This window comes from Gopherus evgoodei, chromosome 3 (genome assembly GCF_007399415.2).
Source record: "Gopherus evgoodei ecotype Sinaloan lineage chromosome 3, rGopEvg1_v1.p, whole genome shotgun sequence".
Lineage (NCBI taxonomy): Eukaryota > Metazoa > Chordata > Testudines > Testudinidae > Gopherus > Gopherus evgoodei.
In genome coordinates this window covers 23,770,855-23,886,861 of record NC_044324.1, presented here as the reverse complement: position 1 = coordinate 23,886,861, position 116,007 = coordinate 23,770,855, and the positions used below count along the sequence as shown (strand labels likewise).

Here is a 116,007-nt window from a genome sequence, read left to right as displayed (position 1 = left end):
GGCAGCCCAGATCCTCAAAGGGTTTCTATGGGAAACAGATGCCTATATATCTTTGAGGTCTGGACCTGAGCATCTTCCACATAAAATAGTCTGACAGAAGCAAGTCCCTAGATCCTCTGGTTCTCCTCCCATGCCAAGTGATAGGCAGCTCTGCTTAGGTTTGGGGGTAGAGGGACAAGCAGGAGCAAAAGTGTGTGTGGAGGAAAGGGGGACAAGTTCCTGTTTTAAATGCCATTGGCAGCTTTATTTGGCAGAATTTCCTACAGAAGGTTACACTACATTCACCAGTGTCCTCTGAAAGTCTAGCCCTCTAACTGAGAATATCCTAGTCCTGCCTCTGCTGCCTTCACAAGAACATGTGGCACAGTTCAGGACAACTGCACATGTAGTAGTTCCCTTCAGTGGTACAGCAAGGGCACTCACTCTCAGATTTCTGACTCCTTTGGCCATCACTCCTCTTGGGTGGAGACCCATCTTCTGGTCTCTTTCCCTTCTGACTAGGGTATCTCCAGGGTGAACAGTTCCCTGCCTGTACAGGTATGGTGACAATTCTCTGAAAAGTTACCATATTTTTGGAGTTCAATGTGCCTACCCCCTACACACACTCACATCTTATATCATTTGAATGCTTATTTTATATATGTTCAGATGAGGTCTGATGTGGAGCTGTCCAATGGTGCCGTAAGCCTGTAGGTGAGGTGAAAGTATGGTACCCAAAATGAGAACACCATTTTAGCTCAGTTCCAGAAACACTGCAACGTGACTATGACTAGACGTTTTTACTGTTTAAGTTCATTTCAACTTCTTAATGCCTTACACACACAGTGTTCCATACTGCAGCCAGGTCCAACTATGTCATATAGATATCAGTCTACATTCTTGGCATGTTAAATCTCCCTGAGGAAGTACATGATGCATGTCAGACACATGGTTCTTTCAATGGCATTTGGAGTAATGTGGGAACAGAGAAAACTGCCTTCAAAGACTCAAAGGGCAGAAGTGGGATTGTAGGAGTGTCAAAAAAGAATCCAGCCCTTGTTATATGGACCCCCACAAGTCGTATCCTGAGTGAATATGCAAAAGCTATGAGAAAGAAGTCACCTAACAAGAAGTAGTGAAGACACAATCCACAAACAAGTCCTTGCCAACCATGTCATCAACGATATGATAAACCCATTTGACCCTGAATCACATCCAGAGGTGCATATCAACTTATCTACTGGACTGTGTATAACATCAGATGTACAAGAGTCTCTGCTGAAAATGTTAGATATTGGTGAAGAACAAATGGAGAGATTTGTGAGAGATGCACTTAATTCTTATGGGGCATGTAGCTTCTTCAGGATAGTCAAGAAATCTGGTACCCCTGACATGGCCAAGACGACCATATTTAAGTCTGGTAAGGAAGGAACAATCACAGCACCTATCATACCTGTGCATGCAATTTGTGACACACTCAGTTCTGACTTCTGCAAGATACTACCTGCTTGTTAGCATATAGATATTCAGGCCTGTCTGCAAATGCCTATACTTTAAGAATTGAGGTGTATCCTTATCACTTAGCTAGTTATAGAGGTATAAAAGAAAGAATCAAAATCACTGTTCATGTAATGGCCTTCTCTTACTGCGACAGGCTAAGGCCTTCAGCTAAGATGTAGTTAGGCAGCCCTAAGCTGGAAAGTGTATGGTCACATCCTCACATTCCAAACTAGTCACATTGAAATAAGGTGCTATTGGGCTATTAGGAATACAATCCTGTCCTGATATTCCTATCACCTCCAGAGAAAGGGAAGAGCCTAGAAGATGTAAAAGGAAACTTAGTTTGATCGCATCCTGCCTGGCAAGAACTCACTTATCAATAGACACAGCTGGAGAACCCTTATGTCTGTATAGATGTAGTTGTGAAATCCTCACTTCTATATTGTTTTGTATATTTATTTGCATGGTCTCTGTCTGGTTCTGTAATTGTTTCTATCTACTGTATAATTAATTTTTTTGGGTGTAAACCAATTAAGGTGGTGGGGTATAATTGGTTAAATAAGCATGTTACAATATGTTAGGATTGGTTAGTTAAATTTCAGTAAAATGATTGGTTAAGAAATAGCTAAGCAAAACTCAGGTTTTGCTATATAGTCTGAAGTCAATCAAGAAGTGGGGAAGGGGGGAATGGGAACAGGGACTGGGAATGGGGGAATTGGGATCATATTTTGCTAAAGGGGGAATGGAAACGGGACGGGGACAGGAACAGGGACACAGGCAAGGCTCTGTGGTGTCAGAGCTGGGAAGGGGGACACTAAGGAAGGAAACTGGAATCATGCTTGCTGGAAGTTCACCCAAATAAACATCGACTTGTTTGCGCCTTTGGACTTCGGGTATTCTTGCTCTCTGTTCATGCGAGAAGGACCAGGGAAGTAAGAGGGTGAAGGAATAAGCCCCCTAACACTGCTGTACATGCCTTAACTGGATGTGATTCTGCACCATCCCTATCAGCTATTGGGAAAAAAATCTGTGTTTAGAATCAGCAAATCAAATGGAGTCTACCACTTGAGAGATCTTGCTAATTTGGCAGAAAGTAAGGATAAGCTGCAATTTCTGCAGAAAGGAAGTCCACAGCACTGCTGTGTGAGCAGAGAAAGAAAAGGAGACCACTTCATACCTATGGTGCTAAAGGGTTCTTTGATAGTCCTATCATTGCCACAAGGTTTACATTAGTGAGTCTCCTGGAAATCTTACTTACAGCCATACAATAATAAACAATTGTATTTTCACTACAATGGATCCCAAAGACATTAAATTTAATTCAATCAGGTTTATCCAGGATCCAAGCCAGAAACTGCCCCTCAGACATAACACAGTATGGCGCCCCCAGGGAACTGAGTCCAAGCTCCTGCTAGCGCAGACAACCCCGCCATACCTTTATCATGTCTGTTAAAAGGAGTCAGGTGCATGGCCCTGCCCTGGGGCAGTAGAGTTGGCAGGCCCACGCTGCTGGAGGGGAGGCTCTGGGCATGGCTGAGAGGAGCTGGTTTGGCCAATGGCGAATTAGCCAATGGGCCCACAGGGCCTGTGCCCAGGGGCCCTGGCCAATGGGGCGCCCTGACCTGCTCCCCACCTGACGCTCCGCTGGGAGTGGAAGAAGCCCCCGCACCTCGACACCACTCCCCGGCAGCAGCGTCGGGTGGGCGAAGTGAGGGAAGGCCCCAGCTCAACCCCATTTCCCCAGCAGTGGTGCCGGGCGGGTGGAGCGGGGGAACCCCAGCGCCCCAACCCCATTTCCCCAGCAGGAGTGCAGGAGGAGGGAGACGGAGGACTGGAGGGGGAGAGGGGCCCCCACTCGCTCTGGCCCAGGACCCCACAAAACTGTAAATCGCCTCCAGGTACGGCTGGAAACGACTCAGCCGCATGGCCAGAGCAGCGCCCGGGCTTTAACGAAGTCCCGCTTGGCCCCCAGCCCCTGGCTGAGGTGATGAGCTGAGCCCCAGGCTGGCCCCGGGCCAGGCTCACCGAGCCCCACGCTGCCCTGGCTCAGCCCCTGCTAGCGCCCCGGGAAGCCCAGGCTGCAGGGCGAGGGGGCGCACGTCGGCTCCGGCCTGGGCTAGGAGCAGCAAGGGCTCAGGGTGGGCGCGAGCCTGAGGAGCCCAGCTACCCGGGTCACCAAGGCAACACCCAGCCAGTCACCTGCTCTCTCAACTGCGCACGCGTCCCTTTCCGCCCCGCCCGTGGCCACCCTGCTCCAACACGTGACTGACAGTGTCGCTGGCCATTGGGGGCTGGGAGCTGGGCACAGGAAGTGCTCAAACAATAGGCGGGATGGAGGCGGGGTTTATCTGGAAAGGGGCGGGGTCTGGGAGGTGGGGGCGGGTGGCGGAGCCTGTGAAGCTGCCGCCGGGAGAGTGTGACTGAGGCGCTGAGGTAGGCAAACCCTCTGCCCCTTGGCTGGCCGGGACGGCCCTGATCCCACCCCCGCCCCCTGGGGATAGCGATATATCGCGGGTCGGCTCCGCGCCCTGCCCCCCGGGGATACCGATCTGTGGGGGGCGTGGCCGGCTCATCCCTCTGGCCCCAAGGGGTACCGCTCTATGGAGGGGGGGCGGTGCTGGCTCCCCCGGGGATACCGACATATGGGGGGGGGGTGTCAGCTCCCCCTTCTAGACCCATATATCGGGTGTGTCCCCACAGGGACGCGGGGGACGGGATGGCTGCCTCTGAAACTCGCTTCTCTTGATTGAGAGTAGGTTGCATGGGTGCCTGTCTCCTGATCCCTAACTGCGGGCGGGGGGGAGGACACCCGGAGGGTGGGGCTTGCTCAGCGCTGTTTTCAGTATTGTTGATTTCTCTGACTAATTGTAGATGTGCAGGTCAGTGGGAAGCAGAAGATACTCCAAATCTCCCCCCCCCCCCCCAAATACACACATGCACACATCTCTCTCTGTCCTGCTTGATCCAAATGTTCCATGCTGATCCCCTCTGCATTTCTGCACTGGTCTATGCTTTTGAGACACTTTGCTTGGATTGGAGTCTAGATTATTGTCTGTGGTATCTGAGCCCATCACCCTAGTGTATCTGGATGCCCAGGGCTCCTCTCAGTAATGTCATCAAGATAAGGTGCATGTGGCAGGTTAAAACCAAACTTCCCGCTGTCATCTTAGGGAAACAAGACCTGTGCAACAGCCCTGATCAGCTTGAAATGACAGGAGTGAATGCTGTCAGGGGTGACTGAGAAAGGGCTGCTGGGTGGAAGATCCATGAAATGTCTTGATCCCTATTGATCTCCTCCAGTATGTCATCCCTTTTATCTCAAACTTCGATGAATGTTTCATAGATTCCTAAGGCAAGAAGAGATGATTATATCAGTTTCACGGATCCAGTATCTGTGCTGCACCCCAATTTTTAAACAGTTCCTTGGAGGAACCTCTTCAGTGTAGCAGATCCCCAGTGGGTCCCACTCCTCCTTAAAGGTAGGCCACTGGACCTCAGAGCCTCTGAGATTGAGCCTCTGGGCTCCAGCACACCTGTTTCACTCTGCCTATTGACTTCAACTGAGATAGATTCATGACTTACACTTCTCAGGGACCAGTGCATCTCAGCCAGGCAACCTACTCAAAACAGAGTAGGATCTATTGGGAAGTTCTTAGGTTAGCAGGTACCATAGAGGAGCAAAGGTTAAGACATAGTCCATCCTGGCCAAATCAGTGCTTCACCCAGAAAAGGTGTCCTGGAATCCATTTGTTGTCTCTCTCCCATTTCTTCATCAGGCTATGGTTTGGTCTCCATTATAGAGTTAGGGCAACTTAAGGCAGCTTACGTTGACCTAATTATGTCAGTGTCTACACTAAAGCCTTGCTCCTGCCAATGTAAGTAAGTGCCCTACTACACTGACCTAATAATTCTACCTCCAGGAGAGGCATAAGGCTGATGCAGTGTAGTTAGGGTGATGCAGTGATTGTGTAGACACCATCTTACTTACCTTTGCTGTTGGCTGTCATTCTTATCAATTTCACGACTAGGGACTGGAGCTGTGAAATTAACAAGAAAAGCTCCCTGCTGTGAACTCTGCAGGGCTCACAGCTGGGCTGTCACCCCAGGGCAGGTGGGGGGGCTCCAGCTGGAACCTATCTGCTGCCTGGGCTCCACACCATGCTCCCAGTTCCCTGCTGTATTAAAGAGGCCTTTAGTACCTGCTAGTTTCTAATTCATTCTTTCCTATAACCTTCCTTGTTAACTATAAAAATGATTCTGCAATAGAACAAGTTATCACGTTTTTTTGTAATGCAACCTTCACTTTTTCCTGGCTCCATCTTAAGTCCATTACTATTTGGTGATTTATGATAGGAATTGGTCCCTCCATGTATTTGAAAACTATAATATTGTTTTCTTCACATGTCCACATCTCATCCTTTTGCTTAGGTCTGTTCCTCTGTCACTTTTGTTGCTATGCTTTCAAACATTGTATTGTGAAGCAGAAATTGTAAAAACCATGAAGAATGGTGATCTTGAGATTAAAACACTGAATTGAGACTCAGGAGAATAAGGTTCAATTCTTGGCTCTGTTATTGACCATATGTATAATGAAGATAATGGTTTTCAACCTTAGAGAAGTGTTTTGAGGATAAATCTATTAATGTTTGTGAGGTGTTCATATATGAGAGCCATTTGAGTGTCTATATAGGTAGTTCAGATTGATTGATAGTGGTATTGCAGGAGAGAGCTGAACTGGGTAAGGGTTTGGGATCCAGGTTGTAAGCTGATGGGAAGGAGAAAAAATTGCCAAAGGTTGTGGAGATTTAGACTTTGTCTCTCAAATACTTGGTCGATTTCCACAGATAAATAAAACAAGAGTTCTGCTTTCATTTGTTCTTCAAGCTTGTCTTTTAAGGAAAGCTCAACTTCAGGGATCAGATGCACAAAGATCATCAATCATAAACCTTGTGGATGTGGTCTACTTGATAGTCACTATAAAACTAGTACTGATTTCAGTGGAAGGCTGTATATTGATTTCAAAAGAGTCATTAAAATAATGAATATATTGGATAAAGAATGAAAGGCAAATCTCCATTATGTGCCTCACTATTGCTAATATGTGGGACTGGACCTATCAGTCAACTAGAACTGGTTAAAATAACAGTATAACGAGGAAACAACCGTATGCAGTAATCCTTTAACAAATAGAGGAATAATCCTCTTGGCTGGACAAGCAAGCATTTTTAATGGGCTTTTGAGAAATGAGCTGTTGCATGTAAACCTGTTTTCAAGGCTTTACAGGGGATATATGCCTGCCTTGAATTGGAATAATTAATAAGTCTTGATTAGAAGTGTACGAGAATGACAAAACTAAAGCCTTCAGTGAATAAGTAGTATCACAAGAGAAGATGACTTCATTTTGTAAGAGCTCTGCACCTGCTGCTATATGTAGAGAACTCTTCAGGGTTTCTGCCGGGCAGCTGATTTCTTGATGAATCAGCGGATCAGACACAGAGCTAACTTTTCATGACTATCCAGGAAGAAAACATTTTCTGAATGCAACCCATAACAATCACTGATTTTAGTTTGCAGTGGTCAGATTAAATATGAGAGTATTCTCATTTTAGCAAAGAATTTCTCATTTCATGCTTTCTGTACTAAGTATATTCAGAAGTCAGTGACTGTTGATTTAAAAGGACAGAAGAATTTTTATGCTTGGCACTGGACTGCTAAGGAAGTGCAGTTATGAATCATCTGAGATGCCACTTAATCTTTCTCCTTTTCTTGCCCTTTTCCTTTGTAAATCAAGAGACTTTTGGTAGAGAGAGATTTAAACTCTTTATATGTTAGGGGAAGTTAGATGGCTGAGAGTTGTATGGAGTATTTCACCTCTAAATCTCTAGATTCAATATGAGCCAGGTTGATAGTAGCTAAAATTAATACTGCCTTTGTGATCGAAGTAGAACAACATGAGAAGTAATTTTTCCACTGTACTCAGCACTGTTCAGTTCTCAGCTGGAGTAATGTTTCCAGTTCTGAGCTTGACATTTTGGTAAAGATGTGGACAAATTGGAGAAAGTCCAGAGAAGAGCAGCAAAACTGATTAAGGTCTAGAAAACATGACGTACAAGGAAGGATTGAAAAAAATGGGTTTGTTTAGTCTGGAGAAAAGAACACTGAGATGGGGACATGAGAACAGTCTTTAGGTACGTACAAGGTTGTTATAAAGAGGAGGGTGATAAATTGTTCTGATTCACTTGTTAGGATATAGATATTTAGGCCTGTCTGCAAAGGCCTATACTTTAAGAATTTAGGTGTATTCTTATCACTTAGCTAGTCATAGAGGTATAAAAGAGAGAATCAAAATCACTCTCTGCATGTGTAAGGGCATTCTCTCACTGTGAGAGTCTGAGGCCTGGTTCTTCGGCAAAGGCCTTTTGGCTAAGCAGCAGAGGCCAGTCATAAACTGGGAAGTGTATGGTCACATCTATGCATTCCAAACTAGTCACATTGAAATAAGGTGCTATTGGGGTGTTAGGAATATCAGGACAGGATTGTATTCCTGTCACCTCCAGAGAAAGGGAAGAGCCTAGAAGATGTAAAAGGAAACTTAGTTTGATAGCATCCTGTCTGGCAATTACTCACTCAGCAATAGCTGGGATGTGAAATCCTCATTTCTGTATTGTTCTATCACTGTAATCTTCACTTTCCTATTGTTTGTCTGTATAATCTCTGTGTGGTTCTGTGATTGTCTGTCTGCTGTATAATTAATTTTGTTGGGTGTAAACCAATTAAGGTGGTGGGATATAATTGGTTAAATAACTACGTTACAATGTGTCAGGATTGGTTAGTTAAATTTCAGCCCGTAAAATGATTGGTTAAGGTATAGCTAACCAGAACTCAAGTTTCACTATAAAGTCTGCATTCAGTCAGGAAGTAAGGGGGGGAATGGGAACAGGGAATGGGGGTGGGGGAATTGGGATCCTGTTTTGCTAAAGGGTGAATGGGAACAGGGATGGCTCTGTGGTGTCAGAGCTGGGAAGGAGGACACTGAGGAAGGAAACTGGAATCATGCTTGCTGGAAGTTCACCCCAATAAACATTGAATTGTTTGCACCTTTGGACTTCGGGCGTTGTTCTCTGTTCATGTGAGAAGGACCAGGAAGTGAGAGAGTGAAGGGATAAGCTCTCTAACATCACTGAGGACAGGACAAGAAGTAACAGGCTTAAATTACAGCAAGGAAGGTTTAGATTAGACACTAGGAAAAACTTCCTAACTAATGGTAGTAAAGCATTAGAGCAAATTACCTAGGGAGGTTGTGGAATCTCCATCATTGGAGGTTTTTAAAACCAGATTAAACAAACTCCTGCCAGGGATAGTTTAGATAATACTTAGTCCTGCTTCAGTGCAGTTTCGTGGAGTGGACTAGATGACGTATTGAGGTCCCTTCCAGTCCTACATTTCTGTGATACCTGGATTTTTTAAAAAATGTGCCATAGCTGGAACAGGAAATTATAATTTAGTATGTCATTAATCTAAAATGTGTTTTACATTTAATTTACTGCTTTTCCCATTATAAATGCTCTGAACATTTGATATTCCAGTATCAAAATACACTTAGGGAGTGTTAGTGAAATTTTAACTGTAGCCCCTCTGTGATGACTTGTTTCCCCTCTTCTGAACAACTGACATATACTTGGTGACTGGTTATTTGGTACCTTTGCTGCCACAGTCTGGTATTACCTCCTTGTCTCTTTTAGACTTTAGAGTTAAAAGGTTTTAGTTTTTTCCACCTAGGAACTTGAAACCCAGAGTTGCACTTTGCACATGATAATTACTGTGTAGCATCACTTCAAGAAGATGATGCCTAAATAATTAGGTTGCATATTTCAGGCTTAGTTTTAGAGTTAGTGAAAATAGAGTATCTTACTTATTACTTGAAGAACAATTAACTTAACAAGGAATTCCAATTTAAAGAAATAGTTTTATACACAGAAACTTCTTTTTTTTAACCCCATGTAAATCTATCGTGTGTGTGTGTTTTATACACAACCCATGTAAATCTATTGTCACCTCCCCGCATCAACTCTTGCTGCTAAGTTACTGGGATGGCTTTGGGAGTCACTCACTTTCTCTGAGGAATTTTTCACCTCCAAAGCCCACCACAGTCTACCTATGTGGGAAGCTTCTGGGGTTAGGAACACCAAGCTGAGCTCTCTTCAGGCTCCCTCCTCAGAGCTCTACTTACCCTTCTTAAGTTAGCCCACCTCTCCAGGCTAGTCCAGTCAAACCTTCTGTCTGACCTCCGACTCCCAGTGGTTTCCTGTGAGTGCCCTGTCACAATTCCAGCTCTCCCTTTCTTGAGATCCACTCTGCAACTGTCACCTTGACCAACCTCCCTACAGGCTCGACCCTCTCTGGAGCCTCAATAGTTCCTTCACACACCCCCTTTTCCATCACTTTAGTTTGATGATAACAGTCTGAATGGAGAAGAGAAAGCATTCCATTATGAGAGGAGAGAGGAAGCCTTTTTAGTCTCAAATGTTGGCAAATTTGTAAAAGTGGAAGAGGAAGAATGGGTTTTGGGTTTTTTTTGTTCAAAGCACTGGCTATACCACAGACTCTCTTGTAATGTTGGGTAAATCGTTAAATTTTTCTGTACCTCAGTTCCTCATCTGTAAAATGGGGATAATGCTATTCCCTTACCTAGCAGGGGTGTTGAGGGGAAATTCACTAATGTTTGTGAGGTGTTCTACAGTGATGGGAGCCACATGAGTACCTCTAGACAGGGATTACTCAAAAACTTGTTTCAGATTCACTTATACTGTAGTAAAGATAAGTGTTCAAGATAATTAACTTGCAGAAGTGATAACTGACTTTTGCCTTTGTATTCTAGAGATACCAACTTGGTGCCTGAGTGAAAAAGCTTTTTCCAGAATGGCTTTGAATTGCTACTGGGGAGTCTTGGCAGTCTGTGTGATGACTTTTCCAAGCACACTTTGTTTCCAGCAGGACCAGTCCAGAGTGTTACTATTATCTTTTGATGGATTTCGATGGGATTACATTTATAAATTCCCAACGCCTAACTTTCATTATATCATGAAGAATGGTGCTCATGTTAAACAGGTTACTAATGTGTTTATTACAAAAACTTATCCTAATCATTATACAATGGTGACAGGTCTCTATGCAGAGAGCCATGGCATAGTCGCTAATGAAATGTATGATCCTGTCCTGAACAAAACTTTCTCCCTGAACAGCATGAACATCTATAATTCAAAGTTCTGGGAAGAGGCCTGTCCAATATGGGTCAGCAACCAAATGGAAGGACACAGAACCGGAGCTGCTATGTGGCCTGGAACAGATGTAAAAATACATGGAGTCTTTCCTACGCACTATATGTCTTACAACGAGTCTGTTTCATTCAAAGATCGAGTTGACAAACTTATTGATTGGTTTACATCAGAAGAACCCATCAATTTTGGTCTTCTGTACTGGGAGCAGCCTGATGCGATGGGGCATGTTTTGGGCCCAGAAAATCCACGTATGGGCGCAGTCATTAGTGAGATTGATGACAAGCTAGGATATCTTGTGTCAGAACTGAAGAAAGCAAAGTTGTGGGACACACTGAATATCATAATCACAAGTGACCATGGAATGGCACAGTCCTCTTCAGAAAGGCTCATAGAGCTTGATCAGTACGTGGCTAGAGAGCTGTATACAATGGTTGACCATTCTCCTGTGGTAGCGATTTTACCAAAAGAAGGTAGGAACTATGGCACTAAAATGACAAGGTAACAAGCCTTATGGATGGGGGGAAGTGGTAGATGTGGTATTTCTTAGCTTTAGTAAGGCTTTTGATACTGTCTTGCATGATCTTCTCATAAACAAACTAGGGAAATACAATCTAGATGGAGCTACTATAAGGTGGTTGAATAACTGGTTGGAAAACCATTCCCAGAGAGTAGTTATAAGTGGTTCACAGTCAAGCTGGAGGGACATAACGAGTAGGGGTCCTGCAGGGATCAGTTCTGGGTCTGATTTTATTCAATATCTTCATCAATCATTTAGATAATGGCATAGAGAGTGCACTTCTAAAGTTTGCAGATAATACCAAGCTGAGAGGGGTTGCAAGTGCTTTGGAGGATAGGATTAACATTCAGAATGATCAGGAGCAATGATCTGAAATAAATAGGATGAAATTCAGTAAGGACAACTGCTAAGTACTCCACTTAGGAAGGAACAATCAGTTGAACACATACAAAATGGAAAATGACAGCCTAGGAAGGAGCACTGCAGAAAGTGATCTGGGGGTTATAGTGGATCACAGGCTAAATGAGTCAACAGTGCAACACTGTTCCAAAAAAAAGCAAACATTCTGTGCTATATTAACAGAAGTGTTGCAGGCAAGACATCAGAAGTAATTCTTCTGCTCTACTCCGTGCTGATTAGGCCTCAATTGGAGTATAGAGTCACATTCTAGGGGCAACATTTCAGGAAAGATGTGGACAAATTGGAGAAAGTCCAGAGAACAGCAACAAACATTATTAAAGATTTAGAAAAGATAACCTATGAGAGAAGATTTGAAAAAAACTGAGTTTGTTTACTCTGGAGAAGAGAAGATTGAGAGGGAATATAAGTTTTTTCAAGTATAATAAAGGTTGATACAAGGAGGAGAGAGAGAGAGAAAAAATGTTTCCCTTAGCCTCTGAGGATAGCACAAGAAGCAATGGGCTTAAATTGCAGCAAGGGTGGTTTAGGTTGGATGTTAGAAAAATCTTCCTAACTGTCAGGGTGGTTAAGCACTGGAATAAATTGCCTAGGGAGGTTGTGGAATCTCCATCACTGGAGATTTTTAAGAGTAGGTTAGACAAACACCTGTCAGGGGTATTTAGTCCTGCCATGAGTGCAGGGGACTGGACTAGATGATGTCTCAAGATCGCTTCCAGTTCTGATTTTATGAAAATTGTGACGAGAGAGAGCAAAATGGGCTTGCCCTTACAGGCTTGGGTATTCATGTCAGCAACCACATTAAAGCCAGTGGGACTTCTGTCATGAACTGACTTGCACGGGTTAAAGTTTGCAGCTCATGCCCTTGTTTAGTATTGATAGCTCTGATAACTTTCTAAAATGGACTTTACTCATTTTTAAATTATAGGTGATTGAGGTCTCAAATCTGGGTTGAATTTAAAATATAAATATTGTATGGGAGCTTTTTTAATAAAAGTATATTCAGGCTTTAAAAAGATTTTATATTTTGGCTTTAAACACTTCTCTGCAGCATTTTCAGCATTGTACTAGTGCATGAAAACAAAGTGAAGCTCGCCGGGGTACTTGCTGTCCAAGATGAATGAACTTGGAATAGAAGCAAATGTTGAAAATAAATATAGACTTTTGAAACCTCTTCAATTTAATTTCTAAAACATTACTAATTGACAGAATTTTTAAAATGATTTGCAACGTCTCCCTTTAATAGGAGTGGCATCTTACTTTTGTCATCTCATTGATGCATAATGTGCTTTTCTTTCTATCCATCTGGAGGTCATTGCTTTAAATATCATCTTTTGCTTGAAGATGCTGATCTTCATGTTTTGCTGTTTCAGTTCTGTAGTTTGCTGGTAATACAAAACTAGTCTTTCATAGGCATAGCTAAAATTACTTTTTTTTCCCAACAGGCTTTTAACTTTTTTTTTCAATTGTCCAACAATAAAGTACTACTTACTCAGTCGCTAGTTACAGCTAGAGGTTTTATTTTCAATTTTTGTATAGAATTATGTTTTAAGAAATTAAATAAGAGTAAATTATTGCAGCTAATTCTTCAGCTCAAAATTTAGCCACTATTCTTTGTTTAACATGTTGAGGCCCCAAGGGTCAGTAAAGCCTCTCTTCAGCAAGGAGAGGAAAAACTTGTTCTAAAAAGATCGGAGTGCAGATTATTACTGGTAGGGCACACCAATGCTTCATTGTATCTTCTTACTTATAGTTGACAGGTTGAAGCCAATGACATCTATCAAAGGTAGAAGCTGAGATGTTTTTAGTGTCTGCTATGAGGGATCTGATATACCAGCCTCTTATCAGAATATGCTCTTCTTTTTTCCTCTTCCTCCATGTGTCCCCCACCCTCCCCCAAAAAATCAGACTTGGCCTTTCTCAGCTTGGGCAGCCCCAGTTGTGTGACATACTTAAGGGGCATTTGAACCTTTCTGAGAGAAGTATCTCATCCTACATGTTGTACACTGCAGACCAAATTCTGCCCTTAATATACAGTAACTCCTCACTTATTATAGTTATGTTCCTGAAAAATGCGACTTTAAGCAAAACGATGTTAAGCAAATCCAATTTCCCCATAAGAATTAATGTAAATAGGGGGGTTTGGTTCCAGAGAATTTTTTTTTGCCAGACAAAAGGCATTATATACATTTTAAACAAGCAATTTAATACAGGTATTAAACAGGCTGGCAGCCCCCCATCAGGTCCCCTCCCTCTGGTGGCTTCCTGCCTGCTGGCGGACCGCACAGATCAACACCTTCCCCCTGCCTCTTGCCCACCTCAATCAGCTCCTTGCGGCGTTCAGGAGGTTTGAGGGAGGAGCGAGGACATGGCACACGTCCTCCCTCCGCCTCCTGAATGCAGCAGACCAGCTGATTGCTGCGGGCAGGAGGAAGGGGGGGAGGCTGCGCCCCACATCCTCACTCTCCCCCCCCTCCAGTCTCCTGAACACTGTAAGACAACTGATTGCAGCGGGCAGAAGGCGGGGGAACAGGGGTAAGGTGCTGATCCGCAGGGTCCGCGGGCGGGAGGTGCTGGCGTGGGGCACGTAGGGGCGCTGATAGGGGGGCTACCAGCTGTGGACAAAGCAGGCAGCCAAACAATGTTGTAGAGGAGCATTACACAACTTTAAACAAGCACGTTCTGTAATGGAACAAGGACGTAACATCGAAACAACATTAAGCAAGAGGACATTAAGTGGAGAGTTATTGTACATACAAATGTGATTAACTTTAATTTGAGGCTAAGGTTGTATGTCCAGGAAGAGGTTACTATCTTTTCTCAATCTAGGGGTGAGAAAAGAGACTTCAATGCTTTGTAGAGGGGAGCAGGGTTGCAGGAAGTGGGTGGACATGTACAACCACATTACCTTCAGTCAGAATGTATTGGTGTAACTGAAGACAGAACTTGGGCTAGCAGACGGAGAGGGAGGATCCACTTATAAGAAGCATGCTATGACCTTTTTACTAAATAAGGTCATAGTTTTAGCCCCAAAGACAAATAAACATTAAACCATTAAAATCACACTTCCTACCTTCAGTTCTTTCTAGGCTGCAAAGAGACCGCTTGTCGGGGTTTGGCTTGCTGCCTGTTTTGAAATGTGGATGCATGAAACACAAAAGAAGATAGCAGCTTTATTTCTAAATATCAGCTAGTGCTGCAGAAATGTCCTGCTCAGCTAGTGACAAAATTATGATTTGCATAGCGCATGTGACAAAATCCTAAATTATATTGTAAAGATATTCAGCATGTGCAGGCTTCTTACTGTTAAAACGGGGAAGGCATGGTAGCAAGGGAAAGCAAACTGCAAAGCTTTAATATTGAAAACCCAGCACATATATGAGCAAGCTTAGGAACCAAAACTACATCTGTTTTCAAACCCCCTTCCTCATCTACTTAACCTGTAAGTCTTGGATTCAGAGTTTCTTATCTGAAACTTCATGGCATCACCACCATCTAAACAAGAGCAGGAAGGCTAGTTTAGGTGATTGCTCTGCAGTGGCAGATGCCATCAGTCGTCTGAAATAGCCTTGTGTGTTCTGTTAAGTGGTAGTAGTGTCACTGAGGCACTACTGTGCCTCACTGTAGCTGGGGGCAGATTTCACTGGGAACAGGATGGAGTTTTGTGAGGCAGAGGGAAGCTGAAATCCTGAGCACAGAACTTGCCAAGAAAGGAATTGAGGACAATGATATTCGGTTACCTTTATCTTTTAAGATGGAATATAGTGTGAAAGCATGACCTAAAGAGAAGGTTGCTTGACACTTCCAACTACAAGGCCCAGGTGCTTAAAACTTGCCAAATTTTAACCATTGGAGGTGATATTTTCCATGCCAGTGATCTACCTGAGGCTGACTTTTAAAAAGTTTCTGCTAAAACAATGCTGCCTGTGTTTAAAAAAATAATTACAACCATTTCATTGAAGCTCTTCTGCTTCCTTGCTTTGGCACAGGGACTTGAAATTTGGCGGGAGGTTTCTCTTGGTATGTCTATATCGCAGTAAAACACAGGTGGCTGGTCCTGTGTCAGCTGACAGGCTCAGGGGGCTAGGGCTGAAGGCTATAAAATTCCAGTGTAGATACTGGGATTCTGGCTGGAGCCCAGGCTCTGGGATGTGTTTTATTGCAGTGAAAACATATTCTCTGGTGTTAGGGATGTGCCTTTTCTGGTCCCTGAAACAAGGCCACAGGGTGTGGGGAAGCAAAGTGGTACCAGAGCAGTGAGCAGAATGGGATGGAGAGGTAGATAGGTGCAGAAAGGGATAGAGACAGGGGCCATTGCGGTAGATAGGAGCAGAGGAGAACAGACTAGCTGGGGGGGTACAGGTGCAGAAAGGGGTATAACCACAAGAACACACTCCCCATCAGAACCTGTAATTGATTGCACAGGCAGTTTTAATTCTGGCATTTTCTGACTTCTGAATGGTAACCTTAACATACTTACAATGTAGTTATGTAACATACATGAGATTTAGTTACTGATTTTTTTATGTTAACCATTTAACAATATAGTTGCAGAAAATACAGGTCAGTTTACTTGTACACAGGAAGGCTATTAATTTGCTGTGTCCTTAACCACCTTTGTGAATGTTCATGATTTTTCAGAGATGTCTGAACAGACCCAGATTTTTATTGTAACTATAGTAACAGTATGGGTGGGGTTCTTTGTTTTCATGTGGTTTTAAGCTGTTTATACAAAAATGTGATCTTCGAGGTTGTGAGCAGAGATTAGCACTTACTTAAATCTTAAAAAACAATCTCTCTCCATGGGGCTTTTGGCACAGAAGGTTTTCTAAGTAGAATGTAAAGCCTTCAGCTCTCGCTGAATCACAGGAGAACAGTGTTAAAAGCCAGGGATGAAGACAAGGGTGAGATTCCTGGCATCAGACTGTATTTCTTCAAAGCAGCACCTTTTGACTCCTTCAGTTTCCATTAGTGAAGTGTCTGACATTTTACTGATATCTTTTTTTTTTCCCCTTCACCGTGTTTTCTGGGCCCTACTATTAACTGCTTCTTAGTTCTGCTTTGCACTGTTCCTCTGCTCCTCCCCATTACTCTCCCCTCAACTTCCTCCACTTCCCATTCCATAGCTGCTTTTACTACAAACTTTACAGAAAACAGAAATAGGTAAATGATAAAAGTAGCACAGAAATAGATCTCTAGAAGAATGTAAACTTTTGGAGGCAGAGAATCTCTTTGCTACGTGTTTGTACAGTGGGGTCCTAGTTCATGACTGGGGCTCTGAAGTATTACAATACAAATAATAGACAATGATGAACAGAAACTTGTAGACTAAAATATATTTGAACCTCTATCTGTTTCTACTGTGTTTTTAAAACCTCTATCTATTTCTATATTTTCCCTAAATTTTTAATCTAGTGTGAATATTCAAATTGTGCAGGCTGTTAGACTGTGTAACTGTCTAATTTTATGAATGACTTTCATGTTCCTTCCCATTCCGCCTTATTGCTTGTTTTTTGTCTTGAAGTAAGTTGTAAACTTCTTGGGCAGGGACCAATTTTTGTACCATACGTAGTGCAGTAATTTGCTAATCTGGATTTGGGCTTCTGACCATTACAGAAACATTAACAATAAGTAAATAATTTCCAAGCACAGAATATATCATTAGGATCATATAATACAGATTTGGACTTCTCCCCCCAAAACCATAAGCTGATTGGTTAGCTGCTTAGTTGGGACCTAACCACCAATTGAAGAAAATTGCCACACCTATAATTTGAAATGGTGTGACAAAGAGGAGGCCAAGTTAATTAGGATCAGATACCAAAGTGGGTACTGAAATTCTTTTAAAATAAATACTATGGACTTAAACTGAAGATGGTTGGCTTCCTGTTAAGTAAAAGTTATGTTTTCGAAGCTGCTGTGGAGAAATCAACAGCTCCCAATGCAGCTTTTTAAAGGAAGATGAACTCTAAAGCAACCCAGCTGCCATTGAGATGCTACTGAGCACCATAGCTGGTTTCTGGGGAAATGTGGCTATTCCCTTTTGAAGCTCTGCTCCCTGAGCCATCTGTGTGTACTGAATAGAACATTACAGAAAGTGTCACTTCCCTCCTTTCAAGCTTTATATGCAACAGGGAAGAATCCGTTTATCCACAAAGGGGCTTACCTAATTCCTTCTAGCTGAAGTGAATATGTGAAACTCCTACTGCTGTGCACAATGATGATAAAACAAAAAGTTGACCATTTTACACTTGTGTTTTTAAAAAAAAAGAAAAAAAGAAAAGAAAAACACAACATAAGAGAACTGTTGTAATTCTATATTGAGGGACATGACAATTTATTGGAATGTGCTCTTACGCTCATCACCATACTTTTCTGGTGAGTAATGTGATCATCCAAAACTCTTAACAATAAGGTTACACAGCATCACATACTGTCTGCCTAGAACTCCTTTTATGGCTAAATTCTGCTCTTCAGTGTAACAATATTTTTTTTCTCCTTCATACCTAGTGCTGAAATAGATCATTTAAGCTATTGCTAGCATGTATACTAAGTGACTCATCATTGCTACATGTGTTTTATCACTATTAAGTTCTTGTTTTATTTGGTCTAAGGCAAACTTGATGAAGTGTATGAAGCCTTGGTCAATGCTCATCCCAACATGACTGTTTATAAAAAGGAGGAGATTCCAACTAGATTACACTACAAACACAACAGTAAAATTCAACCAATCTTAGCAATGGCTGATAAAGGATGGGAAATTTTACAAAACAAGTCTGATCAACTTCTCTGTAAGTATATCTTTCTCCATTCTGTTTCAGATCCATCCATTCTATTCAAACTAGCACAATAAAGTTATTAAATGCTGCGACCCCCTCTCCAGCCCTCAAAGTCCCATACTTGGCTTAAAAAGGGTTAAGAAGCCTTCAAACATAGGGGTGGAATTTTCAAAAACCCCAAAAGAAATTTTCAAAAACATCCAAAGGTGTACCATCACACTGAAAGTCAATGGGACTTGTGCTCCCAACTCCTTGTAGGAGAAAATCCAGTCCTAAAGTGGCTTCTGAAACTTTAGCTGATCACAAATATAACTTTAAAAAATAAGCAGTTTCTTCTTTCAAGAGCTGGATCTTGGAACTTCTTCTTAAGAACCTAGAGCCCAATTCTGTAAAGTATGGTATTGCAGTATGAAGCACTGCCAGCTCAGCCTGTTGATCTGAGGGGGATTAGCCTTAGTGCAGAATACATGGATATCGCTTTGGAAGGGACTTCTGAGATGGATTAGAGAAACTGGTCTGCTGATTCAGAAATTGGAGAACACTTTTGTTAAACAGGCAAAGAATATCCTAGCCCAGGGATGGGCAAATATTTTGAAATGAGGGCCACATCTGGATATGGAAATTGTATGGCAGACCATGAATGGTCACAATTAACAATTCATGTTCAAACAGGGACAATACAAATTTGTTTCAAAATCAACACTATTAAAATAATCCTGTTGAACAATGCGCTGTTAGAAAATTACATTACTGAGCTGTTTGTTGATTTTACCACACAATTTTGCTCCTGTCTGAACACACATTGTATGTTAGCTAAAACTTCTCAGTGTACTACTCTCAGGAAGTTTAAATGCTAATTCTGGCTTATGCTTCTAATCTCGTCAACTCTAGGATCACTTAAAAGCAAACTTTCCAACTGGTGAAAAGCTGATGTCAAAGTACTCTTCATAGCTTACCAAATATTTTCACTGTTCATATTAATCCAACTATTTCCTCACTTTTCCCCTCCATGATGCATGTATTCATGTGCATACATTTCTGTTCTAGGGCTGTCTATGAGCTGTGAGACAATGGCTCTTTTCAAGAAAACTGCATTGAAGCACTAGTTGTGAGACTGCTCCATGCTTCTGTCTCCATATCTTTTCCATATTGTTGACAGGCATGTGGGGTAGAGGATGAGTCAGGGTCTTGCACTAAGAGTTCCAGAAGGCTGGAGATTGGCCAGTAGTCATGTAGAGGTTGAGAAAAAAGCCTCAATTCAGTATGGAGCAGCCAGCCCAGTTGCGGAGTAGAATTCTCTCCTTTTAAGCAGGCTTCAGTGCATGATGCCTATGACCGGACACTAAACTCTTAACGCCTTCTGAGCCTGCCCTTCATAGGTCACTCCTGTCTCTGATGGCTCTTGAATCATCTCCTCTAGCCTCCTTGCCAATACAGAAGCCTCCTACAGTAAATTCTTGAATGCTTTAAGTGACTCCCTTGATTTATGTGAAATTAATGCGAACCTTCTAGGCATTATGATTCACAAGGTCTAATATGACTGATAATTACTACTTAACATTTGTGCACTTGTTCAGAAATGTAATTAAATCTTTGTTACAATAAATTAGGCTGTTTGTTTTCCTTTTGCAATTGTGGATTTTCTGGGAAAAGGTCCAAAGTTTCAATATTTCCTACTTTTAGTGAGCAATTGAAGTGTTTTAACAACTTGAGGGTGTCAGAAGGTTTTTGATAACTCACTTTCTCTTCTCTTTCCAGTGGGTAATCATGGATACGACAATGTCCTACCAGAAATGCACCCAATCTTCTTGGCCTATGGTCCTGCCTTTAGAAGGAATACCACCAAAGAAGCCATGAGTCTCACAGATCTGTATCCCTTGTTGTGCCATCTGCTTGGTATCAGTTCATTGCCAAACAACGGGTCACTCAGCAATGTGGAAGATTTGCTTCTTATGGAAGTTCCAAGAGACCTGAATCCGAAATATTATGCACAGGAGTCCTATGCCTGTTTTATAGGAGTTTTTCTTGGTAGCATTCTTGTTATTGTTTTTCTTCTTGTTTTTATTAAACACATAACCCAGAGCCACCTACCTAGCATGCAGGTACAACACACTGAAATTTCCCAGCCGTTACTACAAGGGTAATATTACTTTCTAATGAAGGCACTTTAATAAAAAACAATGAAAAGTTAATCTAGGTATTTTGAGCTTAAAAGTTTTCCTAGAAATTAGGTGAGGAAATCTGCAAAAATAAATGCACATAGTGCACTGGAGTAAATATGTAGCAGATGCATACAGGGAGAACGTGTTTCTGTTGCGCCATATAACCACTTGATTTTTCAGGGGTTGAAAACCCTTCTAGATAACACTGGAAGGATATGTATATAGATATTTAGTACCTTTAAACCCTTGGATACCTCATTTTAAGCTAATATTGGGAAATAGAAATCATTTGAGATTCACTAAGCTCTTGGTCTTTATCTTCTGGATTTAAACAAAAATCTATTTAGGTTAAGAAAAGAGTGTAAGGGATCCACAGTGGAAGAATGGGCAGATTAAATCTATACTATTCAAAATGCTCTGATTTTGTGCATTCAATATAAATATCACTAGAATAGTGTTTGTACAAGTTGCAAAGCCATGTATGTCTCTGAATTCTCTCTCTAAATTATAGCAACTAAAATACATACCTTGATATATTCCAATTTTGTTTACTATAATAATCAGTCAGCATTAAATGTATTTGAACTGCTATTTGGTTAAAAAGTTTAAGGCTTTGATGAACTAAAATATTCAATAACGAAGTGAAGTAGGAAAAAACATCATAACTAACAAGAACCTACATGGGTCTGTATCATACCAGGAAGACTGAGCTGAATTATCAAAAGGATGCTATCTCATGGAAGTAATAAACAAAATATTGGACACAGCAGGCCAAATTCCCCACCCCACCTCCGTTTAAGCAGCTGTAATTCCACTGATGCCAGTGGAGTTGAGCCCCTACCAGTCACCAGTGAGTTTGACTGCCCTTTTTAAATAATATATCTTTGCAAGGTGGGGGATATGTAGGACTTTCTTTGCAGCCATAGGGCAATCTGCATCACATTGTTTGTTGCAGACAGGAATCTGGGAAGTTTCCACAGAAACTATACTGATGCAGTGGATACTGCTCACGAGTGATGTGGCAATGAGACCCTCTCTCATTCAAGATCTATTGTAATTAAAGAATTTTGCTAGTTTTTATGTAAAAACAATTTTTTGTCTGAATTGTAAAGGGTGGCTTTTGCTTGAAAGTGGATCACACAGGATAGTCTGAAATAAGCAAGAAAATTGATATAATTAGCAGGAATTCTTCCTTAATGCAACTTGTGTAGTAACAAAATTTGCTTGTGAGCCGTAATCATAATTCTGCTGCTGTAGCAGACATCTTTATAGCTGAAATAGGTGATTGTGCATTTTGGTCTTTAATTGTAGCAGGCAGTGTTGTGCATTTCTAAATTGAGTTATTTGACCCACAGAAGGCTGGTGTTTCATGGGCTGTGGCTTATTGTCAGATTGGGGTGGGCAAGAATACTGAAACTGAGTTGGTAGTCACAGAATTCAGTTTCAAAACTCAGCATTGTGTATAACTTAATCTGACTCATGTCTGTGAAATTCTGTTGTAATTGTCCTGGGGAGCATGTGCTATTGCTCCATCTCCATCTTTGCTTAGGTGGTCAAGGAAAATCACCCTGTGGCCATAGTGTCTGTAATGTAAAGCTGCCTGTTGCTGGAGAAGCCCACATCCTGTTTTTAATGTCAGGTGATGATAAAAGTAGACTAGGCAGTAAACTTTCAGTCTTAGCTCATCAGACAATTCTTCTGAAACAGATGAAAATGGTGTTCACAGTAGTGGTTAAGACCTTGAAGCTCAGAGCAGATGAACCTAGATTAAAATCAGGCTACCAGTAAAATTTCCTAACAGAAAGGACAGGATCCACTGCAGTCTTTACTTTGGCAATCTTGTACTCAGGAATTGGTGGAAAGTATTTTGGTTGGATGGTAAGGGGAGATGTTTTGTATAAAATCTCTACCTTTTCTGATCTTAGTAACCTATATGCAATAATTCTCTCAGATCAATTGAATGTATTCAAATTCAGAACTGAGAGCTACAATGTGACAGCGCTTCCTACATTGCAGAAGCCTAGATAATCTTCCCTTACTCTGTCCATTTTCAGTAGCTTCTTCACTCAAGCTCCGTCTCCTCATCCCCATGACCTTGGTATTAAAAATGTCATGCAGGATAGACAATGTGATCTTTCTTTGCACAATTAAATAGTTATTTTCTCTCAACGTGGCAGGGACCTTAATGTGGCTTTTTAGCAAATGCCACAGTGAGCAAGTAAATTATATCCTTAAGGGTGTAGTAAGCACTTGCAATTTGTTTTTATATCAGGTTAAAAGTTGTATAATTCAGTCTGTTAGGCAATTTACTGATTTAGGGAAAAAAGTTCAGTACATCTGTCAACAGTAACATTTGTACCCAGAATTCCTATATCTAAACATACAGTTTAGTGAAGAGCAATGTGTTCTAAGAGAAAATTTTGTATTTGTGAGTCAATACCCCCAGGAAAAAGGAATTTTGCTTGTCACAAAACCTGTTTAAGTTGAAGCATGCACTGTACTGTAAAAATTACTGACAGGTTTTGAAGGGGGAACTGTGTGTTCAGCTGTTAGATTTTTATATCCCTACAAGCTAAAAACTGTCTTTGTTTTCATGTTTTGTTTTAGTGTAAATAAAAATCTTTAATGTCTATTGTTTAGGGATAGTTGCAGGACACCTAATATCGGTTATGTTTACAAATGAACAAGCCTAAATCTGTAAGCACAAAAAATAGTACCATGGGAGAAATGTGATAGATGCTCCAGCCCATGCTCTTTGAAAGGGCACAGGGTATGATGTGTGTGCCTTTTGAGTACTTTAAGATTGCATGTGACTGAGTTAGTGGAAGCTGGGGTTAAAATATATTGCAACTGTGAGTTCAGGGAATTGGAAAGCGTGCACTGTTAAACAAAACACACTAAAATGTGGCATACTTTGACTCTAGTCAATAATGTTCTTTCCTGTCTGCTTGCAAACTCATCATTTTGTCAGTGCTAGTAGTATTCAACTCATAACTAAGATTGTTGAAAAAACCTGAAACTTGTAACAGTTTTATGAAAAGATTTAATAGGCATGTGTTTTAATTACTGAAATAATTACAATGGTAAATAGTAAAGAAACATGGGGGAGTTCTGGTTTCATAAATTGAATGAGCAAACTAAGGGTCTGGGATATCATGAAACTGTAAGGCCTCACATGTATTTATCTTTTTATTTTGATATATGCAACTTAACTGTCTTCATAAAGGTATTTTCTGGCTGAGTTAACAATTACTCCTATTTATTAAACTACTTTGGAGAGAAGTAAGGTGGATGAGGTAGTGTCCCGTATTAGATGAACTTCTGCAGATGAAAAGTTTCACGTATACCAAGGAAATGACTCAGTTGAAGCACCAGAATGACTGATTTAATTCTTCCTTTATTCTGCTTCATATAGGGTATCACCCTCTCAAGTTTAGCATAATTCAGATGCGGATTTCCAATTAATACTCAAGCTTAGAGGTCATGATCATCTCAAATCCCATTGTGAAATATACTCTTCAGTGCATATTACAAAAGATGTGGCTTTATACCATTATTGCCGAAAGAGAGAGAAAATTCCAGAAACAGGATGCCTGATGGAGAAGGTGCTACCACAATGTCCCTCTGTGGCAAGGTAGCTCCAGTTTTAGACATCTCTACTGGTCTCATCTAAGGCATAGGAGCTGGGGCAAAACTGTTTTCTAGATAACCAGATCCCATAGCACTCAAGGGCAACTCTAACGAATCCTACTGTCCTCATACTGTGCCAAAAAAGCTGGCAGTTTAAAAAATAGCATTGAGAACTTAGTTTGTCTAATGGTAGAAGATCTGCCAGTGCACTTAATGCAGTTTTTACCCAAAACTCATGTCTAAAACCAATTGAGGATTTAAGCAGTCTGAGGATCAGCTAGCCAGCTTATATGTGCTGCAACCTTCTCCAATATGGGATATTCTACACAGGTTACTGTCTAAAACCGGCACCAGCTGCTGCTTTAAGGACAGGGGAATGCATTGATGGTTATTGAGTATCTAGGCTTTTCAAGCTCACACCCACCCTCACCAACCTGAGCCCTTCCTGCTCCTAGCCCAGGCTGGTAGCTGATGTGTGCCTCCTCTCCCTGCACAGCCAGTTGCTTTTGGAGATAAAGATCATAGTCTGCATTAACTGGGAAATGCTATCATGTGCCATAACAGCAAAAGCTGTATCAGTTCCAAAGCAATGAACAACATGCCCTGTTTTTTGCTTAGAAAAAAAATATAGTTGAACACTTTAAAATTTATTTTACAGATGTAAATTGTTTTCACAGAAACCAAAACCATACAATCAAAATAAATATTTCACCATGTTAAGGCACTAGCCATTTAAAAATAGTCTGATCTTAAGCACATTATATATACATACACACATAGGTGACATTCTAAATTCCCTTTATTTTCCATTCTTTCTACCTCTGGAAAACTGGATGCAGCTCCCTGGATGCAGCTCCCTTTAGAGCTACCAGTGCCACTGAGTATCAGCAAGGCACCATTCAAGAGCAGAGCTCAAAGTGCTGAGTTTTTTCTTCAAACCCTGATCAGCAGCCTGGGGGTGAAGTGGTATATAGCAAATCATACTGCATCACTAAAAGGTTCAGTGGTTTTCGGATAATACCGTTAGTTTACAACAGAACTTTAAAGTTGTGTTAATAGGTTTAGATACAAAAAGATATCAGTCATAAGATAAAGTCCATTGGTTTTTCATATCCTTACCTCAGCACTAAACTCAAGTTTTTCTTCATGTGTTATTACAATCATGTTTTAACCAGAGAAAGCTTATCCTGAAGTGAGGGGTCCCCATTTAAAAAAAAAAAGTCATCCTAAACTTGGGTTTTTTTGTTTTTTTTAAAGTGTATATGAACAGTAGGTAGGGGTGTGTTTGAGAAATGTTTTCATATTCTTCTCTAATAGTACTTTGTACTTCAAGACTGCCACCTGAGAATCTCAGAACATTTCACAAACCAGCTCACTATTAAAATCATTCCAGTTCTATAGATGAGGAAACTGTGGTGGAGAAAAGTCAACTGATGTGCACAAGGCCATGCAGAAAGTCAGAAGTGGGACAAGAACCTCGATATCCATAAACCCAGTTCTGTACTTTAAAATTACATCACCACCTAGTTAAAAAAAAACAAGGAACATTGTACAATTTGACTTATAGTTGCAGGAGAGAACTGCCACTGAGTGCTGAATTTCTGTTGCTAGTTCATTTAGATACAAGAAATTGAAATCATTGTTTCCCAGAGCAATCAATATACCCCAGCCAGAGAACCACTGGTTTTAAAGTAAGACGCAGGACAGATTTTTCCAACCAATACAGGAGTGCAGATTGTAAGAGATCACTGCTATTAAATTCAATACAAAATACAGCCAGTTTCATTTACAAATGTTAAAGTTCAGACTCCTAGCCTAGTTTATAATTGATATTTTACTTTACAAGTGTGTAAACACCCAAATGCAAAACATCTTTTTCTTGTTAAATGCCTTTTCCAGTAGGCAACACAGGATCCTTTCAGTGTAGATTTTTTGTGAATCTTGTGCTATTGAATCGTTAGTCAAGATGCAGAGGCAAACAGTTCAACGGGTTTTTGTCTGTACATCTTAGGCAATTTTAAATGAGTACTGTTTAAAGTGCATCACAGAATGATCAGCAAATTTGCAGATTAAACATACCACTTACTTCCAGACCCTAATATCTATGTATGTAATACCTACATCTGCTATCCAATTAAGGGATCATCATCCTCTTGTAGCTGAAGTCGGGAAAATGGACGTGGAGAGGACACTCTATTCTTCATGATTATTATAAGGCAGGTCAGAGTAGTTAACACTAGGAGGACACCTACAACTATTCCAATTGCTTCAGGGAGATTTATGCACCACTGGTCAACTAACAAGCACTTGGTGTTGCTAAAGGTTCCATTATTGGGCTGAGGTTTTAATCCGAGGATGTGACACATCATTGGGTAGATATCAACATTATTAATTGTGTTCTGCTTGTAGCCTTTGTGAAAAGCAGGACCATGAGCAGCCAGGAATGGATGCATGCTTGGGAGAGCATTGTCATAGCCGTGGTCACCTACTAAAAAGGAGAAATGCAAAGTTAATAAATATAAAATTAATGTTGTAAACTAAGTTGCTTACGAACTTTGTCAGCTATGATATTAACTTTTTTTTTTAAAGGAGTGGACAATAAAGTAATGCAACACTTGTACTAATACCTGAAAGCCACAAGAATATTTCCATAGCAAAGTTTCCTATTTAAAAATTAACAGGGCACTTTGCTGGAGTTTCTTTGGATTAGAACGCAATCTCTATATTCCCCTCAGAAATGTGAATCCAGGCAAAAGATTTGAATTACGAAAGTGACTGTCATCACTGTCTATGATATGATAGGTTTGTAGCCAGATTTGTTCTTTAAAAAGTGGTCAAGGTAGGTAAATGTACTAATTCACAGTGATTCAGCAATAGTTTTAACAGGCACTTTAACTTCCAGTTCACATATAGGACATGCAGCAATTTGTGGGTTTAAAAAAAAAAAGTCATTGCAGTAAAAATCCATTGAAGACAAAAACTGTATTGTAATTTTTATGATTCTAGCAGTATGGAAAGCAGCAGGGTAGTTTTTGCTAGGGTTTTTTTTGTTAAGAGTAAATAATCTTGTTTTTCTCTAGGATGAACAAACTCCAGAGTAGGACATTATTTTGAATGCAAACAAACAGCAACAAGCAACAACTAAATCAATATAGAAACCAAACATCTTCCTTGTGTCCTGCTATGACAGCTGTACTTTACTGGGCCACTCATGTTGTTGGTTCATGGACTGAACTCTTCAGGACCAACAGCTGGCCTCTTTTGTGCACGTGGAACCCATTTCTAATAGTCTGCCAGGCTCAGAATTTGAAGAGTTTCAGGATGCAGAGTAGAAGCACTCTTCAATTTTGGCCTTTATCTGGTGATCACTCTAGCAGAAGGGAACAGTGGGGTGTTTTGTTTGTTTTTTTATAGCAACTATTCTAAAGACACTATTTGCTTTAAACTTGTATGAGATAACACAATGGTTACTGTTTGCATATTAAATACATTGTTTCTTTCCACGGTCAACAATCTGTGGGACTGTAGACTAGGTGTCTGTGAAAGACTGACTGAAAACTGAACAGAATTCAGCTATAGATCCACAGATTTCCAAAGAGGTCCATGCCTCCATTTGAAATTTCCAAATGGGGTCCACAAATGAAAAGGACTGAGAACTGCTGACTTAAGAAAAAGTCTTTTTTGTAATATTATTTTATGACCAACCATTCAAAAGACTAGATATATAGAGCGTCAGAAATAGCACTAACACTGAAATCTATGGGATAGGTCAGCAAAACAGATCACAAAACATATGGGGTTTCCATCTCTTATTATATTGTATACGTATGGATATAAAAAGCTTAGACAGCTACTTATTGTGACTGGTCAGTTCTAAGAGTTTGCAGCACTTTAGTGTGTATGGAGACTGAATCTATCCAAGCTAGAGTCCTCATCCAAGGTTTCTTCACGATCTGAGTAACTCAACAAATTACCCATCAGACAGAGCCTTTGCAAATATCCTGTATATATCCAATTCTTGGTGGCAGTTTGTCCAAAGAGCATTTTTGAGAGTAATATTCAGGATTTTGAAATGGGATTTTGTAATTTACATGATCTCATGATCCAGTGACAGTCTCTCCAGTAAGATTATTTTGTTTAGCGATTTTGTAATGTCAGTGTTGGTAAAAGTAATTTGATTTATTCCAATTGCTTGCTTTTGTTTAAGCTAAACTTATCTTTTGCTTCTATTGCTAGAAACTGGAATGGTGGCAGTGGTAATTAGTGGTATTAGTAGAAAAACAAAGCAACATTAGAAAAATGGGGGACTCTCCATTAAGATGCCAATTGTGCACTCAAAAGGTATACATGGTAAAACATTCATATCTACTATAGTTAAATGCACAGTTTTTGGCTGTCTGGTGAGACGGACACCCTCTTTCCTACACTGAGTCAGCTCAGAACTCTTGGGTTCCCCTCTAGAAGAGATTCATGCCTTCCATTGATAATATACTGTTACCTCCAATATGAAAGGAACACAGGACAGCTTCATATCCTATGCAACAATATGGATGAAACTGGGAATGTGATGGCAGTGCAGATCACCAATATTAAGTTAAAAGTTATTGTCCATAGACAACCACTTGTTACAGTCAGATTCATCAAGGAGATAGATGGCGGTGGCAAAGTTCCAGAGCACTAAGAATTATCATGAAATGTACTACTTATGACTTAAGACAGAACTGGTTTTTCTGCAGCAGCAAGCTTATATTTTCCCTTTTTTGGTTACCCAAATATACAGAACACAGACACTTTCCTTTCACTACATCTGATTTTCAAAATATTGGTCTAAATTCTCTATCAATAACTTGTGGCTACTGTGACCATTGTCATTGCAGATATATTCATACAAACCTAGTGGTGGTATAACTCTGTACTCCGAAACCCTTCCTATTTGCCTGTCATTTTGTGTAACCCAATGCTTATGAGTTTTTGTAATGTGCATGGGACTCTTTTTGATCACTGATTGTACCTTAGGATCCTAACAATAGAAATAAAAGTTCAACAATATAAGCCACCAGGAGCATGAAGGATGAAAATACTTACATTTTGTAAGTGACCCATTTTGTACAATTGTCCAGCCCTCATCTGCAACCAGAATTATGGGTTGAATGCGCTTATTGTGATGGTAATGAAACCTGTCTGGAATCTCTTCTTTAAGATACACCTTCATGGAAGTGCTGCAGTTTTTCAGTAAGTTATATACATACTTTTTGTCTGCAAAGAAAATAGCATATGAAATAGCAACTATTCAGTTATGTAGTTTGTCCATTTACTGTCATTATCCATAAGCAAACTTTTAAATATTTTTTTTGAAGCCAAATGAGAGGGGGTGTCACCTAGGTACTCGATTGATTACATAGCCGATCAGTGTTTATGTCACCATTTGTTTCTGTTGTAACTGTGTTCATCTTCAAAGCTCTAATGACTTCTCAGGTTTTGTTGTGGACAGAATGAAAGTTGAGGTACAAATATAAATTTCTAACATTCAATAATCACAGATAAGAAACTGGATTTTTTTTTTAATATAAAAGTAACCCTGCATTAAAGTCAGTCAGGTTTTTCTGATCATTTTTTCATCAACCACATCAATTCTAGCCCTATTTTGGTAGTCATCAATAAGTGCTAATCTTCAGTCATGACCCTAAAATGGCATTACGGAGTCCAGCTTTCATATAGCATTGGTTTTAGCTCTATTAGTTTAAGATTTGACCAGTGAAATCAGGCTGTAATTGAAGGGGAATGAAAGAGGCAAAATGATACAATGATTTGGTTTAATAAGTTATAAAGCCCTAAACCTCAGATCAGTATAAATTTTCAATCCCCAGTGAAGTTATTTACACAGTGCTCATTATTGTGATATAACTGAGTAACTGACAGGGCGAGCAAAAGGAGGAAAAGCATGAATAGGACCACTGATCACCTAATCTGATCTCCCCTATAACACAGGCCATAGAACTTCCAAAAAAAATTGAGAGCATATTATGATTTAAAGGTTTTCAGTGATGGAGAATCCAAAACTATTTTAGAATAAGCCACACTAGAGTCCTCATTAACATGCAAAGGTATACAGCATGCAGGGTAAATATTAGCTATTCAACAAGTGCTCTGCATGACCAGAGCCCAGTTATTTTTAAGTAACCAGATACCCCTAATTTAATTTATACATTAATCCATTATTTTCTATCTAAATAGTGCAACATGAACTGGATTGTCTTCCCAACTCCTGTGAGTAATACACCACAAGGGAAATTTCCAGCAATAAAGAAGACAAAGTTTAACACTTTCTCAGTATTAAACTGAAAAATATACATACTGTTTTTTGGCAGTATTGCAGCAACTGGTGTCGTATCTACTAGAGTGTAGTTACCACGGCCAATGCAGTCATCCAGTTTAATCAGCTTGTGTGGGAAACACTGGGTCATTCCATGATCACTTGTAATTATGACATTAATGTTCTCCCACAATCCCAATGCCTTGAGTTTATAAGTAAGTGAACCAATGTGATTATCCACTTGTTCTAACACTTTTCTCATGTTTTCTTTATCTCCTGGTCCATATTTATGCCCACTTGCATCTGGTTCTTCCCAATAGAGTGTAGCAAAAGTAACTGGTGGGCTAGAGTTGTTCAGCCACATAGTAATGTTCTCCATTCTCTCTTCAAATGTTACTGAATGATTATACTTCATAAAAAAGTGAGGTATTGTGTTGTTAATTTTTACATCAGTACCAGGCCACATTGCAGCAGCACTTCTTCTATTCTCTTGCTGCTGATTTGTCACCCAAATAGGAGTCGCCTCGTTCCACCAGAAAGGATCTGTATCATTAAGCTCTGAAAACTTCTTCTTTGTATCTTCTTCATACATTGCGTTAGCCACAATGCCATGGCTTTCTTCATATAAGCCTGTCACTATGCTGTAATGGTTTGGGAAAGTTTTTGTAATAAAAGCATTTGTAACATGTTCTACCAACACACCATCCTCAATAAACTCCTGGAGATGAGGAAGTCTATAGTTTTTCAGATAGTCAGCCCTGAAACCATCAAAAGACACCAGGAGTATTGAATTGTAGTTAGCATTTCCACCATAACAGGCTACAATTCCAGAAAGAAAGAGTGTTAACATTAATTTCATTGCGGACAACATTTCAAAGTGTTCCCAGCAGCCAATCTGATGTACCTGAAAAATTAAAAAGATTGTATTATACATGCAATCTAAAATGTGTTACACTGTAGATGGCTTAGGTAGCTATGTTAAATATTTAAACATTTTCACATCTTTCCAGAGAAGATTAACTGTGAGCTCACTATTGGCCCAATCTTGGATTCACTGAAGTCAATGGTAAAATTTCCATTGACATCAATAGCAGCAGAATTGGCCCCAGTTGTTTAGGTAAACACATGACCAATTTAACTTTTCACTTCATAAATTCTATTAATTATAGACTAGTCATCCTAACTTTGATACTTGGAAAGATAGTGGAACAAGCTATTAAACAATCATTTTCTTAGCGTCTAGAGCAGAGGTTCTCAAACTAGGGGTCAGGATCCCTCAGGGGGTCATGAGGTTATTACTTGGGGAGCTGCAAGCTGTCAGCCTCCACCCTAAACCCTGCTTTGCATTCAGCATTTATAATGGTGTTAAATATATAAAATATATTTAAAAGTGTTTTTAATTTATAAGAGGTTTGCTATGTGAAAGGGGTCACCAGTACAAAAGGTTGAGAACTACTGATCTAGAGGATAATACAGCAATAGGGAACAGCTAACATGGATTTGTCAAGAACAAATCATGCCAAACCAACCTAATTTCCTTCTTTGACATGGTTGCTGGCCTAGTGAATATGGATAAATAGTAGATGTGATACATCCTGATTTTAGTAGGGCTTTGACACAATCCCATATCATTCTCACAACCAAGCCATGGAAACGTGGTCTATTAATGAAGTAACTATGTTGTGGGTACACAACTCATTGAAAGACTGAACTCAAAGAGTCATTATCAATGACTCGTCAAAATGAGAGAATATATCTAGTGGGGTTCTGCAGGCATCCATTCTGGGTCCATTACTATTCAATATTTTCATTAATGATCTGGATAATGGAATGGAGAGTGTGGTTTTAAAATGTGTGGACACCACCAAGCTGGGAGGGGTTGCTAACACTTTGGAGGACAGAATTAGGATCCAAGAGGACCTTGAAATAATTAGAAAATTGGTCTCAAATTGACAAGTACTACAATTAGTAACAAAAAAAAAATTAAAATGCACAAACACAATGAGGAATAACAGGCTATGCAGTAGTACTGCAGGGATCTGGGGGTTGTAGTGGATCACAAATTGAATATGAGGCAACAATGTGAGGCACTCGAGAAACAGGCTAATATTCTGAGGTGTATTAACAGGAGTATTGTACATAAAATATATGAAGTAATTGTCCCACTTTACTTGGCATTTGTGAGGCCTCCGCTGGAGTAGTACTGAGTCCAGCTTTGGGCATTGCAAAAACTGCAGAGGAGTTAAAAGAGCAATATAACTGATAAAAGGTTTAGAAAAATCAGGCCTATGAGGAAATTAATTATTTTTATTAAAGGTAAAAAAACTGGGAATATTTAGTTTTGAGAAAAAAAGACAGAGTGGGAACTTCTTGAGAAATAGTCATTTAATTTGTGGCAAGATGGGGTGTCAATCTATGGACTAACTGTCAGTGGACATCACTGTGGTTCACACAGACAGTTTACTAATGCACTTTGATCTAGTCCTCTTTGAAAACAGGACCAGATCAAAGCACATTAATGAATTGTTAATGCACATCAGTAGGGTTCACAAACAGTCCGCAGCAGGCTAGCACTAGGTAGATTTCAACACCAGTTCGCAGAAAACTAATTGTTTGTGGACAAGTCCTTGATTGCTGCACAGGTAACACTGCCAAATTGACCAGGAGTTCTACCTTCATCAAAGCAAGTACTTCGACTGCTACACACTACATCAGACTGAAACTGATTTGTAAAGAACATATTTTTTTCAATGAGAGAGAATTTTTAGAGTAGTAACTTCATGGTGTAGCATAATATCATCAGACCATTCATTAATCTAGAAAACAGGAATGCAAGGTCTGAAGGCATGTTTTACAAAGTTACCTAACAGACAGAGATTGGCCTAGAGCAAAGAGGATGTGCTGCAATTTAGCATGAGTGGCATGAGGAGTGTGCAAGAAGGACTAGGATTGCCTAATAAATTGCTAAGAAACATGATGTGAAGTTCCAGGTAGCGCAAATCATCCTACAATATCAGATGACATATTCCTGAAGCATGGGCCAGTCGAACAATATTGCTTGAAGATTAATTTTAACAGCATGCTTCTGACAAACTGAACTGTACATATGCAAGAGACAGTTTTCTGTGTTTTGTGGTTTAGCCAAATCAGGGGCAGCAAATGGTACCTCCTTCACAATTGAACTATTTCCTCTGCCAAGTTTCAAATATCCATTTCAAACCCTGAAGTACCAGTGCTCTTAAAATTCTAAGAGATGGCTTTACTTTGTTAAAGCTGCCTATTTTCCCCGTAGTTTAAGGATTTTTTTTCAGCTTTTAATAAAAAAAATTAATTCAGCCTGAGGCAGAGATCAAGCATGAAAAATTTCAACCCAAGCAGTTTGCCAAAAGGAATAAGCAGCTGAAGACAGGGGGTTGGAAAGTGTTTAGCCACCTGCATAATAGGTGTTGCTACTATACAGACAGAAACATAAGCCTTGAAAACTGACATCCCCTCCCATTTAGTTTTTTAATATTCATGAATTGTGTAGTATAATGAAAGTTGGGTGAACTAATTAGCACAGTAGAATATATATATATATATATGACATCTACAGAGCCATAAATTCAATCCAAATCCTTAACCTAAAGTGGATGCTGTTTGAACAAGAAGTTTAACTAAACTATTCCCAAACCTTCATAGTGCCAAAACTGAAGCTCTTGCAACCCCTGATTGAGGCATCAGCTGTAGACATGTTTTTTTTTTTTTAAAGAGTAGAATTTCAGCCAGTCTTCATACATTCTTTATGGCAACAGCCTTTGCTAGTAGATCAAGGCCAATAGCTTGTCTAGATGGGAGGTTTTGGGCTGCTGTAGTTACCTTGGTGCAAAAATCCCTAATACAAACAAAATCTTAAATACCACTGTAAGGATCACCTCAGAAATGCCACAGGCAGATTTTCTAAACTCTTTCTTAAACTTTCGGTCTACATCTGACTTTTTACTTCTATTTGCTATAAGAGATAAGTATTTGATAACTTTTTCTATTCACATTGTGACAATGTATACCTGTTACACCCTGGTTTTCCATTCGAGATTCATTTCACAGGAATAGGCTACAAAGTGTTGACTATTTTTTAAGTAAGATGTTTAGAGCTGTAGTTAAATTTAGAGTCCGAATGTTTAGGATTGCCTTTACAAATGATAAATGTGTTATAATAATTCCCCCTACCTCTGTTAATAAAGGTCAAGTGGTGGCATTAGTGACACTGGCATCCATGAAAGTCTAATTTACTTTTCACTATATTTTCACTGTGTGTGCTACTCAGTATGGAAAAATGACGCTAGACTGGCCAGTTTAACTTCCTGGTTAACATCCATTAATACAATGCGTTGCATTAGAAGTCACAGTACGACAGAGGAATTTTAAATCCAACACATAAATCCAACCCCATGCTCATTGAAACAACATTAAAAAAAGGATCTAAAATTGGGATCTAAACTAGTCTTTTTCCTCTGATATATGAAGTTAAGGGAAGCTACTTGTGATTCAACACTCGAAAAAAAAAACATAATATTTTCTCACAAAGTGAAATGAGTACTATGAAATAAGATGGCAATCTAATTTCAGAATATGTAAATCCACATATCTTGCACACTACTCAGCTGTCACAGGCAAAAAAACAAAATACAAGGAAAGGGGGAAAGACAGTATCCAGATCTGGTTCACATCACCATGTGACATCTGCTTACAAAAGCATCAGGGGGAACACATGCTTGCATACACAGATTTTCACTAAGGTGGCCACACTACGCTTCCATTTTCTATTCCCAACACATTTCCTTAGCTGAAAATAAATCCAGACTCCATCTTCTCCAGCCACTTTACCGAAGACATGGCATTTATTTAACACCTTTCATTCTAAAGGATCCCAGAGCCCCCCCGCTCCCGCACACACTACAGTGAACAGGGATCACTTCATCTTCCCCCAAAACGCAGCCACCTCTGGGCTGAAACTGAGCAACTCCCATATGCCATGCCCAGCCCAGCCCAGCCCAGCGACACTCAGGGACGCAGTGAAGGACGTTGCGTGCAAGTGGCACCGCAGGCAAGTAAGGGCGGGCGCCCTGCCAGGCACCCAAGCACTGGGGGCGGGGAACGGATCAAGGCAGGTGCACCTCACCAGGTACCTGGGATGGGAGGCGGGCTTATTGGATAAGTGGGACACCCCCCCACCAGCACCTGGCGGGCATAGTACATGGGATGGGGGGGGGGGTCCAACTCTACTGTCAAAGGATGGGGAGGGAAGGGAAGGGCAGACCCCTCTGTATACACCTCCCCCGGGGCCGCAGTTTCCCGCAACTCTCCCCTACCACAGCCGGGAGCCTCAGCTTACCCCTCCGAGTCCTCAGGCAGCGGCAGAAGGTCGCTCGCTCGCTCGCTCGCTCGCTGCTTTGCGGTTTCCTCACAAGGCGAGAAACGAACGAAGCATTCGCGCCTGCGCAATGAAACCACCTCGCTTCCTTCAACGGCAGACCCAACTGCCAAAACTGAACCGCAATACCGCAGGCTAAAGTCGCGGGCGGGGGCGTTATTGAGAGCGGGTGGCTCTCTGGTTGGTCACAGCGCCCACGGCCTGTGATCTGATTGGCCTGCTGGGTTCCGGAGCGGAAAGAAAATGTAAGGAGCTGGTTGGCTCCTAGAGGGCACAGGTGCGAGGTGAGAGAGAGGGAGCTGCGCAGTGCTGGGGGGGGGGGGGGAACGCGCTGGGCGCTGGTGCGTGGGGCAGGGGCAGCGGGGCGGGGCGGGGCGGGGCAGTAGGCTACTGGGGGCGTGTGTCGGGCTGTGGGAAGAAGGACAAGCTTTGTGCGCTCAAAGGGAGGGGCAGATGCAGCGAGCTGCTGTGGAGTAGATGCATGGAACCACGGCCCTCACCTGTGTCCTGCCATAGCTTCCCATTGACCCCCCCGCCGGCACCACAGCCCGCACCTGTATCCTGCCATAGCTTCCCATTGAAACCCCCCCACACCACAGCCCCAACCTGTATCCTGCCATAGCTTCCCATTGAAACCCCCCCGGCACCACGGCCCCCACCTGTATCCTGCCATAGCTTCCTGTTGAACCCCCCTCCGGCACCACGGCCCTCACCTGTATCCTGCCATAGCTTCCCATTGAACCCCCCTCCGGCACCACGGCCCTCACCTGTATTCTGCCATAGCTTCCCGTTGACCCACCCCCGGCACCACGGCCCTCACCTGTATTCTGCCATAGCTTCCCGTTGACCCACCCCCGGCACCACGGCCCTCACCTGTATCCTGCCATAGCTTCCCATTGAACCCCCCCGGCACCACAGCCCCCACCTGTATCCTGCCATAGCTTCCCATTGAACCCCCCCGGCACCACAGCCCCCACCTGTATCCTCCCATGGCTTCCCATTGAACCACCCTGGCACAACGGCCCTCACCTGTATCCTGCCATAGCTTCCCATTGACCCACCCCCAGCACCACGGCCCTCACCTGTATCCTGCCATAGCTTCCCATTGAACCCCCCAGCACCAGAGTCCCCACCTGTATCCTGCCATAGCTTCCCGTTGAACCCTCCGGCACCACAGCCCTGACATGTATCCTGCCGTAGCTTCCCACTGAACCCCCCGGCACCACGGCCCTCACCTGTATCCTCCATAGCTTCCCATTGAACCCCCCTCCGGCACCACGACCCTCACCTATATTGTGCCATAGCTTCCCACTGAACCCCCCAGCACCACGGCCCTCACCTATGTCCTGCCATAGCTTCCCATTGAACTCCCTGGCACCACGGCCCTCACCTGTATCCTGCCATAGCTTCCCGTTGAACCCTCCGGCACCACGGACCTCACCTGTGTCCGGCCATAGCTTCCCGTTGAACTCGCCGGCACCACAGCCCTCACCTGTATCCTGCCAGCTTCCCGTTGAACACCCCAACGGCACCACGGCCCGCACCTGTGTCCTGCCATACCTTCCCGTTGAATCCCCTAGCACCAAAGCCCTCACCTGTATCCTGCCATAGCTTCCCATTGAACCCCCCAGCACCACAGCCCCCACCTGTATCCTGCCATAGCTTCCGGTTGAACCCTCCGGCACCACAGCCCTGACATGTATCCTGCCGTAGCTTCCCATTGAACCCCCCAGCACCACGGCCCTCACCTATGTCCTACCATAGCTTCCCGTTGAACCCCCCTCAGGCACCACAGCCCTCACCTGTATCCTGCCATAGCTTCCCGTTGAACCCTCCAGCACCACGGCCCTCACCTGTGTCCTGCCATAGCTTCCCGTTGAACTCCCCGGCACCACAGCCCTCACCTGTATCCTGCCATAGCTTCCCGTTGAACCCTCCGGCACCACGGCCATCACCTGTGTCCTGCCATAGGTTCCCGTTGAACTCCCCGGCACCAAAGCCCTCACCTGTATCCTTCCATAGTTTCCCATTTAACCCCCCACCACCTCAGCCCTCACCTGTATCCTGCCATAGCTATCCATTGAACCCCCCGACACCACGGCCCTCACCTGTATCCTGCCATAGTTTCGCATTGAAACCCCCGTCACCACAGCCCTCACCTGTATCCTGCCATAGCTTCCCACTGAACCCCCCCGGCACCACGGCCCTCACCTGTATCCTGCCATAGCTTCCCATTGAACCCCCCTCCGGCACCACAACCCTCAACTGTATTCTGCCATAGCTTCCCATTGAACCCCCCGGCACCACGGCCCTCACCTGTGTCCTGCCATAGCTTCCCGTTGAACTCCCCGGCACCAGAGCCCTCACGTGTATCCTGCCATAGCTTCCCGTTGAACCCTCCGGCACCACGGCCCTCACCTGTATCCTGCCATAGGTTCCCATTGAACTCCCCGGCACCACAGCCCTCACCTGTATCCTGCCATAGCTTCCCGTTGTACCCTCCGGCACCACGGCCCGCACCTGTATCCTGCCATAGCTTCCCATTGAACCCCCCTCCAGCACCACGGCCCTCACCTATATCCTGCCATAGCTTCCCATTGAACCCTCCGGCACAACGGCCCTCACTTGTGTCCTGCCATAGCTTCCCATTGCACCCCCCAGCACCACAGCCCTCACTTGAATCCTTCCGTAGCTTCCCATTGAACCCCCCTCCGGCACTACGGCCCTCACCTGTATCCTGCAATAGCTTTCCGTTGAACCCCCCCCCCGGCACCACGGCCCTCACCTGTATCCTGCCATAGGTTCCCGTTGAACCCCCCAGCACCACGGCCCGCACATGTGTCCTGCCATAGTTTCCCATTTTACCCCCCAGCACCACAGCCCTCACTTGTATCCTGCGATAGCTACCCATTGAACCCCCCGACACCACGGCCCTCATCTGTGTCCTGCCATAGTTTCCCATTGACCCCTCCGTCACCACAGCCCTCACCTGTATCCTGCCATAGCTTCCCGTTGAACCCCCCGGCACCACAGCCCTCACCTGTATCCTGCCATAGCTTCCCACTGAACCCCCCGGCACCACGGCCCTCACTTGTATCCTGCCATAGCTTCCCATTGAACCCCCCTCCGGCACCACAACCCTCACCTGTATTCTGCCATAGCTTCCCATTGAACCCCCTCCGGCACCACAACCCTCACCTGTATCCTGACTTAGCTTCCCATTGAACCCTCCGGCACCACGGCCCTCACCTGTGTCCTCTCATAGCTTCCCATTGCACCCCCCGGCAGCACAGCCCTCACCTGTATCCTGCCATAGCTTCCCATTGAACCCCCCTCTGGCACCACGGCCCTCACCTGTATCCTCCAATAGCTTCCCGTTGAAACCCCCCCCCCCCGTGCCCGGCACCACGGCCTGCACCTGTGTCCTGCCATAGCTTCCCGTTGAATCCCCTGGCACCACAGCCCTCACCTGTATCCTGCCATAGATTCCCATTGAACCCCCCAGCACCAGAGTCCCCACCTGTATCCTGCCATAGTTTCCCACTGAACCCCCCGGCACCACGGCCCTCACCTGTATCCTGCCATACCTTCCTATTGAACCCCCCGGCACCACGGCCTGCACCTGTGTCCTGCCATAGCTTCCCGTTGAATCCCCTGGCACCACAGCCCTCACCTGTATCCTGCCATAGCTTCCCACTGAACCCCCCGGCACCATGGCCCTCACCTGTGTCCTGCCATAGCTTCCCGTTGAACTCCCCGGCATCACAGCCCTCACCTGTATCCTGCCATAGCTTCCCACTGAACCCCCTGGCACCACGGCCCTCACCTCTATTCTGCCATAGCTTCCCATTGAGCCCCCCGGCACCATGGCCCTCATCTGTATCCTGCCAAAGCTTCCCATTGAACCGCCGGGCACGACAGCCCTCACCTGTATCCTGCCATAGCTTCCCGTTGAACCACCCGGCACCACGGCCCTCACCTGTATCCTTCCATAGCTTCCCATTGAACCCCACAGCACCACAGCTCTCACCTGTATCCTGCCATAGCTTCCCATTGCACCCCCTGGCACCACAGCCCTCACCTGTATCCTGCCATAGCGCCCCATTGAACCCCCCGGCACCACGGCCCTCACCTGTATTCTGCCATAGCTTCCCATTGAGCCCCTGTGGCACCAGGGCCAGCACCTGTGTCCTGCCATAGCTTCCCACTGAACCCCCCCCCGGCACCACGGCCCTCACCTGTATCCTGCCATAGCTTCCCACTGAACCCCCCCCCCCCCCCGGCACCACGGCCCTCACCTGTATCCTGCGATAGCTTCCCATTGGACCCCCGCCCCCGGCACCACAGCCCTCACCTGTATCCTGCCATAGCTTCCCATCATCTGATTTATTTTGGCCCAGTCCTCCAATTTGTCTAAGTCACTCTGGACCCTATCCCTACTCTCCAGCATATCTACCTCTATCCCCAGCTTAGTGTCATCCGTGAACTTGGTGAGGAAGCAATCCATCCAGTCATCCAGATCATTAATGAAGATGTTGAACAAAACCGACCCGACGCTGCTTGATACCCGCTGCCAACTAGGCATGGAGCCATTGATCACTACCCATAGAGCCCAACGATCTAGCCAGCTTTCTATCCACCTTATAGTTCATTCATCCAATCTATACTTCTTTATCTTGCTGGCAAGCATACTGTGGGAGACTGTATCAGAAACTTTGCTAAAGTCAAGATATATCCTGTTCCCCACTTTCCTCTTATCCACAGAACCAGTTGTCTCATCATAGAAGGCAAGGCAATCAGGATGTTCAAGCGTCACTTACCCTTAGTGAATCCATGTTCACTGTTCCTGCTCACCTTCCTCTCCTCCAAGTGCTTCAAAATGGATTCCTTGTGGACCTGCTCCATGATTTTTTCCAGGGACTGAGGTGAGGCTGACTGGTCTGTAGTTCCCCAGATTTTCCTTCTTCCCTTTTTTAAAGATGTGCACTATATTTGCCTTTTTCATCCAGGATCTCCCCTGATCGCCATGTGTTTTCAAACATAATGGCTAGCAGCTCTGAAATCACATCAGCCAACTCCCTCGGCACCTTTGGATGCATTGCATCTGGCCCCATGGACTTATGTATGTCCAGCTTTTCTAAATAGTCCTTAACCTATTCTTTCACCACTGAGGGCTGCTCACCTCCTCCCCATACTGTGCTGCCCAGTGCAGCAGTCTGGGAGCTGACCTTGTCTGTGAAGACCAAGGCAAAAAAGTACTTCAGCTTTTTCCAGAGGTGAAAGTAAGCCAGTCCGGTCTGGTCCAGTGTACCGGCAAGAGCCAGTATGCTGTGCTGGACCGCACCGGCTTCCGTGGCGGGGATTTAAAGGGCTCTGGGCTGGCAGCCCAGAGCCCTTTAAATCCTGCCCGTGGCTCCGGTGGCCGGGCTGGGGCCAGGATTTAAAGGTCTCAGAGCTCTCTGCGGCTGCGGGCAACCCAGAGCCCTTTGAATCGCAGCCGCGGCTCCAGCGGCCGGGCTGGGACTGGGATTTAAAGGGCTCGGGACTCCCTGCAGCGGCAGGAGCTCTGGGCCCTTTAAATTCCGCCCCAGCCCGGCAAAGCTCGGGGTTCCCGCGGCGGCCGGAGCCCCGGGCCCTTTAATTTGGCCCTGAGCCCCAGGGGCTCCTAGCCACCTCTTCAGCTGGGAGCCCCTGGTTGATTTAAGGGCCCTGGAGTTCCCAGCCACAGCCGGTGCCCCAGGACCTTTAAATCTTGAGAGGCACCGCCTCTTCCGGTTGAGGCCACGCCTCTTCTGGATGAGGCCACACCCTCCTCAGGACTCTGGCAGTACCGGTAAATCCTGTAAGTTACTTTCATCCCTGGCTTTTCCCCCATCATCTGTCAGTAGGTTGCCTCCCCCATTCAGTAAGGGTCCCACACTTTCCCTGACCTTCTTCTTCTTGCTAACACACCTGTAGAAACCCTTTTTGTTACCCTTCACATCTCTTGCTAGCTGCAACTCCAGTTGTGCTTTGGCCTTCCTGATTACACCCCTTCATGCTCGAGTAATATTTTTATATTCCTTCCTAGTCATCTGTCCAAGTTTCCACTTCTTGTAAGCTTCCTTTTTGTGTTTAAGCTCACCGAAGATTTCACTGTTAAGCCAAGCTGGTCACCTGCCATATTTGCTATTCTTTCTGCACATTGGGATGGTTTGTTTCTGTGCCCTCTATAAGGCTTCTTTAAAATATAGCAAGCTTTTCTGGACTCCTTTCCCCCTCATGTTAGCCTCCCAGGGGATCCAAAGTCTGCTTTTCTGAAGTCCAGACTCCATATTCTGCTACTCTCCTTTCTTCCTTTTGTCAGGATCCTGAACTCAACCATCTCATGGTCACTGCATCCCACGTTGCCACCCACTTCTACTTTCCCTACCAATTCGTCCCTGTTTGTGATCAGCATGTCAAGAGGAGTATGGCCCCCAGTTGGTTCGTCCAACACTTGTACCAGGAAGTTGTCCCCAACATTCTCCAAAAACTTCCAGGATTGTCTGTGCACTGCTGTATTTCTCTCCCCGCAAATGTCAGTCCCCCATGAGAACTAGGGCCTCCTGCAATCTGGAAACTTCAGTTAGTTGTCTGAAGAAAGCTTCGTCTACTTCATCCACCTGGTCTGGTGGTCTATAGCAAACACACACCACAACATCACGCTTATTGTTCTTACCACCAAACTCAATCCAAAGACCTCAACAGGCTTTTCTCCAGTTTCATACTGGAGCTCTGAGCAATCATTCTGCTCTCTTTCATACTGGAGCTCTGAGCAATCATTCTGCTCTCTTACATACAGTGCAACTCCTCCACCTTTTCTCCCCCACCTGTCCTTCCTGAACAGTTTGTACCCATCCATGACCGTGCTTCAGTCAAGTGAGTATGACATGGTCCATCTGGCTCAGTATCCTGTTTTCTGACAGCAGCCAGTGCCAGATGCTTTGGAGGAAATTAACAGAACAGGGAAATTAATGAGTGATCCATCCCCTGTTGTCCAGTCCCAGCTTCGGGCAGTTAGAAGTTTAGGAATACCCAGAGCATGGTATTGCATCCCTGATCACCTTGGCTAATTGCCATTGATGGATCTATCCTCTCTGAACATACTTAATTCTTTTTTTAACCCATTTATACTTTGGGCCTTCATATCTCCTGGCAACGAGTACCACAGGTTGATGGTTGTTGTATGAAGTACTTCCTTATGTTTATTGTAAATCTGCTGCCTAGTAATTTGATTGGGTGACCCTTAGTTCTTGTTTTATGTGAAGGGGTAAATAACACTTTCTTATTCATTTTCTCCACACCATTAATGATTTTATAAACCTTTACCATATCTCTCCTTAGTCATTTATTTTCTAAAATGAATAGTCCCAGTCTGTTCCATACCCTAATCATTTTTATTGCCCTTCTGTGTACCTTTTCCAAATCTAATATATCTTTTTGAGATGGAGCGACTGGCACTGCATGCAGTATTCAAGGTGTGGTAAACCACAGAAGTGTATAAATCATCCCAGGTGAATTCAGATAAAATAGGTTGAATGTTGGCAGCCGGTCAGACCTAAACAAAACAAAACACAAACCTTGATTTGAATGTGACATAGTGATAAGTATTTATGTACATGAATTACTGCATGGCCATTTTTCAGTAGAAAAAGGATATGTCCCTTATAAGTGACCTTACTGTATTCTTGTAAAAAGATATTTGCCATTTTATAGCATAGGAAATTTAAGGGAGTGGGAGAATGTGCAGAAACAAGAGGAGGGAGCTCCCAGCCCTTTAACCTATGTAATCTTTGTATACATTTTCCTGTTTTTCATACCAACCAGGCACTTTACCAGCCTCTAACATACTCCTTAGAGTAGAAGCCTTCTATTTATACAATGATCCAGATAGATTTTCAGAGTTAAAAGGATATTCCTATTGGCTTTAATTCCATAAAAGAACTTACTCATGTGCTTAATCTTAAAAATGTGAGTAATCACATCCCTGTTCACCAGAACATTTAAGCATGTACTTAAATCCTATTAAAGTTATTGGAAGTTAAGTCTACTTTATTTGTCCAGTTTAACCCCTGTGAGAGGCAGCATGCCTTGACTCTATGTGCTTTTAAAATGTCTTAGTATTTGAACATCAAACCTTAAATACTAGTCTAGAAAAGACCTTTAAGACCCATTTATACCACGATGCCTTCAAAAATGAGTCAGCAATAATATTTATTTTATTTTTATTTATAAAAACAAAGTCAAAACAAGGAACTAGCAAGCCATGTCCTTTTAGTCACCGAGACCACTTTGCTTGTATGTTGTGCTCCAATCTCCAACTTTTCACCTGTTTAGATTGCAAGGGCTTTCAGGAAGGGACTGTCTTTTTCTAAATCTATAGAGCACCAAACACATATTTTAGTGCCACGGCAATAAAAATAATGCTTTGTCTCAAAAAGCTCAGTATAAGGGTACTGGTGTTACAGGTGCTTTTCTTCATCCATTTGCAAAAGATATGTTGGTTATAAAATACCTCAGTGCTTGGCTAAACCTGTTAAGAAAATAGAGGGGACTGCAGGCTGGGAACCACCCTCCATTAATGAAAAACAATTCCTAACTAACTTTTGATTTTGGTTCAAATAAAAACAAATGTGAAATTTTACTGCATTAAATTTGTTCTTAAATTTCAGGGAATACCATCTCCTTAAAATCACACATTTCCTTATTACTATTCTGTTACCAGTAATAATTAGATTACTATAACTGAACTTGTAGAGGAAAAAAATATTTTTCTGTATTTTTTTCAGTTTATTTTATGCATTGGGCAGAGCTTTATGCATAGTTAGTTCTATATTTTCCCCCTGAACAGTCTATGAGTCAGTCAGTTTCCACTGGTGTTTGTGGATCTTGCACACTGCTGAGGGAGAGAAAACACAAAAATATTAGAAAATGTGATTTATAAAACCATAAAGTGGCAGGTGTAGGACCTGCAACTATTTTTAATTTTATTAAATTGATTAGATTTGAAGTTGATAATGTCCCTTTAATCTGAAGAAATAAATGTAAAAGGAGAGGAACTCTACTCGCACAGGTCCTCCCACTCCCTACAAAATGATACTCCTAAGGTCACATGTGTATGGCTGTCTGTTATATTTCACAATGACATCATGATATCTCCTTGTGGCTGTGTAGTCCGATCTGCAAGAAGCAAGGTCGTGAGTAAATGTCACACAAGAATGTGTCAACTCCTGCTGAAGACTTGGCATGTGTGATGTTTGGTTCTTTTTACAATCCATTTTTTGCATTTGTGGGGCTGGGGATGAGGGGTTTGGGGTGCTGGCTGCCGAGGCTGCAACGGAGAGAGAGCCTAGGGTGGGGGGAGGGTTGCCTCTCCCCACCACGGTTGGGGCCGTGGGAGAAGCGCCTCTCCCATGACCACCGCAAGACCGGGGCTGGGTTGGGGCCAGGGAACGGGTGTGTCTCCCCCAGCCGCGGCAGGGCTGGGCTGGATTGGGGTCAGGGGAGGGGCACATCTCACCAAGTTGTGGCACGTCTGTAGCTGGACTGTGGCTAGGGTTGGGGGAGAGGAATCTCTCCCCCCACAGCCCTGAGTGCCTGCATAGTGCTTAATAGGTTGCTGTGTGGCCATGCAGCTTAGAGGGAAGTTAGCTCAGAACCTGCTCCTGTGCCCCAACCCTCTTCCCCAGCCCTGCACCCCTCCCGCACCATAACTTCCTCCCAGAGCCTGTACCCCTGCCCTGAGCCCCCTTCCATAGCCTGCAGCCTGCACCCCCTCCTGCACCCCAGCCCTCTGCCCCAGCCCAGAGCTCCCTCCTGCACTCGAAACCCCTCTCCCAGTGGATTAAAGTGGGATCCGAACCAAAGGGAGGGTGAAGAGGGTACAAAGAGGAGCCACAAACAATATTCAAGGGCTGGGAAAAATGCCTCAGAGTGCTAAACTGAAGGAGCTCCATCTGTTTAGTTTATCAAAAAGATCAGAAAATATCTTGATTACAACATATAAATACCTTTATGGAGAGAAAATACTGGTAGTAATGGGCTCTTTAATACAACAGAGAAAGGCACAATGGGAACTACTGTCTGGAAGTTAAAGGCAGACAAATTCAAATCAGAAAAAAGCACATCTTTTTAACAGCAAAGTTGATTGACTATTGGAACAAACTACCAATGGATGTGGTGGATTTTCCATCTCTTGAAGTCTTGAAGAAGATATACTTTAATTAAACACAAATTATTGGACTCAATACAGGGATAACTGGGTGAAATTCTATAGCCTCTGTTATACAGTAAGTCAGACTGTATGATTGAAAGGTCTGCTCTGGTCTAAAAAAATCTGTGATTCTATGAAAAAATACAGTACCAGGCTTGTTGAGTCTGGATGGTCTAAATAAGCAACTCAGCCTGCCTAATGTATATTATCTCAAAGAAAGAGAATTAATTAAGAAAAGAAAAATACTTTTTACCCATTGAAAATTTTACCCATTGATAATAACTTGGTTTTACCCATACTAACTGTGAAGTCATAGTCAGAATCATTTTAGTTAATTTGACTTTTCAGTGTATTTGAACACAAAAGTTTGTAGTGAAGATAAAGCCGTAAGGTGAAAAGGGTGTCTGTTCTTCATTTCCCAGATTCATTTTGAATAAATACTTTCTTAGATGCAGGGAGAGGGCCAGATTCTTCACTGCTTTGCACCTTATATAGTCCTTTATACTGTGCAAAGTAGATATAAAATGCTATGAGATCAGAGTAGCATTCTACACCCATTTTGCACACACTTTGCACAGGTATAAATTGTAGGAAACCTTTTGATTGTGAGTTTTTTGGAGCAGGAACTCTCATTTATTATATTTGTACAGGGCCTGGTACACTAAGGCCCAGCTTGGTTGTGACCAATATAAATGTTAAAAAATAATGAATAAAAAGCATAAATAACTAAAGTGCAAGACAGTGGAGTCAAGTCCCGATCGTCCAGAGAAATGAAGCTGTGATCTGTGCAAGCACTGGGGTGGGGAAAGAGAAGTGGTGAAAGGGATTTTATTATTCAAAAATATGAAACACCAAGTTTCAAACTGTTGCATAATATTTGTATGTTACCTGCCTTCTTGTTCATTTCCAGCAGGTGCTGCTACTTACTGCAATTGCTTTCTCTGTGAAAATCTGATTGTGGTGATTTAGGTCTATAGAAGCTGCATGTTGGTTCTCCTCTAAAGCAGTCATCAATAGTGATGATAGTTTTTTCTTTTTTCCCTTCTCAGTGATTTTTAAGACTGGGTGGCAGCAGGGAGAGGACAAGGGAAGCATTTTGATGGTCTTAGAGGATCTGATTCTGCAAGCACTCTGTGCATCAGGTATCTCTTGAAATCAATGGGAGTTATGCCCAGAGAGTTCTTACAGCATGGAGCCCTTCATAAGAGAAGTCTTTGAACAGCAGAGGTTAGACTGTAAAGTGCATCTATGTTATTGAAAAGCTTGAAAACACGCAAAGCGTTTTCTTAAAAGCAAGAAAATTTGAAAACCAAATAAAAATGTCATACAAAACCAACGGGCTCCCCTTCTTCCCATCCCTCCCAGGTTCTTTGAGCTGTATATAACAGAATAACAAACAATAAACTCTAACAAAGGTCCAAAAAGCCAAGAAGGCATATTAAAGAAGGGGTAAGTTTTGAGAAGGATGGACCGAGGCAGCTGTTGTAGGGCAACACATTTCACTCCGCAAGATGAATATGGAAAGAGATGCTTCTACCGCAAAGCCTTTTTAAAATGCTACTGTTGAAATAACATTTCTGAACTCAACTGCAACTTTCAGGTGCTATCTCTCCATCCCCATCCATCTTCCCTGAGATACACCTTCTGTTTTATAGGGTGGGGGTGGATCCACACAGTATGCTCTATAAAATTCAGAGGGATAAAGAAAACAAGTCATAAGGCATGACCCTACTTCTCTCGTGCACCCAAGCATTCCATTTAAGCCGATGGTTGTGTTGGGTGTGCATTTGAGGCCATATCCACTGCTCTAGTGCTCAGCCCAAGTAGCAGACTTGTGTGCTGGGAGAGATGCACATTTTCATGAAGTTGCCCTGCGGAAGCATCTTAGCATATTTGCTCTATGTGTGACACCAGCTGAAGGTTTCCTACAGCAGAAGATCTTCTGGCTTTTGCAACCATTGCCTGGCCCCCTTCTTATTCAGGGAGCTCTCATGAAACTGAGTTCTTGTGCTGTACAACTCCCTGCTTTGAATTCAGCCCTCTTATGGAGTGCAATTGCACAGGTTTCACCACCAGGGGGACCTCCACATTCATAGAGGAGGAAACAGGGTGTTTGCCTAGGACTGTGGAATCAAGCCCTTAATGTAGTTTTTGGGAGCTGTGTAGATTTAAGAGCCCATCAAAATGTCATTGATGCCAACTCTCATGATTGAACTGCAAGTTTTGCAATATCTGATGTGAGATCCTAGCTTTGTTTAATGGCAAAGCTCCCATTGGCTTCAGTGGAGCCAGAATGTAACCCTTCATGTTTTATTGGAAGCTCCAGGTCCAGCAGGCAAATGATTATTCAAGAATTTCAGCTTTCATTTTAAAAATGTATGTTTCTAACCTTCATGATTGCACAGAAAAGCATGAAAACAGGACCCAATAACTTGTGAGGTTTGAAAAACAGAAAGTAAATTAAAAGAACCCCATATTTATTATTTTAAAATCTCATCATTTGTAAGGCAATCACTTGGTTATGGGAGCCTGACACATGATTTTTGATGATGTTTGATATATGTTTGATAATCTTTTAATTTGAATTTGAGAAGATGTTCAAGCAGTGTGCCAGTTACACATGGAAACAGTAAAGGGGAAATGGCTTTGTTCTGCTTCCTGACATTGCTTGTGGATCTGGCAGGATTACATGAGTAACACACTGAATATGAGAAAGCAGCAAAGAATCCTGTGGCACATTATAGACTAACAGACATTTTGGAGCATGAGCTTTCGTGGGTGAATACCCACTTCGTCGGATGCATGACATGCATGACCCACAAAAGCTCATGCTCCAAAACATCTGTTAGTCTATAAGGTGCCACAGGATTCTTTGCTGCTTTTACAGATCCAGACTAACACGGCTACCCCTCTGATACTTGACAATGAATATGAATTATACATCCCTGAAGTCCTCAGTTTGTGCCTATCCAGGAAAGTAATCATTTGTCAAGGTATTTCATTGTACTTCTGTTATTTAACTCTATCTATGCGGAATGGTGTTAGTTCCAGATAGTGAATGCAAACTCCACTTGCAGCATTTGTATTGTCTATATAAAAATTACATTTAGGTAAATCAGAATGACTTAGGTGATGAATCCAGCTGCCCGTAGATTTAAAGGCTGCTACACTTTTGCAGCTTGACTTCTATTGTTACTTCGATAGGCTGAATACAAAAATAATGATTTTAATCCACAGCCTCCTGATCTCAGGGAGACAGCATTTGCCGCACCACCTTTTGACAGGGGTGTAGTGTGTGCAGAGGTGAAAGTAAGCCGATACAGGCAGGCACGGAAGACCGGTAAGAAAAGGAGATTGCCTGAGGGAGGGAGAAGTCTGCCCCATGCATAAGAATAGTTTAAACTCAGCTGTTTCCTGAGTGGTTCAGCCCCGGGGGTTTAGGAGTGGTTTCTGGCATCCTTGTTAATTTCACCCACAGTATCTTGGGGGAGGATGTGTTTGACCATGGCAGGGGCAGTCCTTTTCTGCTCCCGGGATGAGGGGATCTCTCCAATACACAACAAATACAAGCATTTGGCTGCACAGCTTAAATCCAGAGCTAATAAAAGCAGGTGGAAGGGGAAAACTCATTGTCACATTGGTTTCTCGTCTCCTCCCTCCCCCTCCTCCAGCTCCGCTGCAGGAAAGGCTCTGCATTCCTCCTCACCCCCCCCCCCCACAGCAGGGGTTCTTCTCTAGGCTCTAGCTTGCAGTAGGGAGACTGGCTGAAATGCCTGCTGCTGCCTGCATAAGAACAGTTTAAACTCAGCTGTTCCCTGCGCAGTTCAATCCCCAGAGTTAGGAGCCATTTCTGGCATCCTTGTTAATTTCATTCCCCGTTGTTGTTGTTGTGGCGGGTGGTGAGGGGGTGTGTGACCATAGCAGGGGCAGTTCTTTTCTGCCCCCAGGATGAGGGGGATCTCCTATATACAAAAAACCACAATCAAAATCAGGAACCATTTTCAAGTTCAAATCTATTCCATTCCCTCCCCAGCAGAGGATCATGGTTGTGATGTCCAAACTGCTTGCAGATCCTCTTTGAAATGTTACTGAACTGCTCAGGGAAAAGCTGAGTTTAAACTGTTCCTGTGCAGGAGGCAGGCTTCTTCCTCCCTTTGCCAGTCTCCCTGCTGCAAGCTAGAGGGAAGCCCCTGCAGCTGCTGAGTGCCAGGGAGAAAGCACAGAGCCTAGTGTCGCCAGCCTGGCTGGAGGAGGAGGGAAGGCATGGAGAAAAATGTGACAGTGAGTTTTCACTTTTTCAGGCTTATTCCAATAGTAAACTTTTATTACAGACAGTACTGGTAGTAGTAATAGTAGCTTTATTTTCTCTATTTATGTCATGCAATGGGAGGGATCCATGAAGTACGTAGGAGAGGTGGGTTGCTTGCGATTGGATCATATGGGTAAGAAATGTAAATTACTTTCGCCCTTGCCCAAACCCCAGGGCTCCCAGCCGCCTCTGCATCTGATAGCTCTGGGGGTGATTTAAAGGACCCGGCTCCTAGCTTCAGCTGAATCCCTGAGCCCTTTAAATCCTGATTTAAAATCCCTGGGATTTAAAGGCCCCACCTCTTCTGATAGAGGCCACGCCTCTTCCGGTTGAGGCCCCTCCCCCTCTGCAAGACTCTGGAATACCGGTAAGTCCTTTAAGTTACTTTCACCCCTGAGTGTGTGCATCGATTTGTTCTGTGCAGAGATGGGTGGGGTATTAGTTCTGCTCTCCCCCGAACCTCTCCTGTCCCTCTGGGGAATCCACCACTGGTTGTAGCAGTCAACTCAGAGAAGCACAAGGACTTCACTGTGCCAAGTCCTTGGCTCAGGGTGCAGGAGGAAAGGTCTCCTTGCATCTTCTCTCCTTCCTTACACACCCATGCAAGATTGAATGCAGTTGAGCCCTAAGAAAAGAAAGATAGTCAAAGAGCAGAAGATGCATGAAAATGAGAGATATCTTAATCCAATCACTAGATCGGTACCTCTCCAAACTTTGGAAAGTTCAGCTCCAGATCCGAGCTTTATGAGTTGGGGCCTCTCTAAGAAAAACTGTCATATAAAGAACCTGGATGTAAATGACAGATACATATAATACATTTTAAATGTAATATAACACTTAACACTTATAGTGCTTTATTTCTAAATTTCAAAGCAATTTACAAATATGGATAAATGTTATTGTCCCCACTTTACAAGTGGGCAAGTTGAGGCAGACAGAAGTGAAGTGACTTGCCAAAGATCAAATAGTGTGTCAGTGGCAGAGCCCTGAAGAGAATGCAAGTTTCAAGACAACCAGTCTGGTGCCTTATCCCCTGTGATACTTCTTGAATTTATTTTTCAGTAATTGATTCTTCACTGGCTTGTGATGAACCAACAACCATTACATTGTTGGTGGCATTTTGTGATCAGAGGAATAGGTGCCCTTGCTTTTCACTGATGCCCCAAAAATCAGTTCAGTGAGATCTACCTCCTCCAGACTTTAAGCAAAGTATCTCCAAGGTATATTAGATCTTCAGATAAAGACCACTGACTTTTATTGTTCTCTGGTAATTGTCTGAGTTGGATTCATTGTATATGTACAAATGTCTGACTAAGATATATTGGGAAGAGCAAATGGTGATTAAATATAGTTGCAAGTGCTCTGAGCCAGGAAGTGGTTAAAAGTGAGCTAGTCTTATCTTTGACTTCGGTGGAGTATAGTTTGTTGATTTAAAGCTCTCCGTAAATGATTGTTGGAAACCTGTCATGTGTACTAGTGCATTCAAAAAGCACGCCACAAACACCGCTTCCTTTTAAACAGAGTTTATCTGTTGCCATCTCCAGCCCCTCAAGATACCAAAAGAGAGGCAAAATCCAACCAACCAGCCAGCATGGAAAATGGGGGCTTTACCAACGTCTATGAAAATGTAGAGAACACTGGCCTCTATGAGATTCCTGATTCAGAGGCAGCAAAAGAGGAGAATCCTGATTCAGAGGAGGCAAAAGAGGAGATTCCTGATTCAGAGGAGGCAAAAGAGGATCATCTTTATGAGCAAGTCCAAGAAGACCCAGCATCTCCTTCTTCCACCACCACTCCAGAAAGCATGGACATCAGCTGTCAAGAGAGCCCAGGACACAGCCGCAGTAATTCTGTGTCATCTCAGCAAGGAGCTGATGGGGAGGATGGTTCAGCTTCCTCTCAGCAAGGGGCTGAAGAGTACCAGCATCGCCAGGAAGAGATGGATATGATGAGCCCAAGGCCCAGTGATGAACGTGTAGAGAGGATAGTGTTTGGAAATAATATCCCATCTCCTACTGGATTCAGTCTTCGTAAGAGCCCGGGTACTTCCCCCACCTTCCCAACTTCCACCAGATTTCCAGCTAACAACAACTTGGGAGAAACTGACAACTTTCAGAAGGAGTGTGAAATTTTCCTCTTTGTTAAGGTAAGGGCTTGTGCTCCTAGACGTGTACAGTAGCATTAGAACCAGAATCAATCCAAGTATCCTCAGCTTCACTGAAGTGTGCGCTAAGTTCTGTCCCCAGCTCTTTCAGTGACATTCTGCATGAAATTGGACAAGTCACTTACCCTCTCTGTGACTCCCTTTTTCCATGTAAAATGGGGATAATACTGCTTAACCACCCATATATACTGGTTTTGAGATCTTTGGATGAAAAGTGCTAGAGAGGCCTATGAATCATTGAAAAGACTCCTATTCAGTGGGCTATGGATCAAGTGCTATACATATAATATTATAAAGGAAAACAAATCTTCAGAATGAAGAATGACAGGGAAAGTCTTTCCCATGTTCGTCTTTGGAACAGATCCAACTTATTTATTACAACAAATTGGATTGTTATTTCTGTGATGCAGATTTTAAGTGCCTATTAGTGAAATTCAAGTCAGGTCTGAATCACTAGGGAGTCAGTTTCACTCTTTCCCTTGTTGAGTTTCTAAATCACATTCTAAGCTCTTAAATAAATGTTGTATTTTCCTTCAGAAAACCTCTCTTTACACCTCCTTTCTCAATATTGATTAATCCCAGTAACTTGAATGGGACGACTTGGGGAGTTACCCTTATTCATGTTGAATAGTCCATATCAGAATCTGGCCCTAAGTGAGCTGAATATTTTGAAAGTTGAATATGAGTTTGTGTTACCACTAATGCTCTCAGCAATTTTAACATTTGATATTGAGCATATTAAGCAAGAACATATAATGACCTTTGCATTGACGTGAGATAGTGAGAGGGGAAGGTTTGTCTTTTACAAGCCCTCTCAGATAATATGATATTCTGGCAATCAGCTTCCATTACAAAGTCCCTACGCCTTTGGTTTGGAAAATTAGTTTTGCTGGGAAATTGCCATATTTTCTTAGAGAATAAAGGAGAACACTTCTGGACGATATAAATGGATTAATCAAACTATTTTCCAATTACAGGGCATTAAAATACTATGATTTGAACATTTTTTTCCTTTGTTTAATGTGCCTGTCTCTCCCTCTAAGTAAAAAATGTCTTGTTACAGTCCCTCCAGTTATCCTAGTTATACAGTTAAATCCCCTTGAAAATTCATGCACTGTTATTAATTATTTTTATTCATAGATTTTAAGACCAGAAGGGACCATTAGATTATCTGATCTGAAATCTCAGATAGCACAAGGCCACCGAATGTCTCCCAGTTACCCCTGTACTGAGTCCAATAATTTGTGTTTGACTAAAGCACATCTTCTAGGAAGGCATCCAGTCTCATTGGAAGAATCCAGCATTTTCCTTGTGGATAGCTTTGGGTCCACTTTTTGTTCCCATTGATGCAAATGAGAAGCTTTTGTCACTGATAGCAATGGGAGCAGGCTAGGGCACAATGTGTGAGAGCAAGTTGCCTTCTGTTGTTTGGTTACTGTTTAGAAAGAACATAAGAATCCTGTCTATACTTGACAGCTAACAAATATCTTCCTTTACCTCAAGTGGCAACTGGCTCATGGTATTTGATAAGGAGGTGTTTATTATGTTGGCGCTGTAAGATTTATGATGCCCTTTCCCATTCATTTCCATGTTTATAAGTGCTTGGGTTTTGTAAACAATGTAATAGTTCAGTATATTTTGTTTCCTTAGGAACTTTAACAGGGTTTTTTAACATTTTTAGATTTTGAAATTACTACTATTTGTCCCTTAATTTATTCTTACCCCCATTGTTCCAACAGCCTTCTCCTCTGCAGCTTGTACCATCTGCAATAGCCTTTTTTCTCTCCACTTGTTCAACTCTCCATCTCATTTCAAATCTCAAGCTGAAAACAAATCTTTCCTTCCTTATCTATACTTAACTCACTTCCTTATATGAAACTTACAGGTACTCTGTAGAACATTTTGGTGTACAAGTTGCATGGAAGATGCTAAAAAACCCTATTGTAATTCAGCTTTATACATGTGAAATTCAGCTAATGATTAGCAAGACTGATCAAGCTGATGTCAGGAGTGAGTGGGATTCATTCAGAAGAACAAAGGGGCTGATCCTCTTCTCACTTGTTTCTGTGTAAGTCAGGAGCAACTTCATTGACATCAATTAGTATAAAACAGTTATAAGTGAGAAGAGAATCAGGACTAACGAACCTGAACTAAAAAAAATCAAAAAAACCCAGCCTCATGAACCAGATCATCTCTTATATGGAAATGATCTGCATCGAGGACTGGAAACTCTGACCCAGATCATTCCTTCCCATGGTAAAACCTCTAGAAGAAGGCTTTAGGGGAGAAAATCTCTGCAAGGATCCCCTGCTGGAAATCCCTCCACATCATCTTGTGGGATGGACAGTTGTAGTGGGAATCAGTGCAGGAATCAGGGGTATCTGCAGAGGACCAGGTCCATCCTCACAGTTGCCCTGTTCATGTGAACTGGCTTTGGCCCCTGGTGGCTCCTCAGCTCCCTGGCAATGTTGCTCCAATAGAGCTGTGCTAGCTGGCACTTCCTCCCCCTCCTGCCCCTCATATGCAACCTCTCCTGTGAGAAGGGTCCCCAGTCTGTATTATCTTGTCTACCTAAGCAAGATGGAGCCAGAGAGGAGATAATGTGCATCGCCACCAGCTCTGGCCCCAGCCCTCCCACTCTAGCCTCCAACTGACTCAGGTTCCACCTCTATCCCCAAAGTGGAGCACAGTCCCACAGAGCACGTGCACAGGTTTCAGGGGTGGTTGTTGTTTCCTACCTTTCCATGCAGGAGAAAAGAGATCTGCACATAGAACCATCATGGATAGTTGGGACTGGAAGGGGAATGATTTGGATTTCTGTATGATTCATTCAGGGAGCTTCCCTGGTGTTTTTCACTCCTCTGTGGGTGAGGAGAATGGCAACTTAAAAGGGGTCTCCACCTAAAGATTGGGAATGCATCTTTCTCTCTTCTATCACCTGTGATTGTTGCTTCCTGCTCTGGCTGTGGAGCCTGTGATTGCTCCTCTGGGCTGGATGGCGTGCTATGTCTTACGCATCTTAGTCAGGTTTGCTGGATGGTTGTTTTCAAACTGTTGTCATCCTCTTCTGGGTTTGCCTTCCCATACACTTGGTAGCAATCTGGAAGGATCCCTTCCCTTTGGCAGGAGTAGCGCACGTGCACACACACACAGAGATCCCTCTCTCCGTCCCTCCCTCCTTCCAGGCAGCAGTAGACCTTTGGGACTGGTCAGAGATGTCAACCTCAGACAAAGATGGCTGCTGACAGAGCTGGGGAGAAGGAACCGGAAAACAAAATGGCAGCCAGCTCACTGTATAATCTGGAAGTAGCTCAGTCCAAACTTGTTTTAGATAGGAGAATAATTGCAGTATCTCACATAGCTATAAATGCTGGTGCATGCTGACTCTTTACCGCGGTATCAAACAGTCTCAGTCAAACTTCATGATATTTTATGGAATTAATTCTCACCCTTTTACTATTGAATGTATCCAGAAAATGTTTAAAAACATTAAGCCAGTCTTCCTCTTAATTCATCTTTTGATGAGTCTTAATACTCAATGGATTGTTCTGGTTTACACTAGTTTAACCTGGAGCAGAATTTAGTATGTGATCTTTATCAAGAAGCTCACTGTACTTCTAACAATAAAGAGTACAACAAGCATTAACCATGGAGACATTTGTGCCAGTCCGACACGTCTGGACTTGTCACACCCACTCAGCACCTATTTAATAAGCCTATGGTTTCTTCAGACAAAAGCCCTTGAAAACTGAGATATGGTTGATACACAGCTTGGGATACTAGTCACATGGGCAGTTTGACTTACATGCAATTTTATGTAGAAATATAGCCTCTTCAAACCCACAATACATGCAAATTCTGAGCATCTTTTACCCATAGTGCCGTTCACTATTCAGCACTGCGCACTTGTGCTTGCTGAACTCACTTGCTGTTAATGCACCGGGCCCAGGCAACCTTAACTTTGTCTATTCCTAAGGGCTGAGTGCTTTACTTTGCAGCCTTAATGTTATTTCAATCCACATTTTTGTATTAAATTTTGAATAATATTTTATCTGTTTTTAACAGTTTTTTGAGAGACGAGCTAGGCTTCATATCCTCTCCACTCAGAAATATGTCCTTAAAAAGCACATTTTGCACACCAGAATCACAGTTCCCTATCATTTGAGTCAAAGGAGAAACTATTTTGCCTGTTACACACAGGTAGGCAGTATAGCTTACATCCAGTAAAGGACATTGGTACATATGGACAGTTTTATAGTATAAATTTAACAGCAGCCCATGCAATCGTTACACAAATGGGAAGAAGGAATAAAGAATTCATAGAAGAGGGGAAAGGCAGCCTCTGAAAAAGGATAAAGGGCGTGAATTTGGATGTACAGGAGACAGGAATTTCACAAGGACAAAGTCTTTTAAAATAAATTCTGGTCAAGAAAATGATGGAAACTGTTTAGAAGTTTTGAGACAAGGATGAATACCGTGTTATAATCTGTGATCATTATCTTATGAGGTGTAAAAGGAAAATACCCTGCAGAGTACAATACAATTTTCAATATATTACATCTTACTTAAAAAAAAAAATAAAACCATCAGAAGGAGAACTGAATAGCTGGAAGCATGAAACAGATTCAACACTCCATTAGTATGAGCATTACTTATCATTGTGGTGGTTAGCAGGGACATTCTGAGAACTAAATGCTTCCCTACGCAGGAATCCCCCAAACTTCACTAGGACTTGCATGTGTGAATTTGAGGGCAAAAATTGGCCCTAACTGCTTTGTAGATTAGCATTTAAATTCTTATCTTTTAATTCTTTCCATTGTGATGATTAGATCTCTTCATTAATTTTCTCAGGAGTTTATCAGCCATCAAGGAAAGCACATTTACTGTCTGTAGGGACTGATCCTGCAATGCATTCCTGGAAGTGCTGAACTCCTTCAGAAGTTATTGGGAGCTGAGGGCACCCAGTACCTCACTCATTATTTCCAGGATTGGTCTGTTAGAGATTAATGGAGCAATGGTCAGAGACTCTGTCTGTTCTCAGTAGATGATTATACGGACAGGCACTTTAATTTTTGCACAGTGAAAGTTTATTTGTGAGATTACACTTATTGAAACCACATACTTTTCCAATTATTAGTTTCCCCATGGCCTATGAAATAAATGTAGATTGTATTGAGAAAGTTTCATTTTTAAATATTTATTGATGTTTTGAGTTATTAAATCACATGCTGTAAACCTTTAGTGCTCGAAAATTAGCTCAAGAACAATGGTGCACTGAACTGGATGCCCGTAACTCATCTTAAACAGCTGGTAATTTTGGTGCCTATAGGAGCATGGCTAGTTGAGCACTCATAAAAATCATGGAGAGTTGTTGGACCACTGAATCAAGATGAAGATTTGTAATTTTCATTGGGAATTTTTTGTGGGCAGCTTCTATTAAGGCTAGGGACATTTACACAAATGTGAGTATCTTTTTCAGGTTGGGACAGATTTTCAAATACTGGTTTGTTTCTGTGGCCATCGCGTGCAACCACAAATAACTGCAGGTGTAATTTTCAGTTCATAATAATGAATGATGGTGCAAAACTGTGTCTGCTGTTATTCCCTCCAGCAAATTTTGCACACACAAAAATCAAAATCTGGCTAAAACCAGACTGAAAATGTGTCCTTATATATGAGGAGAAATAATTTAGATTTATATGACATTTTAATTTAAAAAAATGCTTTATAAATATTCTCTGTAACACCTCTTTGAAGTAAATAAACTAATGTTGTTTTCCTTTCACATATGAGCCAACTGAGAAACAGAGAGAGGTTGAATGATGCGTAACCAGCTCCTTGAAGTCTTTTAAGTTAATTGAACAGCTTGAGCAAGGGAATAATTGAAAAGCTTTTTTTCAGAATGCTCCAATTATGGTAATTCTAAGACCAAGTTGTGATAGAAACTCAATTAAAACAGTGAGGTGGTGGAAATGACTGATGGGAAAGTCAATGTCCTAACATTGTAACAGATTTGTATAAACTTACTCATGTTGGCCCAGATTTTTAAAAGCATTTTGGCATTGCTGTACTCAGTGGTGCAACACCTAATTGATTTAGGAGCCTAAATCTCATGTTCAACAGAGATTTAGGAGTCTAGGCTCCTAAATCAGTGCGGCATTGTGTCGCTGAGCACAGCAATGCCTAAATATCTTTTAAAATCGGGGCTGTTGACTACTGCCTTACCCCTCCAGTAGTCTGGTTGATTTCAGTGAGTCTACTGGTGCAGTTAAGCACTATGTGGCATGAGTAAGGGCATCAGAACTTTCCCTTTGTTTGGTAGACTTTATCCAGTTAATCTTTGTCTTTCATGTTTTGTCCCTTTAAAATCTTCTTTTGCTCGGATTACAGAACCTAGACAAAGCTCACCTTCTCAGTCCAATATCTTCCTAAAAACATTTCTAACTGTAGCTGAATGACCAAGACCATCCTCTGAGACTCCACCACTACCTCTCCATTAACAACAGTCATAATGTAATATTATAGCTGCAAAGTTAGCATCTCCCTTCAGGCTTCAGGAGCATTGTGTCTCTCATAGTCTTGGGGCCTGATTCTGATTTCACACTGCTGAAAGTAGGAGTAACTTTTTTGAAGTCAGAGTATTATACTGTAAATCCAGTGTAAGGATTATCACTATCCGCCCCCAGTCTCTAGTAGCCTAGAGAGCAGGAGGATTTGGGTTTGTCCACAGCATGGCTGCATGGCCACTTTATCAGACAGTAGGATGGTTACCTTTTAAGTCTTAATGTCTCACTCAAGAGAAAAACTGACTTTCTCATCCATGTTTCTCATTTGCGACAGTAAGCCTCTGAGAAGAGAATTGTGCTGTAGTTCTCTTTTGCAGCTTGATTTATGTTTATGTAAATTATTTTCTGTGCATGAGAAGATTAGCAAGCTGGCAATTCTGTTCCAAATAGTCTGGTAATTATGAATGAGACGTTATCTGTTATGAACAGAATGTGTGCTTTAGTACCAAGGCGCAGCACCTTGCTTAATCTTTTGGGTACAAAGGGTAAAAAGCTTTACTCCTCACCTCCGCTGAATGCATGCCCTGTTCATGTACTGTGCAGATGGGCCATTTCTCCCTCTGGAAAGGTCCATGAATCAATGTGAAGCCGACATCACTGTGCCACTTCAGCTGTTGGCTCCACAGCGGCTTGGCATAGTACAGTAGCATAGCAACAGCTTTAAAATATGGAGCCGTATTGTTTAGGAAGCTATTACTGCACTGAGATTTCAGTGACGACAAATGAAATGCAAGTATGTGGGTCACAGTCAAGGGAAACTGAAATGAGAGTCGCTTGGTTGAAGGAACTCAGCATTTCCCTTTCCTTATTTTTACTTTTATTTTTTTAATTCTCTCCTTGACATTTAAAAATACCATTTCCCTCCCAACCAATTGTGTTCTTTTTCATGTAAACACCTTGGTTTTTTCCATGAAGATTTAATGGAGCTTTTATTTGTATTTTGGTTACTTTCTTATTGACAATATCGCTGAGGATGACATCTGTGTAGTAATACTGTGTACTGCTAAACAGTTACTGTGTCCCTCCCCCCAGAGGTGGTTGCATTTCAGTGGCAGGTGAATTAATTACTAAGCATAGTTTGTACGTTGAGTACCATTATAACCTCAACATTTGTCACCCAGCTGCATTAATCATGGTATCATCCTCCATTTAGAACAGTTGACATACAACAATCACTGTGGTTGAGGCAAATGTTTATTTTATAATGGTGCCCACTATATATGGGTTATTTATGTGTATAGTACCAGGGGATCCTGCGGTATGAAAGGTGTCAGAAAAAGAATATTTTTAAAATAGCCGTTTAAAATCTAGAATACATTCCCCATGAGATCCTCTTCTTCTGTGCTTTCAGTGGGCTGTGATGATTGGGCCATGATGACCCAAAATCCTAATGCTGATTTGATGTGCTACTAGTTGGGCAACCTGTTTAGTTCAAATAAGAATCAACTCCCACCTAACCCCTTTTTCCTGAATGGAATCCATGAACATTTTTTGTTTGATTTTGAAGACTGGATGAAACTTGACCAAAGGCTCGACGTCACTGGAATTATTCTTACTGACACCAGTTCTAGACCTGGTTTGTGAAGGATTTTAACATGAACACTATGCTTGAAAATCGGTGTGTCGTTATTTTAGGCCTTGCCCCTCATTGAGGGACCTTTTTCACCATTCTATGACGTATTTGTTGATCGGTTTAAAAATATCTCATTACCCACATTTTTGTCCCTCATTAACACCATGCCTGAGTGGTTTAGGAAGGGCATATGATATGATAGCTGTTTAGCACCTTTGTTTATTAGCTTTTCTATCAGGATGTAAACAACTACCATCAAATGTACTTAATAACTGTGCTTATATACGCCTATTTAATGACATAGATTATGACTCCTCATGCAGCTGCTCCTGCTTTAAAGAACACAGCAGGAGATGCTTGGATCCTGAATGAATCTTTGGTTTGTATCTGAAAGCAAGATATTTATGTTTAGACTGCAGTGACTGTTTCTTTTTATACCACCTTGGATATATTTGTGTGTGACTTTATTAAATGTTGCTGCATCACTCACAATGTTGACATACCTTTGTGACCTTAGTGAAGATGTAATAACACAATAGAGATGGGCCAGAAATGTAAATTGGTTTGGGCATTGATCCAATTCCCCAGAGTTCAGGGGTCTTTGAGCCCAGTGTTTTGTGTCCGGCCCAATTCTAAATATAATAGGATACTTGCATTTCTATAGCTACCTTCATCCAAGCATCTCAAAGCACTTCACAAACCTTAATGAAGTAAGTTTCACAACACATCTAGTGAGGTTGGGATATGTTATCATCCCTACTTTACAGATGTAAAAACGGAGGCACAGAGAGGTTAAATGTCTTTCCCAAGGTCACGCAGAAAAACTATAGCAAAGTCAGGAACAAAACACAGATCTTCTGACCCACAGTTATCTGGATAACATAGAATCTGGGAGAAGTGGAGAAGTTCAGATGACCCCTACTTTCAAAATATGACTAACTGATACTGCAATAAGTGTTTGACAATCCACACTCTCTTTATTTACCTAAATTACTAATAAACACATAATTGCAAGTGGGATAGAATGTGATGAGCAGATCACACATTAATAACATCCATAAGACTTTATTTAATCTTGCATGCATTTAATAGTTTATTTCTAAATTTGAAATTTGATTTACTCTGGGACGTTTTCTTGTCAACAGCAATTGCTTTTCCTAATGTTCCACACCTTCTGCAAAGTGCCAAAGGCCCACAACTCCCCTTAACATCCCTGAGGGTTGACAATGCTCAGTGTCTCGCAGTTCAGTCCTGAATATGAAGTTCACTAACTCCATGTTTCAAAGACTTCTCTCCAGGTTCTTAGGTGAGTTTTGGAGAGGGGTTGCTCTCCAGTGTACACTAGCACTATGTGTTTGTATACTCTTAGCATCTGTAAATAGAAGTTTAGTACTATATCAACACAGATTATTTGAGATGTGAGAGGCAAAGATAAGATGCAGGATCTTTGTGTTTAAACATAAATTAATTTGGTCTTTGTTCTGACCTCCAGCCAAATGCACTTGCATCTTGTTGAACCTTTCCTTAAGGTACATTCAGTTCAAACAATGACATGCAATAGGACATCTATACCTAACTGCATAAACCAGTTTTGCATATACTCTTGTGTTACAACTTAATGTCTACTTGATATAATTTTGATATTTGCATCTTTTAATTGTAATGTTGACACCTTGTTGGCCTGGCATTACGGTGATCCTGCACTATTCAGAGGCAGCATATCATGGGCCAGAGTGGTCTCTAGACATCATAGATGATTCTTCACTAACTAGGAGTAATGGGATAAAATTAAGTCAACTTGGAACAAAAAGAAAATGTAGCCTGAATTTGAGGAGATTGTTACTAGTTTTTACATCTATTAGGGGATAGTTTCCCAAGGAAATAATGATCTTGGAGTCATTGTGGATAGTTCTCTGAAATCATCCACTCAATGTGCAGCGGCAGTCAAAAAAGCGAACAGAATGTTGGGAATCATCAAGAAAGGGATAGATATAAAATTTCATATTGCCTCTATATAAACCCATGGTACGCCTGCACCTTGAATACTGTGTGCAGATGTGGTTGCCCCATCTCAAAAGAGATATATTGGAATTGGAAAAGGTTCAGAAAAGGGTAACAAAAATGATTAGGGGTATAGAACGGCTTCCGTATGAGCAGAGATTAATAAGACTGGGACTTTTCAGCTTGGAAAAGAGGTGACTAAGTGGGGATATGATAGAGGTCTATAAAATCATGGGTGGTATAAAGTAAATAAGGAAGTGTTTATTTACTCCTTCTCATAATACAAGAACAAGGGACCACCAAATTGAATTAATAGGTAGCAGGTTTAAAACAAACACAAGAAAGTATTTTTTCATGCAATGCACTGTCAACCTCTGGAACTCCTTGCCAGAGGGTGTTGTGAAGGCCAATACTATAATGGGGTTCAAAAGGGAGCTAGATAGATTCTTGGAAGATACGTCCATCATTGACTATTAGCCAGGATGGGCAGGAATGGTGACCCTAGTCTCTGTTTACCAGAAGCTGGGATTGGGTGACAGGGCATGGATCACTTGATCCTAACATGTCTGTTCGTTCCCTTTGGGGCATCTGCCATTGGCCACTGTCAGAGGACAGGACAGTGGGCTAGATGGATCTTTGGTCTGACCAAGCATGGCCGTTCTTATGTTCTTATGTTATGAAATCCTCCTCATTTGAAACTGCACTAGACAAAGTACTGGAGAATATACTTCATGGCACAATCCTACGTTGGCATGGTGTGGCCTAGATGATGTAAGAGGGCTTTTCACATTCCCTATATTGTGATTGAAGCAGGAAGGCCAGGTTAATTTCAAATACCATTAGAAACAGGGCCCTTCAGTATACCCTTTCTTATATGCATCATGATAGAAGTAGTCCTTGAAGAGAGATCCAGAGAATATTTTTATGTATGAAAATTACACCCTTCCAATATTTTTCAAGAATGTTCTCGAATGGCTCCATTCTGTAAGGTGCTTAGAACTGTGGCCTGAAGCCAGCAAAGCTTTTGAGTATATGCTTAATTTTAAGCACATGAATAGTCTCATTCATACTCTTGAGAGTGACTTCACATTCTTAAATTTAGCTGTGTGCTAAAGTGCTCTACTGAATCAGGCCAGAATTCTCAGCACCTTGCAAGATCGAGCCCTAAGGATCCTATAAGTATGTTTGAAACGGACCACAACGTTCGTGTAGGGAGATGCTCAATGAGAGAATTGTGCGGTGTCACCTCTCACTTTACAAAGTGGTATAGTTGCATCAGAATATTATCATAGGGAGAGGATCATGGAAGAATTTTGATGTCATAAAATGGGAAACTAGATTGAGCTAATTATTGTGTTAGGATTTCATTAGCTATTGTTCAAATACCTCTACATTTATGATCTCTGAGATTAAAGCAAATGAAACTTGCCAGAGCAAATGTGTGAAGAGCTTTTTGTCTAGCATTATTATTTAAGTGATGAAGCTTGTGTTGCTAACAATATATTTGCTGTTCCGTTGGTCTCACTGAAATTGAAGGGATTGCCTTTCTGAACAAATGCTGTGTACAGGGGTGAAATTCCTACCCTATTCAAGTCAATGCAAATTTTGCCATTAACTTCAGTAGGGGTTAGATTTCACACAGGTTTTATTCTCACCAATGTACAGTACATTATGTGGCCAGTGGTTAAGAGGCTGCCTTTCTTCTGTGAATGGAGTCAGGTGCATGGAATACAACAAATCATCCAAAATAAATATTGTCTCAGCTCCACACAATTAAGAGCTCCTTTATGAAAATCATAAGGTTGTTTTTCTCCCCCATACTGCTGTAGTCTAGCAGAGCGTATTTAACTTCATCAGACATAATTTTTTTTCTAAGTTGAATAAATGTAATTTTATCAAGAGTGGTGATCCATTGACTCAGATTAACTTTGGTCCAGTCCTGACTGACCCCTTTACTATGCTGGGTGGTCGTCTCATCTTGCATTAATGAAAGCTGTCACTAATTACCAAAGGTTGAAGCAGTAAACACTTGATTATTTGGCTCCTCCGTATAAGATTACAGAGAATGAAGTTTGGACCAGAGCAAAATTCCTTTCAAGCTTTGAGAGCTGATTGGTCCTGGGTACTGCAGCTGGTAACAACTAAAAATAGTCAGAGTATAAAACCTCAGAGAACAGCAGAACTGAAAAAGCATTCCTTTCTGGGATGCCAATAAGGAAGGGTATTCACACACATGACTGAACACATTATGCTGGTTAATTTCAGTTAACATTTACTCTTTAGATAAATGTATGTATTCACTGGACTGGCTGACTCATGGGAGGAATGACCCTATTATATATTTTTCAAAATAAGTTTAGGGAAACATGACCAGATTTTCAAAGCAGTTGGTGACAAGTTGACTTGTGAGCATTTCTGTGAAACTGCCTGCAAAATGTCTGCATTTTCATTTACAAGGTGGTGTTTATATGAACCAATCGTGCAAACTGAGAGCCTGTCTTGCAACTTAGTTCTACAACTGTGCAGCCACAAAACCTTCACAGAAGGTGCATGAGTGTACCTCAGGATGTCTCTACACTGCAGCTTCCCAGCATGGATAGACAAAACGCATCCCAGCTCTTGGTGAGCTAGCATGCTAAAAATAGCAGTGTAGCTGGGGGTAACAGGTGACGGTTTGGGCTAGCCACCTGAATATGTACTCATGAGGCGTAGGTGGGTTTATCTTCAGGCAGCTAGCCTGAGCTGCTGCCCATGCGATCCCTGATTACATGGCTATTTTTAGCCTGCTAGTTCGAGCAGAGATAGTGTGTGTCTGTCTCCTCAAGCTGGAAAGCACACTCCCAGTCCCAGTTGCAATGTAGACAAACGCTAAGTGCTTTCTCTATTTACAGAACAAGGAGTATGGTCTTTTGGATCAGGCATTGAACTGGGATTCAGGAGACTTGGTTCGTATTCTTGGCTGTGCCACTGACCCCGGGCAGAGTTACTTCCCCTCTGTATGTTTCTCTGTCTCCTTCCAGCCTTTCTCTGTCTCTTTAGACTGTAAACTCTTTGAGGGCAGAAAGTATATCTGTGTGCTTTGTATAGTACCTACCTCAACAAGGCTAGATATTGGGCCTGTAGGCACTACCACAATATACATAATAAAAACTACATTGAAAGAACACTATTGCAAAGTCAAGCACTCAGATAGTAAGACATGCAAGAATTAAGGTTGCCTGTGTAAGCATATTGAAGTCAGCACCAGAACTGCACCAATGCAGAGACATTCTGGAAGAATAAACGTCTGATTAGAAGAGACATAAATCTGAGGACTAAATACTGACTTAAAAACTATTAAATTACAACTGTGAAATATGGACATTCAAACAATAGATAATAAAGAAAGCACAATCATTCAAATTTTTATAGACGAATTCTGAAAATATCGTGGCTAGGCTGCATAATCAAAGATAAATTATTGGAGATGAGTGGAACTCAGCAGCTACTAGCCAGAGATCTTATGAAAAGAAAGATTTGATTTTCAGGGTGCATTTTTAAGAGGTTCAGTGTGTGATGCATGTTTACAGGCACTAGAAAGGAAAGTTGATAGCATAAGAACATGAGACAGAAAAAGATGGACGATGTGGTGTCCTGGGTAGATCAAAAGGATTATTCTTCCAAAAAGAGATTAGCAGAGGATCATATGGAACAGGACACCATTGTTGCACACCTCCAGCAAAGGAGATGCCAAATAAGAAGTTTAAGCTTATTTCATCCCCCTTTGTGCATATTCATTATGATAGTCTTCAATTACATCATCAATTACTATTTTTTTCCACAGGACCCCTGTCTCATTCAATGCACAGGGTGGACCTGCTTTGGGTATAAACCAGGGTTGTGTAGTGATGTGGGGTTCTGGCTGTAGGACCCCCTTTCTCATTTGTTACTGACGTTGGGGAAAGTGTGTAGTGAATTAGGCAGTTGGTTGCAGAAACAGAAAGAATGGTCTCATTCTTCTCATCCTTCTCATCCCAGTCTTAGTCTCCCTCTCTGGGTTTGCTGTCTGAGTCTCAATCTCCCCTTGCCCTCCCAATCTCTCTTTCTTTCCCACCGTACCTGGTCCCAGTCTCCTTGCTCAGCCAGTCCCACTTCCCCCCCATCTCAGATCCTCATCTAAGTTGTTCTCCTCTCCCCCTGCCACTGGCTCAGAGTCCTTTTCTTCCTCCTCGGGCTCTTCTTCCAACCTCATTATTCCCCCTATCCCTTCATCAGCTTCTTGTCCTAGTTTCCTCCCTCCTTGGCTCCTAGTCCCAGTCTCTGTTCCCGGCCAATCCCAGATCTCCCCCCACACCCAAGCTCTTTATCAGATTTATCTTCTCTTCCTCTACCCCGTTTCCCCCACATTGGTTCCTAGACCCAGGCTCTTTGTCCAGCCAGTCCCAGTCTTCTCCCCTCTCAGCTCCTCATCCAATCTCAGTGTTCTTCATCCAGCCAATAGGCTCTCAGTCCATCCCCTCGTCCTTCAGTAGCTTCCAGTCTCTTGCCCAACCACTCCCTGTTTCCCAGTCCCAGCCTCAGCTCACCCTCTCTGGCTCCCAGTCCCAGTTTCTCTGACCCCCAATCCCACTCTAGTCCCAGTCTCACCAGACTCTTTTTCCCAATGTACTCTTTTCCCTCCCTCTAATCTGGCTTTTGTCCCCTCGACCTTTGAATCAGACTGCTTCCTCCTCCACATGGCCTGAGTGCTAGCAGGAAAGATAGGCTGCCTGCTCTCAACTCCAGTGCCCAGCCCCACCCTGGCCCAGGCAGCTGAGAGCAGCAATTACAGTGAAAGTCCAGCTTCGTCCCTGCAGCCACGGGTTGGAGCATATGCAGTCACTCTGTGGGGATAGTGCATGCACAGGCTGGTCACTGTGGAGGAACTGTGAGGGGATGGAGCATGCTCAGTGAAGAAAGAATCTTTGGAGATTTTAGCTGCTAAAATCAAAGATGTCTCTATTGAACAATTGCAAACTGTGATTTTTTTTTTGAAAGGCTCAGAACTTGGCCAAATTTGGGCAGATTTTCACAGGGACAGCAAAAGGCACATCTCCGACACAAAGGCCTCAGCTCTGCCAAATCTTAAGTCCCTGCTCCAAATCATAGGGGCACTAGAGTTTTTCAAAGAAAAGATCACCATATTTTTTCAACTTGGGCAAAACAACTTATTTTCCCCCCAGCCTCATTCCTGGAAACAGCTGAACCATTCTGGCTGAAATTTTCCCAAAAAATTCAGCCTAAGGCACATACCCAGCATAGAAAATTTCAGCCTAAGCAGTTAATGTTTCACTAAGGTTTAAGCAACTGAAAACAGATTCTTATAGGGAGTGTCAGCAACCTTAATAGTAAGTGTTGCTACCAGTGCCACCTATAATAAATTATTACCTTACAAACTGATACTAGGCATTCTTAATCTTCCTCCTGTGTCAGTGATTTTTAGAGCACTCTGAAAGGTATTTGCATGGACAGAGTGCCTTTCAATAAAGCTATTACATTGTAATTGCATTTTATTATTTATAATTGCAGTAAAATCCTCCATGGCTGACAACTGACCTTGTTGATGTTAAGTCATCTTCAGTTCTTCTTCGAGTGCTCGTTCATGTCGATTCCAAGTAGATGTATGCACACTGCGGGCACAGATGTCAGAAAGTTTTTCCTCTAGTGGTACCAGTCAGGTCGGCTGTGGAGCCCCTTGGAGTCGCACCTTCATGTCAGTGTATATAGTTCCCTGCTGACCCACCACCTCTTCAGTTCCTTCTTACTACCAGTGATAGTCGTTGGAGCTGCGTGTGTCTCTTGCCTCGGCAAGTGTTTCTCCCAGTGATCTGACTTTTCTGATAACCTGTAAATAGTTAAATAGTGTTAGTTTTTAGTAGTGAGTAGTTAGATAGAAGTTGGGGGTTTTCTCCCCACCCCAATTCCTTCCCTTCTTGGGGTTCAGGGCATGCCTCGATCCCAAGGTTTTAAGCCGTGTGGGACCTGCCACAAGCAGGTGACCCCCACAACTCTTGCCTAAAGGGCCTGCGGAGGCACATCAAACAGATCACTGCAAGATCTGCAGAGTTCTGCTTGAGAACAAAGAAAGAAAGGGACTTCAGGCTCAAGCAACTCCTTATGGAGGCAACCCTCTGTCTTCAGCTGGCTCCAGGCCAGCAGGACTCAGCACCAAGCACCTCCATGTGGAGCATTCCGCCCTCCATTAGAGAAGCTACAGCATCAAGAAAGGACTCTATGCATAGAGACCCTTGGCACCATCATTCCCTGGCATCAAAGCCTGCAGCGACAACATAGCACCGCTCAGACTAATCGGTGCCTCATAAGTGGCACAGGAAGATTGATAGAGGGTGCTCGCCCCCAGTGAGACCAGGTCTGACCGCTCCAGCTGTGTGCATCCCGCACAGGGGCACCCGGGGCCGTTCTTGCAGGAGTCAGCGCTGTTGACTTTGGGCCCATAGAGAGGTCCATTGAGTCCGATGTTGTTAGACTTTCCTGCTAGAGGAGGAGTTGGAGCTCCCTTCCATCCTGGACACATTCGAGGTGGCCAGGGACTTGATTGCACTGCAGTTCCCCGCCAGGCAAGATAGACCTCCAGCACTGCAAGGCGCAGTGCCATCCAGAAGAAAGCCCGCAATTATGAGGCACCCACTTGCCTTCCCCATGGCACCACTCTCCGGCACTGTCCCACTCGGCACCACCATGGGCTCCACAATCGGAGTCCTGGTCATCAAACTTGGAGGCAGAGTCCTATTACTCCAGGCTCAGTCGGCACTGTTTGGAATGGTGCCGCTATAGACAAGAGGCAGGGATGGTGCTGTGGCTGATGCAGTGGCAAGGACCCGCACAATGGCCTTTTTGGACCCCATGGGAATACCACCAGGCCCAAGGCACTTACTCTAGGGGTCCCAGTTCATAATCTCAAAAGGGCATGTCCCTTTACTACCCTGGGACCTTCCCCCGCTATGAGGCACTGAGACGACTTCAAACCCTGGTGCAGAGCCCCGTCCAGGTCCCAGCTCCACCACTGGTGTTGAGACCGCTACTGGTGCTGAGCAGCACGGCACCGAACAGGATGCTTCCAGGGAGCTGGCGGGACAGGGGGGCCCAGTACCACCTAGGGCATTGGCATCACCCTTGCCTGATGAGACAATGGTGGGGTCTTCATCCTCTGGGCCACCCCCCATTGATAATAGAGTGCACCAGGGGCTGTTGCGCAGGGTGTCTCATCACATGGTGCTACAGGCCAAGGAGGTGGTTAAATCTGTGGACCCCAGCTTGACATCTTAACCCCTGAGGGGCCCTCCAGGGTGGCATTACCACTCATTAAAACTGTCCAAGCCACTACGAAGACCTTGTGGCAGACTCCTGCCTCCATTCCCCTACAGTAAAGGAGGTAGAGAGAAAGTATTTCGTCTCCTCTAAGGGGTACAAATACTTATTCAGTCTGGCTGGGATGATTTAGTTGGGGTTGGTCCTGCTTTGAGCAGGGGACTGTCTAGATGTCCTCCCGAGGTCTCTTCCAACTCTAATATTCTGTGATTCTATCTGTAGCCTGGTTTGCTGGTCATAGTGATGGTGAATGAGGGAGAAAATAAGGGAAGCAGGCCCAACTCCAAAATCGAAAGACTCAAAGAAGATGGACCTCTTTGGTAGGAAGGTTTACTCCACTGGAGGGCTCCAGCTTGGGATTGCTAACCAGCAAGCAATTCTGAGTAGATACAATTTTAATTCATGGGAATTTTAAGGAGTTGATCCTGTCAAACTCTATAGTGGAGTTTGCAGCCATTGTGGAGGAGGGCAAGGAAGTGGCACAGACCACTTTATAGGCCTCACTGGACGTGGGAGACTCAGCCACGCGAACCATGTCCTCTGCCATAGGCATGAGGAGGTTCTCATGGCTCCAGGTCAGGCCTTTCCCCAGAGGTCCAACAAACATTTCAGGACTTGCCCTTTGACAGCATGGGGTTGTTTTCAGAGCATACTGACTCCAAGCTCCATAGCCTAAAAAATTCATGGGCAACATTGAAGTCACTGGGTCTACAAACCCCCGCCACTGAGAGGAAATATTTTAAGCCCCAACTCCCTCCGCACTTCTGTCCTCCCCAGCCTAGGCAGAACTTCTCCAGGGGGGCAAGAATGGTAGGCGTAAGCCTCCCCATGCACCACCCAATCAAGGCCAAGACTTGGAGAGGCAATCCTCAGGCTTTAAGCAAGCCATTTGAAGGTGCACCCAGGGGTGATGCACGAGTCCTGTCATGGATCCTTCACCCTGTTTTCTGAACCATCTGTCCCACTTCTATTGTGCTTGGGCCCAGATAACCTCCGATCGCTGGGTTCTTCACACCGTAGAAGAGGGATATTCTCTCCAATTCTGCTTCTCCCCTCCCTCCCATTCCCCTTCCCCATCCCCCTTCAGGGATCCTTCTCACAAACAAATCCTCATGCAGGAGGTTCAAATGCTCCTCGCCATCAGAGCAGTGGAGGAGGTTCCTCATGAGCCAAGGGGCAAGGGATTTTACTCCTGATATTTCCTAATCCCTAAAGCCAAAGGGGGTCTCAGACCCATCCTCAACCTGAAAGGACTCAACAGATTCATGGAGAAGCTGAGGTCCTGCATGGTCTCTTTGGCTGCCATCATTACATCCCTGGATCCGGGATAGCACTACTCCACCCTCAACCCTAAGGACGCGTACTTCCACACATCAATAGTCCCAGCCCATAGACACTTTCTCAGGTTTGTAGTGAACCACAACCATTACCAGTTTACAGTACTCCCCTTTGGCCTGTCAGCAGCCCCTCGAGTTTTTACCAAGTGCATGGCAGTCATAGCTACCTTCCTGAGAAAAAGCCAAGTGCAGGTATTTCCATACCTCAATGACTAGTTGGTCAAGGGCCGCTTCAAGGTGCAAGTGGAACAATACGTCATTATGATAAGATCTACCTTCGACAGGCTGGGTCTTCTCCTCAATGTACATAAATCAACTCTATCCCCTACTCAGAGAATAGAGTTCATTGAGGCGGTATTGGACTTGGGACAGGCCAGAGCCTTCCTGCCAGAGTCTCGTTTTCAGACAATGCATGACATCATAAAGGCTTCAAGCAATACCCTATCACCACAGCAAGGAATTGTTTGAAGCTCCTCAGACATATGACAGCTTGTACGTACATGGTACAGCATGCAACATCCTGGACAAGGTGGTCACACACCCACTGCAAGTTCTTGTGTCTCTCCAATGGTGGCTCAACCCACAAGCAGTGTGCATGGGAGTCCCCTTCACCAAACCACATCCCTCGCTGTTCCTAGTTACAGATGCATCTGCGTTGGAGTGGGGAGCTCAACTGGGAGAATTCAGGACCCAGGGCCTTTGTCACAAGATGAGCTCTCGCTTCACATCAAAATCAAGGAGCTGAGAGCAGTCCACCTGGCATACCAGACCTTCCAGGCCCACTTGCCAGGGAAATGTGTGTTGCTGATGACTGACAATATGACTGCAATGTTTTATATAAAGAAATAGGGTGCGAGCTCCTCTCCCCTATGTCAGGAAGTTCTCAAACTATGGTACTTCTGCACTCAATTCACTTGGAAGCATCCTACCTCCTGGGTTCTCAGAACGAGTTGGTGAACTATCTCAACAGATCCTTCCACAACCACGAGTGGTCCATTCACCTGGATATAGTGAACAGCATTTTCCAAAAGTGGGGAGTTCCCCAATTTGACCTCTTCACCACAAAAAGCAACAGGAAATGCCTGCAGTTCTGTTCCTTCCTGAATCACAGTCCGGAATTGCTTGCGGACATGTTTCTCCTCCCTTGGATGGACCACCTGTTGTACACATTCCCACCTTTCCCGTTCGTCCATAAGGTTCTGCTCAAGATCCACAGGAAGAGGGCTGCAGTCATATTGATAGTTCCAGCCTGGCCTCGCCAATATTGGTATATCATGCTCCTAGAGCTATCGGTGAACACCCCAATCTCATTGCCCTTGCTTTCAGACCTGATCTCTCAAGACCACAGCCATCTCCAGCATCCCAGCCTCGAGTCTCTCCACCTCACAGCTTGGAAGCTTCGTGGTTAAATCCAGTAGAGCTAATGTGTTCTGAACCCATTAGGGAGGGTCTCCTTGGTAGTAGGAAGCCCTCCACCAGGGCCACTTACCTGGAAAGTGGAACGATTCTTGATCTAGTGTTCACAAGTTAGTCATTGGACCTCTCATCTTAGACTATCTGCTGCACTTAAATCAACAGGACCTGTCGGTCTCATCAATACAGGTTGACTTAGCAGCCATTTTGGCTTTCCACCCAGCAGTGGCAGGCTGGTCAGTCTTTGCCAACCTGATGGGGTTGGTCGTTTTCTTAAAGGCCTTGAAAGACTGTACTCGAAAATGAGGCAGCTGATCCTGGACTGGGACCTTAATTTGGTTGTTTCAAGACTAATGGGGACCTACTTTGAGCCTCTAGTGACTTGCTCATTACTCTATCTGTCATGGAAGGTGTCATCCCTGGTTGCAATAATGTCAGCTAGAAGGGTGTCTGACCTCCGGGCCCTAACCTCCGACCCTCCTTGCATCATTTTTGATAAGGACAAGGTACTGCTTAGACCTCACCTGGCCTTTCTCCCTTAGGTCATCTCTTAGCTTCATGCCAGTCAGGATCTTTTTCTCCCAGTTTTCTACCCTAAGCCACACGCCAACAGCCAGCAGCAAAGACTCCACTCCTTGGAAGTTCGGTGAGGATTGGCCTTTTATATTGAATGTACGAAGCTGTTTCATAAGTCGAACTAGCTGCTCATCGCAGTAGCAGACAGAATGAAGGGCCTCTTAGTGTCTTCTCAAAGAATCTCATTGTGGATCATGTCCGTATCCAGGCATGTTATGATTTGGCAGAAATACTTGCCCCTGCACTGATGGCACATTCTACAAGGGTGCAGGCCTCTTTGGCAGCATCTCTGTCACAGGTCTAGATCCAGGAGATCTGCAGGGCAGTGACGTGGTTGTCAGTTCACACTTTTGCTTTGTATTATGCCATTACCCAACATGCTAGAGATGATGCAGCATTCAGCAGAGTGGTGCATCAATCATCGATTCCAGGCACTCCAACCCCACCTTGTAGGTAAGGCTTGGGAGTCACCTACTTGGAATCAACATGAGCAAGCACTTGAAGAAGAAAAAATGGTTACCTACCACTCGTAACTGTTGTTCTTCGAGATGTGTTGCTTATGTCCATTCCTAGACCCACTTGCCTTCCTCTCTGTCGGAGTAGCCGGCAAGAAGTAACTGAAGAGACGGCAGGTTGGCAGGCACTTATATATACCGCCATGAAGGCACAACTCCAGGGGGCTCCCCAGCCAACTCAATGGGTATCACTAGGGGAAAAATCTTCTGAAGACCGTACATGTGGCACGCACACACCTTCTTTGAATGACATGAGCAACACATCTGGAAGAACAACAGTTATGAGAAGGTAGGTAATTGATTTTTTTTATTTGATATGTTTAATTCTCTGGAAAGATCGCTTATAAATGCGTTGTCTATTTCTCCTTCATAAAAGAATTGCTTAATCTTTTAAACATTATTTTTTTAATGTAGAGATCTTTTAAATCAAATTTAATTATTGTGAAAGATGCTGAGTTGATCATCCTGGGGATCGAAGACCTCTGTATCTTTTTAGATGCAGAAGAGGCACTGCATGAGCAGCAGTAATGGAAGCTCCCATACTGTGCCTCAAACAATGGGCATGTCTACACTACAGCTAGGAGCAAGTCTCCCAGCCCAGGTAGACGGACTCATACTAGCAGGGCTCAAGCTAGTGAGCTAAAAAAAGCAGCATGAAAGTTGTGGCTTGGGCAGCAGCTCAGGCTCTCAAGCCCACCTCTCAGGCTAGCATGAGTCTCCCCTGGCGCTGCAACATTCACACTGCTGTTTTTAGCAGCCTAGCTAAAGCCCCACTAGCACAACTCTGCTTGCCTGGGCTGGGAAGCTGACTCCCAGCTGCAGTATAGACAGATCCTCTGTGACTATACCCAGTTCTGGAAATAGGTATAAGAGACTAAGTCCTCATGGTCTAATCAATCAATTCTTCTGTGAATGTCAGGTTTTGTTGGTATGATATGGATGCCTTGGATGTGAGATGCCACCAACTTATTCCACATAGCCCCCTAAATAGCTGTCAGATAATATTAATCGTTATTAACATAGTGAAACACCTTTACAAACATTAATGAACTCATCTAGTATCAGCTGTCAGTTACTACATAGCCTGGGCTGGATTTGAACTGGTAACTTCAAGGTAAAGGACTCTGTATCCTATTATTGTATGCAGTGTAGTTGTAGCCATGTTGATACCAGGATATTAGAGAGGCAAGGTGGTTGAGGTAATATTTTTTTATTGGACCAGTGTCTGTTGGTGAGAGAGACAAGCTTTCGAGCCACACAGAACTCTTCTTCAGACTGTGTGGCTTGAAAGCTTGTCTCTCTCACCACCAGATGTTGGTCCAGTAAAAGATATTACCTCACCCACCTTGTCTCTCTGTAGCCTATTAGCATTTCCTACATCACGTGGCCCTCCTGACAGACCTTAGTCAATTCTACACAGACTTCTGTCAATCATTGACATCTGTGTAATGATTGTGAGATTGGAAAGATGCCTGTCGGTTCTGATGAAGTCTTGCTTATCAGTAATATATGAAATTGCTGCCAGGCATTGGTCAGTATCCAGTGGCCTGTGTTCTTCCTTGTTCAAGTGATCTCCTGCATGCATGTCAGACTATCTTTCTGAGGAAGGAGTGGAAGATTTTCAAGTTAAAAAGAGAAAAATTACATGTGACAACTGGCACAAAAGTTTTCTCTTATTTTAAGTGGGGCATCGTACTTGTGCTGGGCTCTTTGCACAAGGATAAATTTCACCTTTAGGGTAAGTCTTCACTGCAGAGTTGACCCAGGCTTTTACTTGGGTGTTCCCCCTAACTTGACTCCCATTTCTACACCAAACTGTCTCAGCTGAGTTAAGTGGCTCTTTCAATCTGAGCTAGCTTGCTTGTCTGGGGCTATAAGCATCTGCTTTCATTCAGCCTGGTAACTTACTCACTATGCAGTTAAGACGCAGGCTAAATCATCTGAATATTGATAGTCCTCCAATTCCTTCCCTCGATTCCCTTGTGTACCCAGGACAGACAAGATCTCCTATAATTCACTGGGAAAGAATCACAGAACAATTCACCTTACTGCAGCACAAAGAACCATGGGCTTTGCCCTCAGAAGTCTCAGTGACACACATGTGTGAGTTTAGCACCAGTGTGAGGACACAGTAACTCAGGTATGGCTTGCTGTGTGGTGGCAGACACTAAGGCTAGGTTAACCTGGGTGTTCGGCCCTAGGTGCTGATCACTCAGGTTAACTCTGCAGTGAAGACGCACCAAGCAAGGAACAACTCAGAGGAAGTACAGCCTAAGCAGCTTGAAATGCTTCAAGATGCAGAACATTTGAATTGCAAACAATCATATCATTTGTTTGATAATAGATTGAGATGATCAGCTAAGAAAAAGAAGCTAATTACACTGGTAAACTTTATGGAAACTTTAGCACAAACGTTAGCATTTGATTAAATATGAATGAGGATAGATCTCTACAGAGTTCCAAAGAGTGATAGCTCTCTGAAAGGCTTGAGGTCAGCAGGTTGCATGTTATTCATTGATACAAGGTATATGACATTGCCAGCATGATGCCAGCCAGAGACCACAAGTTATGAAGAGGTGAAACTTTATTAGCATAAGGGGAGAATTCAAGATGTTCAAATCTGGTGTTTCACAAGTTTATTTTAACACAGCTATTTAGTGTCAGAATGTCAAATCTATGGGAGTTGACTTGAGTGAGGACTGACTACAAACTGAGTTGGAACCTCAGGTTATGGTCCCTGGATCTGATGTTTGTCTGCACAGAGAAAGTCATGGCCAGGGGCCTCTGGACATGATGATGATAATACAGATATTTAAGAAATAATACTATGATGACTATAGAAAGGATTTGGGCTGGCAAAATATGTTGATTGGGAGGTGATTTTTGTTTTGTGTGTGTGTGTGTGGTTTTTTTTTTAACTGATTATAGTTACAGTCTAAATGCCACATGTGGATGCAGTTGTGCTAATATAAAAGTGCCTTATACCATTATATCTCATTCCCCTCCCTAAACATTAATAAGCTATTCCAGTATAAAGCACCTTTTATATTAGTATAACTGTGTCCACACTGGAGGGGAATGGAATTGTATTGCTTTAACTATACTGGTATAATTAAGTGGTACATCCTGTGAGTAGGGAAGACCTTACAATTTTATATCCCAAATTCTCAGTCAGTCAAGTTACATCAATGAACAATTTGGCCCTGAATGCGACTCAGTTAAATGATTTAGTTTTAGTTTTGTGACAGCAAGAGGAAAACTGACTGCTCTGTACTATAGAGGAGTATATGATAATTCTGCATGAAAGTGGCTAAGAATAAGACCACATCGAGGCTGGTATTGTGTTCCTCCTTAGCATTCTGATTGTAGATTATTTATTTAGCAGAGGACGGTGAATGGATTTTTTCATCTTCTCATGCCTAATGCTGAAATAAAATTGTTCACTTGACTCACTAAAATATGTCCCTGGTTTCCTCCCTTCAGCTGCTGAATTTATGTTATATATTAAATGTTATATTTTCACTGATACTATAGCACTTTTTAAAACAGTCATAGAGTTTGACACTTAAGATTTCCTTTCTCCTTTTGGAAAGTATTTTTAGTTGCAACTTGGTTTTTAATTGAGATGCCAGCTTTCTAATGATAATAAAAGGAGGAAAACACTGCCCTCTAGAAGCTGCTCTGGTGAACACAAGCAAGAGAGAGAGCAGTTTAATGAGTGAATATTACTTATTCCTGCTGCCATGGAAGTAAAATGCAGGCATTTGCAGCTTTTCCCTAAAAGAACGTCACTTTTTGAGTTCTTAACTGAAGAAAACCAGTTTGACAAAATACTCCTGATAAAAAAACAAACAACAAAACTCCAAAAGTTTTCAAGGATCCTAATCTAAAAAAATATATATATATTAAAAGGGTTTATTTGAAAAATGAATTTTAATTTAAATTTTTTAGCTTGTAAAATTCTTTTGATGGGTTTGTCCTTCAGCTATGGTGATCAATGTAAGGATAAGATAGATGAAGAATAGTTTTGTTGATTTTCTTTAATGTTTTCAACATTAGCAAACAGTTTCACATTTTGTGAGAGCCACAGGGCTGTGATCATCCAGACATAACAATCTGAACACGAGGTTTGTCAAAATTGATCCTTAATGGAATTCCACTGTACAAGAAGCAACAATGTGAATTTTTGCTAAAGGTTTCCTTGTTAAAGGTATTTTATAGCAAAGTCCTAAACTGCATGCATGTGAAAGCAAACTCTACTACTTATAATATAAACTTTATTCTTCTATAAGACAAACTAACTCTGGGCGAAACTCTTATGGGGCCAAATCCTGAAGTCCTTATGTGATGCCCACCATCGTGGCCAATAGCTGGGTTTTACTCTTAGACCTCCAGAGCTAAAACCATATGTTTTGACAGCTTGATATAAAGAGTCAGACTCTGTGGTTGGTGGCTGTAACAGAATCTCATCCTTTCTGATTTGGAAAAAGAGGAGAACATGTAACATGGTGACTAGGGGTTTATAGACTTCCACAGGGGTAATTTGTGTAGTGAGTGGCAGTACAGAGGCTTGCCGCAGTGCTGGTATTGGACAGCATCATGCCTCAGGGATGGAAAATGCCTCCCAGAGTCACACAGACTGTACAGTTGGTACTACACTCATTGGTGTGATGCATCTTATTCCTCACTGTGCACTGACTAGAGTGTGGGGGTGGGGGCAGAGCCAGAGTCCTGTCTTTTCTTCTCCCCATCCTGCCCCCCCCACACACTGGGACACCATGAATCTGTAGGGGAATTGGGAAGGAGCCCCTCCCCTTTGCATATGTGCTGTAATTTTATCTGGCCCTCCTGTGGCACAAGCTGATGGGGAAAGCTTTGTGTAAGGATCAGTTTGAATCTGGCCCCATTTTGTAGTCAGTATTTAGTGAGGCAAACTCCCTTTGACTTCCATGAAACCTGAGCAAGGACCCCAGGATTTGACTTTGTGTATTTCCCCTGGATTAAACCATTTTGCTTGAATTCCCTTTTTATTCAGGACTTCATTCCATATGCTTTAAGTTGCTAAGTAAATAGCACAGCAAAGCAATAACACACAGGGGTATTAGAAATAGCTACAGATGATTGAGAACTGGCCTTGGGGGGGGTCTTGTCTTTTCCGGCAGGTCTTTATTTCTTCATGCCCTGAGCATACATGGTGTTCACTAGCTAATAAGGTAGTTGCTGGTTAGCTCAATCACTTCTGGGTAGCTAGACAGCTTTGACAACTCTTGGATGAAATTCTGGGCCCGATGACGTCAGTAGCAAAACCCACATTGCCTTCAGTGGGAGACAAGATTTCATCCCTTGTATCAGATTCTAATGGAAATGAGATCCAATCTGAAAAATAGTGATGCTATTCTGTACTGAATTTCAGGAGATGTAACCAGGTTATGAATCTTGTAGTCACCCACCCTCACAGGGCAAAATGATATTTAGCTGGGTACAAAGCCCAGGTCAGCACAGCAAAATGCCTTCTTCGCAGAGTTCACTCTAGGTAATTGTCATTCTAGAAGCGAGTGTCACTCTTTATAGAGAGTTTTGTTCTTTTTACTTGGCCTCCCATTCACCTTCTCAAAATGCATCTTTACTGGAAAATGGGGCTTAGATCAGGCCTATGAAAGCTGATAGCATGTTAAAGCTCAGGCACAGAGCACAATAAGTGACAATTCTCTTTCTGGAGTTGTCCTGTTTTATTAATGGGGTCACATGATTGCATACTTCATAAGCCTCAAACTATAATGACCTGGCTTATGAAGACTTCATAGATCTGTATCTAATCTTGGTCTTGTGTGTAACTCAAAGCCTTTGTTACTTCTGACTTGAGAGAAAGCAAAACGCCAAATTAAAAAAAACTTTCTTTACAGTAAAATGAGAGTGCGCTAATTATTTAAGTTATTAGATTATCTTTAATACATCTACAGAGGGAAAAATTGATTTTACACCACAAAAAACCAACCTTTGTGTGGAATAATAGCATGACATGAGAAAAGGTTCCAACAGGGTATAAGTGATACATCAGTTTTATACAACAACAAACCAGTAAAAATGGCACAAATAGACTATACGGTACCTTTTTATATCTTCCCTCCTATTCAGTGGTTCCTGTAATGTTTATCTGAGTTCAAGCTTTCATGCCTATTCTGAAAGATAACATAGTGTTTACATGAATGAGGGCTCAATCCTCCATGGGGCTGAGCACCACTTGTAGGAAATTAAGTGTCCATCCCCCCGAACTCTAATGAGAGATGAGGGCATTCAGCACCTCTCGGGAGGCACTCAGCACCTCACAGAATCAAGCCGCTAGGGAGAGAGAAACTGATCAACAATAGGCAGTTTATTGCTGAGCTTAGATAATTCTGCTGCTTGGTGTGTTTATATTTTAGTTTACTGCCATTTAATTAAATGTCCCATATCCAAACGAGGTTGTCTTTTGAGTAACACATGGTTTGCCACGTGTACCTGAAAGGATGTTTATTAGCAGCGATAGACTTGAACTGCCACAAGCATTTATTTGTAGTGATTTTATTGTGAGATGCGTTTCTGATTGTCAGATATTTGGGGATGGATTTTCTCTTGCTGTGGCAGTATCAAAGAGCCATTAGAGCCTCAGAGCATCCAGGGGGAGAATTCTCGCTGGCATAGGTTTTGCACAAGGCAGCTTATGTTGCCTTATAAAGCCCACCCCACAAGCCCTGTTATAAAGGGTAGGGACAAGTAGGTGCGTTGCGATAGGAATGGGATGTGACAGTGGTATTCTGGGTGGCAGCTGTGAACAGGCTGCCATAACTTAAGTAGCTTTCTGGTTCAAAGGTGGTTTTTTTAAGGCACTTTAGTCCCCTTTTTCCAGGATGTAAGTTGTGTCCATCTCTTAAAGAGGCACAGTATGAAATTATTCCATTAGAGGGTGCGGTTGGAGTAAAATGCAATACAGATTGCAAACTGATTGCATATATGCCACTGCAGTCAGATGGAATTGGGGAGCACATTCTACTGATTTGACCAGGGTTGATGGGTCCTTGTTCTAGCTCTGCTGCTGACTGATTGTGTGACCTTGGGCAAGTCATTATATATAACCTGATTTTCAGAGGTGCCGAGCACTCGCAATGTCCACTGAAGCAAATGGGAGCCGACTGATGCTCAGCGTCTTTGCAAATCAGGCTCCAAAGCCAAAGATTTCAGAAGTGTTCACTAACTTTGGTTGACTCCATTTGTGGGTGTCCAATTGAGTCAACAAAAAGTTAATAAAAGTTGGCCTTAGTCTCTCTGTGCCTGTTTTATCATCTGAAAATGGGAAAATAATATTTTCCAAATCCAGAAGAGAGCTCTTAGGCTTCATTTATTGGCAGTCACAAAGTGCTTTCAGATCTCTGGATGAAAGGTGCTATATTACTACAAAAGTTTCCCATACACTTGGAAAGTTAAAATTGAGTTTTGCACTTTGTTATGGAGGAAGAATACAGGACATCCTTCCCAAAATTACATAATTTACTCACTGAATACAGAATTAATTTTCTAGGAATTTGTAAGTAAATCTGCTAATTAGTTTATGACTTAAAACAGACCTTTTATAAGAAATTTAACATGTTATTTTTGTTCCAAGTTATCTTAATAGTGCAGATCCATCAAACTTCCGATATAGTTAAAATGCATTGGAATCTTGTGTATTGGCTACATTCAAAGATTTTTTTCCTTTTTCTTTTTAGGCTTGATGGTCATTCTTACCCCTTATTCTTCACAACTGAAAGTGTTTTCCTCCTCAGGGGCTGAGGAATAATATTCTATTACAGAGAATTGCACAAAGACCCACCCTCTTTCAAAATGGCTAGCATTTCCTATCGTTGTCAATAAGAGTGAAGCTAAAAGTGCCCACAGTTAAGATTCCCTTCTTTCAAAAGTGGCCACTGTCACGCTGTCTGGAGTACATGGGTGCCCACCTCAGGGCAAACTGTGAAGAAGCAGAGCACAAACCCCAAACTGGGTGTGTATTCTATAATTAGATTTCACCAGCCAAGCAACAAGTGTGAACTCCACAAGCACTATAACAGCCTTACCATGTAGTCACAGATGGTCCCCTCTGTGACAGATGGTCTCTTGTATAAAAAAAATCACAACAATATTCAGGTTACTCCCAGTCCCCAAGGACCAGTCATTTACTTCAGGCCAATTGCATCCCCAGATCTCTCACCAAAGACAATGCTTGTAGCCAATCCTATAGTAAAACTAAATATTTATTAACCAGAAAAGAAATGAGTTATTTTACACGATTAAAGCAGGTAACATACACTCTCAAATGAATTACAGGCTTAGATTCCAAATGATAATAGAAACTTCTAGAATAAGAAACACCGTATGTCCTCTAGGGCTAACCCAGGCAAAACAGCTGGACCTATTTTGCTTATGCTTAATTATTCTCGCCACTTTAGAGTTCAAGCAGCAAACAGAAGCAAGTTTCTCCTTCTCAGGGATTTTTATTCCCTTCTCCCCAGAGCCCAAGCTGATGGGATGATTTCGTGGACAAGGAGTTCAATTAACAAAGTCTTTGTTCTTTTGATGTCTCACAGTGGCTCATTTGGTTTCAAAGGCCTTCTCATTGGGCAGGACCTAACATCATTTGTAGGCAGCCAACATTTGCATTAGAGAAGGTTTCTTTCCTGTCTGATGAGTTATATAGTTATAGAGAAAAAAGAACGAGGAGTACTTGTTGCACCTCACAGACTAACGAATTTATGCTTTATAACATGGGGTACAGATAAGTTAGACTAATACATACTGCATCCTACAAGCTATTCACAATATCTAAACACCAAACTCATTCTTACATCTCTAATATCTGTCTTGACAATACTACCATACAGGCAAGGCAGACTGGTTTTCCGCTATGCATTTGTCAGTGTTCAGTGAGGCCTGGAGCCTTGGCATGAGCTGGCACCTGGTCTGCCAGCATCACAGCTACCATCTCCTGTTTTCAATAGCCATTTCATTAAGGGGAAAATTAAATCAATATTTGAAGTACTTAGGGAGGCAAACTTTGCAGCAGAAGAAACAGGTTATAATTGTGTATATGAGAATATATTATTTATGGATGCACTTTACAAAACAGTAATTTTAATCTATAATTATATTGTTGTCATACTACAATTATAGTATAATTATGCTGTGATTATGCTTTTTGATGCACGTAATTACAATTAGTTCATGTAGCTGAAAATTTGATCACGTCTGAAAATAATTGCAATGTAAAAGTTATGTAGCTAATGCATGTGGATCCTCCTACCCACCCAAGCAGTATAAATTTGAATGCACTGGGGCAATAATATGTAATTCTGTTAGAGTTAACACCCAGAGATCACTGGAAGGAGTTAAAAATTATCATGAACCCACATCACCAGGAACACCTTCATAAAAGATTAGTGTTTGATCATGTCAGAAGAGTAGCTGAAAGGGCAGATACATATTAGAAATGGAAAGTGAAATTGTTTTTTGTCAGTCTGTTAATGTGAATGCTCTGAGATGGCTAGGCTTGCTGTTAGTGAATTGCCAACAGTAAACTGAATGCAAGAGATCTGCTGCTATCTTAGCATCACAGCAGCAAAGACAGAGAGGACTGCAGTGGTACAGAAGCCTTCTCTTTTGAGGGTGTGAACCCTGCAGGCATGAATTGTTTGAGACATTGGGCCTGAGGGTAGTATTTTAAACTTTCTGTTTGATTTCCTTGTTGTAATGCATCCTATACTGTGCATTAAAAAAAATCAAATGGAATAAATGGATGCAAGAACTGGGAGCATGATAGAGATGTTCAAAGGAATAAAACTTGGAAGGAAGAAAGAAGGAAGGAAAGACAACTGTTCATTCCAAATGCCTGATTCAGCCCTGGCAGAAGGAACTCCCACTGAAGTCAGTGTTTGTTACTTGTAGGCTGAATAGACATGCTCAGCAGGGCTCACTATTCTACTTAACCATGTTCCCTCTATTCTGCTTTTCACTCCTAGCAAGTGCTGCAGCACTATCGGAGTCTCACTCCCCCAGCCACACTCTTTAGTGTCTGATTCTCCACCACTCTGCACCTTACACAGTCATTTACAGCTGTACAAAGCGAGTGTAAAACACTGCTACTCTGATTGCATAGCAGTGTATGCTCACTCTGAGCAGTTGTACAATGGCTACACAAGGCATAAAGCAGTACAGAATCAGGCCATTTTCTCTTACTTTTTTCCGCACTGAAAATACTAGGAATTTCAAAGAGGTCAGAAGCTCAATTCGGATGAGGAGCAAAAGACTCTCACTTTTTCATTGTAAAACAATGAAATCAGTCTGCTGTGAAGCTTTCCTGTTCTCCTCCTTTCACTGATGATTTCAGCTAGGGGATGAGAGATAGAGAAACTGAGACACAAAAAGAGAGATGCTTAAGAGAAGAATGAAACACTCTGCTGGAAGGCTCAGACAAGGGTCTAGGTACCAGTAGCTGTCTCCTCCCCTGTGAGTTAGCTCCACCCTTTCTCCTGCTCTGGGCTATTTTGGGCTGGCAGCGTGAACTGCAGCTCTGACAGATGAGGATACTACACCACAACACAGCACAGCAGCACTTGTTGCTCCAAAGAACTGTTATAACAGTGGCTCTCTGCCAGCTTTATTTAGTTTTTTTAATGCAGAAACTTGTTTTCTTCACCTGGGGGATGTTCCAACAATAGAAAAGAGATGTTTTAGAAGCTTTGTGGGAGCTGTTCCTGGGAGGAAACCTAGCTGCTGTTAACTGAAACCTTCTCTTGCCTTGTAGAAAGAGAACAGCCACTGGCTTTGTGTGGGGGGGGGTGGGGTTTAAAAATGACAGACACTGTTCCTGCTAATGAGGAAGGAAAAGACCCTGATATTGAACTCTTCGTGAAGGTAAGTCACAGCCGGAGCTGTATACCTGTCTTACTCTCGTACCAGCTGGGCTTTTATTTAATACACCAAACTTTCTGGGGCACAGAGCAGAAATGACACTTTGACAGTCCACTGTTTTCCTGCATATGGTTTCAGAGGGCTGCTCTTTCTCTCCCCTAACATTAGGAGCAGCAAGGTCTAGCATTGTGTGGTGACAATCTGCATTTCTTTTATTTCATTGTTTGCTTTCTCCTTGTAGAGGCTGCGGTTTGTAAGCCCGCTGCCTACATCATGCCAATCCCTTGCCTTTTGGGTGCCAGGTTTGCCACTAAAAATGTGCTTTCCTTGCCCATTTGTATGGAAGGTAGGGGGAGAAGAATGAAGACCTCAGGGGTGACCTGATGCTGCACCAAACAAGCGTCTGACAAGTCTGAAGTCCTCAAAGACGTCTCCTAAAACAAGGGGGGTGTGAGGGGTGGGGTCAGTTAAACTGATACTCTCAATTTTTATCTACAACTTGCTGGCCAGCTGCCCTTTGGCAACACAAAAGTGAAAAACAAATGGTTAGATTCTGCTCTCGTTTACATAGATGTCATTCCAGAGTAGTCCCGTTAATTTAATCACTCTGGATTTATATCAGTGTATCTGGCCCAATGGCGCATAAGGAAATGCATGTATGTACAGTATAATAGGGTTTCAAAATATTAATGTAATTGGGAAGGGTATGGATCCTGATCCTGCACCACTGAGGTCAATGTGTGTTTTGCCATTGATCTGAATGGACACTGGTTCAAGCCCATAGTGCATACAACTTCATTAATAGCAAACTTCATGCAAAATGTATTCCAGTGCAGAATTCAGATTTGTTGACATTCAAGGCATGCTGCAAAGTCTGTCTGTTCACCTAGGGGAAAGACACTGTGCCCATGTAAAGCCCAAGTATTTGGGCTCCAGGAAGCTGAACCAGTTCCCTTTTAAAGTCAAAGATTGCCATTGATTTTAGTATGAGTTGTATCTGGCCTTGTGTGGAGCAATGGGGAAAGTGAAATCCACCCGCACCAGCCCAGGGCCAGGGTACAGAACTGCAGTGCACTCTATGACTGCCATTCCAACCTATAAGCTGGAATAGCAGTCACATCCACAATGCATGATCTGCAACCCCTTCTCTTGTCTGCCTTTGCCCTGCCTCAAGTGTGGCCTCTCATGCAGAGCCAAGGTGGAGAGTTCTTCCAAGGCAGGTAGAGCGCACTTGGTCATTCATCCAGCAAAGTCCTCAATTCAGGGCTTAGGAGGTGCCGGAAAGCCTTGCAGTGGCCTTTGCTCCCTGGTATACTTCATCCCCAGGCTTTTTGTCGTGGGGTGGGGGGTAGATTGGTGGAGATGGTTGCAGGTTGGGAAATGTGTTAGTGCTTTTGTTGGCACTGTGTCACCCTCCATGTATTCTGGAATGTGTGATTGATTGTTCACTGTGCCTAGAATGTTGTACTGCGGCTGGGAGTGGATTTGAGGTGTATCTTCTGGCTGGGATCAGTTGTTGGATGGGGAACTTTTTCTCCTTTTAGTTTACCAGATTCATAGCCTAAAATCCTGACTCCATTGAAGTGAATGACAAAACTCCCACTGACTTCACCGTGGCTAGGATGTCGCCCATAGATTATTTTTAAGTCCAGAAAGAACCATTATGGTAATTTAGTCAGACCTGCATAACACAGGGCAGAGAATTTAACCCAGTGAATCCTGCAGGAAGCCCATTACATGTGATTGAACTAGAGCAAAAGCGTTGTGTATCTAAGATTCCTCACATTTAATACCTTCCTATAGCCCCTTCCATTTGGGATGAGAAATAGTTGGCATTTTTAATTGGAATTTTTAATGGATGTGAAAGGGGCGTTCAGGTTTTGGAAAGATTATTTTTATTTTATAAAAGTCCAAATAAATGAAGTAAAAAAAAACCTAAAACAAAATAATTGTGCTTTAGAGTTCAGTATAACAGCTGCACAGTTCAAAAATGACTAGGAGAATGTCAAATTAAGAGATGTTTGCAGGTGCAATTAAAGGGACAGAGATTTCAGGAGGAGGAGAGAGATAGGAAGGCTGATCCCGGTGGCACAAGCTGCAGAGGAGAAGGCTCTTGCCAACCATGGCAAGGCTCTGTAGAGGGATGGAAAGGTGGCAGGTTCTAGATGAGCAAAAAGCACAGAGGGGAGAGAATCTAGGTATACTGGAGCAAGCTTGCAGAGAGCTTTGAAAACAAGGGGTGAAATCCTGGATGTTGAAAACTGCAGTGGAGCTTTTGATGGAGCCAATATATCATTAGGGAATTTTCACCTGGATCCTGGAAACTACATGGAGCCAGAGGTGTTGTGTGAAGATGGAGAGCAGTAGGGTATGCGTGGGAAGGCGTCTGGGGTACATTTAAAGAAGGGCAAAGTCTTTAAACTGAAACAAATACAAGGGAGTTATATTGCATCTACCACGCAGTCCATAATATAGTGGCTCTCAAACTTTTGTACTGGTGACCCGTTTCACGTAGCAAGCCTCTGAGTGCGACCCCCCTCAAATAAATTAAAAACACATTTTATATATTTAACACCATTATAAATGCTGGAGGCAAAGCAGGGTTTGGGGTGGAGGTTGACAGCTAGCGACCCCCCCCATGTAATAACCTCATGACCTCTTGGGGGGTCCTGACCCCCCAGTTTGAGAACCCTTGCCATAATACGTATCAGACTTTTGGCTATGGAGAAAGCTGCATGTTTGCTGAACTTTTTTTCTGTTAGTACACTGTGATGAAAGTGCTGGAAGTAGTGGAAAGGAAAGTAGATAGATGTGTAGATAAATGGTCTTGATGCTTTCCAGCAGCAATCCCTAGAAACTTGTCTGGAAAGGTATTAAGGAAGTCTGCCAGAGGAGAGGCTAGCTATGTGGCAGGGAGAGAGGCTGGTGCTACTAGCTTTAAGAAAATCAACAGCAGCAGGTAGAACTTACTTAGCCTGGCATGCTGTGACTCACTTTAATTTGAGTTCTTTGTGTGGTGGAGAAACAAAGTAATTTTACATAAATGATACCCTGATGGAGAATATATTTAGATTTTCCTGTGAGCCTTGCCTGTTTCATTTAATACAGCGTCCAAAGCAAACTCCTGCTACTCAAAAAGTAGGTCTAAAATGTAGATTTTGTAAAAATCTGATGTGGATAGAAGATCAATAAAAAATATTTCCATGATTTCTTTTTAATCACAGTACAAATGGGTGTTTGTTTGGATTTAGACATTTCTCCCTTTGCACAATGGGACTAGTGCATGGAAAAACAGAAAATGAAACTGGCTAGAAATAAAATGTAAAACTAAACCCAAAGCAAACTACATCAAAACAAACTAGAATAAAAAATGCAACTAAGTCGTCTAATTGCATTGCTCAAGTGGAGTGCACTTCAGAAATGAAATATATAGCACAAATGGCCCAAAGTGCATTTTATTTAAAAAATTCTTCCTGCTTTAATAATTTAAGATATCGTTGTGAACACAGGCAAGCGTTCAAGATGCTGTGACGATGACCATGTTATCCCTGAATGAACTGGCCAGAAAGAGCCAGACTGGCACTTTCATGGGTCTACAGGATGGAAAGGGCACAAGGTGTCTTCCCTCCTTCTTGCCCACCCTGCTAAAGGCCCAGGAACAGCTGCAGTCTCTGCACTCAGGGAGCATGCAAATACATACTACAGTGCACTACATACCCCTGTGGACAGAAATCACCCCAACGGGGGGCAGGGAGGAGTAGGGTGGTGCGTTCTCATTAAGTGCTGGGGGGATAGTGCTTTCCCAGGCGTAGCTTAGAGAACTATCACTTCAAACTGTCCCTGACGCCTGGCTCTGGCTAAATGCCACAATCTAGGCCTAAGGGGAGACATGAATGAAGAGAGATGCTCTTGATATCAACAATCCCTCTCCACCATCAAGCCTTCCATGTTCCTGGGGTTAGAGATGAAGTCACTATGATGAAAGAACTGATTTTAGTTCTAGGGGGTTACTAAAAAGAGTGAGAAAATTATGATTTTACAAACTGGGGGAAACAACTTGGCAATATCCTTTTAACACCTTTTGACAACTGTTGTTCCATAACAGGTTGGATTCATATGTAAGGGGACTGTTATCCCCTTACTAACATTCAGTGGGGGGTGTTTTGGTTGACTAGCTCCCAGCACTAAAAGGGGAAGGGTCGATGGGAAAACAGGACCTTGAGACTGACAGTCCCCAGGGGAATGGGAAGAGGCCAACAGTCTAGGTCAGCATTATTGACTGGACGGGCAGGCTAATCAAGGAGTCAGGAGGCCAGGGTGGGGGAAAGGGGTCCCATCCTCCCTGTGAGCTGGATTGCCTGGGTCAGTGTCATAAACAGATAGTTACGGGTTAATAGAACAGGAGTACTTCATGTCTCTTTTGACTGTAAAGTTCAGTGAGCCTGGCTGTCACCTGACCAGAGGACCAATCAGGGGACAGGATACTTTCAAATCTTGAGGGAGGGAAGTTTTTGTGTGTGCTGTTAGATTTTGGTGGTTGTTCACTCTGGGGGCTCAGAGGGACCAGATGTGCAAGCAGGTTTCTCTCCAATCTCTGCGATACGGCTCTTATAAGTTCAGACTAGTGAGTACTAGGTAGATAAGGCGAGTTAGGCTTATGGTTGTTTTCTTTATTTGCAAATGTGTATTTGGCTGGAAGGAGTTCAAATTTGTATTTGGCTGGAAGGATTTTAATACTTAGGCTGGGAGGGTATTCCCAGTGTCTATAGCTGAAAGACCCTGTATCTATTCCATTTTAAATGTACAAAGATAATTTTTACTGTTTTTTTTCTTTCTTTTATTAAAAGCTTTTCTTGTTTAAGAACCTGATTGTTTTTTAATTCTGGTGAGACCCCAGGGGATGGGGTCTGGATCCCCCAGGGAATTGGTGGGGAGAAAGGAGGGAAGGGGGAGAGAGAGGTTAATTTTCTCTCTGTGTCAGGATTACTCTCTCTCTCAGGGAGAGTCTGGGAGGGGGGGAGAGAGGAGGAGGAGGAGGGGGGAAGGTGAATTTTCCTCTCTGTATTAAGATTCAAGGAGATTGAATCACAGTGATCTTCCAGTGTAACCCAGGGAAGGGAAGCCTGGGAGAGGCAACGGTGAGGGAAAGGGTTTACTTTCCTTGTGTTAAGATCCAGAGGGACTGGGTCTTGGGGGTCCCCGGGCAAGGTTTTGGGGGGACCAGAGTGTACCAGGCACTGGAATTCCTGGTTGGTGGCAGCGCTACAAGTACTAAGCTGGTAATTGAGCTTAGAGGAATTCATGCTGGTACCCCATCTTTTGGACGCTAAGGTTCAGAGTGGGGAATTATACCATGACAGTCAGACAGAGTGGGGCCGAGCTAAGGAGAGAGCAGGGGCCCAAGCTGAGATGGGGAGCAGAGCTGCAGCCCTAAAGCCAGAGTACAGACCAGAGAGAGGAGACCTGCTCTGGGAGCAGAGCTGCAGCAACCAGAGCCAGAGGGGCCAGACAAGCAGCCCAGGAAGCAGGTCAGAGCTGGGAGCAGAGTCACAGAAGCAGCTGCAGAGCAGACCTGCCCTGGGAGCAGAGCTGTAGCAACTGGAGCCAGAGGGGCAAGAGAAGCAGCCCAGGGAGCTGGAGGCAGAGCAGCAGCAGTAGCTGTGCTGAGGCAGAGTGGAGCAGTCTGGAGCCAAGAATGGTGAGCAGCTGGGGAGAGCGGGAGTGGGAGGGAGGGACGGACCCTGGGCAGTGGGCCCAACACAGGGAGGTGCCTCAGGCAAGAGGCTCTGCAGGCCAGACTTGGGGGGGATCGTAACCTTGACAGGGCGGGGGCGATGCTGGGAAGAAGGGTCCTGCCACCTAGAGCCTAAGAGAGTGTGGCCACTGCCAGAGCAAGTGTCCAACCCACAGCATCCCTGCAGCACAGCCAGAGCCTGAGAAGGAGGCCTAGGACCTACAAGGAACAGACTGTGAACTGCCCTGATGTCCAGAGACACTGTAATGTTCCCTGCCACAGAGCGGGGTGATGTGTTTCCTTTAACCTTTCCCATTTTTCCTTATTCCTTTTTAAACTATTTGTCAATTACATAAACTGTATTGCTTTAAATTGTATGTAATGATCAGTGGGTCAGGAAAGCATCCAGTGCAGAGAGAGTACCCCGGAGTGGGGACACCCTGACCCCGACCTAGGTGACCACAGCAAGGTTGAGGGTTAAGCCCCCCAGGAATCCTGGGCCCATCCTTGTTGGGGTTACAAGGACTCTGCCAGACAGAAGAGTGCAAGGGGAGTCCTCGAGGGCAGGGAGGCCTCTGGGTAAAGGAAATGGGAGCGAGGACTCAGATCCTTCTGCTAGCCCGTTTCACCGAGGTAGTGCAGAAGCCAGCAAAGTTCCCCACAACAGCGGGACCATTCCCCCGCTTACACGTAGATTGCCATCAAACAATATTCTGCTAACAGTAGAGATCAGAATCAGATCTGGAAAAACAAACTACAAGTTATTTCTGTCTTTTAAGAAGCACTGGATATTTTATAGTCAATTATGAACCTAGATTCTTGCTATTGTACATACTTGTTTTTATGGTTTTAGGCACTTCTTGAAACGCCAGATAGAGATACTTTGTAACTCAAAAAAAGAACAGAGCTGAAGGAGAATAATGAGAACAAATCATATAAATTAGGGAATATACGTTGGTTCACCCTCTCCAGTGTTGTCTGCTAAATTGCGTTAGATCCCCCATCATGCATTTTGCAGAATCCTGCAGGTTTTCAAGGGAAAGATATAAATGTTTTGCAGAGCAGATTCACAACAGGTTTGTTGAGTGCCTAGCACCGTGGGGTGCTGGCCCACAACTAGGGCACCTAGGCACTGTAATGCAAATAATAAATTATAGCACGTGCAACTCCACACCATTTTCGGACAATGCCACTGGAAGCTGGCTTGGGTGGGGATAACATTAAGGGTTTAGCAGTTCCTTGTATGCATGGACATAATCCCCTAAATGCTCAAAGCTTTTGACTGCCATTAAAGACAATGGGGGTTGCATGGTGCACAGTTCTTCCCTGCGCTCCTCCTTGGGTTGGGACAGTTATACACCATCCCCAGAGCAAGTTAGTGTCTAAGTGGCCCAATTGGGTCTATCCATTTTGTAGTTTAGTCACAGTGGTGTCACTAAAATCAGCAGGTCTGAATGCTGCATCAGTTGTGCAGGGTTACCTGTAGCCCAGATTGCAGCCTAAATACCATAAAAATAGTTTTACAAGACTCTGTTTAAACAATAATGAGACAAATTGATGAAACCTGGGACTCTGGGCCTAATACAGATCACCAGCGCAAGTCAAGAGTAACTCCATGAAAGTCAATGGAGTTTACACAAGTGTAAAATAGTGTGAGTGACAGGAGAATCAGGCTTCCTAAATTTGGATTTATCTACATGGCTCTGCAGTCCGGATTATATTAACACCAGCTAGGTGCCTTTTAGCTACAATTAGCAGGGTCTACATGGGGCAGTTGGAGCATTGTGCATTAAAGTGCTCTACAGTTCCCACCCCTATAGTTCAGACCGTGGGGCTGTGTAGACAAACCCTTAAAGTCACATTGTTTAAACAAACCATTCCACCAGTGCATGAGAAATTAACTTGAGAGCCTTCATTAAAGATAATGGAAGTCTGCAGCTAGTTCCCTGAGCCTTGAGCTAAGTATCTATAGTAAAGTAACTAAGGTGTATGAGGCAGGGAGAATATATCAATCTTGACATTCATTAATCTGCTATGATCTTATGCTGTTAATAAAACATATTTCTTAGTATTTAATTTCATGTTATAAAATTAAAGGTAATTTATTTTCATACTAAAGAAAATGTATACTTTCAGGTAGTTTGTATGTTTGCAAAATATGCACATAATTAGTGCATCTGTCTATCTAGTTGCCTCTTTTCCAAGTGATTGCAGATTTGGGGGCATTGCAGGTTGCTTTCCTGTTTGAGAAGAAACCAGTGATGCAGAGTCCGAGTGTTTTCTTAGTGTAATTTGTTTGTTTACACTATATACTGTAGTCATTGAACAGAGGTAATCATGGAAAATGTGCAGGCACGCCTGAGAAACCTCTCTTTCAGCCTCTCAGTTCAGGCCCCAATGCCCAGTCCTCAGGGAGCAGCTCTGCTGCAAGAATCAACTCTAATTAGTGAGATTAAGGCAGAGAGCAAACATTCCTGCTGTTCCTCACAGCTTCCACCAAGAGTTCTCTAGCACAGAGTTAGCAATGATACAGAATTTCTTCAGAGTCTGTACACTGCTCTCATGCTAAGAAAGAGAACCTTTAAGACAGTGTATAACAGCACCATCTGGTGACACCGGCAGTAACATATATAGGGTAATAAGGTCACATGATGTCCTCCATTGTAAAACTGTATTAGGTGGCTAGATATGCATAAGCAAAGCAAAAAGTTAACCATTCTTTAAAGATAAACTGGACAACTTATATTTTCTTTGTTTTAAATCTGTTTATGACTCCAAGTCATTACCAGTATAAATGGTTAGATTTTATTGTCAGAGGGAAAGTGTGTGTGGGTTGGGGGGGAAAGGATTGGGTTTGATTAGAGTTGAATTTAATGCATGTGATATTTTTAAGAGGTGTATCAATCTGGATCCAGATTCTTCTGCTTTGCATATTGTGAAGTTACTCACACCTATGCGAAATGGTTGTAAAAGGCTAGCATCGCAGAATTCCCTACTCACGCAGGTGAAGACATTTTGCACCCATTTTTGCACTGATGTAAGTAACTACACTATCACAGGCAAGGCAATAAAAAAAAAATCAGGGTCTGTGTGTTAACTTACACAAAATGCCCATCAGACAAACCTGCGGCTCACAAGATACATGCCAATCATCACCCTGATCTCTTTGCTTGTAAATTGTCTTATCCTCCTTCCAGCATGGCAGCTGCTAACTGAGCACCATCTCATGGCCAGGACTCCCTTTGCCCCTGTTAGCCCCCACTTACAGGCCACTTAGATTGCCACACAGTCTCTCTTGTGGCCAACAGCCCCCCCGGGCGGGTTCAGATAATCCTCAGAGAGTCCCCAAAACAAAGTCCTTAACCATAACACAAAAAAGTCAGCCCTGGTTCCTCTGCCACTTACAGAGCTCATCCTTTGTCCCAGTCTACACCACCCAAAGCCAGTAGTCCCAGCCCTTTCTGACTGCAGCCCTGGCTTCCTTCTCCTATCAGCCACATCCTGCAGCTCTTTATAAGGAATTCCCCGATTCAGCTTGGGTGTGCACAGTGAAATGAGAAGGGTACAATGGCAATTAAAGAAAGGAACAAAACTCGCAAGAAAGCGAAAAATATATAAAATCTTGTAAAGCTAATAAAGAATACAAGTCGTAAGGCAATAGCACAAAGAATTAGAAAAAAATTAGAAGGTGTTGGAGGGAGTATTGTGGGAAGTTAGATAAAGATATCAAAACCTCAGAATTACACAGGCAAATCAGAAGAATTAATGGAATTCAGAATAAGTATAGTTATACCCCATGTGTTACTGGAACTGACAAAATAGAAGCTCTAATAATGAGTGAGCAGATGTCTGAGCAAACTTTCCGAAAGGTGAGTAATGATGAAATCAAAGTGCAGTTTTGTGCCAAGTTACAAGGCAATTCATTGATGAGGGGCATGAACGATTATGTAGTTGGGGAAACATGAAGATACTACACTGAATGAATGGTTTTATATGTGGGAACTTGAGAAAGTTATTGATGTAGGCAAAAATACATCCTCAAGTAAAGGTAATACATGCAATATAATGTTTAGATAACCTTCAGTCTGCTTTTGGAATTATATGATACTATTATGGGAACAAACCATGATACAGGTAGGATAGAAACATGCAGTAGTAATTAAAATAAAAAAACCAAGCAAACTCGTCACAAAAGTGGATGCCTGTAGACCAACATTCCTTATGTACTATCTGGCTAAAATTTATGGAGAGAATGGTGAATGAAAGGTTGGTTGCCTATTTGGAAAATAATGGCATTATAGATAAGGTGCAAAGCGGTTTTAGGAAGGGAAGGTGCAACATTGTATTGTTAAATTAGAAACTGAAATACACAAATATGTGAGAAACAAAGGTTTCATGATAGCTGTCTTTCTAGATACTGAAAATGTATGACATGCTATGGAGGGAAGGCTTATTGTACAAAGTAGGTACACTAGGATAAGGGGAAGAATGTATGGATGGATTAGATAATTTTTTAGTAAAAAGACCATGTAAATCAGTTGGGAAGTTATGTCAAATATTAAAAATGGTACACCATAGGAAAGTGTTGTCAACTTCACCTTACTTAATATTATAATAAATGATATTCCAAAATAACTAAGTGCCTGGGTAGGTATCATTCTGTTTGCAGATGATTGCACTCTGTGGATTAGGAGCAGGAATAATAAGGTGGCAGAAAAGAGAATCAACCAAATATTATGAGAGACTTCAGACAGGGAAATGCATGGGGTTTCAAGTTCTCCATTGCTAAAACCAAAGGATTGATCTTTACAAAAAGGAAAGCTACAAAGGAATGTAAACTGTATCTGTGTGGAGAACAAATAAATGTATTTAAAAGGCTTATATTCCTATGGGTAATATCTGATACTAAATTACTTTGGAAAGATCATAAATAGGCAAACACAAAGGAAGGATCTATCTGGTTGAAAGTATTGAAGGGACTAATTGTGAGGGTGTGGATAAGAAAACACTGCTGAAATGCATACAGAGTCTTAATTAGACCAGTTACTGACTATGATTGCCAAGCTTTTGAGTCAGCATCAAAATCGAAACTTCAAATATTAGATTTACTAGAAGCACAGGCACTATGAGTGGCATGCAGTGCATTTATTACAATATTTATACACATGCTGCAGATAGCTGCTAGTGAAATGCCAGTTATGCTACAAATGAAACTACTGGACCTAACTTTCTGGGCCAAAGTGAATGGGAATTGCAATGATGAAAGTACCAAACAAATATATGAGGATTTCTGAGAATTCAGTAGGCAAATTATAGTGCACAGTGTTAGAACGCCACATGCCATTTAAGTTAAAATGTGGATATAGGAGTTGAAAGACAAGGAAATGCTAAACAAAGTCCAAACTTGTAGTCATGGGGAAATTACTTGTGGCTGGAAAGCCATATGTCCAAATATGGATTTAGATTTATTTTATAAATTTAAGGGTCAAAAGGAGACAATAGCTATAAAAATGAAGTGTAACAATGTATAGATGAGAACTGGAGTCATTTTTGTCAAATATATGCAGATGGGTCCAAAAATGTAAAAACCAGGAGTAGGGGTGGCAAACTATATACCAAAATTAGGAGTTAGTACATCTAAAAGAATATCCGCGTTTATAGTCGTCATGACAGCCAAACTAGTAGCAATAATGCTAGCATTAAACTGGATCTAGGTTTTGTGCCCAGCAGCAGCAGTCATTTTTTCATTCTCAGTATCAGGCCTTATGGCAATAAAAAAGCTGTCTCCATATGTAGAAGTGGTTTAATCAATGAAATATATTTCTAATAACAGAGTGAGTACAGATAGGAATACATGTAGCATTAGTCTGAGTCTCAGCACATATTGAGATAACGGAACAAAATGATGGACAAAGCAACTAAATGTGATATAAGAAATGAAAGGATCAACGTAGAAATATCCTTGACTAAACAAGAATTCAAAAACCTAGTACAGAAAAATTTAAAAGAGGAATGGCAAAAAAAATTGGAGCAACAAAAAAAGAAGGTTTTTGAATTGTGCAGTTATCCAGTTGAGGATAATGATATATTTCAGGGTCTGGAAAGGAAAAATGAAGTGACTTTGTTTAGAGTACTAACTGGACATTTTGGTTTATACAAAAGTCTTTTCTGAATAAACAAATGCAAAGATAGACTATGTGTGTGCTGTGAGGTAGAAGAAACAACTGATCACCTTTTATGGGTCTGTAAGGGCTTTGATAAAGGGAAAAGCTTTTTGAGGAATTTGCATGGCTTATGGTAACAAAATTAAATTATATTGTTTAATAAAAATAGGGAAATGGGGTGGTATTAGAAAGGCATTGTTACATTACCTGAAAAACACAGCATAAAAAGAGAATATAAACTGTTAGGCATTTAGGAATTCTAGTTGGTGGTGGCTATAGACCAGGGTCGGCAACCTTTCAGAAGTGGCATGCCAAGTCTTCATTTATTCATTCTGATTTAAGGTTTCACGTACCAGTCATACATTTTAACGTTTTTCGAAGGTCTCTTTCTATAAGTCTATAATATATAACTAAACTATTGTTGTATGTAAAGTAAATAAGGTTTCTAAAATGTTTAAGAAGCTTCATTTAAAATTAAATTAAAATGCAGAGCCCTTCTGCCGGTGGCCAGGACCTGGGCCGTGTGAGTGCCACTGAAAATCAGCTCTCGTGCCACCTTCGGCATGTGTGCCATAGGTTGCCTACCCCTGGTCTACACTATTCTCTCAAGTCTACTTGACCATTAAACAAAACAAAACAAAGTAAAAACCACAGGTGTGGCTCTTTAGTAATCAGAGTTCAGTAGCCTGGGCCCGCCAGCCCCCTGTTACAGTCTGTTTAGCGCACTGGGTCTCAAACTTTTTTCCTGGTGACCTCTTTCACACAGCAAGTCTTTGAGTGGGACCCTCCTAATATATTAAACACACTTTTTCGAGGCAAGCAGGGTTTGGGGTGGAGGTTGACAGCTTGCGACCCCCCCATGTAATAATCTCCCAACCCCCTCAGGGGTCCCAACCCCCAGTTTGAGAACCCCTGGTTTAGCGCATACTCTCTTCAAGGCTTCCTTTGTATGTGGAAAACATGAAAGACATTTTGTGCCCTACCCCAATATACATCATAATAATGCTTACCTGTTACGAGCCTGATCCTGCACTGTTCAAGTCACTAGACGTTTTCCTATTGATTTAAGTGAGAACAGAATAGGGCCATGTGAGTTTATGATAGTAGCAAAGGGCATACTTTTGAACAAGCTGGAAGCTGAAGGCACAAGGCACCTCATGGAAGCTCAGCCATCTCTTCACAGGAGCAGGACTGGGTCTCAAGTTACTAACGTTCTTGTGGCCAGGATTTTGACATTACTATCAACAGCTGCAGGAGAAATGTGGAACCTGCAGTCACACCTAGGGACCTTTAAAACAAGTAGGGGGCCTGAACTGGAGTTTTCCTTTTGAAAGAAATTGTCCCCTGTGCAAGGGATCATCACAAGGCCTAATATTCAGCACTTAGGGTATGTCTACATTGCATCTGGGAGTGAGCTTCCCAGCTTAAATCCACAGATTTTATTAGTGGGGCTGGTTCTTGTGCACTAAAAATAGCTGTTGCTTGCACGCTAAAAATAGCTGTGTAGACATTGCAGCTGGGAATGGAGCATGGGCTTTCAAGCCTGGGGATGATGTGGGCTTGAGAACCCGAGCTCTTGCCCACACCTCAATATCAAAGCAGCATCTACACAGCTATTTTAGTGCACTAGCATGAGTCCCACTAAAACAACTCTGTGAACCTGGACTGAGAGGTTTGCTCCCAGATGCAGTGTAGCCATAACCTTAAAGTTATAGAATCATAGAAATGTAAAACTGACTCACTAGGTCCTCAAGTCTGGTCCATGCTCTGAGTCAGGACTAAATATTATCTAGACCATCTCTGACAGGTGTTTGTCTAACTTGTTCTTAAAAACCTCCAATGACTGAGATTCCACAACCTCCCTAGACAATCTGTCCCAGTGCTTAACCACCCTGACATTTAGGAGGATGTTCCTAATGTTTAACATTAATCACCCTTGCTGCTATTTAAGCCCATTGCTTCTTATCCTGTCCTCAGTGGGTAAGAACAATTTATCCTCATCCTCTTTATCACAAACATTTATGTACTTGAAGAGTGTTATCATGTCCCCGCCCAGTCTTGTCCTCTCCAGACTAAACAAACCCAATTTTCTCAATCTTTCCTCAGAGGTCAGGTTTTTAGACCTGCTTAGATCCTCTGTTGAGGATGCAAATTGGACATAAGTGGTACAGAGAGTTTGTACTGGCCGTATGTACAGGGTGAACTTCATCCTTCTCTCCATAAGAGCCTAATGCTGTGAGATGCTGAATACAGCTCCTGTAAAATATGAGGTCTTTCAATTCAAATTAAAGTCACCTTCCAAGAGGCACTCAGCACTTTGGAAGATTGTTCCTACTACTGAAATCTCAACTCCATGTGACTGCATGGCTGTGTCATTGCTGGCTTTGAAGGTAACAGTGTAGGTCCCAATTAAGCAGTCCATCCCTATTCAGCAAAAAAAAAACCCCAAAAAACATTTGTCACTAACTACAAATATGCGCTGAAGATTTTAATGACATCTGAAAAAATGGTTAAAGTTAAGCACATGCTTACATGCTTTGCTGAATATGGATGGGCTTAAACATATGATTAAATGCTTGCAGAATTAGGGTCATGAAAGTTAAGGGTGGGATTTTAACAAGCATCTACCTTAACTTGGCGTACAATTTTAGCACACACATTTTTAATAAATTTCACAGCAGAGGTGTGGGAAAACAACCATATTTTAATAGAAAGGGGTGGGGGGCAAGTGGGGGAGTGGTAGGAGGGTGAACCCACCCCACACACATCCTGCAGCAGTGGCTTCTGACCCACAGGCCTGGCTCTGGCTCCCAGCTCAGGGCATTGCAACCTGGTCCACATGGTCACACCACCACTCAGATTTGGTGCATCTGCCCCAATAGAAATGGAGATGGAGGGTCAGAAGGCCAAATTTGAGTGGCGTTTCAATGCCACTCAGGTTTGGCGTGTCTGACCCTCCATCTCCATCTATAGAGGAGCAGATGCACCAAACTGGAGTGGTGCAGTGACTAAGTAGGCCAGGTTGCAATGCTGGGAGCTGGGCTCAGCTCGACCGGCCAAGAGTTGCCACTGTGTGGGTCACAGATTTTACTCAAATTCATAATTACTGTGGACACCATGACCACCACACCAAAATAATAGCCTGAACCATAAGACTATTCAAGATCTCTTACTTAAGTCCTGTCTCCCAATTATTTCCCGAGTCTAGTCTAACATTATTATCCTTATAGATAAATTGTGTACTTATAGTGGTTTTTTTTAACCTGATAATGAAGAACTGAGGGAATTCATGATTATTATTGTTTATACTGCAGTAGTGCGTGGAAGCTCTAGCTGAGGTAGTCAGTAGACTTGAGTGTTTTCTGCAGCCAGTGCTCCTGTGCCATCCCTATACAAGCAGTCATACCTCTTATCAGTTTGTGTCATAGTTCAGTGACGACAGTGAAGTTCCAATAATTGTCCTAGGGAAACATTTACTGGCAGTTCACAGCTCTGCTGAGGCTGTTCCAGAACAGTAAATGTCATAGGGATCATTTGACATAGCATCCCAAAAATATACAAGGAACCTTTCCAAAAGAGTCATCAGAAAGTGCACCAGTTCATGCTCAGAAATCAAAAGTCCTTATCAGCTCGCTTGGCTGGCTCTGCGAAATCATTTTTGGCAAAAAGCTGTGCAGTGACTGCTTTGGTAAAAAGACTTTCGATCATTCCAAAAACAATCCTCCTTAACCCTTGTCTAGCACTTCATTCTTCAAAGGGCTGTAGAGACATCAGCAAACTAATCCTTCCAAGCCCTCAGAATTATTATCCTCATTTTACAGCAGAGAGGCTTTTCAAATTATTTGCCATCGGTTGCAGAAACAGACAGTGGATAAAGTGCTTGGTGTTGGTTTGGTACATGAATGAAAGGAAGTTCAAATATAAATGTAGCTTGTTTACTCAGCTAAGACTTGAATGAAGGCACAGAGGGAGTCAGTGAGAGCTGGGCATGCCTGGCTTTTGGGCTGGATGCACAGTCCTTTCAAGTCAACTGGAGTATTTATTTCCACTGACTTCAAGGCATTGAATCAGGTCCCTAGTCCTGAGTTTAGGTGCATCACACTTTCTTTGCCTCAGCTAGCATGAGCTTTGTCAAATTGCATCCCTTCAATGAGCCACAGGAAGATGATGATACTTGACATAAGAACATAAGAATGTCCATACTGGGTCAGACAAAAGGTCCATCAAGCCCAATATCCTGTCTTCTGACAGTGGCCAATGCCAGGTGCCCCAGAGGGAATGAACAGTACAGGTAATCATCAAGTGGTCCATCTCCTGTCACCCATTCCCATTTTCGGGGAAACAGAGGCGAGGGACATCCTGACTAATAGCCAGGGACCTATCCTCCATGAACTTATCTAGTTCTTTTTTTAATCTTGTTATAGTCTTGACAAAGTAATCAAAAATAAACGAGACTGACTGTGGCATTTAGGCACAGGCCCTTATTGGGCTGGAGTTGCACCATTCCAAGAGGAAAGCTCAGGAAAGGATTGTGTGCCTCAGGAAGCACAATTCCTCCCAAGCGCCTCAAAACACAATAGGAGCAGGCATACTGCTCTGTCTCTTTGGATTATGCAATATGCTCCCCACTCTAAAAATGGCAGCTCTGGTGAAGTTGGTGTATGGTTCTTTAGTTGATAAATGTTTGTAATCTTCACAGCCGATGAAGGCAGGTGAGTATGTTGATTCCCATTTTAAATAAAGGCAAACAAAGGCACTGAGAGGCCGAGTGATTTGCCTAGCATCACGCAGCAAATCAGTGCCAATCTAGAATAGTGCTCAGTACTTCTTATTGCCAAGTCCCATGCTCCGGCCACTAGACAACACTTCATCTCTGTTACCAATAGTCAGTGAGACTCAGCTGGGCGTGATGATTGAGACAAATGCATTTTTGAAGTCGCGGGATGAAATTTGTCTTCAACTTCTCTGGCTGTGCTGAGGTGAAACATTATCACAGTATCCTCCTAGAATGTCTTACTTCAATTTTAAAATGCTAGACTTAAATGAAGAATGAAAAGCCATTATAGTGAAGGAAAAGTAATTAGAAGCATTCAGCTGCTTTTCAAGATTCTAAGCCATGGTGAACGATATTGTTTAATATCACCTTAGGGCAGAATTTCCTGTAACTGATCAGACTTTCGATACATCAATGCCATTTTGCACTAGACTAGTTAGTGATGCCTGAACATGAATGCAGAGTAGCTCCTTAGGAGTCTTTAATAAGAGGTTCTCTGGGAATAAATTCTGTTCTAGCATTTCAATAATTATTTTATAACTTGTTTTGCAGAGTGTTGGTCCTTTAGGGACAGGATTATATTTGGACAGTACATGAAACAAAACAAAATCATAAATCGGAGAAAAGTTGTTGAAAAATAGAGCTGGTTGGGAGTTTTCCTTTGGTTAAAAAATTTATTTTGACAGAAAATGCAATTTCCTCAAAATTTAAATTTTCCTTGGGAAATTATGTTGCTGAAATTTTTCAGTTTTTCCATTTGAAAAAAAATGGTTTCTGGTTGGGCCTACAGAAATCAAAACATTTCATTTTGGGGTAGTTGAACTGGAATCTGTGTCCGCCTATAGGAGTTGTCGTTTGTATGCCTCATTCTCCTCTATTGGATTCGCTTCCTGGCAGGACCACATCTCCTGTGATGCATTACAGTCTTCTCTCTGGTTCAGTCACCATGGTGCATCATGGGTTTCATTTGACCAAGATGCCTCATGGGAGATGTAGCTCACACAGAGAGCCTGACGCATGGAGAAGAATGGAGGTGTGAGGTACCTGAACTACAACTTCCATGCAGCCCAGCAGATCAGTGTCAAACTCACCCAAAATTAATGTTTCAACATTTTCAAATAAAAATTATTTGGAACTTTCCATTCTACAATATTTGTTAGTGTTGTCAAAATATTAGAGGGATCCTGCCATCTGAGCTCTTCATCAAGCACAAGTGCTAGCACTGTGATATTTCTAGGTTTGTAAAATCATGTTATCATAGGCCACGTCCAGACTAGTTATTAAAATCGATTTTAGATACGCAACTTCAGCTACGGGAATAACGTAGCTGAAGTCGAATTTCTAAAATCGAGGTACTCACCCGTCTGGACGGCGCTGCATCGATGTCCGCGGGTCTCCGTGTCGATTCCGGAACTCCGTTCGGGTTGATGGAGTTCCGGAATCGATGTAAGCGCGCTCGGGGATCGATACATCGCGTCCAGACTAGACACGATATATCGATCCCCGAGCAATCGATTTTAACCCGCCGATGCCGCGGGTTAGTCTGGACGAGGGCTTAGGCCACGTCCAGACTAGATATTAAAATCGATTTTAGATACGCAACTTCAGCTACGGGAATAACGTAGCTGAAGTCGAATTTCTAAAATCGAGGTACTCACCAGTCTGGACGGCGCTGCATCGATGTCCGCGGGTCTCCGTGTCGATGCCGGAACTCCGTTCGGGTTGATGGAGTTCCGGAATCGATGTAAGCGCGCTCGGGGATCGATACATCGCGTCCAGACTAGACGCGATATATCGATCCCCGAGCAATCGATTTTAACCCGCCGATGCCGCGGGTTAGTCTGGACGAGGGCTTAGTATTGATGTTTCTGGGAACTATTGCTGGTTTCCTTGAAAATCTTTTTTCACTAGAGGGTGGCTCCCAGAGTGGGTTTCCTGTGCTTTATGCATTTTCATAAGGATAAAGTTTGCCTTCCACTGCCGTCTGTGTTTTCAGACACACGAGGGGCAGTCATTCAACAATGACAATCAATGCAACATAACAAAGGGGGAGTAGCTCAGTAGAAACTTCAAAGTGGATTTGCTGAAAATATTGGCATTGCTGTTTACTAAAACTAGGGTGATTTTGCTGTCCCAAAAATTTGATCCTGTCATTGCTTGTGCACATAAGCAGCTTGACTCAGATAAGTAGTCCCATTGACCTGAGTACGAGCACTCATATGAGCAAACTTATTCATATGCATAAGTGTATGTAGGACTGGGCCCTAGGTCGTTGTTAATGGTGGGCACATGCAATTATAGTCATAGATGTTTATTCCAAACAGTGAGTTCAGTTCTCATTCCACCTCATCTGGGTGCTTCATACTCCTAAACGGAACATTCATATGAATGGACTCGGAGGTAAGAGTTCACCTGGACCAGTTGCTGTTCGCAGTTGCCTGGGTACAAGTTCCTAGTGTAGATCAAACCTTTGGCAAGCCCATTTTGCTTCTGAATGAGAACATCCACACAGGGTCTTAATGGATTTTGAAAGTGAATAAACTGTAGGGGAAAATTCAAGTGTTACTATAATATCACACATTGTTTTCTGTTCTTCCTGTCTCATTTGTGGCAGGATAAGCAGCCGTTTCACTGTTTTTTAATCCCAAATAAAACAGGATGGTGCTTGATCAACATGTGGCTGGGAGACCTATAAAGAACACCTATTTGCTATAGGAAGTGAGGCTAGTGAGTCCATAAATGGATTTCTTCTGAGTCAATACTAAACCAGTGGGTTGGTTTAACAGCAAGGAAGGACATCTGAGTGGTTAGGGAAGTGGCCGGCTACTTAGAAGTCCTGGGTTCTATTGCCCGCTCTGCCACAGACTTTCTGTGTGATCTTGGGCAAGTTCTTTAAGTTCTTCGTGTCTCAGTTCCCTATTTGTAAAAGGACGACCCTATGTCACAGAGGTGTTGTGAGGATGAATATATTAACGACTGTGAAGGGCTCAGATATTATGGAAATAGGAGCCACAGATAGACAAAGTGGCACTGCACTGTGTTAATTTAAGGGGTGCTGTTTTCAAGATATCAAGCCAAAGTTCTGACAGTATGTGATTCTTCAAGATCTCCTGGCACCTTTAATAGAACTAAGTTTAGTGACCCCACTGCTGAAATCCAGCTTGGACAATTATATTCTGAAATGGATGTGGTATTTCCAATTTACATTCTCCAACTGTTGTGCAATGTTCCTGCACGCTGTTATAAAATTACTCCGTTCCACCACCCAGGTTGCATTTGAGGGCTGAGTGAAGTGAAGTCGTGCCTATCTGTGCTTAGTGTGCAGTTCTGTAAAGTGCTTTGAGGCTTCCAAAATGTGCTTTATAAAACTTGGCAAAAATAACAGTAAAGGGGTGTAATTTAGGAGAGTTGTGAAGCAATGTCTTAATTTGACTCTACATCCATACAACAGAAAGGGTCAGACCATCTGTGATGTAACTCCATTGACTTAAATAGCATTACACTAAGGATGAAACTGGCCCAAAAGGTGTTAATCCGCTTTGCTAAATTTCTTTTCATGATAAATAGTCATAATTTTGTGTGCTGAGTGGATGACAGAATTTCATGCCCATGATCAGCATGTGCCTGATGCATAGCGCAGAGGCCTTGACATTTATTACCCTATTATTATCCTACAATGTGCCAGAAAATAAATATCCTTATTATTTAATCTTTTGTACTTTTCCAGTAGTATAAATGTTCACAAAAAGGGCCAAGGCCCACGCTGATTTTAGTGCAATTTGACCTTGCAGATAGTATAATAAATGGGAACATTAAATCATTCCACATTTCCTTACATGAGCCAAACTATAAAGAAGCCACTTCCAGGCTATTTTTGGTAGTTCTCTTGAACTCATCAAGTTTCCTCAAGGCTTATGAAAGAGCTGATGAAAAATGTCATGACTCAGGGTCCCACTTATCAGCAGTTCTTGCTCTGGCTGCATGAAACCTTTACACCTGCTTGCTACATTGAGAATCTAGTTTGCATGCAAAGGGAAATTTGGTTGATTTGGGTAATAATACCTTTGCATTGAGACACTCCCACCTCACAGTCTCTGTGGACCATGAAAATTAGTAGACCTATTCTAAGACCTGCTGATAATAATATCATACAACCATTATGCTCTGCCACATGGAAAAAAGCTGATCATCTCCAAAGAATGCAGTGCTGAGTTGGGCTGCAGTCTCCTGGAAGCTGAGCTTATTTTATAATAAACTAATCCAGCAATATACAAGCTTCAGCATTAAAGACATTTACCAATTAATTTCAACAACTGCTTTCAGTTCCGAAGCAAAATATTTTAAATAGATTAGAAAGCCAGAGGCTTTTAAAGGTTCTGCAGTTGCTTTGATTTTATTTTTAGTTAGTTGTAAATACTCTGGGGCCTATTAAAAGCCATGTAACCCTCCCTCATGCACTGATATCTACTGAAAACACCTCTTAGGCCCTGATCCTGCAAAGAGAACCACACAGGCATATTTCTGCACCAGCGTGGAGCCTCGTTGACTTGGTAAGATTCTGCACATGTGCAGAGGGTTGTGCATGTGATTCTCTTTGCAGGAATGAAGCCTTAGATAATAATAGTTAATAAGGTCTAGCTCTTATATAGCACTTGTCATCAGTATATCTCAAAGCACTTTATTAAAGGAGGTTAGTATCATTACCCCCATTTTACAGACAGGGAAACTGAGCCACAGAGAGGCAAAGTGACTTATCCAAGGTCACTGAGCAGGCAAGTGGCAGAGCTGGGAATAGCACCCAGGTCTCCTGAATTCCAGTCCAAGGCTATCTCCATTAGGTCACACTTTCTAAACTTTTAGGGGTAGGAAGCACATTTTCTGTAGTATTTGTACAGTACCTACCACAACTGATACTTGATCCTGATCGGGGTATCTAGGTGATTCTGTAGTCCAAATATTAAATAATAATACATTTTAAAACCTACAATAGTTAAAAAAAAGCCACGTACTTTCTGCCTTTGCTAAAAGTCAAGGGTCAAGGTTTAGGATGGCTTGTGCTCTTTCTAGCCATTTCCAGTGCACAAATCACCATTTTGTCAAAAAATTACAGATGGTATAGAGAAGAGTTACAAAACTGATTTCAAGGACTAGAAAAATGCCTTATAGGGATAGACTCAAGGAGCTTGATTTGTTTTGCGTATCTAAAAGAAGATCAAAAGATGACTTGATTATGGTTGTAAGTACTTCCATGGGGGCCGAAATTCTGGGTGCTAATGGGATTTTTATTTTAGCAGTGAATAGCATAACAAGATCCAATGACTGGAAGCTGAAGCCAAATAAATTCAAATTAGAAATAAGGCTCGCAGTATTAACTGGGAGGGTGATTAACCATAGGAACAAACGATCTTTTGATCTCTTCATATGAAGACTAGTTGTCTTTCTAGATGATATGCTTTAGTCAAGGAGTTTTCAAACTAGGGATCAGGACCCTTCAGGGGTCATGAGGTTATTGCATTGAGGGATCGCGAGCTGTCAACCTTCACCCCAAACCCCGCTTTGCCTCCAGCATTTATAATGGTGTTAAATATATTAAAAAGTGTGTTTAATTTATTAAGGGGGTCACAATCAGAGTCTTGCTGCGTGAAAGGGATCGCCAGTAAAGAAGTTTGAGACTCACTGCTCTAGTCAGACACAAGTTACTGGTCTCAATACAGGAGTGACTAGCTGAAATTCTATAGTCAGTTTTATACAGGAAGTCAGACTAGAAGATCTAGTTGTCTCTTTTAGTCTTAAAATCTATGTTCTTTCTAGGAAAGACATTAGGACTATAAAAGGTAGTTAAGTTCTAGAATAGGCTTCCAAGAGAAATTGTGGAATATCTATTGAGAACAAATTGGACAAATACTTGTTAGGGATGGCCTAGGTTTACTTGGTCCTGCCTGAGGGCAGGACATTGATTTGATGACCTGTCAAGGTCCTTTCCAGCCCTAGATTTCTATGATTCTGGTTTGAGTTTGTGGTTTAGAGGAGGCCTTGGCAAACCTGAGTTCACAAAAATGAAGTAAATTAAAACAGTGTTAAAAGGGGAACTGCCTGGTTCAAAGGACAGCTAATGGGACTAGAAACCTTTCACTTCTAGATCACTGGTTATGAACCAACTCTGGATAGAAGTGATCAAAGTTGTTATGTGATGACAGAGATTTTCAGAGCCCATTTGTGTCTCTTTAAAGTCTCCCTCAGTGTCTTGTGTGTAAAGACGAGATGGTTTCAATTCAGTTACTGTCTAGCTCAATATTTATATGACCTTTATCATAGTATCTGAGGGACAGATTTTCAGGGGTATTGGGACACCAAAGGATGCAGATAAACACCTACTGGGATTTTCAAAAGCACCTCAGGTGCTTCTGAAATTCCCACTAAGTGTCTGTCTGCACATTTAGGCACCTAAATCCTTTGAAAATCTGACTGTAAGTGCTGGATGCCAAGATGACAGGCACCATGTCAATATCCACATGGATGTATCACAAAGCCTACCATCATAGTTTACTTTGTTGGCTCTTTTTTTTTTTTTTTTGGTAGTCAGTGAAACTGACCTATAGAACCAACCTATAGAATTAATTACCCTAAAACCCAGAAGAGGTTCTTCCAAACTAGGGTTGCGGTATCTTGGTGGGACATGGAAATTTTCTGTACCATCCCTTTTCGATAAGTAACCGGAAAGCCTCATTCTCCATGGCTCTTCACTCGGAACCTTCATCATTTATTAATTATTATTATTATTTATTATTATTAGGTAATGTTTATTTATGAGAGCATCAGTGATGGATTTGCTAGCCATGTTACAAACATTCAAAAAAGGCCAGTCATTGCTTCAAGGAGCTAACAATCTAATGGGGAAATAGTCAAGTAGACATAGGTAAGGGGAAGCAGAATAACAATAGGAAATATGTATATACAGGTCTACTCTATTCTCTATAGGAAGCATGGCATGGGTCTTTAAGGGGAAAGTGAGCAGGATAAGGCCCTTGTGGCTGAGCTAAGGGAGTAGCTAAGATATTGATTCAGAATGAAGAGACTGGGTTGTGCTTCTGGCTGTGTCCTGCTCTATGACCTTCACTAAGGTCCCCTCATGTCTCAGTGTCTGTCTCTTCCCTTGTGAAATGGTTATAATGACATTTACCCAATTTTGTGAAACATACTAAGATCTATGGATAAAAATACTACAGAAGATATTTTTATTATGTGGCATCTTCTTGCAGATGTGACTGACCTCTTGATTAATTTCTAAGCAACTTCTCTCCATATTTCTGCACTCAAATAATCAAATGTTCTGAACACTGGTGTCCGATGCATACAGCAGTTGCTGTTTCAGGTCCACTCTCGGTACCTGTGCATTGTCTGAAACAACTGAAATCGAGAGAAAGCTTATGACAGAGGTGGTGCTATTGTTGCCAGTGCTTTTCTAGATTCTGATTCCCTTTGTGGTGGTCAGGAGGCACGTTGTGCTCTGCTTTCCTTTTGGCTTTCACCTGCTGAATGGGCAGCTTACCTCAAAGAGATACGGCTGCATATGAGGAGGAAATTACTTTTTTTCACTTCCATTTCTTTTGTCATGAATCATTGTTGCTGATTTATTGTGCAAAGGATGGTCTGTGTGGCTTGTTTAATATATAACACTACGTCATTTAAAACCCGGTCCTGAGTAACGAAAGGGAGAACTCTAGAAAATATTCAGAGGTTATATGAACCCTGGCAACGGGAGCTTTGCTGTGTTTAGCTGTTTATGCATAGTCCTTTTATTTTTGTCAGAGCACTTCATCAGGGTGTTTTCAGTGGCCCTCAACTCCCTTTTATCATCAGGCCCCACTATAGGCTTTTCTATTTTGCAGTTTTCACAGGTTGAAGTTGACTATATACTTCCTTCCCAAGTGCCAGACTGAAGCAATGGTATGCCTGAGTTGTGCCTACTTGTCTATAGAAGTATATTACGCATTAGAAAATGTAAACCCTTTGGGAGAATCCCAGCTTCTTAAACATTTGAGTGACATGTGATGTTCTAATAAGCTCTGCACAGCTGATGTTTGGCGCACATGCTTCAAACAGCGTGTTAACAGCTACCGTTTATAACCTTTGTAATAAGACTCTTTGAAAATCTGTGCTCTCGCTCTCATCTAGATCGAATGAGCACACAGGATAAAACACAAAGCTGCCAAAGAAGCTGCTTACGTTAACAGTTCTGTTTGTACAGCTGGTAAACAATAAAAATATATACGTGGTCTGTGAAAGGTACTAGATTGATAGCACAGAAGCCTGAAATCCTCTGTGTCTCCCAAGAGAAATACAGCATAGGAAACAGCACAGCAAGCTCCTCACACAGCTCTGTCAATATGCACCTGCCCTGACCCTAGCCTGAGTGTGTTCAGATCAAGCTCTAAACCACACTATTGTTTAGAAAGCTTTGCCCCAGAATTGATGCATCATTAATTATATTAGTTGTTTGTATTACAGGAGCACCAAGAGGCCATAACCAAGATCAGGGCCCATAAGTGCTGTACAGACACATAGAATTTACAGTCTGATTAGACAATACAGATAAAGAGCCGGAGAAAGGAAGTATTATTATCCCAAGTTTACAGATGAGGAATGGAGGCACAGAGGTTGTGACGTGCCCAAGGTCTTGTTGGAAGTGTGTAGTGGGCACCCGGCTCTCCTAAGGGTATGCCAACACTTGAGCTGGAAGGTGTAATTTCCAGCTCCAAGAGACATAACCGCACTAGCTCTGATTGAGTTGCTGTACTACAAAAAGTGTAGCTCTGGCAGTGGGTGGGGCTAGCCACCCCAAGTACACACCTAGCATCTCAGATGAGTGCTAGCAGGCCAGCTCCTCAAACGGGAAGTTATGCCTCCAGCTCAAACTGTAGATACAGTCTAAATCCCAGTCCATTGCTTTAAGCACAAGATTACCCTTCCTTTCAAACACCCTCTCCATCCTATCTAATGAAAAACCCCGACATATGCAAAGTCATGCAACTCTATTTTGGGCTTTTGTGTTTTTAGTAGCACAGTGACAGGGTGCTCCTGAAAAAACACATTATATAGAGGGTAGTCCTGTCTCCAAACGCTGAGTCCGTGTTCTCTGCCCGCTTAGACTTTCATCAGTTGTACCAATTTATGGTGCTGACAAATGTCTACAGGGAGCTAGACTGAACTTGTCAACTTATTTTTGTAGGTCACCAAACAACCATTAACTGATAGAGAACTTTGTAGCCCTACCAACCTGCCTTTATTTGAACCACTGAATGCTTTGTATCTCATTAATAAACCACTGAGCCACCCAGCTCCCTAGAGTACTTAAATGATAACAGGAGATCAGACATTAAGTTCTCCAGCAGACTGTTAGTTTTAAATAGTTTTCGAATAGCTTTCACAAAACTTTCAGAGCGCTTTTGCCAGCACCAATCTCCAGCACCAAGATATTGGCAAATGGGGAGGAAGGAATCTCAGAGAAGAGCAACAAAATATAATCTACAGTGCCTTATTAGCATGATGTATATAAGGGCCGACAGTAAATTTGACAGATTAACCAGTGGGTGGGGATTGAGGGGAAACAGAAGCAGGGGAAGAAGAAATGATTGTCTTGAGTTGCAGTCTTTTGAATTGTCTTGCATAATACAGTTTGGGTTTGTTTTAAAAGTGTATTTGTTTGTTAGCTGAGGGCATGGCAGAGGTTAGTGCCAACGCAGTGATTAGTGGCTGGAATGTTGGCTGAGAATTGAGTTAGAGGAAGGTTTTGAAAGAGGGCAGAGAGCTTGGCACACAGGAAGAGGGAGGCTGTTCCAGGGCTAGGGCTGTGAGAAGAGATCCACAGCCACAAGTGTGTGATGTAAACAAAGGGAGCAGTAGGATAAGCTAAGTGAGCAAAGCATAAAATACAAAAAAATTGGAGTGGGTTCAGAGAAGAACCACGAGAATGATTAAAGGATTAAAGAACATGCCATATAGCGACAGACTCAAGAGCTCAATCTATTTAGCCTTACAAAGAGAAGGTTAAGGGGGACTTGATTACAGTCTATAAGTACCTACGTGGGGAATATTTGCTAGTGGGCTCTTCCGTCTAACAGAGAAGGATGTAACATGATCCAATGGCTAGAAGTTGAAGCTTGACAAATTCAGACTGGAAATAAGGCATAAATTTTTAACAGTGAGAATAATTAACCACTGGAACAACTTACCAAGGGTCGTGGTGGATTCTCCATCACTGACGATTTTAAAATCAAGATTAGATTTTTTTCTAAAAGATCTCCTCTAGGAATTTTTTGGGGGAAGTTCTATGGCCTGTTATACTAGAGGCCAGACTAGATGATCACAATGGTCCCTTCTGCCCTCGGGATCTATGAAGATGGGAGTAGGAGGAAATGGGAGCTGAGAAACAGAGGAGAGGCAAAGCTGTGGAATGACTTGAGGAAGAGGAGCTTGGATTTGATATAGATGGTCACAAAAATTGCAAAGGGGCTTGAGAGCAGTAGGAGAGAGATGATTTTGACAGCAGCATTTTGGGGGAGTGGAGGACTGTGAAGTGAGAAGGAGATTGCTGCAGCAGTTGCATTGAGAGAGGACCAGAGCACACACCAGTGTTTTTGTAGTAGGGTTTTCTGCACTATTTAGTTTCTAGTATCCACACTATTCACTCTGGCATCTGAACTCCTGGATGGAGAGGAAAGATTAGACTTAGATTGTAAGCTCCTGGGGACAGGGACCATCTTTTTGTTCTGTATCTGCACATCTTCTAGTCCAGTGTGGACCTAGGTACTATGGTAATACAAATCATAATTAATAATAAGGGATTCTAGAGGGATGACATAGAAAGAATCAGCAGGATTTGGTACTGGATATGGGTGGAACTTGGTAAAACACAAAGGGTACATCCACACTACCCACCAGATCGGCGGGTAGCGATCGATCTATCGGGGATAGATTTATCGCGTCTCATCTAGACGCGATAAATCGATCGATCCCCAAACTCGCTCCCGTCGACTCCGGAACTCCACCAGGGCGAGAGGCGGAAGCGGAGTCGATGGGGGGGGGCTGCGGCTGTCGATCCCACACTGTGAGGACGGGAGGTAAGTCGAAATAAGATACGTCAACTTCAGCTACGCTATTCCCGTAGCTGAAGTTGTGTATCTTACATCGACTCCCTCCCCACTGTAGACCAGGCCAATGAGGAGTTGACTGGGACACTGAAGGTACAAGCGTAAGTGACAGACAGGTGAGGGAACATAGCAGCAGAGATGGAGCAGAGACAGTAGGTAGATCTACTCTCTCCACCTAATTGAATTTCAATTGTTCGTGGGACAGCTAGGTGGAGATGTCCAAAAAAAGAGTCAGTGATGTGACAGCTAAAGGAGGGAAGAGGATGGAGGTGGAGAGGTAGATTTGGGTGCCATCAGCAAAGAGTTGGTAGATGAAGCTATATGAATAGACTAGGTCACCCAGATGTAGAGGGAAGGGAGGAGAGGATTAAGGGTAGAGTTCTGAGATACACCAGGCCTTTGGTTATGACCATGATGAGATCAGTAAGTGTTCTTAATGGATAGCAGTGATTGGGGTCCAGGAGCGAGTTAAAGGTAAAAAAAAAAAAACGTGGAGGCAACAGTAATAGACAGCATGCTCAAGGGACTTGCAGACAAAGTCAGAGGAGAGAGATGTAGAGGCCATTGGGTAGCTTGCTGAAGGCATAACTGAGACTATATTTGAAGGGTGTAAACATTAAGGAAGAAGAATTATTCAAGGAGGTACAAAGAACATAGCTGGGAGTAATGGGATGAATTGAAAAGAGAGAGAAAATAGGCTGAGCATCAAGGCAACAGTCCTCTGAGTGAGTTTGGATTAGACTGTGAAGAAGTTTCTCAAGGGAAGTTTCAGAAATTGCATTGGGGCATTTAAAAATGGACTAGACAATATATTAGAAAAAGTACTGTAGGGAACAACCCTTTATTGCCAGGGAGAATATACTAGAAGTCTGTTCCAAAGACCATTGATGGATCTAATAGTTTTTCCATCTCTAACTCTTATGATTTTATGAAAAAATAAAATATTTGATAATAGTTTATAAAAGTTTCACCTTTTTGGTGCATAGACAGATGTATTAGAGAGCTTATTCCTTCATTCTCCTACTTCCCTGGTCCTTCTCGCATGAACAGAGAGCAACAATACCCAAAGTCCAAAGGTGCAAACATTTCGATGGTTATTGGGGTGAACTTCAAGCAAGCTTAAATTCAAGTTCCTTTTACTTATTTTTGAATCCCAACTTACTTCCTGTTTGCCCCTAATTTATATAGTAATATTTTCAGTTATACCTTAACCAATCATTCTACTAAAATTTACCTAACCAATCCTAACATATTGTAACATGATTAGCTAACCAATTATATCCCACTACCTTAATTAGTTTACACCCAGCAAAATTAATTATACAGCAGACAGAAACAATCACAGAACCAGACAGATACCATGCAAATAAACATACAAAACAATACAAAAGTGAGGATTTCACAAGTACATCTATACAGACCTAAGGGTTTTACAACTACATTTATACAGACATAAGGGTTGTCCAGCTGTGTCTATTGATAAGTGAGTTCTTACCAGACAGAAAACTATCAAACTAAATTTTCTTTTACATGTTTTAGGCTCTTCCCTTTCTCTGGAGGTGATAGATCGAATCACCTTCCTAACAGCCCCAGATTGCCTTATTTTAATATGACTAGTTTGGAATGTGAGGATGTGACCATACATCTCCCAGTTTATGGCTGCTTAGCTGAAGAACCAGGTCTCAGACTGTCACAGTAAGAGAAGGCCATTGCACAGACAGACAGTGACTTTTGATTCTTTCCTTTATACCTGTATAACTAACTAAGTGATAAGAATACACCTAATTTCTTAACTTATAGGCCTTTGCAGACAGCTCTGAATATCTATATCCTAACAAGATCCCACTTTTCTCAAACTTATTCTTTATTCAAAATTACTCATTGGCCAATTTCTGTAACTAACTGTGTGTCTGTGACTTCTCCTCTATCAGTTATTTGATACTGAAAAATCAAGCTGTCTTGGACACAAGTCACATGGTATGTTTCTTTTCACTTGTTGGATGAGCATAACTCTTAGAGTCTGGTATTCAGATACTTATATTTACAAATTCATAATTTTCTTTCTGAATTGGTATAATATCCAACCAGGATATGATTCATCCTTGTGTAGATGACCATTGGAAACCACTATGCTCTACTTAAGCCTCACGTAAACCCATTTTATTTGCGGAAAGACTTTGTGTTGGTACATGGGTGAATTTCAGCCTGCATCTGTATAAATGGACAGATGAACAAAATAGAGTATATCTGCCTAGTAGAAAGCACTAAAGATGCACATACATCCTCATGAATGCTTGTCAAGGTTTTTTTCCCCACTTTGAACTTTAGAGTAAAAATGTGGGGGACCTGCATGGACCCTTCTAAGCTTAATTCCTAGCTTAGATCTGGTAACGCTGCCACCAGCCAGAAGTCTGTGTCTGGCACACTTCTGTTCCCCTAAAACCTTCACTGGGGAACCCAAGACCCAAACACCTTGGGTCTTAAAACAAGGAGAAATTAACCATTCCCTCCTTTTCCTCCCAGACTTTCCCCTCCCTGAGTTGCCTTGGGAAGTTTCACACCGATCCAAACTCCTTGGATCTTAAAACAAGGAGGAATTAATCACCCCCCCCTTCTTACCCCCACCAGTCCCTGGTGAGTAGACTCAATCCCTTGGATTCTAAAACAAGGAAAAATCAATCAGGTTCTTAAAAAGAAAGCTTTTAATTAAAGAAAGAAAAGGTAAAATATATCTCTGTAAAATCAGGATGGAAAATGCTTTACAGGGTACTCAGATTCATATAGACAACAGGGACTCCGCCCCCCACCCAGCCTGAGATTCAAAGTTACAGTAAACAGAAGTAAAAATCCTTCCAGCAAAAAGACACATTTACAAGTTAAGAAAACAAACATAAGACTAATCCGCCTTGCCTGGCTATACTTACAATTTTGTAACATGAAAGACTGATTCAGAAAGATTGGGAACACCTGGGTGTACGTCTGATCCCTCTTAGCCCCAAGAGCGAACAACGAACAAAACAAACACAAACAAAGACTTCCCTCCACCAAGATTTGAAAGTATCTTGTCCCCCTATTGGTCCCCTGGTCAGGTGTCAGCCAGGTTTACTGAGCTTCTTAACCCTTACAGGTAAAACAGATATTAACCCTTAACCATTTGTTTATGACAATGCTAAACCCTATTATGTTTACTCTGTGCATAGCAAGAGAACAGCCAATTTGTTTATTATATTTGTATTCACTTT

General features: G+C 42.5%; 2 protein-coding genes and 1 long non-coding RNA gene across 3 annotated transcripts; 2 read left to right on the top strand and 1 right to left on the bottom strand.

The window, feature by feature from the left end:
* Positions 1 to 3,839: 3,839 nt before the first annotated feature.
* On the top strand, positions 3,840 to 25,482 carry ENPP5 (ectonucleotide pyrophosphatase/phosphodiesterase family member 5). The gene is made up of 4 exons (XM_030555269.1): positions 3,840 to 3,912; positions 10,358 to 11,227; positions 18,306 to 18,482; positions 20,229 to 25,482. The coding sequence occupies exons 2-4, from the start codon at positions 10,399 to 10,401 to the stop codon at positions 20,612 to 20,614; spliced, it is 1,392 nt and encodes a 463-aa protein (XP_030411129.1). The 5' UTR covers positions 3,840 to 3,912; positions 10,358 to 10,398; the 3' UTR covers positions 20,615 to 25,482.
* LOC115648119 (bis(5'-adenosyl)-triphosphatase ENPP4-like) lies at positions 25,423 to 36,085 on the bottom strand. Its single transcript, XM_030555270.1, has 4 exons — positions 35,950 to 36,085; positions 30,618 to 31,479; positions 29,348 to 29,518; positions 25,423 to 26,750 (listed from the first exon to the last, which is right to left on the bottom strand). The coding sequence occupies exons 2-4, from the start codon at positions 31,444 to 31,446 to the stop codon at positions 26,389 to 26,391; spliced, it is 1,362 nt and encodes a 453-aa protein (XP_030411130.1). The 5' UTR covers positions 31,447 to 31,479; positions 35,950 to 36,085; the 3' UTR covers positions 25,423 to 26,388.
* LOC115648120 lies at positions 26,662 to 46,950 on the top strand. The gene is made up of 3 exons (XR_003999469.1): positions 26,662 to 28,425; positions 45,046 to 45,053; positions 46,940 to 46,950. It is a non-coding gene; the product is annotated as an uncharacterized LOC115648120 (long non-coding RNA).
* Positions 46,951 to 116,007: the final 69,057 nt, after the last annotated feature.

Excerpts from the sequence above, each read along its gene's own strand:
- ENPP5 (XM_030555269.1), top strand. The coding sequence starts at position 10,399 with ATGGCTTTGAATTGCTACTGGGGAGTCTTGGCAGTCTGTGTGATGACT. Across the intron at positions 11,228-18,305 it reads AGCGATTTTACCAAAAGAAG|GCAAACTTGATGAAGTGTAT; the intron begins GTAGGAACTATG and ends ATTTGGTCTAAG. Across the intron at positions 18,483-20,228 it reads CAAGTCTGATCAACTTCTCT|TGGGTAATCATGGATACGAC; the intron begins GTAAGTATATCT and ends TTCTCTTTCCAG.
- LOC115648119 (XM_030555270.1), bottom strand. The coding sequence starts at position 31,446 with ATGTTGTCCGCAATGAAATTAATGTTAACACTCTTTCTTTCTGGAATT. Across the intron at positions 29,519-30,617 it reads TGCAATACTGCCAAAAAACA|ACAAAAAGTATGTATATAAC; the intron begins GTATGTATATTT and ends TTTTCTTTGCAG. Across the intron at positions 26,751-29,347 it reads AAATGGGTCACTTACAAAAT|TAGGTGACCACGGCTATGAC; the intron begins GTAAGTATTTTC and ends TCTCCTTTTTAG.